The 144,179-nt window shown below is 41.8% G+C and overlaps 5 protein-coding genes across 8 annotated transcripts; 1 reads left to right on the forward strand and 4 right to left on the reverse strand.

Moving 5' to 3' along the window:
• Window positions 1–3,036: 3,036 nt before the first annotated feature.
• Window positions 3,037–41,157, reverse strand: kcnip3b (Kv channel interacting protein 3b, calsenilin). Of its 4 annotated transcripts, none has more exons than XM_071536859.1 (8): window positions 41,084–41,157; window positions 29,697–29,871; window positions 8,233–8,357; window positions 8,029–8,098; window positions 7,671–7,849; window positions 6,699–6,803; window positions 6,474–6,536; window positions 3,037–4,355 (listed from the first exon to the last, which is right to left on the reverse strand). In XM_071536859.1, exons 1-8 carry the CDS (start codon window positions 41,087–41,089, stop codon window positions 4,308–4,310), a joined length of 771 nt encoding a protein of 256 aa, XP_071392960.1. In that variant the 5' UTR covers window positions 41,090–41,157; the 3' UTR covers window positions 3,037–4,307. The 4 variants fall into 4 exon arrangements, with proteins under 4 accessions (XP_071392960.1, XP_071392959.1, XP_071392962.1 ...); XM_071536858.1 differs by having other exon boundaries at window positions 8,233–8,353; window positions 29,690–29,871; XM_071536861.1 differs by lacking the exons at window positions 29,697–29,871; window positions 41,084–41,157 and adding an exon at window positions 14,962–15,067.
• A 9,464-nt stretch (window positions 41,158–50,621) lies between these two features.
• pcna (proliferating cell nuclear antigen) lies at window positions 50,622–53,673 on the reverse strand. Its single transcript, XM_071536865.1, has 6 exons — window positions 53,246–53,673; window positions 52,229–52,326; window positions 52,008–52,075; window positions 51,713–51,907; window positions 51,447–51,570; window positions 50,622–51,220 (listed from the first exon to the last, which is right to left on the reverse strand). The coding sequence occupies exons 1-6, from the start codon at window positions 53,464–53,466 to the stop codon at window positions 51,144–51,146; spliced, it is 783 nt and encodes a 260-aa protein (XP_071392966.1). The 5' UTR covers window positions 53,467–53,673; the 3' UTR covers window positions 50,622–51,143.
• A 960-nt stretch (window positions 53,674–54,633) lies between these two features.
• LOC139658722 (putative aminopeptidase W07G4.4) lies at window positions 54,634–61,689 on the reverse strand. Its single transcript, XM_071536875.1, has 16 exons — window positions 61,604–61,689; window positions 60,281–60,322; window positions 60,081–60,171; window positions 59,699–59,847; window positions 59,477–59,585; window positions 59,232–59,359; window positions 59,008–59,107; window positions 58,286–58,361; window positions 58,096–58,181; window positions 57,419–57,523; window positions 56,887–56,962; window positions 56,655–56,773; window positions 56,466–56,549; window positions 56,030–56,087; window positions 55,321–55,502; window positions 54,634–55,185 (listed from the first exon to the last, which is right to left on the reverse strand). The coding sequence occupies exons 1-16, from the start codon at window positions 61,612–61,614 to the stop codon at window positions 55,048–55,050; spliced, it is 1,554 nt and encodes a 517-aa protein (XP_071392976.1). The 5' UTR covers window positions 61,615–61,689; the 3' UTR covers window positions 54,634–55,047.
• Window positions 61,690–62,591: 902 nt separating this feature from the next.
• On the forward strand, window positions 62,592–71,292 carry fahd2a (fumarylacetoacetate hydrolase domain containing 2A). Its single transcript, XM_071536876.1, has 8 exons — window positions 62,592–62,739; window positions 63,418–63,680; window positions 67,317–67,533; window positions 67,939–67,998; window positions 68,099–68,261; window positions 68,517–68,625; window positions 69,389–69,476; window positions 69,801–71,292. Exons 2-8 carry the CDS (start codon window positions 63,418–63,420, stop codon window positions 69,861–69,863), a joined length of 963 nt encoding a protein of 320 aa, XP_071392977.1. The 5' UTR covers window positions 62,592–62,739; the 3' UTR covers window positions 69,864–71,292.
• A 417-nt stretch (window positions 71,293–71,709) lies between these two features.
• Window positions 71,710–93,742, reverse strand: gpat2 (glycerol-3-phosphate acyltransferase 2, mitochondrial). The gene is made up of 22 exons (XM_071536880.1): window positions 93,671–93,742; window positions 90,655–90,765; window positions 90,241–90,314; window positions 90,023–90,133; window positions 89,468–89,590; window positions 88,047–88,146; window positions 86,098–86,231; window positions 85,369–85,468; window positions 83,790–83,969; window positions 82,650–82,745; window positions 82,033–82,115; window positions 80,218–80,345; window positions 80,033–80,103; window positions 79,558–79,718; window positions 79,285–79,388; window positions 77,618–77,802; window positions 76,981–77,058; window positions 76,481–76,603; window positions 74,416–74,536; window positions 73,877–73,945; window positions 73,486–73,541; window positions 71,710–71,826 (listed from the first exon to the last, which is right to left on the reverse strand). Exons 1-22 carry the CDS (start codon window positions 93,740–93,742, stop codon window positions 71,710–71,712), a joined length of 2,397 nt encoding a protein of 798 aa, XP_071392981.1.
• Between the last annotated feature and the right edge of the window lie 50,437 nt (window positions 93,743–144,179).

Raw genomic sequence — 144,179 nt, forward strand, 5'->3', positions numbered from 1 at the left:
ACCACACCGCCATCTAACGGTTATTTGTTTGCACTGCGATTATTCAATTGACCTACATCAATACGCTCGCAAAGTCACTTGTGCCCGCTAGTTCTCCTGGCACTCGCAGAGCGATTTATGCACAAAGCACCCAAACCCTCAAATAATAAAACAAATAACATTAATTTTCGATTCTCAGCCAACATTTGTGGCTAATCACATGCTTTGGATTATAATTTGCAGAATTGCCTACTTGCAGAATTTTGCACATCTTTGAAAATCACTATAAATTTCCTACAGGGACTTGGGATAGTGAGTCTGCGCTGCTGAGCAGTGAGTTTATAGTAACCTAGTGTATCTCTATTGATAAAACTCTAATTTTACTGTATATACTTAGATACTATAAAACTAGGCCTATATATAAACTAAATATACTTACCTATAATATGATAGGTTAGAGGGTTAGGTGGTTAGGTTTAGCGTGATGCTAAGGTCAAGGTTAGGGTTAGGGTTAGGGTTACATAGTCTGTGGAGATACATCCAATAGGCAAGTGACACTTTGTTGAACATCTCCTTTTTGTCATCTGATGATTGCGTATCAACATTGTACTATCTCAATAAAGTGTTACCAATTCAAGGAAATGCTGACCATCTGTGTTTACAGTTCTGAAAAAGTGAGTGTTGTAGGCAGGAATGTACTGGAGGGTAAACACACCTAAACTCTGTTTACCCTCCATTTTATTTGCAGAATAAACCTTACTCACTTATTAAGATGACGCAAGTCTTTATGACCTAGATTTATACTACATGTAAGTATTATAAAACTGATTTATCAAACTGATGTTAGTTACATGATCATGAAAATAATAATAATTCTTGATACTAGTGGTTATTTGCCTGATGACGATCATTGACAGGAGGTCATAGGCCTACTGTACCCAATTTACCATTACATTGCTGGTTGTGAGTGCCAGCCAGCTCTGTCATTTTCCCCTGCTTATCTGGTTGTTAGATATTGTAGATTATCATAGAAATGCATTCCTAAATGCTATATCTTAATCTAAACTATTCACTATTCTGCCATCGAGTCACGCGTCTTCTGTCATTGAGTCTTCTGTGAGACAGTTTTCTGTGGAGTCTTATTTTGTCAGATAGGCAGTAATCCACACTCATCACACAGCTGACAGCGATGACAGGTTGTTTCTCATACACACAGTCGTTCCTCTGTACGCCATGAGTTAACAGGATGGCTGATGGAAAAGTACATTGTGAAAAATGTACAGGTGTGTTGTTCAATTAAATGAAAGGATCTGTTTAAACTAAGTCAATTACAATGCATGGTTCCATTCAAGATGGATCTATTGGCCTCATGAGTTTCCCAGGGCATTAACACTAGCTCAGTTTATGTTTCACATTTGTGATCTGGTCAGTAGAAACATGTGCGTCACATGGTCTATACTGCAGATGCATTGTTTGATCTACTAAAGCCCGGATTTGCCCGTACTGCTGTGTCAAAAGAGCTATGCAGTCTTAACATGCACGAAACCCTGTTGTGCCGTGGGCCAGTGATTCTCAAAGGGCAGTCCGGGGACCCCCAGGAGTCCTTGTAGGGCTTCCAGGGGGTCCTCCATCAAAAAGAGAAAATAGAATAACAATTTAACTTTTATTTAATTTGAGAATAGATCAGTAAGGATAGGAATGGCCATTCTCAACAGAGGCTTCACTCCTGCTGTTATCTCCTGACTTACAGTATAAAGTATAAGTTGTCCAGGTCTGTGTTAAATCATATATAGGAAAATAAATCTTCCCAAACGGCGGCCCATAGGAGATAATCCTGTTAAATGGAGGTCTGTGGCCTGAGGTACATCTATTTGAGGGATCTTGACATGAGAATGTGTGGGAAACCCTGACACAGGTTACTCAACACTGATTATGAGAGAGGAATATGTGTGTGTGTGTGTGTGTGTGTGAGGCTCGCCAGGGGGGCCGACTGAGACTAAAGCACACATAGATAGGCGCCTAGCTTCTAAGGTGCTCACACATGCATACGCACACACATTCACACAATGGAACTGACTGAAGCCTGTATGCACAAAGCCTCTAACAATGTAAACACCGGTCTGGGCTCTCTGGTCAGGTTACATGGCCAAATTAACTTTAAAAACCAAAATGGTCTCAGATCCTGCACCCTTTCTGCCCAGTGCTCCAAAATTATTTTCTACACATGCACCGATAACTAATCCACTGAAGAGGAGGATGAATGGACCACTGTGATGGCAGAGATGAAGACGAGCCAAGGATGTCGCTCTTTTGTGCCTTCATCTTTTGAATAAAGGAATGAAACCGGGTAGCAGGACACGTCTCACAAGTCCATGATTAAAGGAGCAGTTGCATCTGTAGAGTGTTCTGTACTGCACATTGTACCACTGAGAGTCAGCATGCTCTTTGATACTGAGGTTTAAGATAATGACTTAATTCAGACTATGAAAAAACACTTTTCTTTTTAACCTTTTGTTTTTTAATTGTTAAATTGTAACCTCGTTTCTTCATTGTACTGTTCAAAGACTCAATATGTCAAACAAATCAGTTAGACACCTTCTCAAGTCTCTGTTGAATCCGTTTCAATTCTGTTAAATTCTGCCTAAATATGAAAGTTTAAAAGGTTTAAAAAAAAAAAAAAAAAAAGTTTAATTGATTAATATAAAGAGTAGTAGTACCTACACCGTAAAAGTGCAGCACAGGTGAGACCATTGCATCTTAGGATATGTAATTCTTATCTATATATCAGTATATCAGTCTGTACATACACACTGGCTTAGTGGAAGCTAATTCCACATCACATATTTGCTGTAAAACGTGCTTCAGTTCACACACAACTGTGTGTGTGTGTATATATTTGGCTTGTGGCAAGTGGGAGAAACAAATGTGATCTGGGTCAGTAGTCTCTCTTTCACTCAATCTGTTTTTTGGCTGCTTCCTCCAAAGGAAAATGGGGTAAAAGGACACATTAAAGGAGAAATCGCAACTGTAGTCAGTATCTTTAATTATCCGACATGACAAAGTCCTACTGTACTGTACATTATACTGTGGCACTGAGAGTCAGCATGCTCTTAGATACTGAAGAACCAAGATAATGACTTAATTCAGCCTATGAACACACTTTTACCGGTCCTTTTGCTTCTTCACAGTACTGTACAGACTCAACGTGTCAAACCCATCAGTCAGACACTATCTCAAGTCTCTGCTCTAGTCTTCAGAAATAAAAAAAACAGTAATAGTTGTGTAATCCATTTGAATTCTGTGAAATACTGCCACTAAACATGATGTTTAATCGATTAACATATAGATTTCTTAAACAAATATTCAGTTGGATAGTTCTGGTCCTACACCATAACCTAGTGCAGCACGGATGAGACCATTACAACTTAGGATATGTAACTATTATCTATACATATATACATAGCTACACACTGGTTTCCATCAGCGGTGTATCAGGTGCAGGTATCTACAGTGCCTTTACCTCAGGCGCATATAATACATAATAATAAAATATTTAGTGCAAGCTAATTCCACATCACATATTTGATGACAAACATGCTTCAGTTCATTTTTTCTTTTTTGTGTCACTGTTGTTTTTTTTCTCGTGCTAATAAATTTCGCCATCGTCACTTCATCCAACGCTCTAAAAACTGTATGAAACGTGTAACTGGGTGTTGAGGGGTTACATGTGTGTTTGTGAGTGTGTGTGTGAAAGAAAGAGAGAGAGAGAGAGAGAGAGAGAGAGAGAGAGAGAGAGAGAGAGAGAGACAGAGAATATATGAGAGACAACAAGGTATATTATGTGTTAAAGCGAGTATTCTTGTATCCTCAGGTCAGTGGATTAAATGATAAGCCTTTCCGCTCCTCGCACTCCTCGTTGGTTGTTGATCCTTTTAGCCTGACGATGAAAGCTATAGAGGGCGCGGTGAATAAATTGGGTCTTCTGATACTTCATTTTCAGGGGCAAAGAAAAAAACAAAACAAAACACCGGATTGTTGAGGATCCAGGAAGCTCTTCTTCTGTCTCTAGTTGTCCTTTTGTTTGTCCGGAAGCAGTGGCAGGATGAAGCTAAAGGAGGGCAGTGGGGAAAAACCCAGCTAGTGTTCGACATTATGTTCCTGTATCGTTACATCACTTACATAGCCTACTTGGATGTGTTGTTTAGTGTGGAGTTTGAGGTGTGTGAGGGTGGGTGAATAAGTGTGTGTGTGTTTGGAGGGTGGGGGGTGTGTGTGAAGTGTGCAGATATGGGTTGGGAGATAGCATCTGAGAGTGTCCTTCTTGGTTTTTAGATCACATTCTCAAACAGCTGCATGGAGTTCATGATGTTCTCGTCCTGAAAAAGAGAGAAACACAACTGTTTGTCACCTGAGCTCTGAAGTAAAAGAAGTTAGATTTTTGTCATAAATTGAGCTGTATATGCTCAAGAACAGGGGCATGAAATGTATGTTTGGCCACAGTATTCTGAGAGTTGAACCAGCCTGTTTACTTTCTTAGCCGTAAAAGCAGTTTTTAGAGTTGAAAAGAATATAGATTTGATTGAACACACGTTGGCTACCTGTGTAGTGTGTAGTAGAATTAACAGACTTGCTTGCTATAGCCAAACATTACCAGCATATAGTTAGTGGCTTGTGTTAATTTGAAGCTATGCTCATAAGTTTTAGTCCTACAGGTACACTAGCACAATCAACAGAATGACCAAGTATTTTGTAATGTGTGAATGCTTGAGTTTGGAAGGGAAAAAACATCAGCTACTCTTGGGGAAAATTGGCAAGTAAATACTTGCTGGTTTAAAATATTAAAGCTTTGTCAATTCTGCCCCAAGAGAAGCTGAATTCTTGTCATTCCTTTGGCTCTTTTGGATTCATGCACCTCGGAGCAGCTGCAAGGTTGCAACAGAATTTTTTTTTGCCCAATGTTTGATTTAGGGGCAGGCTGGCCCTGACGTTATAAAGGTTAAAGGGATAGTTCACCCTAAAATGAAAATTCAGTCATTATCTACTCACTGCCATGTCAGTCAAAACACCATTGAAGTTCACAGGACCAAACACACAGTGAGTTAGTCCCTGTAGTTCTGTCTCAGCCTTCTCCCAAGACTTTGACTTTGTTTACAAAACTTTGGATGTCTTTGGAGGGATCTTTGGATGTCTGGCAGAACACTCAGAGTCTTCTGCCAGACATCCAAAGAGTGTATAAATATTGATGGACATTTTATGTTTTTTATGGCTGTAAAAATATATCTCTCTTAACATCAATAGTTTGGGAGAAGGCTGAGATGGAACCATGGTGGCTAACTCACTGTGTGTTTGGGTGGTTCTACAAACTTCAATGGAGTTTCGAATGGCATGGGGGTGAGTAGATAATGACTGAATTTTCATTTTGGGGTGAGCTGTTCTTTTAACTATGTCAGAGTGTCAATCCCAATACTCTGAAACAAGGTACTTATTCATATTATTCATATGAACCTCAGACATGTAAACCTGCTGCAGCAGTATTAAAATATATTCCAGGCCTATTAACTGAGCAAAATGGTTTGGATTTCATTTAATGATGCAAAACATTTCAACATCAAATTAGATCGCTTGGGGTGTTTTGGAATATGTGCATAACTCATATTTTGCAGATGTTTTGCAGCATTATGTCAATGTCTTTCCGCCAATTGAATATTCTACTAGCATGAACCGCCTCCATGCTCTAGTGGTTTGGGTTAAGTGAGGTTCAGCTGCTGTCTCACGGCCTTGTGGTTGCAGTGATTACCCTGAGAATGGGAGGTTGGGTTTTACTACAAGCTCTAAATGGAGACCAATCCATCTCTGCTTGGCACTGAGGATAAAAGAGAGCGAGCGGGTCTAAGGCTCAGAAATTAACAAATATCCTGTACTTGGGGTGCAGCAGCACATCCAGCTGCCTTGCCCTACAGTAAAGCTGCTCTGGCTTAAAGAACATTTTACACTCACATTTGCATTTTGCATTTAATTCTTGTCCATACAGCATAACAGCAGAATAACAATAGCATAAGGTTCAATTCCTTGACCTTGAACATTACAAGCAACCAATAGTTAGCAGTGTAAGGATCAGCTGAGCCTTATTACCCTGACAATATTTGTGTGAAAGGAAAGGAAATAAAAGAAATAAGGTTTTTATCTTATTTCAAGATGATTGTCCTGATAATAGAGACGTTCTAGGAAAGGAGAAATGACAAATGACAGCATATTAGAGTGAATAGAGGAGGAAGATCTGTGGGAGGGGGTATGATTCAGGAGAGATAGGGAGATGTGAGGTATTTCTTGAAGAGGTGAATGACGCATATGTGGTTTATCTTAGTCAACATCTGGTGAACCAGTAACAATTACATCACATTATGTCACTATTTGTGTAGATGTGTAACTGTGGTTTGGGTTTAGCTATTGGCTATTGGTTTCTGTGTGCAGTTGGGTGGAAAAAGGTGAATCACCTTCTGACAGGTCTCAATGAACTCCTCGATGGTCACTACACCATCTCTGTTTCTGTCCATTTTCTGTAGGAAGAGGAAATAAGAAGCACAATGGACAGAAAACGCACATGAGTGAGGATAAATTCATGGTACTTTGCAATGTGCCTTAGAGCAGGGATTGCAAAGTGACCTTATTGTGCAGTGTGTGTATGTGTGTGTGTGTTTCATTTGGTGGATGCACAGAACCTGGAAGAACTTGTCCACGTGCTCAGAGGGAGCCTCGTCTCGCACACAGGGGTAGGTGTACCTCCCCATCATGTCATAGATTGACTTCATGATCGCCAGCATCTCCTGAGAGGAGAGGTGAAAGACTCTGATTTCAGTCTTTTTCTCAGTTTCTGAATCATTTCTACGTCTACATATTTCCAGTGTATTTTATGGGAATAAAGCTGGCTTTCCAAACACAAGACAAGATTAAACATGTGGTCCCCCTTGAATGACGCAGTCCCTCATATGTCAACTTGTTTTGACCTGTAGCCTAATAGCAGCGCCCGATGCACCAATGCCAGAATGCAGTGGTGAGTCATGGTGAGTTTTGTTAGAATTGAATCATTGCTGGTGCATTTCATCATGGGGGACAAGTCATTCTAGTCCATGAACAAAACAAACTACCAAGGTCCTTTGTAAAACCTGTGTAAAATGGGTCTCAAATTTTGTCAGGAAAGCAAAACAAATTGTCCAGCAAAACAAAAGAAATTAATGTGAACTATCACTATCACTTGTTGTGTTTATATGTGGTGAAACCAAGACAGGGAGCAGAAGCCACTGTAGCTGTGGAGAACAAGCTAAAGAATTGGTGCTCCAGAGGCCTGTGTATTTTTTTTTTTTACGTCAGCTGGCTGTGGTTTCCAAATTGTGACATGTTCTAGACATGTTGTCCTCCATGAAAAATGCAGTAGCCCCTTGGCCAATCACTAACACCATGCATCATCCCTCCAAGTTTCATCATAAGTTTGAAAATTTGTGTGCTTTTTTAAATGCTAGAACACATTGCCAAAATGCATCATCCCTCCAAGGTTTAGCAAAATCACATCAGTATCAGATATCGCATTTGAATGAAAAAAACAGTGTTTTGGTTGAACTCTCCCCGCTGTCTGTGATCCTATGTTTCTCAAACCCTGCAGAAGTGTCACAACTGCACAGCCTGTTGTCACATACCTCTTTGGTAATGTAGCCGTCCTTATTAATGTCATAGAGGTTGAAGGCCCAGTTGAGCTTCTCAGTGACCGAGCCCCTCAGCAACACAGACAGGCCAATGACAAAATCCTCAAAACGGATTGAGCCATTTCTGTCGATGTCAAATGCATTGAATAGGAAATGAGCGTAGGTGGTTGCATCTGTATCACAGTGGGTGGGGGAAAGAGAGACAAGGGACAAAAACACGAAAAACAAGAAAACAGGAGCCAGGGTCATATCGTTTCACAGCAGAGATTGAATACATTTTGCTTGCATGTAAAAGCAAGAGAGAGGGAGAGAGAAAGATAATGAGAGAGGAGAGATTGTTTCATCGTCTAACCTCCTTGGGGAAAGAACTGAGAATAGATGGACTTGAATGTCTCCTCATCAACCAACCCACTGGGACACTCCTGCCAGAGAGAGGGAGGGAGAGAGAAAGGGGTGTGTATTGGAATATTTCAGGCCTATATATGGCATACTAATGGCGGTAGAGCAATTAAGACCATCTCAATTCTCCGTAAGATCGAGCAGCGCCCGGACGTACGTTCTTGAAGCCCCTATACAGAGACTGCAGCTCCTTCTTGGTGAACTTGGTCTGAGCCTGCAGCTGGTCCAGCCCCTCCGGCTGGTGACGCACCGTCGACAGCTCCAAGTCACTGTCACTACTGTCTGTGGAAGAGAGAGAGAGAGGGATGGACAGAGAGAGAGAGAGAGGAAGAGAGAGAGAGAGAGAGAGAGAGTGGGAAAGAGAGAGAGAGAGAGAGAGAGAGAGAGAGAAAGACGGGGAGAAGGGAAAAGATCAAGAGAAAAAGAGGGAGGATGGGGTAGACATTGAGTGCGAGGATGCAGGCCAACATTCAGGGAGGGACGGGACCACATGTTTAAGAGGGAGGCATCGGTTACAGGAACGGGTGGGGGAAGGTGCGAGAACAAGAGAGAGTTAGCAAAAAACTATAGAAGAGCAAAAGGCAGACGAACGGGGGACTGAAAAAGAAGAGGAGGTACTTTCTTTATAGTGGGGTCGCTACCAAATAAGCATTGTTTAGGTTTATCTGTGTCCAAAAAGCCACAGTTGTGAGGTCGAAAATTTGAGAAATTCAATCAACAGCACCTTGTAATGTAATTTGTGTGGCGGCAATGTTGGTTACTAGTTCACACACTAAGAGAAAGCACTGCACGACTGGGAAAAAGGAAACATCATTCAAAAAGAGTTTCTGGAAACCATAAGAAAGTCAGGTTTCTGCCGTTTCCATACTCACCATCTTTAGACAGAGAGAACAGAGGAGGAGGGGTGTTGATAAAAGACACCAAGATGGAGAAAGAGTGAAAGAGAGTAAATGGAGAAAAGTGGGAGAGTGATAGTAAGAGGAGGAAAAAAAAACAAAGAAAATAGTCAAGTCAGATTGGATACTGAGAGAGATATATGATGGCCACTGAGCGCTCCAGAGGAAAAGAGTCAAGTTATATTCTCAAAAAACATCCAGCAGAGCAGTGAAATACAATATACAGACAGTTGGCTAACATAAACCAAAACCATAGTGAAGGGAGCTGACAGTGGGAGGCAGTCCGTCCTGAAGTCACACTGGATCGTTTCTCTCATGTTCATGAAAAACAATAAGACATACAATACAGTCCTGTACATGTTAGTGCTGGTGAGGGGGAGCCAGCAGGAGCCGAACTCTGACTGGACTCCTCCACTAAAGCCAGAGAGGAATATTCCCATAGACTCAATGGGACATATGTAAAGTCAAATGTAGGTCTCCTTTATATCCCTTTTACATTATCCTTTTGTCATTCTTGCTCATCTCAGTTAGACTTTGCTGTTTAGATGAAGATGAACTTGTGTTGACATTACCATAGCCCCATAATGCCTCACATTTCCATAAACTCCAGGGTTACACGTTTTTTGTCTTTGCGACAAAATCCAAGCCAGACTTATCCGTAATTTATGGAGGAAAAAAACCCAGCATTTTCACAAATTTTCTGAAATATATTCAAACACTAAGACTCATTTCTATCATATCTAGTATGAATGCAATATAGTTTAAATTTGCGTTTTCATAATATCCTTTGAAATGATCGTAGAATGGAATCTTAATTAGTTAAGTAACTTAGTTAAAGGGTTAATATTTTTATGAATGAGGCCCATGGTACTTTCTCTCTCATCTTTCTTAGCACTTTCTCCCCTTCAATCCATCACTCTCCACTTCTTTCTTTGTCTGGATCTATCCAGACCTGGGTGACATAATATTCGCAAGAGTGGAAGTAACTAATTACATTTACTCACATTACTGTAATTGTATTGTGGAGTATTTTTCTAAGTCAGTAATTTTATTTTTACTTAAGTTTGTTTTTACTGAGATATGGTACTTTTCATCTCTACTTTTCAAATCACATCCATTACAGAGTACATATGTAGTTTCTCCAAAAGCAACAGAAACTGGACAATTGTAAATTGGCCAATTGTGGAGCTTTGCTTGTGTGCTTTATTTTATAATTTACAATTTTTCAGTTAAAAGAATTGAGCTTGAACTCTGTCCTCTTTTAGAATTGCATGGGAAAGATCACATCTAACAATGTTCTCTTTTCTATAAAGTAAATTTTACACATTACATTTTAAAGTACATTTTCAATTAGCTACTTTTTACTTTTACTTAAGTAGATTTTTACACCGATACTTGTACTTAAGTAAAATATCAGCAAAGTAACAGTACTTCTACTTGAGTAGGACATTCTATTACTTGTTCCAACACCGAATATTTACAAGTGGGTTAAATGAAAACAAATACTTTCCTCTCTATCCTCTCCGCCCGGTCTCTGCTTCCCTCCCCTCCCTCTCCCCCTCCATCACCCCCATCATCCATCTCTCTTTCTACCCCTCTACCCCTCCTCCAGCCCTCTTTCTACCCCTCTACCCTCCCTTCATCTCTCTCTATGCCTCTCCCCCTCCTCCATCTCCTCCATCTCTCTCTCTACCCCTCTACCCCCCTCTATCTCTCTCTCTCCCCTGTCCCAGGTTGTCTCACCGGTCTCAGTGATGTCGATGAGGCCCAGTAGATGCATCAGTTTGAGGAACATGATCACCAGGCAGACGATGCCAACTGTCTGCAGTCCCTCCGTCTCCCACCTCACACTCATCCTCCCTTCTTCTGCTATCTTTTTCCTTCACAGCCCTATTCTCACCTTCGCTCCACACCGCTCCATGCTTCTAAATTGTCATGACCTATGTACTATTTATGTACTTTTCCCTCAGCCGTTCTCAGTCTCCAACTCTCTCTCTCTCTCTGCTCTTCTTCTCTATCCCTTCCCGTCACCGAAACACTGTCAGTCACCCGTCGCTCTCCTTCTGTCACAGTTTTCCTCTGTTTCTCTTACTCTATTTAGCTCCCTCACTCTGCCCTGTTTTAATAGACTATCTTTTTCTAAGCTCTCTCCATCTCTAATGCATCTTGTCGGTCCTCAATCAGGATATTATCCACAACTAAAAGCGAGGTTTGATGGTCCGATTCCTTTATTAAGGTCAACTGGATTGTAAAAATACCTCCAAAACGACAACAAAAAAAAAAAAAACGAGATCCCAAAAAATCTGGACCACAACTTTAATCCGAAAAAAATCCAATCCGAGGAAGAGCTGGCTCGCATACTGTCACATCACGCATGTAGGTTTTTGGTACAAGCAGACAGTTGGTTTGTCTGCATGATTCCTCCAATGAATGTTATTCCTCTAATTGGTGACACAACCAACACCAAACGATATCCAACATACTGTATATCTGTGGGTGAAACATGTCACAAAATTCTCCAAGAATGGCTGATGTTCTGCCACTCGCTCCTTTATTTCCTCCCTCTCCCTCACATCTTTAATTTCTGCTAATTAACCTGTGAACTCCTGAGAAACCAAAGAAATCCGGCATCTGTCACACCAAAATACTCATATAAAAGAGACAGTGCCTCAGGGTACAGGAGAATACCAATGCTCTAAGTGATTAAGGGTGACTGGAATTTTAATTTGTATTGTTGAAGGTGACACACACAGGAAATAATTTGCCTTTTAAGGAATCAGAGAGGGTGATGGCATAGGTCAACAGGTGTCCCGAATCCCATTTTCCCAGTCAGCTCCTCAATCCACTTTCTAATTGTTCTCTTGTCTCTCCTGGGATCCGTAACACAGATTTAATACTGCATTCACTCATCGGAGGCCCGGGAACTTTCACACAGTTACACCATAATACAGGGAAACGGTGAGCGAAGGATCCCTCGGGCCCTGTGACACTTGTTCAAACCTCATTTCATTGTCTCAGTAGTAACATTTTGGAGCGATCTTTGTCCCCCTCTAGTGGAGAAAAAGGGGAACCACAGGAGGGAGACGGTGGTGTACAGTAACAGGATGTTTTCACCCCAAATGTCCTGAAATTGAGATTTACACTACAGAGACGTAAGTCGATCCTTTACACGGAAAAAGAAAAAAAAGAAGAAAAAAGACAAAAACAGCATGCCACTGAGAAGCTCTGTGGAGGTAAATGGACCTGGATGTAGTGGGCTGTCTCAAAATACAAACGTCTGCTTTGAAAGCTTAGGTAATAAGACACGGTCCAAGCCTCTTTTCAACTTTTGTAACTTTTCTTCTGCAGGTTCAGGAAATGGATAGATGGGTGGATGGATGGATGGATAGAGGTTCCTATCTTCTTGAATGCTTGGGCAAATGGAATCTTTTGACTGCAAGTGTTCATTACAAGCAATCTATCTGATAAATAATGTAAAAGCCATCAACTAAACATAGAAATGAGCAAGCAAATAACAAATGAACAAATCTCAAAACTCAAATCCCTTCCGTCTCTGTCTTTATTGGTGCTACACACAACTAAAATGTCCTGCACTGAGACTCAAATGTGGAGTAAATACTGGATATTGGTATCAGAAAGACTCAAAATAGGCCTCATGCAGCTCTAAAGACAAGGCTAACTCCAGCATGGGGAAATATTGATGTCATCCCAAAATAGGATGGACTCAGTTGGATTTAACCCAATATCGACACCAGAGAAGAGAGGACCAGAAACAACAATCAAAGGCCAGCAGTTTGGTTTTAGATCAGATCAGTTAGCTGGACTTCAAACACACAGAGGTGTGTACACACACGTGCACACTACACACACACACACACACACACACACACACACACACACACACACACACACACACACACACACAGTGTAAGCAACATCAATGGACGTTTTGTTGAGTGCTGAGGATATAAATAATGTAGCAAATAAAGTACTTAACCTTGTTTGTCTGTTGATTAATGGAGAACATCTGATGTGCTGTTGATAGGAATGTATTTTTCTAAGTACGGGGGTGTGTGTGTGTGTGTGTGTGTGTGTGTGTGTGTGTAAAGGAAACACTGCATCGAAAAGGAAAGTGAAGGAGCAAAATCATAGTTACAAAGGCAGCCACACATGCGAGTCATACTCAGTTGAATACCAAGTGTGTGTCAGCTTTACAAGGTCTGACATTCATCTCTTTCATATGTGACATTTTAAAGCAACATGAGGCAACTAACAGAGTTCCAACATGGCCAAACAGCTGGCACCAGGAGGGCAGGTGCATTAATCACAAAAACTGTTAAATTATATAATGTGGCAAGGGGAACAGTCTGAAATATCATGACAACATATGCCAAACACAGACAAGCTGCATTGGCAAACAGTGATCACAAGTCGAAGCTTATCGACCAGGATCGACGTACACTTAACAGACATTAAACACTAAACACTACAAAACTACCACAGAATTCAACACCTCTGTGACAGTCTCTGCAAAAACTGCGAGCTGTGAGCTTCACCAAGCTGGTATTTATGGCAGCGCTGTCACTTGGAAACTGCTTGTATCCAAGGCCAAGGCACAAATATGCATAACCTGGTGTGAGGAGCACAAACTCTGGACCCCTGAGTAATGGACACAGTAATATAGTCTGATGAATCATCTTTCACCCTTTTCCCTACGTGCAGACATGTTTATGTTTACATTTGGAGAAAGCCAAAGGATGCCTTCAGCCCACAGTGTCTGTTGCCAACTGTTAAACATGCTGAAGATGAGGAGATGCAGAAGTAGATGAGAGAATGACACTGTAGGTGGTAAATTAGTCCCACTGGGTGATGATGAAGTGATGAAGTGGCAAGAATAAAGGAGGAAGATGGATAATGAGAGAAATGGGGGGGAGGGGGGGGATTTTCGGGGGCTACTGAGGGATGGCCAGTGTCCTTCAGGGTCCTGGAGGAGTACTCCAGGCTCCATATTTAGGCGGCCTCAGAGAAAGCCTGTTCGATACTGCATGTATAATTGATGTGAAGTAATGCTAAACCGGGGTGTAGGCCCTGCCTCTCTGAATCACCACAGTGGAAGAAGGGGGGTGGGGGTGTTTTTGGAGGAACTGAAGATTGGAGAGATTGAGAGGAGTGATAAATTATGAAAGGACATTACTAATGTTTTTGTTGAATTTATTACTTATGATGCCTGGCCATATGAGAAGCACTAATGCGCCGACTGGAGCCTTTCTGCTGTAATTGCTTGGCACACTGAGTACAGGGCACTCTGACTGGCTGGCCTTTGGCCTAAAACTCTAATCAAAGGGTAGAGCATCATTCAAAGAGCACTATCCGATGTCTCTTTTACAGAATGTACACATCTAAAGGCACATCAAGGTTTTACAGTATATCTCTTAGTAGGCTAAACAAACATCCCGTAAACTATCCACCTTTCAAAATGCCATATGCGCAACTGCTACACTGCTGAAAACAAATACATTAATACATAATCATTAAAAAACTCTGAGTTCATTACCCAAAGGTGAGTTTCATTCCAAAACGAAGCATCCACCATTTGAAAAAAAGTGACACCTACTTTCAAAATAAAAACAAAAAATAAAATAAAATAATGATAATGATAATTATCATCATTATAATAATAATAATTATTATTATAATTACAAAAATGTGGTACTTAAAATACAGTAGGCAGTAACTCATGTCCTTGATTGGAAAAATTATCAAACTTTTACTGGGTCCTGGCTGACTGGATCTATACATTATAGAGAATAGACATGAATTTAAGATTATGAGTTCTTAAATAGATACATGCACTTTAGAACTCTACTCAAATGTTTCTATAATGACTTTAATAGCACTAAACATTTAACAGAGTTCAATAGATAAACAGTAAAGTAATAAGTCATCATAGCTCCAGCCATGCCAGTACTAGCAGCACACAGGGCCCTTACCTTCAAATGAAGACATGGGCTCCAGGATGCCAAACTGCTTGAGAACCGCCATGAAAAGAATGATGACCACGCCAATGGCAAACAGCTCCATGCCCTGGATCCCCATGGCTAGGACAGAGGAGCCCACTGAGGGCCAAGCCCGCACACAAAGGCCTGGCCCTGGGGAGAGCCAAAAGGAAGTGCGGGCCGGCCCGAGTCAGGCCAGGCTAGGCTACTCAACAACAAGTGTTCTCAACAGAAGTGAGCCGTGGTGACAGGTAGCTAATCAATCACTCTGGGTAGTGGGAGACCGCATGGGTTTGTATCCAGACCCAGGCCACTGAGACAGCATGAGAACAAGGCCAGCGAGCAGGATGATGGTTGCTTTAATGTCAACAGTGATGATGAAATGGAAAATTTGTGGAAGCCGACATATATGGACAACCTCCCTCTCTAAACCCTGAGGGAAAATGGGGGTTGTGTCAGGGGCCATTTATTATAGTGCATTAAAGGAGACGTTTAGAGTCGCTTTCCAGACTTTCCTGCTGCACTTATTCTCAGGGGTTCTGACTGGCAAAGACACTGATTACTGTTCACCCTCTCAATCCACACAGCAACCATGAGTCTTCATGTTATCATTTGTACTCCCACAAATGATACTAAATTACATTTTGATCCTAGATGAAAAGGTCTTTAGGAAAAAGCAAGAATTCCTGGGATGCCTTGGTATCCATGTAATTTTTCATGATAAGCAAGTTGGTCCCAGCTTTTCCCGATAAGGGGGAGAAAGGCCAGTGGAATAAAACTGACTTGCTGAAATACAGAACATTAGGGGACGGGAAATTAAATGCCCAAGTCTTCTCATCTTCCATGCAATAAAACAGCAAAACAACATCATCAATTATAAATAAATAACCTCATTATATGTGACAACCACATGAGCAATTTGTGAAACCTCAGCTCTGGAACAAAAACATCAGTACTCTACGTCTGCAATGTACAATACCAGCCGAATACAATCTGACTTTCTAGATGGGATAATATGTATAACAGACCTGCCTGTAAAACAAACTATCAATCAATATAAAATAAGCAGAATTCAATATGCTGTGCAAAAACTGTGTGGAAGGAGGCTGTTTACAGTCCAAACAATCAACACACTACAATCAATAGATCAATCATTTACTTGTGGGAGTTTCAACTCCCAAACTGCTTCAGTGCTATTTTTAAAGCAACCAAACATCCATTTTCATGTTTTGTTCCTCTTGCCGTATCCTCAGGTCCATCAAAGCACCTTTCGGGATAGATTTCATTTGACCGTGAACAGTTCAATTTAGGTTCGGTGTTGCTTGACTCAGCTCAGTCCCGTCTGATACGGTCCAATTCAGCACTCGCCCAAATCCAGGTCCAGATATGGAAGAGTATGGCCCTCGAGAGGAGGCAGTTGGAGCAGCGTCCTGGGAGGGAAATCCTGAGAAACTGAGTGGAGCTCTGGGGAATGAAGCCTCCCCCAGCGACTACCTCCTCCACACATACTTTTCCATCACTCCCCTTTCTGCGCTCGTGCTCTCCTCCCTGAATTTATCTGTTGCTGCTTCTCCTCTGAACTTTTTCTCCCTTCCCTCATCACCCACTCCGGCCGAGTGACCGACTTCAGACTGAAGTGACAGCGGTCAATCCAGGGACTTGGCCTGTCCGTCCAACTTCCTATCCTTCTGGTTCGCCCATCCTCTCCTTCTTCTGGTCTCTCCCGGGTCTGCTGCACTCCTCCTCTTCTCCCTCCGTCCTTCTGATTCGCTTTTGCGTCCAGATCCTACCGCCTCCTCCCTCCATCTCCACTGTCATTCCATCACTTTGGCCAACCGCAGACTTTCTCCCTCCACTCGTCTCTCTCTCTCACTCTCTCTCTCGCTTTCCCTCTCCATACCGTCTCTCCTCTCTCTACCACATCCCTATCTTGTTCTCTTGTTCTCTTCTTCTTCTTCTTCTCCCCAGCCATTAGGGCTTGCGGACTAGGGGTGAAGTCACATTACCCGACTTAGGCAGAGAGTGGGAGAAGATAAGGGGATCAAAACACACACACACATGCACACTCACACACACGCACATTCTCACACACACTCGCACACAGAGATCAAATAACAGGGACTCCCCAGTCCCACTTCATCCCCCTCAATCCCTCTCTTTTCATCTCTCTTCCTTTTCTTTGTGAGCTGCAGGCAGTTCAGGAGTGAAACAGAACCCTAAATATTATTGAAGGCCTTTTGATAATGTCTCAAAATCCTTATGACTCCTGCAATGTGTGCCATAGATTGTCATAGAGAACTTCAGAAAAGGATGATTTGGTGGTTTGGAGGTGAATGCATGTGTGTGCATGTGTGAGCATGAGTGTGTAAATATGTGTGTGTGTTTATATGTGTACATGTATGAATTTGAGCGTGCAAGTGTCTGTGTGTAAGTGTGCGCATGTGTGTGTGCTTAGTAAGTAAAGAGAGGATAAATGATGAGTGTGCACTTGCTAATGCATCGAGATATAATAGATGGGAGTGGATACAGGTGTGTGTGCGTGTGCGTGTGTGTGTGTGTATGTGTGTGTTCGTGCATTGACTTGGTTGGAGATAGGAGACAGAGATGGGAGGCCAGAGTAAGAGAGATCAATAGCTCTGTGGTGTGATGGTAAGTTTCCTCTTTCTCCACTGGCTATTATTACTTTACCAGAAAAATCTAAATCAACCATCAAATCACAAATCTATTTTAGTTCTACACAGAGTTACAGTCTACAGTTACTATTCCTCAACAAGTGCGACTCTATCTATCATTACGGCAAGTGCAAATGAACTTGAAGGTCAAATTTAGATTTCGGCAACCTATTTCTGGAGGAGAGTGGATCAGGTGGCATGCATTCACACACAATGTGCATGTGTGTGTGCATGCACTTGTGCATGTTTGTGCATGTGTGTTTGTCTGTGTATTTTATGCATGCTGATGTTTGAGTGTGCGTGTATGTGCATGTGTGTGCATGTGTGTTTGTGTCTGAGTCTATTTTTGTGCATTGTGTCTATCTGCAGTGTGTCTGCAGTGGTGGAAAAAGTACTAGAATGTGCTACTCAAGTAGACGTATTACTTACTTAGCTGATATTTTACTTCAGTAGAAGTAAAAGTACTGGTGTAAAAATCTACTTAAGTAAAAGTAAAAAGTAAAACTTAGTAAAAGTTACTGAGTTACTTTTCAGAAAAGAGAACATTGTTACATGTGATCTTTTCCATGCAATTCTAAAAGGACGAGAGCACAGAGTTCAAACTTGATTCTTTACACACACCTGGGCTACACCTGGCAGCACAATCAGGTCCTCAAGAGCCTGGCATCAGCTCTTGAGTAGAAGCGGGGGGTGACCAACTCCTTGCCCCCGAGAGCAACCAATCCCCTGAAGGAAACAACATTCGTCCGAGAAGGACAGAAAAGGCCCAAACATCCTTCTACCAAGCCAGAAACACGACACTTATGCATGGCCCACGACTGGAAGATGCTGGTGGATATTGGCCAGCAGCTAATCTTTCCACCTGAGATTGCTTCCACCAACCTTAGGCCGGATTTGGTACTCTGGTCCCCTTCACTGAAGACTGCTTACATCATAGAGCTCACAGTCCCGTGGGAGGACTCGGTCGATGAGGCCTATGAGCATAAGAAACTACACTACGCAGAGCTGGCAGCAGAAGCAAAACAGCGTGGCTGGAATACCAAAGTCTATCCGGTTGAAGTGGGATGCAGAGGATTTGTGGCTTCTTCTACCATCAGACTGCTGAAGGAACTAGGAATCCACGGACAGGCTCTGCGGCAGACCATCAGATAAGTCTCAGAGGCGGCTGAAAGAAGCAGCCAGTGGATATGGCTCAAGCGGAAAGACCCTTGCTGGGCTCCAAGAACATCAATATAACATCAAGAGATCAGGAAAACAGAATGGGGGGTGGTTCTGGGATGCCAGAATCCACGGTTGAGCCCTCTGGAGATGTAGTGGGCTAATCAACGAAACGTTGAGGATGGAGGGTGCCCACTTGAGAACCCCCACCTGTCAACTGTCTGCCACTCCCAACAACAAGGCGAATCTCATGTAAGTGCTCACCACCTATTGGCACAAGGGATAGTTTAACATCACGTCCTGTGTTTTTTGATTCTTTTAAGTGGAAAACACAAAATAAAGCACACAAAGTAAAGCCAGGTTACTCCTCTCTGCTGACTGACCATTCAATTTAAGTTGATCCGGTTACTGTTGCTGATGGAGAGTCTACAAAATCTGGGCTCTGTAATGGATGTGATTTAAAATGTAGTGAAGTACAATACTTAAGTAAAAATGCACTAAAAGTAAATCTACTGACTTTAAAAATATGTACACAAAAAAGCTACTCAATTACAGTAACTTAGTTACTTCCACCCTTGTGTGTGTGTGTTTGTGTCTGTTTGTGTGTGTGTGTGTGTGTGTGTGTGTGTATGTGTATGTGTGTGCTGTTTCCTCTGGGCAGGCCATTAAGAGACTAACAGGTTTTTAAAAGGTGGGCTTGGGGCTGCCTGCTGACACAACAGTCTGGTAAATAGGGAGAGAGGATCGAGACTGTTTCCTCTCTGTGAGACACATCAGCGTCAGAGCAGAGCAGAGATCGCCTCGCCTCAGTCTTCACTACAATCTTCACTACACAGAGAAGCCGACAGTGAGATGTGATTTCAACCTCTTGAATTTAAAGGTATTTGCAAAATACCTGGGAAATTATACCCTGCTTATCAAAGTGCTGCTGTAACACTCTGAAAGTAATAATCTGAGACATTTTCATATGAATAAATGTCTGGCTACTCTGTATCACTGACACAGTAGTGATTCACCCAGTTAATGGGTGAATTTTCATTTTCCACAGCAACCACAGCAACAGTTGTTTGTTTGGAACAAATAGAAGAACTGGGTAGTTAGCATGAGCAGAGATAGCCAGCGTGCCTGAACAGACAAAGAGCACCACCTAGAGAAACTCAAACCTCATCAACAAAAAACTCGAGAAAAAATTTAATTGCCAAGTGATCTCTGGGAAGTGCAGTGCAAAACACCAGACTGTTTGCAACAAACAACAAACGCAAAAATTCAAAACACAAGGATCTTGTAGATTACTACTATTAACTATAGAAAGTGAGAGTGTGAGAGTGACTAAATGAAGGAATGACTGACTGACTGACTGACTGACTGATTGACTGACTGCGCAGAAAAGTAAGTGAATGAGCTAAGAAGCAAACAAAGCAGAGGTAAAACCTGTGCCTACCTGAGCGGTGGTATCTGGCGGCACTGTGGCCACAGTGGGACAGGCAGCTGGGACGAGAGAGGCGTCTTCTGGCCTCCACAGACAGAGCAGCCATCACAGCTCCCATAATGCAGCGGAGATACCGCAACAGGGCCAAAACCACTAATGAACTGCTCTGAGATGCTCTGGATACAGCTGGAGATACTAGATTATACCCAGAGACTCCAACAAGACAAACGATCTGAACTTTAAAAGACCAAATTTTAACTCACAGAGGTCTGCAGTGACAGACTGCTAAAAAGGTTGAGCGACTAAATCTGATAACTGGCGCTAGAAATCACAGCTCAGCCTGAAACAAGGGAAAAGAGCAAAGCACAAAGGTCTGTCTCTCACATCCCGATAGAGGCAACTGACTGGCACTGTGGAAAAGGTTTTGCACTCTGTGTGTGTGTGTGTGTGTGTGTGTGTGGTGTACATCCACATGCATGTGTATTTGTCAGAGGCCACATTTGAAAATCTGTTTGAGTTTGTGACACTGAGTCAGGGAGAGAGAGGGAGAGCGAGAAGTGGGGGGATCAAACACTACTGCAAAGAGCTGCTGACCTTTCACATCACACACACATCACATACCTCCACATTCCTCTTTTTCTGCCTCTGTCCCATTCTCTTCCTCTCTCTCTATCCCTCACCCCATAGAAGCGTTTCTGACTCCCATACTATTTCTCACTCTCTCTAACAGACTCTTTCTCACGCAAATTCTTACACCCATGTGTTAATGGAAACACGAGCAACACCATCATCTCATTATAGACAATCACAGTGCACTGAAATCATCAAAATCAGTGGCAGAGTGAGGGCTCAGGCCAAAAATAGCCTTAAAAATTCATAAATGCCTGTGAAATTAAAAATGAGTAGGCAAAAAATGCCCTGATAATTAGAGTACCATTCTTTGCATTTCTCCCTACTCTATTTTTTTTTTTATTGAGGCGTCAAATATTGATGCATGCATGCAGCCACTGTCCCCCATGGGCCACCGTAGGTGGCGTTATTGATAAGAACACAGTATGCAGCCTGAAGCAGTCGAAAATGTTGGCACCACACAGCCAGCAGCAGAAGAAAAGACACAGACCACTGTGTCAACAAAAAATAATACAACCAATATTGTAAAAAGACTGATTGTTTATTTGCCAAAATACAATGCAAATGTATTATTTCATAGTTCAACAAAATTGCCCCCAAAAAACAACCAGAATGTCCCTAAAATCAGATCAAATGCCCTCTGCAATAAAAGTTAATTTCTTACCCTGGTGGTAGCATAGATCAAACTGGTGCCAGTAACAATATAAAGGAAACAGCTGAGATATATCCCATAACTTAGGGATATAAACCATAATGAAGGCAGGTGGGCAGTATTTAGCTGGTATGGTTTAGCCCATTAGAGGATAATAAATGCCAGTCAGAGCGATCTGCTTCATCTATGGTGAAACATTTCTATTCTGATGAGAGTGGTTTCTACCAGGATGACAATTACCGCCATCCACAGGAGACAGAGTGGACAGACGGAGAGGTTTGATGAGCATGAGAACGATGTAAACCACATGTTGTGGTCTTATGCCACGTTCATGTTATCATGTCATCAGAAGTAGCAGAAGAACAGAATGACATTTTGTTGCAACAACTTGAAAGCATTCATGTGTTTAATTCATTGGCCTACATCCAAAATATTTTTTATTTATGAATTTAAAATCAACAATCAGTGTTCTGCAGCAGATACTGCTCGCTTTTCATAAGTAGGGTTAATTGTATTTGTGTGAATATAACGCTTGTGTTGACACACATGTTGCAATTTGTGACACCAAGTGGGAGATATCAGAGCCTTCCCACACATATCCTACTTGTAATCACCAGTAGGAGGGTGAAGTGAACAGTTTTTACCAGTCAGCAGCTCATATTTATGGTAAATCCAGAATGACGTGAATGCATCATTAATCCCCGGAACTGAACACTTTTAGGAGATTCTGGAGTAGTGCCTGAGAGTGTTTTCCAGGCATAACAACACATGATGGAATTACTAATGGAGGAATGGGGTTGTGTCTCCTCTCTGGTTTCAGGAAATCGTAGAATCCGAGCCAAGGTGCATGGAGTTTGCTCTAATTACTTGGCGTGGGCCCAAAGCCATATTAAGATCTTGGTGTTTGTTTTATTGTGGCTGTGACTTGCACATTGCAAACATACAGATGCTCTAGTGCCTTCTAGAGTGACATAATACACCTCCTCCCCAATAGCCATGTGATATCTCCTCCGTCCAGCAGAGGACACTGGGCACCACGCAATGCACAGCGGAGGAGTGTAATGGCCTAACATTCATTCACTAACGCAATCACAGAGCAAAGAAAAGGAAATGAAACATGAGAGAATGGATCACATTTTTCTGACTGTTCCAGGATCATCTATAGGCTTACTCAGCTGCAAACCAATAGGTGGACACTGGGTGGTTTGTCACATCATCAGTTTCTGCCTTTCACAGTGATTGATTGGAAACAACCAATGCATGGATACAGCAAGCCACAAAGATATTTAATATGAAATGCACACCGCGATTGCAGCATTGAGGCCATTGTTTCTCATATACAGTCAGCGAGGAACAAGTGCCTGTTTTTTCTCCATACAGCTCCACCATTAAATCATGCATAAAGGTGAAAATGTGCAGCAGAAAAGCACTGCATCTCCCCCCGAAAACCCCCACGCAAACCTAAAACAGATGCCAAGTTTGTATAATAGAACAAGCAGTGAGCCTCCAGGACTCTGAATACAGCGCTGATTATACCATCCGTGTTTTGGTGATGTCTTTTTAATGCTTGCATCTTCCCTAACAACCTGCCCCAGGGACCGCAGATGAAAACTTTTCATCGTGTTGTGCTACGTTATATTGCGAGCGTTGATGTGCGCTACCCTCTCCAGCCCTTACCCTCCGCAAAAAGTGATGTAACACAAACAGTAACTGAGACATTCAAATTTGTTGTACGGCCTCTCCCCAAAAAACTTTCAGAAAGAGCTGCAGAATTATTCCGCAGAGCGTCAGGGGAGAGACAGCGGCTCTTTCATGTTTCTCCGTCTCGGCCTCCCTGCCTCCCCCTCTTCAACTACTTAATCTATTCCAATTAAGACCAAGCCCAGTCTCACTTCTACAGGAGATAATCCCCTATTCATAAAGCCACCTCAGCCTGGCAGGTTCAAAGCCAGCCTTAGCCACGCAATTAAAACAGGGACTTCTTAATCAAAGCTTGTGTTTTTCCCTCTCCCTCTGCCCTGGTTGTTGCTTTATTTCATTCCAGTCTCTTTATCCCCCCCCCCCCCCCCCCCCCCCCCCCCCCCCCCCACACACACACACACACACACACACACACACACGCAGGGATAGACATAACATACAGTTCAAAAAACGTCAGTGATCTATTTTCATAATTCATCGCTCATCCCAATCGCCTAAAACTCCAATTCTTCCAAAAAAAAACCAAATATCTCCCCCCTTTCTCTCCTTCCCTTCTCCCTGCCTCTGTGGGTTTTTCACTGAAGGCAGAATTAGGTTTAGGTAATGGGTCAGTGGAGACCTGACCCCTACCTGAACAACACTCAATTATGGGGGTTCAGATTGGGAACTGTCAGAGGAGTGAAGACGGTGAAGATTGGCTAAGCGAAGCAGGAGGCAAAAGAGGGCCATTTTTCCCCCAGAGAAAAACATTTATCATCAAGTCAGCATCTTCCCTCTTCTGTCTCCTCTCTAAAGAGGACAGGTAAACACTGCACTCCTAACGCGTCCTCACCTGTCTGGTAAACAAGATGGAGGAGAATCTGGGACAGAGGAAAAAGTGCAAGAGATACCAGACAGAATGGGATTGATGATCAGCGGTACAAAAAGAGGAGAGAGGAGAGAAGAATGAGTGAGGAAAAAGAGGAAAGAGGAAACAGGAAAGAGGGAAAGGAAAGAGAGGGACACTGAATGCTGATTCAGCCAGCAGTGGCTTGATGAATGGATGTATTCATTAGATAGAAGGACAGAGGGAGAGGATAGGGGTATAGACTTACATCTAATCAATGTTGAACGGAAGGACACACCGACTAACTCAAGAAGGACAGACTGGTAAAAAGATGAACAGAAAGGTAATCGAGAAAAACAGAAAGAGAGAGCCTTAATTTAGAGGAAAAGGTGCCACTGCTCGGTGTGAACTCGGACATAAAACCCAATAAAACCTGAATTCAAATGACACTCAGGAGAGACTCCCTCAAGTAGAGCACCAAGAGAAAGAAAGAAACAGACAACGAGGTAAATTTAATAACGGCTATTTAACTTTTGCTTCAAGACGCAGAAGCAACGATCAAACGGCGGCAGAGGAAAAGTAGAGTCGGAAAGTACCTTGAACTAGAGTCCCAGTGATGAAGCCAAAGAAGCATCGCAGCAGGTTCGAGATCTCCTTCTCACACTGCACAGTGCACGCATTCATCCTGTCCTCCATGACCAGGCAACCAGCACAAGGAGATATGGGGATTGAACAAGTTAAATCCCAGCAAAAAAAATTAAAATAAATAAATAACCCAAATCTGGGTCCTTGACGAGAAAAAAAGGAGGTGAGGTGCCTTAACAGTCTAGACCCAAAAAAGTATTCAAAAGAGGAGATGAAGGGATGGAGATAAAAGGAGAGAGAAAGTCTGTGTTCCGTCAAAAATTATTCAAAAGAGGAGATGAAGGGATGGAGATAAAAGCAGAGAGGAAGTCTGTGCTCTGTCAAAAAGTTAAAGATATTTTAGAGCACACGCTAAAAAAAAACTTGCTGAACATAAAACCAAGTAAAAAAGAAGTCTGCTCCGGTTAAACTTTTAGGTTTGGCTGCTTCTTGTTGTCCAGAGGATGTTCCTTGGTCTGGTGTCGTCTGCCTCGTTTTACTTTAGTTAATGCTGCTTTCTAAACTGGTGTCCCAGTTTGCTTACAGGTGATGTTTCCCTCAGCCTCCTCCTCCTCTCTCCCTTATCTCTCTCTCTCTCTCTCTCTCTCTTTCCACTCGTCGTCTCAAAGGAGGCAAATTTGAATGGCACAACGTTGGGTCCCTCCTAAAGCTCCGGTCACTGCCGTTTCATGTAACCGACCCCAACAAAAACCACAACACACAACACCACGACACACTGGCACTCCTCCTGTTTCAGCCCTGGGTTAGGCCACGCCGCTGCATGGTCACCGGGACACACAAGCCCTCCGATGCCTGGCTCCGAGGTGGCAAGACGTTATACGGCACCTTCCTTCTCACTTTCTCCCGCAGAGAAAAGTCATGCACGCAGACAGAAGCCAGTGGTAGTAAGATTTGTCAGTTCATGTAGAGACTGGTCCTCCCACTCAATTTCTACTACTCTTCTTCCTTCCCTCCCTTCTTTGTCTCCCTTCCATCTCTGATCCGTCTCAAATTACACTTTTCATATTACAGTCATTCATATCTCCCCTTTTCATCTCTCCATTTCCCCATATGCGGCCTCATTCTATGCCTCCCTCTCCCCTTTTCTTTTCTTCCACGGCATGACTTCAAATCGCTTATCTAGAACAAGGATTCTACGGCATAAGAGTGGAGCTGCTTGACAGCTTCTACACTTCTGGGTTAAACGGGAAATCATTATGTAAATCATTCTCGTTTTACGTTATCCAACCCGACGGTTTAATTTTCCTCTATCCTCATCTTAAATGTGATACTGCAGGTCAGAGTACCAATATGTCCATGTGTGGCCTGACCTGCAAGCACAGCATTTTCATTCTCAGTCCCTCCCTCCTTTATCGACACCAGCATCCTCTCTGTGTCCACCCATCTTGTTTCCCACAAACCCTCTGCTGTATTGCGCTCAATGTCCAGCAGTCTATCAAGCTGGCCAGTGACCCTGCGCACCTCCCACCTCTCTCCCCTCCTGTCTGGTTCAAACCGTCTGTCTCAGCCTGTCCAAATCTAACTAAACCACAGCAGTTGCTCCAACACCAGCACCCCACCTCCCTCTGATACATATCTCCATCTCTACTCGGCTATTTTTAGCTGCTGGCCATTACTTAGGTGAGGGCTTGCCCACCAACAATGCTCAATCTCTTTCTTCCCTTTGCACTGCTGCAATGAAACAGAACACATCACACTGGTGCTTCTCTCTCTCTCTGTGTCTCTTATGCTGTTGTTTCACTTATGCTCATGTTTCAGCCACACAAAGAGCACTTCCCATGATTTTGCGGTCAAGGACAATATGTGTAGGATAAGAGCTGAATCTGACTCCTTTGTGTGTGTATGTGTATATGTGTGTGTGTGTGTGTGTGTGTGTGTGTGTGTGTGTGTGTGTGTGTGTGTGTGTATGTGTGTGTGTGTGTGGTATGACTTAAGTCACTTTCAGGGACACACACCAGACTTAAGACCACTTGATTGGGGATGGCTTGTGCAATTGGGGACAAAAGCCATGTCCCCAATTGGTAAAAAGCTGATTTTTGGGTCAGTGGTTAGGGTTAGGTTAGGTTAAGGTTAGGGTTAGGTTAAAGGAAATTAATGTAAGTCTATGTAAATACCCCAAAAGTGACTTTATAACTGTGTGTGTGTGTGTGAGTGTTGGAACAGAGAAGAGCATTCCATACCCTGTAGATTTGCCCTATATTCCCAAATGTGAATCATGTATTGAGTATGGCAGTGGCATAATTGTGTCTAAAACATTGGAGGGGGGACCAACTGAAGGTCGGGGGGCTGGGGGCCCTCTCCAGGGGGGCCTGGGGGCCCTCTACATGACGTTTAATTCGCGCATCCAAGCTGCTTATAAGGATTGCGCATTTGGGAAAGACAATCAGAAAGGGAGGAGAGAGTGAGACGGCCGCAGAAAAAGGAGACTTACAGGGTATTCTTCACACATATATTGCAATTATTTCCTATCAGACATTGTTGGACAAAATTGACTACTTGGACAGCTTAACTCTATTCATATACATTTATTATTTATTTATTTATTTTCTGAACTCAGCCACACAATTTCTCTAATTCATCCCGGGTTAGGGTTACTTTCATCCCGGTGCAGCTGGACCGGCTGGAGGCTTGGCGGCGTGTTTATGCTTCAAGGCTGTTAGACAACATTTAGGCCTATATCACACACACACACACCTAAGAAGCATGTGACCCCCAACTGAACATAAATTTTGACTTATTTTACATACATTAGTCTTGAAAAGTTTGACTTGTAAATGGTGTCTCTCGTGTCTCTCGTGCCGGCTTTTTTTGAAGTGTTTAGTTTTTTTCCTAGTTAATTTTGATAGTATGGCCCAGGTGGCATGGCGGCTAGTGAACATGGTTCGTTGAAGAGCTGGTGGTTGGTACGAAGAGGCGCGGTTCACCTCCCGCTGAAGCAAGCCTGCCAGCCAGTCAAAATGGTGGTCTGGCGGTCGCAGTTGAGGTGCTATCTTATCTTATCTTATAGGGTTGTAGGCCCTTGTCTAAGTTCACAGTAAGAGCTTTACCAGGGTTAAGCCAGGTGGTAGCTAGTCAGTAGTGGCAAGCAACATCGCTGCTGCTGCTGCTACTACTACAGCTGCTGCAGCAGTATAGGGCTAGTAGTGGTAGTTCCAGTAGTTCTCATTACAGATATCTGAAATATTTTAAAGAAGCATTTTGGCTAGTCATAATGTATTGAGAGATACTGTAAATTAGCATTTAAGATATCTCTCATTACATTATGACCAACCGAAATGCTAATTTAAGATATCTTTTATTACATTATGACTAGTCAAAATGCTAGAGGTATCAAACACAGGGCAGAGTCCAGTTTGGGATGAGGTTGGGATGTGATTGGCATGCTTGGTGATTGATGACGTGGTTTCGATAGTGAATGTTCCGTATCACAAACAAACTGAAGGAATGGTGATGTGGCATATGGCCAAGCGCCAGGATACTTCGTTTGGATGGTGAACGATTCAAGGCTTATTTCAGGCTTTCAGGCTATGTGACTTGCGGTGCGCTTGCAGCGTTCCAAAAACGTTGAGATATTTTTATCTCAGGACGCCATGGTCGCACCTGAAAAAAAGACCCTTTGCAGAAGGGGCACCGCGACTGTGCCGCTCTCGCTTTTCAGCGCGTGTGCAGCACGCCCACATTGAAAATAATGGATTTCTGTGTGCAAAAGACGCCGTATGTGAACCATCAACTTTGCCAATTTTGCCTACTTTGAACATTTGGGGGGACGCGGCCCCCCGTCCCCCCCGCCGATTACGCCTATGGAGTATGGACACTGGAGGGAAATCTTCTCAGGATGAGTGAGCGCTCTGTCGAGAGAAAGCTGGACTCACGAACCTTTCCAGCTTCTGAGTTAAATACATTTAGTCCAAGGAGTGTGAAGTTTACCGATGTCACGTTACTTGATTTCTGGGGTAACGAAGTCCTTCAAACTTCAATAATTCAAACCGTTATCTCTCGTTGCCACCTGGGGCCGCTGAAGTGCGAAGTTTCCCTGTGCAGCTTTTTAGATAGTACCAGTGCTCACTGAAGTGCTGCTCCTGGAGCGCTAGGGAGGAGGAAGAGGAGAGGGGATACCTACCTAATCCAGTATGTATGTGTGTGTGTGAGAAGTGTGATTGTGTGATTAGCCACAAGGGCAGGCCTTATAGGATCAGGTCTAGCTCTCACATTTCACTGACCTGCAAGAGTAACATTACATGGGATACCTACATCGGGTCACAATCCCAAACATCTTCTTAATGAGGGCAGGTTTGATTAAACTACAGCTATATTTCAGTAACTAACACCTCTGAGAGTTTAGCAGACAGTGAAGGCTTACATTTACAAATTTCCTGTTCCATAAATACCAAAACAATTCTGTCTTTCCATCAGACAATGGACTTTTGTGCACGATCACAGCTACACCACTGGGTGGAGCAGTAACACTTAATCTGCCAGCGTACCTGGAGTTCAAACCCAGTCAGGGAGATATGGGACCAAATTCAGAACGGACCAAGGAAGTCTTTAGTTTACCTCCCCAGACTTTGTGTGTGTGTGTGTGTGTGTGTCTGTGTGTGTGTGTGTGTGTGTGTGTATGTCTGTGTCTCTGTGTCTGTGTGTCTATGTGTCTGTGTGTGTATGTGTGTTTATGAGAGGGAGAGACAGTGAAAAAGAAGCAGAGAGAGGAAGGGGTGTGTATCAGAACATTTCAGGTTTATATACAGCATGCTAATGGAAGAGCGAGGGCGAGAGAAAAGTAATAAATGAGCGGATAGGCCTAAATGATCTCCAGGTGCTTGATGCCGAGGTGAACTGGCCAACAGAATGAGTCAGTTGTGCCCACAGGGACGACCGGAGGCCAGGAGAGGTCCTGCACGTCGATTCACCAATCAATTCAAATGTTGTTAGTCACACTTTGACCGCACAGTGAGCCTCATCTTCTTTCACACACAGATGCACATCAGACACAGTTGAGATTCGGGTTTAACCTCTCACCTTTGTCCTGCGGCTGCGTGCTGGCGATGATCCATTTGACCAGGCAGCACTTCATGAGGGCTTTCCGAGAGAACCGCGGCTTCTGCCACTTCCCAGACTCCTTCACTCGGCCCGGCCCGGGCTCAACGCCATTGGCATCGCCCAGCAGGCTGCCATCTACCACCTTGCCATCCTCCTGGAGGGAGAGAGGGAGAGAGAGAGAGGGAGAGAGGGAGAGAAAGAGAGAGAAAGTTCAGAGAAATAAGCCCATTTGGGAATGAATAAACCGAGCTGAGATCTTTAAATTGAGTCAGCTGTTCTGCATTTGCCCGCAAAATATGTTTGGCATATGATCTGTAAGAATATCATAAATGTTTTGAAAAGGGTTCAAAAAGAGTTCAGAATGAATTCAACAGTATTTTGAGTATTTTATAATTAGATTTTTGGGCAGTATATGTCTAAATCCACTGTCTGCAAATCTACTGACTGTCTGACTTCCTAAACTGAGATTTGTATTAAGTCCATTAATCCATCAGAGCCCATGGTTATGTGACCAGGCAGCTCACTACAGCGATACCTCATCATATAGTAGCAGTGGCAAACTTTCTTAATAAGAATGGGTCACAATAATTTGGTTGCTAATAGCTCACAAAAATCCAATGAATGTAGGAATGTATTAATTCCAAATGAATGAGAGAGAGTCCTCTTTTAGTTATTCAAGTATAAAAATGTAGAGTAGAGAAATAGGGGTGATGGCACAATGGTGAAAAAGTTTGTGTGTGTATGTGTACTTCTGTGTCTGTGCCTGTGTGTCTGTTTGTTCACATGAATATATTTTGGTTTCTTGACTGAATGTGGAAAAATGTATTCTCGCTTTGAGATCTGTTACCAAAATAATGCTGGAGGTGATTTCCTGTTAATTTACAAATCTGTGATGGACAGTAAGGTGCTTGTCTAAGCCTGAAACAGGCACCCCAAGGACACAGATGATAACAACTGCTTTCTAAGGAATCAGGGTGCAGCTGTTGTTACATTAGTATGATTGAGTTGAGTATTGCCATATCCCCAATTAATTACCTTCATGTGTACAAGCCTGTTCATGATCATTTTCTATATTCAGCTCCTATTCATCATCATGATTCTAACCATTCATGACCATTCCTCTTCAAATCATTCCTATTCAAAGTTCAACCTTTTTCATCTATCAGCGGAAATAAAGTTGATATCAAATTCTTGCTTTTATATATTTTTCATTTCTAGCATTGGCAGAGTTTGAGTTTCTTTAACAGCTAACATTGATTTGATCCGACTTGAAGTGATCTGATTTGCCAAGAATGTCTTTTCTTAAATTCTCAAGAACCTCCATTGAGCGGCTCCTGCTGCACGCGTGCACATGCAAAACACACACACACACACACACACACAGACACACACACACCCACAGAGACACACACAGACACACATATGTGTATACTAGAGCAAGTGTGGGGAGGAAGATGAAAGAGGCAAACACAGAACAAACAGAAGCTCTGTTTACTCTGTGGGGAGGAGAGAAAAGCAAAGGATGACAGAGAGAGAGAGAGAAAAAAGGAGTGAGAGAGAGAGGGAGAGAGAGAGAGAGAGAGAGAGGGAGGGAGGGAGAGAGAGAGAGTACACACAGAGGATTTTAAACGGCTGTGTGATCCCAAGGGAGTCTGACCATGCAAATCCCTCCCTTTAGTGAGAAAGCGATAGAGAACCAGAAAGGGAGAGAGAGGTATAGAGAGAAATAAAGAGAGAGAGAGCAAGAGAGTGAATGAGAGAGAGAGAGAGAGAGAGAGAGAGAGAGAGAGGAAGTGGTGAAGAGAACAAGGTCTGCTCGTGTTCTTGGAAGAACTGAAGGCAATTAGCATAATGAATCCTGGCCTATCTGAGAAGAAGAGCAAAGGACGGCCAGAGGACAGAGGGCTGGAGGTTGGAGGATGGAGGGGGAGATGTAGATATGAAAGCACTTTGCTAGGGAATAGGCTGCATTTGCAAGGCTATTTCTGTGCATCTTCCACATGAAGAGAAGGAGGAAAAGAGCAAAGGATGAGAGGGAAAGAAGGAGGGGAAAGAGAGAGTGAAGGAAGGAGGTAGGAGAGACTACTGGGAGAGAAATGTACACAGAGGGGTTTGAGCATTTGCATGGGAGCACACACACGCACACACACACACACACACACACACACACAAACACACACACACACACACACACACACGCTTGTTTGTTTATTAGTTGGGCCAGAGTTAGCTATATAGCTAATTTAGGTCTGCAGTCCCTGGGCAGGACTGCAGATGTAGACGCACACACACTTACACAAACACACACACACACAAATGAAGAGGGTTGCTACCAAAGGCGGCCACGCTGACTATATAATGGCAACACGATGAAATGAAAAGAGATGACTGAAAAAATTCAATTTATCCAAACATCTATTTATTCACAGATCAACACTGGCATAGCAGAGGGGATAATATGAAAAAGGCAGGGGATGATCAGCAGTGGTTCACTCTTTGGGAGAAGTGAATTAGAAAAAAAAATTCAATGTACCTTTACTGTGGAATTGGCAAATTGGAAAGGAAAGGACAGGAGACAAACAAATGCAGACAGACAGAGTGTAAACATAAGAAAATTCAGTACTACATTACATGTTTATTCATGGACCGCTAGATACAGGCATATTCACAATCGTAATGCTAGCATGCTCACACACACACATACGCAACACACACTCACACACGCAACACACACACACACACGCACACAAACACACACACACACACACACACACGTGTAACACACAGTTTCAACTAGTCTTCTCTCTCTCCTGTTCCCTCTTAACGCTTCAGCTGGCTTTGTCCTGGGGCAGCACTTCTCTGCTGTAACATATGCCCGTAACATCCTCTCAAGCAGAGAGAGAAAACACACACACACACACACACACACACACACCACAAGGCACAACACTACCATATACCCATAACAGTCAAAGCAAACAAAGAGCAGCCGCGCAGTACACATTTGCTTTACTGTCCATCAATTATTAAATATTAGTCATCATGTGTCCCTAGATGAAGCATGAAATCTGGCCTCTTTACATGGGTGCTTCTCACTGTACTCTACTGTACCAGAGAGAGAGAGAGAGAGAGAGAGAGAGAGAGAGAGAGAGAGAGAGAGAGAGGGAATGATGATGGATGAGTGGAGAGAGGGGATGAGCGGGGCTGAACCATCATAGGTCCACTCCTAGTGACAGAGTGGGATGGAGGAGGGGGGAGGAGCGGAGAGAGAGAGAGAGAGAGAGAGAGAGAGAGAGAGAGAGAGAGAGAGAGGGATGAGGAGTCTTGCAATGTCACATAACGGATGGGAGATCCCATTAATAAGTCATATGTGATTAACATCCTGTTAGGCCACACCAGAGATACACTGGCTCTCTCTCTCTCAATCTCTCTCTCTCTCTCTCTCTCTCTCTCCCTCTCTCTCTCTCCCTGTGTATTGCTAATGTCCCAAAGCCCATGCAGCCATACTTAGCTTCAATATGACTCTAAATCAGCCAGCAGAGATTAATTTGTTCTGCCTGCCTCGCTTTCTCAAGGTCAAAATATACTTAATTATGCCATTTCAGGGAAACTCTTGGAGTCTCAGAGTGCATTAAAAAACACTAAGACAAGAAAAAATAAGAAAAAATAAAAGTGGAGACAAAAATACCAAGTATCCTAACCAGCCACACTAATCTTCCTCTCTCATACAGTCATCCAACCCCCCCCCCACACACACACGTAAACGCGTTCGCTTACATCTATATATTTAGACACAAACATGCACACACACATTTGTATTACAATACTCATGAGGACCTTCACTGACTACATTATTCCCTAACCACTAACCCTAACCTTAACTCTCACCATACGCATAGCCTTAAAGGAATAGTTCACCCAAAAATGAACATTTTGACATTATCTACTCACCCTCAGGTCAGTTGAAACACCAGTGAAGTTTGTATGTTCACATAACACACAGCAAGTTCACGTTCACGCTTGCGTGCGCCCACACGTTGCGTGTTCACATGTTATTCGCAGCCTTTCCCCTATAGCACAGCTCCATGTCAGCCTTCTCCATAACAACTGAAGTGAGTGGGAACTGGTTCTTTAGAGTTTCATAAAATGGCAAAAAAAAGACCATAAAATTACTCCAAAAAAGCTCCAAGTGTTCTGAAGCGATTGCACTAAGTCCTGTATTTACACCAGTATTTAGCGCAAGTCTTCACTAAAACCATTGTTTTCAGAAGCGTTCACGCTTGTGTGCCCATATGTCACCTGCTCATTCTACTTGATGTGAACATGCAACCTTTCCCCATTTCTGTGTTTACACTCCTCCCACAGAGGTCAATGTCACACAAACAGAAAGAGCTCTGCTCCAAGTGACTTATGACGCTAACCGCTTACTCACCTGACTTTCAAACGAAGAATAAAAAATGTCTGATGAGAACATGAGGAACAACAGCTCTTTGCACAACTTTATTTATTTGAACCTGAATATATGGAAATGGAGAAAGGTTGCCTGTTCATCTCAATGTGTGGGTGTGCGCAAGCATGAACACAAACTTGCTGTGTGGCTAACATGAGGGGGAGTAGATAATGACAACATTTTCTCTTTTGGGTGAACTACTCCTTTAACCCTTAACCTAATTCAAACCTAATCCTAATTCTAATCTTAACCCTAAACCCAAATCCTAACCCTAAACTTGCACTTTAAAGAAGTGAAAGACCGGCAAAATGTCCTCACTTTGGAGGATTTTCCTCATCTTTCTATGCTTGGGAGGACATTTGAAGTATAGAAATACAACACACACACACACACTAATACACCTCCCCTTACGCATACACACATACAGAACAGTACAGAAGTCCCAACCGCAACAATCCAATAATTATAATAATCTTAATGGTTTGTTCCTTCCTTCCCTATTCATCCCATTAACCAAAAACCGAGCTTGTGATTTCTTCATGCGATCCTTTCCCTTTACTCTTTCTCATGTCAATACTTTCCCTCTTGATATTTATTTATTATTCAACACTCCTTCATAACTCTAAAGAGATCTAAATTGATCCAGAGGGCAACTTTTCAAAGACCTAACCTAATTTCACTTGGATCAAGCACAAGAATACACACAAATACACACAGACACACACGCACACACACACGCACACACACACACGCACGCACACACACACAACGGAAGACCTGAACAACAACAGTCATTTCATTAGCCATTCATATTAATATTTATTGTTCCTCTCCACCCGAGATGTCAGCACAAATCTCTGTCCTCCATCCCTCCTTCCCCTCATCTATTCATTCCTTCCAATTTATTTCACAGTCAATCACTCCTTCTCCCTCTCTTTCTCTCCTATTATCCTCCCACAGTATCTCTCTCTCTCTCCTCTACGCGCGCACACACACACACACACACACACACACACACACATGGACACACTCCCTCACCCCTCTCTCTCCCTAATGTTGCCTGTCACCAGGCTACTCTCCAGGTGAAGTATAAATACCAACTGGGAGCTAAGCATGGGAGGAAGATTCTGTTAGTGTGTGAGAGAGAGACAGAGAGAGTGTGTGTATGTGTGAGTGTGTGTGGATGTATGTGTGAGCTTCCATAAAGAAAAAAAAAGAGATGAGAGAGAGAGAGAGAGAGAGAGAGAGAGAGAGAGAGAGAGAGAGAAGACAGGCAGAAGGGAGAGAGGGCGCTGAGTAGGAATGACAGTACAAAGGGGAAGATACAGTAAATACTAGATAAAAACCTACGCACAGAAATTCTACCACCCGGAATTTCCTACAGAGGAGCCCTGCTGTGTGTGAGATGGTCTCAAATCTCTGCCATGCACATGCAAAGCAGCAGAAGAATGACACGTATATTCACCGGGAGTTAGCTGATTTGTTGGCATTCTCTGTTGGGAAATACAGCGGAGGGGATTTGTTCCTAAATGACTTACCGCACTGCTGGAAAAAAGCAACACCTATTCTTACTCGGAAAACCATTGATAGCACAAAACCAAACAGTGGGTAACTTAAGTCCTTGGTTGACAAAATAATAACGCTTTTACAGTCTGCTATAGTTTAGAGACACTGCCTGATGAATGTTCAGGTCATAATTTTTTCTCCAAAATAAATATGTAGAGTTTTGGGAATGAGCCTTCTTCTGTTTTCACTTTGTTGTGTAAAATAGCCAGCAGAATAATAGCATTTACTGCAAGACAGCACCAATATTATACATTTCAAACATCTAGGCTCAGTTCCTAAGAAGCGGTTGTGCATTGTGCGGCTTTATATGTGAAGCCAGCTGCATCCTGCGTTGGACGGATCTTAAGAAAAATCTGTGAGAGAGCTGATGGTCGAGCGCTGATACTATTTGTGTCCTTACTGCTTGAGCCTCTCTGTATGGCTGTCAGCGCGAATCAGTGTGTCTGTGGGAGGATGGCACATCCATATGGACTGCATGCTGTGTGTGTGTGTGTGTGTGTGTGTGTGTGTGTGTGTGTGTGTGTGTGTGCATGTGCGTCTGTGTCTGTGTGTGTGTATTATATTGATGTGTGAGCCTTCATGTGGAGAAAGAATTAATACTCTGGGGAGGCCCAGAGCAATAGAGGAGCCATGTTTCAATTATCAGCCGCTGCCCTCTCTCTCTCTCTCTCTCTCTCTCTAAATCTATCTCACACACACACACATACACACACACACACACACACATGGAGGGGTCTACACCAAAGACAATACAGCACCTCATTTTATCTTTACTTTTCATTACCAAATGAGTATATTGACCGACAATAAAGATGCAACTGATAAACATCGCAGTATTGATTGTGATCTGTATCAGTATTTTACCTCGGCTTCTCCATGAACCAATCATTTCACCTCGCTGCTTTCTTTCCCCAGTGGGTCGATAAAACTGTGCCTCTGTCAGAACAATGATGTTGGCTGCATGTGTGTGTATGTGTGTGTGTGTGTGCATGTGTGTATGTGTGTATGTGGGTGTGTTTGATTATGCACACTGTAATCACAACCTGCTGAAGAAGAAACTCCTACTTTGGACCAATTTACCCAATCAAAGCCAATTCAAAATTATCAATATGCCCCTTTTTAAAAAGCCCAGATCCTGTTCGAATGAGACTCAGATACAGTGGAGATTTGAGTAAAATAAGGGCTGGTTGAGAAAGTCGTTCTGAAGCGCTGTTGCTCTACAGAACTGTGCTGCAGAGGAAACAGGCCCTAAGCTTGATTTCCACATGAAGCCTCTCATCTGTGCACAGCAGTGTTTTGGCTGAAAGTTAGATCAGAAGTGTGTGTTGCCCATCCCCGCTCCCACTTTGGAGGATACTGTTACTAGACCTTTTAAATGATTCATGAGTCGAAATCTACCAATCACTCCACCTATTGAACAGGTGGGTCCCTCAGCCACTATATCAGGTGCAGCACAAAACATTGTGTGTGTGAGTGTGTGTGTGTGTGTGTATTGCTGTCAGCCTGTCTGGTGTGATGGTCACTGATCTGTACAGGTTGATTGTGTGTGAATGCTTTGATTGACATGGAGACACTGGTCTGTGGAAAACAGATTGAAAGGAAAACTCTACCCTAAGACATAAACAGCTATTAGTGCCTTGTATTTCTGGGCCCCTTTTATTATTTGATGGTGTATTTTTCTTATTCCTGTGGGCAACTGGCCAAACGTAGAAAAGGTGACATCAGGCTGAGATGTCTCCAGTGCAGCTACAATGGAGTTTAATAGCAGAAAATTGTTCAACTGTCCAAAACATCAACGGTAAATGTCAGGTTTTGATGTCAGCCCCTCTTTCTAGACTCCATTTAGCACCGACATTCAAAAACCATACAGGGAGAAATCCATCGTACAAAAGAGACCAATTTCTTCACTGACAGCCTCATTAGACCAGAATGCAATGCAGCCACGAGACAGGTTGTGTTTTGAGTAAGAGGTGACTCCGTTTTTGATGACTGGGAAAACTCTTCCTGTCTTGCTCTTACTGTACTATCACTGTTGCTCCATCCAACTACATATATAACCAACATCTGAATGCTCACAACAAGTTAATTCTGGGAAATATAGGAAACCACTAACTGAAGTGGAAGTAGACAAGGCAGGTTGAGGGAAAGTAGGTACACCAAAATAACTCTAAAATAACAGTGTAAGAGTAAGTGAGGGTGAATTTTTCCTTTACAACAACCTCACTAACACTCTCAGCCATTCTGCGCTCACTGACTGCCTCAGAACGACTTAAAGGCCAAACAGCTTCCTCACTACATAGGATTCAATGAATGACACAAACACAATTGAACATATTTTCATTCTCCAGTACAAAAAAACACAAGCTGAAGTGAGTCCCACTGCACAGCGTAATTTATCCAGACTCCTACATGCCAATACCTTCAATATGGATCCTTCTGGAACAGGATCCGGCACCTCGCGGTTTTAGACTACCTGCATTCCGGTACTTATTTGCGTGGACCCGGAACCTCTGGTGGCATGAAAGTTTTTTTTTTTTTTCTGCCATGTAATAATAATAATAATCCCAGTAGTTGACTCTTCCTTTCCCCTCCCTTCCAAAAACCGAATTGGCTCATTTCCATATGAAGACAGGTGATTACTCTATTAGAAAGTAACAACTAGCGCACAGTAATCATGTCACATGAGTGAGCTGCTCTGCAGAGTGTGTTAAGGTAAACTTCAGACATCGTCATGGTTACAAGACAGTTGAATTTGCTGTCCATATGTCCGCTGTGTGGACTATTTTTGGAAAATTAGACAAGGTAAGCATGTCTTTTTTTTTTTGTAAACATGTTACAGTTCTCTGCTGGGATAATAACATCTAAATTCATATTTGCATAGATGAAAACATAAATTATTTGGAGTGCGGACCTGTACGTCCCACAGTTAAATATGTGGGCAATTGTGCATGTTATGTTGAGTGTCCAGAAATAATTGGTAATATAATTGGTTGAGTGAAGGGCTGTAAGCCTCACATCAATGTGGGCATTTTAAAACCAGGACGGTCCAGCTGAGTGTCGCATTTAGGCCGACTTCTAGCTGCATGGCATGACCATGACATATTTTATTGCTGTCATTTCATTATTCGCTCACATTGTTTCCTACGTTCAAAATAGATATCCTATGAAAATATTTGTGTTGAATATTAATGCGTAACTACTCAAGCCAGAATTTGTCTGGTAAATGAGGTTGAAGCCATTGCAGTTTCCTTGTGTTTATGTATGATTAGCATGTCTCACAGCCAAGTAGCCTATGTGGGCATTTCTATGTTGTGCACAGCGCAGTTATATCTTTAGTCCACTACTTGAAGGGCAGGTTTGTAACAGGTTTGGACAAAATGAGCATTATTAAGCCTATGCAATAATCAAATATTTTTATAGGTCCCCAGTAGTCGGAGCTCTAAGGTCATATAGTCGGTCATTTAGTAATGTTCAGGCTGTTAGGTCTACAGTAAGCTGTATGGCTGTACTGAGCACCACCGTGCCTCCAATGCGCTTGTTGTCTTGATATGCTCCTGAACCTTTTCCCTCCACACCGACTCACGGGAACACCGACCCCTTGGTGTTCCGGGACCTCATCATTTACAAATTAAGCACTGCTGTCAAACTGCTGCTGATGGCTGCCGCTGCTACTCATTCCCAACACCGTTCATTAAACCACCAAAAGACCTTGTAATCTTTCATTTAAAAAGAAAAACAAAAAACGGTTAACTCAAATGTCAGTCATAGGAGCAGAGTGGGAGAGATGGATAATTTAAGGCCGGAAACAAATACGAATTCACCCACTCTGAATGCATTACCATCAAGCACACGCACCGTGATGACTCAAACATCAGTTTGAGATATGAAAAACAGGCACAGGCACACACACACACACACACACACATACACACACACACACACACACACACACACACACACACACACATAAAATAAAGCCTAGGGACCTCATCTCTTCATCTGATTTGGGTTTGGGTGATTGACTGATTGATTGACTGATTGACTGATTGAATGATGCACCTCATCAATCACAGAGAATAGTTAGTTTGTTGTCACCACAGCTAGAGATTCTCCTCATTCTCCTGGTTTATGTCCAACCAGAACCTCCCACTGTGAGCTGTGTTTGTGTGTGTGTGTGTGTGTGTGTGTGTGTGTGTGTGTGTGTGTGTGTTTGTAAATAGGTGTTAGTGTGACGTCCCATGGCGGGAGCGTGCACAGAGACACATTTTTCTTGTCTGACATGAAAATAAATTTCACTTCTTCTTCTGTCATTGCTCTCCTGGTAGCCTACATGCACAAACAAACAAGTAACACACCAAGATTACAGCTGCCACTCTTCCTAAGACATTTGCGTTTCTTATATTGCAGAGTTTCCCAGAGAGGCTTTCCCTCTTGAGAAGCATTCTGTGAGGAAAATCCAGCATGAAGCAGAAACCTTCTGGGAGCACTAACAAGTGTTGCCTTGTTAGGTCTTGGAAGTCACTTTGGGGATGCTGGGCTTTCACTTATACACTATACCTCCAATTTAGGCTAGAGGCTCGGAGGGTGCTGGTGAGGACTGATTTGGTCTGTTGGATGCCAAATTGATTCATCAGCCAATCCTAAGAAACGAGCAGAGCCAGAATTACAGGGAATTTATTTTCCTTCTCTGCCTGGGTTCGTGAAATTGACGGTTTATGGCAGACTACGGATTTTATGCCAGACTATTTACAGATTTTTAGTCACGCATGAATCACTGGAGCCACATGAGGAGGTCTCTCTCTCTCTCTCTCTCTCTCTCTCTCTCTCTCTCTCTCTCTCTCTCTCTCTCTTCCTCCCTGTCTCACACTCTCTCTCTCTCTCTCACACACACACACACACACACACACACACACACACACACACACACACACACATATCAAAAAACAGTGATAGGAGGAAAGTCACGGTGGAAGACGTGATGCCAAGTGACACTTGCTGGAAGCCGTCTGCAGGATTGGTGCGCGCTAACAGCGTCTCCGCTACAGGCTGCAATTACATAACTTCACTCCAAAACTCGGCTTTGGATAAAAGTGCGAGGAAATGTGTTGCTGCCCTAATCAAAAGAGGGTTTAGGAACGATAAATTAAACCCACAAGTAGACTGGCGAGCCGATCGAGGCAACAGTATGTTATTATTATATTAGTATGCCATTTAACTTCATCCATGCCCTCAGACGCGCATTTTGGCAAAACAAACCATGAGGATTTCAGTCCATAAACCCGTCGCATCACGAGGCTTTCAGCGCGAGGATGAAAATGGATTTTATGTTATTATGTTATTTTCCTCTTACCTGCATGTTTTCTTGTGTTGTGGGCGACACTGATGGTCTGGTCTCTCTCTGCTGAGTGTTGTCCGCTCTCCCTGGACCCTCACCTCCAACTGCCGCTCCGCTGGATGCGAAGGAATGTACACACACTGGAGAGAGAGAGGAAGAGGGGAGGGGGAGAGAGAGGGAGAGAGGGAGAGAGAGAGAGGGAGAGAGAGAGAGAGATGGTCGAGGAAGGGGGTCAGCCAGAGAGGAAGCAAGTGGACTTTTATCTTTTTATAGCCTAATGATCCAATGTCAGGCTGGCAGCGGATGTAATTCTCTTAATGTAAAACTAAATATTGCGACACTTCGCCTAGATTGACTAATAGGCCTACTTGAAAGAAGCCTCTTAAAAAATGAGACACAATCTTTATTGTTTCGACCTTTCTCATCTCTCTGCTGCCGTGATCATTGCGGCCAATTTGGGCACGTCAAGTAGAGAAAGGTCCTTATGCGTGCGTGTGCGTGCGTTCGTGTGTGTGTGTGTGTTCTCTGTTGGTAAGTCTGCGTGATTGGTGTGTGAGTGATTGGTACAGAAATGCAATTAAAATCCTGCCGGTGATTCCTTCTGCGCTCGGTGAGGAACTGAATCAATTTAGGCGACCTCTGTGATGCTGCCCGGGGCAGAGAGAGAGAGGGAGAGAGACAGAGAGACGAGAGAGAGAGAGAGAGAGAGAGAGAGAGAGAGAGAGAGAGAGAGAGGCCGGTTGCAAGGGTCTGAATAGCAATCACGCCAGGTCAAGCATCTCCGCACATCACGTTGATTGCATAATGAACAGCGAAGCAATGTAAATAGCCTGCAGGAGGAGTGAGGAAAGGCCAGCTGTCGACTGAAACAGCTTCCTATTAGCCACCTAGGCTGAAGACACATTTCCACATTTCTACCGCTGTCTGCTTTCAAATGAGCTTGACAACAAAGGTCATTTTGAGCAAATATTAATATGAACAGTTTCATTCTAACACGAGTTATTTGAAATAAATACATAAATGAATGAATATTACACCTAGAAAATGATGCTGGGTGTAGTGGTAAATAAACCTCGGGCTGTTGATCATCATAAGGCTATCAGCAACAAAAAAAATCTATGTTTTTTTTTTTGGAAAGCATTCATTTTTGTACCCCTCCCCATCAAAAGCCCATTTTCTCTTATCGGTTCAATATTACTTACCATGATGTATAGGCTACTATGATTTTACCTCATAAAGATTCATGGCAGCCTAAGAAGGTGTCTCTAGTCTGCAAATAAAGTGGGTGAGCTGGTGGGTTCACCCTTCACTATCTCTGGTTAAATTAACCTTACACCTTTGTTTAGAAAAAAATATATAATCTGTGTTTTAGACGTGTTGACTGATGAATTTCAAGAAGCATTTTTTCCCATATGAAATCCTTCATATGCATTCAAATCTTCAGATAAATGAATAAACAGGAGAATTGAAATGTTATCTATAAAATACAGATGAATGGATGTCTTTTCAGAGGATGGAGACGGATCCCTGTCAGTTTGAATGCGAGCTCAGCAGTGGATTCAGACTACTAGTGATGGGATTGTCCTGCATTTGCCAGAAATGCCTTGGGAAATCTGGATAATGTGGCGGACGTGGCTGCAGCTAATGTGTTTACCCTCAGTAGCGACATGGGGCAGATGCACTCTGTTATCCTCATTTCGTCCACAGCAGAAACAAGAAGCCACATGTTTGTCCTCTCTCTCTCTCTCTCTCTCTCTCCTTATCTCTGAAGCAACGTTTAAAGTGGATTTATAAAATCTCACTTCCTTGTCAGCATCCTTGTCCTTGCCTCTTACATTATCTCTATCTCGCTCTCTGCCCCCCTCCTCTCTCCTTTTGTCTCTCACTTTATCTCTAAATGTATCTCTTGGTATCCCCCCCACCCAACCACACACACACACACACGCGCACACACACACACACACACACACACCCACACACACACACTCAAGCACGTAATATCTTTACAGTTGACCCCACACAGATAATTGGATGTACTCATTAGGTGAGCATCGTTCAGAGGCCCATGAAGACGGGCTGCAGATGTGTGAGTGAGTGAGTGAGTGACTTATTGAGTTATTGAGTGCACACTTGGAAGGAACACACACACACATATACATACATACACACACACACACACACACATATACACAAAAAATCCGCTTTTACCCCTCTGCTGGTTTCTGTTCCTCTGTAGCCTCACGTTGCTTAAACTCTTCTCTTCTCCCACTTTCCCTTTGTTATGAATCCCATGTTCAAGCCATCCATTCCACCCACGCAAGCATACACATACACACATACACACACACACATTCGATTTGTCTACTTCGTCGTGAGGCAGGATAACAGTTATCAGTAGAGTGAATGGCTCAGTAGGAGAAACAATCAGTGTAAGGGTCACTTCCATCTGAACCCCAGCAGCTCACACAGAACAAACAGGATGGAAGTCGGTCTGGTCGGGGAGAGGCGGCGGCTCCCCGATCCCAGGGGAATTCAGATGGTTGAGTCGGCCTTTTGATTCACCTACTGGTTCCCCAAGGGCGTCGAGAGCTTCTGCTGAGGAGGAGAGATCAGATCTGACAAACAGGGACTGACGCTGAGGCAAAGAGAGACGTGTGATGCTATGCAGTGACAGCTGCACGCTCATCCTAATCCCACCATTTCAAGATCGTGAGTGTGTATGTGTTTGTGTTTGTGTGTGTGTGTGTGTGTGAATATACACAGGGTTGCACAAATGTTTGACAGTGAGAATGAGTTGCAGTGGTCCTAAGACTATTTTTGTAAATTAATTGATGTGATTGTTGCTTGACTTCTCACATGGATACATATTCTGCCACATTATTTTTCTTCTCTACAGAAAATGTTCAATATTTGGTACCAGTTACAGAAGGAGCAAGGGAACCCCTAGTTCATTATCAAATAAGTCTCACAAAGCAGTTATAACTTTGTTTTAAGCATTGATCAGATTAGATTAGACTGAATTTACAGTCTATTGCAAAGTTTGACGTTGCTTTCTCCCCAGTACAGTTAAAAGTTAAAAAAAATAATGGCATACACGAGGCATACAAGCCATACAAGAAATACAAGATATGCAATAACATGAATGAAACAGTAGAAGGAGCAAATATGCTAATAAGTTGCTTATCATCTAACAGTTCAAGATGCATGCAACATCTGTATGGAGTGCTGTTTAGAGTATCAATCCATTAATTTCAAGTCTTTCAGTATTTGGTGTGTTCTTTGTAGTTCTTTGAAATACAATATATCTCACTGGGCTTTCAGCTGTAACCTGATTCAAATTATCAGCTCATGCTCATCGTACCAGTGTGTTCAAAATGAAAATCAACAGAACTGTTTGAACTAGACATTACCCGATGAAGCACTGTTGCAGCAGAGTAATACACTTTTGTGCTGTTTCACAAGCTCAAGGCTGCACCATTGAGCTAATCATAAAGCCAAAATGCACACCTCACCTTATTGGAGTACTGCAAAACAAAATCAGGTCAAAACCCCATTGAAAACCACTTGACACCCAAATAATTTCTGTTCAATGTGATTTTACCAAGTGCTGAATCAGGGGTTCACTTAGTTTTTTCCACAGTTGTGGAGCTAAATGTTTGACCATTTTATTTATTCAGGAGAGGAGGTAAAGTGAGTGGCTGGAACTGACATTTTTGTGTTATTTGTCATATCACATCAGCCAAACAACACCCTCCCCCCGACAGATTAGCCGTGGATTCACACACTTCCCCCCTTTGCTGCTGTATACTAATGAGCATGAATCCACGTCGTGCCTGTCAGCTCGTACCACAGAGAGAGAGGGAGGGGAGGGGAGGGGAGGTGCGATCATCAAAGCTCTGTAAAATCCTGTCTCCTGCAGGCTGGGAGAGACACAATGGAGATTCCTCAAGAAAAGGCCCTGCAGCCGGGATGATACAGTTAATTATTTGCTCTCACCTTGTTTTTCCTCCTTTAGAGCAACAGAAAAAAATACACACCCCACACACACACACGCACACACACACACACACACACACACACACACACACTCTCAGGTGCACATGCATGTACACACGCACACCCATCTACACACATGCACACATATGAGCACACACACACACATACCAGCACCAGCTTGAGAGTAATTCCCCACTCAGAAGGATTTCATGTTTCTATGGAGAACAATGTCTATTTTTAGATCATGTTATAAATAGTTCTTTCTGTGGCTCCAACATTTGCATTCACGTCTGAATGTAGCCAGCAGCCTTATATTATTTTCTTATTCCTATCTGTCTCTATAGATGTTATTTTTGGCCGAGCACCGATTTATCTCTTCTCCGACTGTGTGTTTGTGTGTCTCTGTGTGTGTGTGTGTGTGTGTGTGTGTGTGTGTGTGTGTGTGTGTGTGCATGAATGAGAGTGCACGTCAAAATCAAATGAACTGGGATTTGTCTCAGTGACACTGGTGCTGAGATATATGGTCACAGTACATACTGACACCCATGGGTGTAAGGATAGCACAACCTCACAAAGTGTAAATGGACAGTGCCAGACTGTAGAGTGTTTGTGTGTGTGTGTGTGTGCGTGTGCGTGTGCGTGTGCGTGTGCGTGTGCGTGTGCGTGTGCGTGTGCGTGTGCGTGTCTTATCTAACTGTAGCACATGAAAGTTCATTTCTGGTTTGAGATAGAACAGGAGATACGAGATGTTTGTGTGCGTGTATGTGTGTGTGTGTGTGTGTGTGTGTGTGAGGGGTTGTCACATTCATCACTAGACCTTCCACAGACCTCCTTTGACCGATAAAAGGACCAAAATCTTCAAGATAAAAACCATATTTCTACACAGAGGAACAGTGTCATACAGCTAAAAGAATGTCCTCAGTGCCATGAGACAGACAATAAGGATGATTTACTGTTCACTGAAGCTATTTTCAATATGCTTGTCAGATAGCGTGGTATCTTGATGTTTTAAATTAATATAACAAACGGCCAACCAAAGGCCAGTGTCCAAAGGCAGCCGACCTTCACTAGAGGATCCTGCGCTATCATTTATTTCAGACTGATCCTGTTAATCCATGTATTTCATCAGCGCGCTTTAGGAAGTGGACACAATGGAATGGAGGGACATCAGCGACTTATTGTGGAGGCGGGGTGGGGGTGAGGAAGGGAGCAACTTTGTAGCCGTGGAAACAGTTGCTAAGTAGCGAACCGAGGGATCCCTGGACAGAGAAGGACAAAGATCGAACTGTGATGGGGAGCAAAGTGCAGGAAGAGAGACTGGAGAGGAGGGAGGAAGAAGCATCTGACTTGTTTAAGATCCGCTGAACTGGACATGAGGGAATTCGATTAGAATTTGTACAGCATGAGCAAAACTGTGTATGTGTGTGTGAGAGTTGGTCAAAAACAAATAAGCGGGTTGTTTTGATGTTTGCTTTACAATAGCTCAAGGTAGGTAGAGGACCAGAGCACTTTAGGCTCAAATATGCTCATGTCTTCACACACTTCACTCCCTTTTCTCTCAACTCTTCCCTCCACCCGCCGCTCCCCTCTGCCTATTCCCCATCCGCAACATTTCCTTCTCGTTGCTGTGAAATCTGAGTGACAGAAAACAGGGACAAAGAGGACATCCCATTAATATGCTAATCCATGCGGGTATGACTTCAGCACGCATAGCATAGTCTGAACACATATGTGTTAACCGTGAGGCGCACTGTACAAAGCACAGCGAGGAAGGTGATGTGAATGAAGGGATGCTGGGTAGAGCTCGGAGCCTCCCATAATGCACCATAAACAAGGTGAGAGGGAATCCCCATGTCCATGTCTCTACTGAGAGCAGAGAAACACTCTATCTACATCACACTGCAACAAAAATCTTTGCAGAAGATGGAAACACACTGGAAATAATTGACAGCGCGGTATATTTGACACAGAAAAGCGGGTGGAGCATGTGTGACTGGTGTGTCCTTGCCATGTGCGGCCTCGCTCGCTTAGTGCCGGCATCAATAATCTATGGATCTTGCTCTTGTGGAGGGAGAGCACTAAGGGCTTATGTAAGAGAGTGTCAGGTCTGAGTGTTGGGATCGACCCTCGAGGACCAGACGGACTGACAAGCAAACACACACACACACACACATGCACAGAGTCTGTTTATTGTGGTGCTCTGAAGAGTCGTTGGTCCATTCTGTGCGCACATGCAGCATCCAATGGGCAGAGACACACTTTTACTGTCAATATGTACTGTATGCCTTTGCATCTTTCTTCTGTCACTGAAAAACGGGTTGAGATTTTTTTTTTTTTTTTATGGTGGCACTTTCACTGTTTGAAATGTGTTGGAAACATGTCTCTGTGTCTCTGGGCTCCTCAGCCTCACTGACCCAAGGGATGAGCAAGAACAACCTGCTCTCCTCTTTCTCTATAAATGCACAGCGCTCACTGTGCTGCCTCTGCCTCGCGGAGAAAGATAGAGATAGACAGCCAGAGAGAATGTTTCATCCCATTCCCCTTATCTCCCTGGCCAAAATCCCCTGCCTCCAGAAAGTAATTTAAAGGCCAGACAGAGACAGAAAGAGAGAGAGAGGGTGTGAGAGAGAGAGAGAGAGAGAGAGAGAAGAGAGAGAGAGAGAGAGAGAGAGAGAGAGAGAGAGGAGGAAGAGAGTGGGGTGGAGGGGGGTTGTTGCAGGAATGCAGCCTCATGACTGTATAATAGAACTGAGATCAGGTTCACCAGGCTACATCCTAGCCTGTCTACCAATACTGTATATACAATGCAGAAAAATTATGCTATGGGGGGGATATACATAAAACTTATAATAAATGCATGGGCTGAAACTATTCAGGAGCCTGGAGTATATTCTTAGTTTAGCAAACAAACTGTTGCCTCTGTTAAAGGCCTGGTCAAACAATTATTTTCATCAAACTATTGATGCATGCACCAGGAAGCCACAATAACCTGCTGGCAAAGGTGCTGTAGGTTATAATATTGAAACAGGAGACAGCATGCAGCGATAAGTAGGATATTTAGCCTTGCATATCTGTGGTTTACAAAATTCAGTTGTGGCATCGTTGTTTGAATGGGCAAAATGAAATAAAAATGAAATAAAAGTGCTGTCTCCAGTAATGGCCTCTCAGATAATTGGAAGGCCGTTGTGCTCGTTCAGACAAAATAAACACCTGGCCCACTGTTGTAAATAGGTTGGTAATTATTGAATTTTGGATTACAAAATGATTGTAACCCATTGTGTGCAACATATAATTGAAACTAAGTCAAGTAAGAAATATATAAGATATATAACTAAGTCTCAAATCCAACATAGGGTTGCATAATTTACCAATACACCGCATTTGATGTAATGCTTTACCAATGAGACACCAAATATTCAGTTACAGCATGTTCAATGTGCTGAGTTTCAAAATTAATGGTTCAAAAATGGAAGCTTGTGTTAATAGCACTAGGGAAAAAAGGAAAAGAAGATGTATTGTATTACTGGCCTGGTTGTGTCTAAAACTGCTCCAACCATTACTGTGACACAGAGTGAACACACTGATATTATTTGGCATCATAAAAGACGTCTGGTACGGTACTGAAGGCTAAAACTGTGGCCTTTTCCAAAGTAGAAACCCTATTCCAAAGATCAGGTTGAACCCGCTTTGCTTTTTCCAGGAAGTAATTAATCTTAACCTGGATGGCTGTAGTTAATTAAATATTGAGGCAGCTTAAATGGCTACGCTGTCGCTCTGTTTTATCGGTTCCACAGATGACAGCCCCACCCCACCCCTCCTCTGACAGTGGCTCTATCAGGTAAGCTTAGGCTACAGTAAATTGCATTATAGAGAAAGCCATAATGGACCCATGGGCACAACTCGCCTCATGATTTTACTTAGACACATTTCATTACACAGTAGGAAACTGGTGGTAGCACCTAGTCTGGATTTAGACAATTTAAAATAACATTCAGGTATTAGGAATCATGAAATATATTTATGAAATATATTTGGCATTAAAAAAATAAGTCCCCCCCCACCCCACCCCCACAAAAAAAAGCATTAGAAAAATCCTCTTTTCCTACTGCGAGCTTATTGGAGCGGAGTTCAGCTCTTTCAGCAGATGAGTTTTGATATCCCAAAGGAGTCTGGGATTACACTGGCAGGCGATCGAATGCGAAGTTATAATCTGCTCTGCCTTTGCCGTCCTCCTTTGGGCTGTTTTGAAACCTTTATTTAACCAGGGGGGTGAATTAAGAACAGATTCAGACTTCCAGTGGTGGCCTGGAAAAGGGCAAAATGCCTCTTGATGGGGGCAGGGATGGGCAAGGGATTAAAATAAAACGCAAATAGAAGGCTGGACATATAAGGACATGGCACTAACATGTCAGTGCTTAGACAAACCACAGTAAAGGGAAATAGATGAGACAAAAAGTATACAACAATATGACAAGAAGCAGCAGGATAGAACAGATACAAGCTGGCGGCAACACATTGGTAGAACAGGTACATTTAGGCCTACTATGTCGTTACAGACAGGCGACTGACAGTAGGGAGTCCTGACCACTGCCAGATGTGGCTGCCAATCAGATTAGGGCTTTGCAAATCCCAGACTGCGTGGCCCTAGGCTACCTATTGAACTAAAGCGGAGTGGACACCGACTAGCTGCAGACAGACCTCTGCTTCTCACTGTTACTGCTGGCTTTGTGTTCACTGAGTGATGTAAGTGGATGAACTCTTTGAATATTCAGTGGTTTATTCAATTTGCCCAGTGACCTGCATGAAACACAGACCCTAAAGCTCTGAAACTGCATGTCTCTGAACTAATAACTTCTGTGATGTAACCTTCCTCTGAAAGCTATAGGGCAGGTGGATTTACACTTCTCTGGCTCTTTGAATATGCAGCTGAGTAACTCATGAGCCAAAATGAGACCAAACAAATGCCATGCCAGAATAGCTATATAACAGTCATTTGAATGCAAATGTATTATTTATCAAATTAACACTGGGCAAATAACCCATGCTTTCCATTTTGAGCAATAGAAAGAAAATCCATTTTTGTTGCTCGAATTCATCTGACTTTTATTAGCAAAATGGAAAATTAAACTCCAGAAAACTTACTTTGTATAATTAGAGACTGATATGGCTTGGAAGGTGAACAGAATGATATGCACCTTCACATAGTACAAAGTACAAGCACAATGAGCCAAGAGTAAAGTGAAAAGTAGGTAAAGAGCACCATCTAGTGGTTGTACTTTGTAACTCTTAACACAAACCTCAAACTTACATTATCAGCCTATAGTTAAGAAATTTTCTAGAGTTTTATGGCTCTTACCTTCATATGGGTTGCTTACAATAATGGTGATCTAAGAATTGCAGCTTACTCCTTTGCACTCACTGTAAAACATTTGATAAAAGCATCAGCAACATGACCAAAATGCTAAATGTTGACGTTTCACAGTATTGCTGCGGTCTAAAACAACTATATACACAGCAACTTTTAGTTCCACAAATGTCAGAAATACAAAAACAACAGTTTGGAAACAACTTTAAGTATTTATTTGGGTTTTGAATTAATGAATACAAAAACAATTGGGGTGGGTCGACAGCATGAGACCACAGGAAGTATTTACAGACGCGTATCTACAAGTAGGAATGGGTTACTTGAAATTTGTTTTCCCAGAAAAAAAACAAAAAGGTAGAAATAGAGAATCAAAGGCGGAGTGAACAAGTGCTGAACTTTCCTCTGGGGCCATCTGGGCCACAGACTGTCTGCCATTCTGAACAACAACTCAGAGCCAAGTCGCAGAAACTTAATCGCATAACAAATTTGCAACATACTGCAACATTCAAAATGGTGACATTGGTCTGGATATAGAAACTGACACTGCGCCTCCCACTGTGGAATATTTGCTCACAGACGGGAAAAGATCAGATATCACAGAGAAAGTGGGTCAGTTGACCGTGATGACATCACTGCAGCCCTTTCTTCACTCAAGATAAGTCCCCATCGCCCACTTTTCTCCACTCTCCCTTTTCGGTTCATTGGAAACCAGATTTAAGAAGCCTCCTCGTCGATCTTGGGCGCCAAGTAGTATTTGACATGTCCCATATCAGCAATCTTGTACTCCACCACTATATGAAGAAAACAGTCAAGTTAGGGGTGCGAATCTACATATGTAGTAAAACAAAGACTAGACTGGATTTTGTTTACTGATTACTTTATTTGTTTATTCTTTCTTTGTTTTTAGCTCTGTAGTTCTTCTTTGAAGAGTGTGGTACAAGTGAAATTACCATTACTATTATTATTTGGTAGTCATTTATCGAACCCGACGGCTTAAATGTGAATGGATGCACTTACCGAGGGGGATATCTGCAGACATGCTGAGGATGACGGTCTTGGACAGTGGCGTGGCCTTGGTGAAGAAGTTCAGGTAGTTGAGGGCAAAGATCAGCTGGACGGGCTCATTCATCTCAATAGTTACCTAAAACAAGAAAGTGAGAAGGGGAAAAGGTTAAAATTAAACATGTGACATCAGCACAGCCAAATACAAAATTCTTCATCATTCCTTTTCGGGACTAGTAATACACTAAACTGGGCTCCATGCATCAATAATTTATACTCACTGCCTCTTCCTCTTTGTCTACATTGCTGGTCTGGGACAGCTTGATGTTTCCGGTTCCCAGCTCTCCAGTGGCAGAGAACTTGACTCCGTCCTTGGCGCAGGAGATCATGACGGCGTCGCCAATCTGGGACAGGTCACGGCAGATACGGGCAAACTCCCCAGAGGGCATTTTCACCACACAGCTGTACTCCTGCTCCTGGAGGGACGGACAGATGGGTCGAGTCAGCAACAGAGCATATGAAAGGCACATTGGGGCAAAAAAAAAAAAAAAAAGATGGAAAGGCCAGATTACTTACTGGAATACCCAGCTGCTCCACATCCAGGTCCATTAATTTCATCTCATAATCTGAGACTTTCTCTTGGTCTGAAAGAGTAGAGAGAAAAAAGGAATAAATATATAGCCTGGTGCTGAAGCAACACAGCCATGCAGCAGGGACTTCATCAAGTTGATATATGCTGCTATAACGCATCTAGTAAAAACCGTAATAGGAAACTGGTTATAAATGTAATAACTCACTGAGTGTCTCAAACACAAGGGCGAGTGTGTCTGCATTGTCTTCTGCTCTGAGGGTGATGATATCTTCGTTTCCTGCACACTTCAAGATTTTTGACATACTGTATGGGAGAGACGGGAGAAAAAAATTACTACAAACCATACACAGTAAAATGTGTCATCTTCATACATGGACAGCTTACAAAATAAAATCTTACACCTTGCAACAATGTTGAGAAGCTAAAAGCCTTGTTCTGATTAACATTTTGAATGTATATGACTTGAATGCAGTGTCAGTGTAAACTAGATAATATTTGGATAATAGGTCGGATCCTAATGCATGTGTCGAAATATCAAAGTTTATATCAAATTCCATCCGTGGGGCAAAAAGCTAAGAACCCATTAGTACCAGTGTACAAAGACTGCAGTGACGCAAGCGGAAGTGGTCGTTCCCGGGTTCAAGCTAAATTCCCGCCAACCTCCCTGCAGTGAATTTGGCGCTCAAATGACGTTGCTAGGTATCTCAATGTAAAGTGTCACACTGCAACAATAGGTATTTCTACACGCCATAAAACCTCACGTTAAACTACTCAACTAATCTGTTTGCAAAACGTTAATTTGATTTGCTTAACTACACATATTGACAACATTTGCCACTAAAAAGTACTAGAAAGGCATGCCCGGGCAACTCCAGCAAGATGGCTACTTCTTTGTAGGCTTTGGTGACTGGCCAACAAAGCTAACAAAAGCAGACACTGCAACGAGCTTATGGCATTTGTATTTGCAACTTTTTGGTCGCCAGAAAACTACTAAATCAAATCAAACTTTGATCATGTTTACATCGGGGGAGAAACTCGCGAGATAACTTCGACTTTGTCATGACGAAATATGACAAGCTGACCTGTCAGCTAGCTAACGTCTGCAGATGCCACAAGTCTATTTTGAGAGCCGACTACTAAAGACAAGCCTTCTGTTTCGCGTCGTTTAACCACAACTGTCAGAAAAATATGTTATGTTAGCTAACTGCGCTGTGCTCCCCACCTGCTGAGGTTGACTCCCATGGCGAGGTTTCTGTCGCAGCGGTAGGAGTCGAAGCCGTCGCTCCGGAGTGTGAGCTGGACCAGGGAGACGTGAGAGGAGTCCATGCTCTGCAGAGAGATGCCGGACGAGCTGACATCCCAACACGCCTCTGTGATCAGGTCTTTCAAAGCCTCCAGCACTTTCTTCAGGATGGAGCCCTGGACCAAGCGAGCCTCAAACATGGTGGCGAGTTGTGTTTGTGTCTGCGTCAATTCAAAGATGAAAAAATAAAAAGACCTCTGTCGTGTCTATTCCTCGAAAATAGAGGCTTCTGTGGCAGTTCGAAGATATCGCCGAGCAGGAGAGGTTCCTTTAAAAAGTGCAGTCTTTGTATTGTAAGCTAGGCAAGGTGCTACACAGCTGACACCACTCTCACTGCAGAGAAAAGAGGTAATGTTCTTTAAGCGCGCGCTAACGTCAGATTTTAATAACTCGGCGTCACCGCGTCATTTCCGTTTCCTCGTAGGCGCCTTGCGTCTGAAAAAACTGGACCCTGATTTTCGCCATTTTGGAGGGGTCATGTAAGCACTAAGGAGCGGTTTAATAGGTTGCTTTTTGTCAATATTTGTGAAATATACAAATAAAACAGTGTGTCTGCATGTCCTAGAGAAGTCTTACAACGTCTCAAATCATATTATCTAAGATCAAGGCCTTTAAAGATCCTGAATACAGCTAAACAAAGCGATTTAAGTCTTATTCAGTCTTAGACATCTTAAAGATGTTTTTTTGTGCTCTTATTCCTGAGAGAAATTAGACTCACAATATGTTCTCAAACGTAAACAACTGTTTAGGTATTTTTTTTATGTTTAAGTTTCATAGTTAATTCTAACTGCCATTTAAAACTTCTTAAATCCAACTTAAAAGCTTGCAGACACCCTGATAAATGAAAGCACTATGTATTCAGAAATCTAGTCTAAACCAAACATATTGCTATATGGCTCTCTTCCCGTTTCTGTGGACAGTGGTGTAAATACCCCAGAGGGATGCTACTCTTGTAGAAACAAGTCTTACATTCAAATTGTTATAATTAATAAACATGTTATGTTAAAAAAGTCCAAACTCACAAAACATCTTTTTTAGTGTTGTGTTCTAAGGGTGGTTGGTGAGTTAATTTTTGACAAACTTGTAACATTTCATATGCAAAACCTTTTTAACTGCTGCCTACAAGTGTTACATAAATGCAACGGAGCAGAACTGTTAAAGTACAGCTACATCAAAACTGTAACCACATCTCTACTTTTTTTTTTTTTCTTGACAGCCAAAATGACCCAGCTGCCTCTTCTCTTCCCAGTAGTAATGATGTATAATATGCAAACTCATGCGAGAAAGATGTTACACTGAAAGAGCCGTGACATTTGAAAATCTGTTTTATTGATCAGTGAGGAGTGCTTGATCTGACCGGCACACAACATTAATCACACAACCGCGTTCCCGGTTTCACACACACACACACACACACACACACAAACATGAAAAAGGAACTACTTCACCCCTGAGTATATTGATTACAGGCCACTTAAGTTGAGAACAGGGACATTTGACACTGGGTGTAGATGGGACAGATATTACATCATCTGAGAAAAATTAAGAGTTAATTCTACAAACAGGATAACGTTGATCTGAGGTATTCAGGAGTGTTAGACACGTGTGTGTGGAGCAAGATGTTATTTATATTTGGACGACTGTGCAATTTGTGTTGGGATTGTGTGTAGAGGACAGACCATTCTACATATGCTATTTGTATACTGAGATAAAGTATCCGGTTAGAGACTGTTAGACATGATGTAGTTGGTTGCCATGGCGAGGATGGGGGCTCCTGTTGGCACACCGGGGAAAGGACCGCTGGACCCAGCGATGTCAATGTGGGAATACGGCAGAGGCTTGTCAGAATCCACACCATACTGTTTTAGAAATACAGGGAGAGCAAGCAGGGAGAAAAAGAGAGGGATTTTACAGATTACCCATTGCACTTTGGCCACATTATATTGTGCCCATGTACAGATAAATAATATCTCCTTCTGAGCGTGTTTGTGTACCTTGTCGAGCCCCGAGGCCATGATGAGGAAAGCCGCTGGGGTCTGATGTCCTCGGGGAGTAGCTGAGGACGGCAGGTTGTTGCACTGGAGGATATCCTCGTACTCAGACTTCCCCTTGTGGAACTCGTAGTCCTCACGCCTGATACTGGACACCTCGAACACATCGCCCAACACTTCTCCAGCTGCACGGGAGAGAGGGGATGGGGAGGGGGTGTTAGTGCAGGGATCCACATTATTTACACACAGAGCGTGTTTGAGTCGGCACTTTGAAACCACTGGCTGTTCCACAATATCTGAACAAATGTCTGCACCGCCCCATTTTTGCATTGATGTGACTATCATCTATCCACAATCAGAGTGACGGGTTGCTTTGGGTCTCAGGAGGTCGACGGGTGTTGTCTACTGTCCTGACTATATGCAATTTTTTATGCATTTATTTATTTAGTTTACTTAATGATTATATTTTATTTACTTATTTTTATTTTATTTATAATTGTATTGTAGGTTCGAAACAATTCTTGTTTGTTCTTTTCATGTTTGTGCTTATTTGGTACAGTTTGTAATACCAAAACTTGAATAAAAACTGACAAAAAAGCTCAGATGAGGTCTGTTGAGATAATACTGAATTCTGATTTCTATAAAAGGAAACCAGGTGTTTTGTGTTCAGTTCGCATGGCGCTTTGTGGTTTAATCTGTGTCGTCTTCTCACCTTTCTGCCACTGAGTGGCATTTCCATTGCGATGGGCGGGTCCATTATCCATGATGATCTACCAAAAGAGATTCAGAACTCAGCAGAGTACAGATGATTTCTACAGGGCTGAACTGTACATGCTAATGTTCAAACATAAACGTGCGTGGGTCAGTTGCACTTGTAGAAAACCATGACGAACATGGGATAGCGGCACTCCAAAAATCAACAGTAAGACTTGGTCTCAGTTTACCATTTTTTATTTTGGCTTCAAAATGGTAACCCGAGACCAAGTCTTGCCGTCTTCTGGATTTTTGGAGTGCCGTTATCCCATGTTCCTCATGGTTTGCTTCATGTTTTAGTGATAGCAGAGCACGCAGCCAAAAGGACCACAAGAGGGAGCGTACCTGCTCTACATTTTAAGTTGCACTTGTGTTTGTGTTGCAGCAGTACTCACAGAGTAGTTGGGTCCCATGGCCCTGATGGCATGGCCAGTCAGAGTAGCAATAGTGAACAGCTGAGGAGAAACCTCGCGTACTGCCTACAGAGACAGACGAGGTGATTACGAAGAGAAGGGATAAAGGTGTACAGAAGGGGAGGCTGTATAAATGAGAGTGAACAGGGAAGTGTAGTGGGATGCTCTGACCTTCTCCTTCATCTCACAGAGCAGGTCCACCATGACCATACGTCCCTCGGCATCAGTGTTTCCCACTCTGACTCTGCGACCCGCACGGGAAACCACCAGCTCATCAGCCACATAGCAGTCTGAGAACATGCACACACACACTCAATGTCCTGAGAGAGCGAGCTACATTACAGATCTCACACCAAGGGAAGGACAAACAAGAATACAGAACGTAAAAACGGATTACACTGACCTGCACCCACACTGTTCCTCACCATCGCCATTGTGCCTACCACCTTCAGATGCTTTGGCCTCAGCTTGGCTAAGATCTAGACAGCGACAAGGGGATTAAGTCAATGCCAGTGTTGTAGACAAGTCACTAAACCTCAAGTCTGAGTCCAAGTCTCGTAACCTCTTACTCTCAGGGTGGGGTAAGAGCATGCAACTGAGTTTTTTGTCAACTTCTGCCCAGGGACAAGGCCTACAGTCCGAGCAGAACTGGAAGAGAACAGGCTGAAGTGTTCTTTATGGCGCTTTCCTCTTGAGACCAAATGAGGTCTTGTGTGAAGATAAAAAAATAACCCTCTTCAAATTTTTCATTCTCTTTGGTCATGACTAATCAACATCCAAGTCTGAGTTACCCAGTGTTGAGTCCAAGCAAAGTCCCAGATTCAAGTCCTGAGTCTTACAAACAGATAGGAGAATTTACTGGGCAGGATTAAGAAACCAGAGACTTATGAGTCAGGTGCAGGAGGGATAATTTGGGATCAGGAGGGATCATTCACCTGGAAGAAGCCAGCGACAGCAGCAGCTCCACACTTGTCCCTGTGCATCCCAGCCATGAACCCTCCAGCCTTGATGTCAGCTCCACCAGTGTCGTAGGTGATGCCCTGGAAACACGACATAAGGACCGACCAGTCAAATACAGGTACATGCCAATTTGTGGCTTATACCTTAAAGAAAGAGTTCATCCCAAAAGGAAAATTCAGGTGTTATCTACTTCGAAACTCCATTGAAGTTCGTCGGACGAAACACTCAGCGAGTTAGCTCCGTAGTTCCATCTCAGCCTTCTCCCAAACTATTGAAGTTAACAGGGCCATCTTTTTACAGCTCCAAACAAGCATGAAATGGCCATTAAATTTCTCTAAACAGCCTGTGCATCACAATGCAAGTGTTTTGTAGCCAAAGGACCCAAAAGTCCAATATTTACCTCATTATCTCCTATACTTTCCTCACTGACAATGCTGCTTTTATGTACATTTTATGGACAGTTTTATGGACATTTTATGCTTTTTTTCTGTAACAAAAAAGATGCCTCCGTGAACTTCAATAGTTTGGGAGAAGGCTGAGATGGAACTATGCAGTTTCGACTGACAAAGGGTGAGTAGAAGCTGACTAAATGTTTCTATTCCTTTAACCTTTTTGTGGTCTTACAGTAGAGGTTTGAAAAGTCCCCTCTCACCTTGCCCACCAGCATCAGAGTCTTTTGGATCGGTCCATCTCCACAGTACTGGAGCTTGATAACTCTGGCCTGGTGACGAGGTACAACTATACGAGAAAGAAACCATGAATAAGGTTAACACAAGGAAAAACACAGAACCTCGTTAATAACTCGGAAAGACAGAAAAAGATGTTGGAAGTGGTTCTCCTACCATTGGCACAGCGGTTGACCGCAGCCAGACAGGGATACTCCTTCTCCAGGACCTTTACGTCGCTCACCACTTCCACCTGGAGAGGAATGAGCACAGACACACTCTGACATCTGCAGCCTCAACCAATCAGTCAACAAACCAGAATCTGGACATTCAACATACAAACTGGCTCGAAGTGCCATCAAAGAGGCTTATGGGGGGCTGTTGTAGTGTCTCAAACTGATAACACACATAATTGTACTGTACTGTGATTGTAATTCTTCGCTGGTATATTTCTCTCTACCCACTTACCCACTCTTATGAGACTATACGGACTGTGCACTTTACTCTAAAAATAGAAAAAAACAGGCTGATGTGTTTCTGTAGGGTGAAATGATTAGTCTATTGACAGAAAATTAAATTGATTATAATTTTGAGAGTCGATTAATCGTTTAAGACATTTATCAAGTAAAAATACCAAACATTTGCTGGTTACAGTTTCAAGATTTGCTTACTTTTCTCAGTTTCATATCATTAATAAAAATGAATATTTAGGTTTTTTTTGGCTGCTGGTCAGACTAAGTAAGCAATTTTAAGACATCACTTTGGGCTCTGGTAACATGTGATGGAATTTGTCATTATTTTTGACATTTTAGACTAAATGATTAATCAAAAAAATAATAAATAAAAATCTTTAGTTGCAGCCCTAAGGCACAGAATGCAAAAAACAAAACCAGACCTACCTGCACAGGACTGTCCCTGAAGAGGTCCTGCACGTAATCAGCCACGCGAGGAGCAGCCATCCGCTCCGGGTCTGAACCACCGATGTCACGGCACGCCAGTCTGAGCAAGGGAGAGGAGAGGAAGGAGGATGGGAAGGGGGGGGGGGGGGGGGGGGGGACGGGTGTGAGTGAGTTAACGACACAATGTGAGAAATTTCAGCAGGGGAATGGACTGTCTGACTCACCTCCCGCTCTCCAGAGCGTTGGCCAGATCCACCAGTTTTTGTCCCTGGGCGTCCTGAGCCACCCACAGCCCCAGAACACACACCTTGTTCGGGGTGGGCTTCACGTTCGCCTCCCTCACCTCAAGAGGCTATTTGGGGGTGTAGAGATTGGAACAGAAATTAGATTTTTTGTCAGCGATATTAATTTTTCTCATTGGGGAAATGATGAGGAGTTATTTAGGGCACAAAGGTGTGTGTTTTCTCACCATGTAGAGACCGTGAAGGGCCCCGAGCACGGCCACCAGGGTGCTCTTTTCGTAGTCCTGGTGAGTAGGGCAGACCAGCAAGGGCCGCTGCATTCCTGCTTTCATGGCCCTGAAAGGACACAGAGATGAGCAACACAGCACAGAAACCTGGAATGAACCAGAAAATGACGGGGGGGAAAAAAAGCTATTAAGTGCCATTTTCTCCACAGTGCCAAGACTGACCGTTTGATGCCATTGACCGCTGCATCACTGAAGCGCCTGACATCATCGTAGTCACGGTTTACCGGGCCGGTGGAGGCAAACACCAGTCGGTTACCAGGGAGACCAGGGACCTTCAGGACCACCACCTCCTCCCCCAGACCGCTGTCCACCTAGAGAGAGAGAGAGACATTGAGAATGTTAAACGTTTCTCTAAATGTTTGTGGGTGTGTGTGACAGAGACATAATAAGACATATTTTGAAGTTTGTGACTCTGAGAGAGAGAGGGGGAGAGAGAGAGAGAGAGAGAGAAAATATTTTTTGTGGGCAGGAAAAAAACTAAAATTTGCTCAAGGTGTGTGGATGGGTGGGAGAGACTGGGACAGACATAAGGAGAGAAACGTACAGAGCTGTAGTCCTGCAGAGGAGCTTTCAGACACTCCAGCTCGGACGGCAGGGTGTCATGACTCTGGGTCACCAAGACGATGCCGTCAAAACTAGAGAGAAGACAACACTGTCACCTACTGCATCACAACACTGTCTGTTCAAATACAAAACAACAACCAACTGAAGACAAAGCACAGCACTTCTTCTCCTGATACTCACTTCTGGTTCTTGCAGTCAGTGGTCCATTCGACTGGCTGGACGCTGCACAGAGAAAACACAAAGTCATTTCCTCTTTTATCAGTAGCCTTAGGGTGGATTAACCAACCAAGAAGGATTCATTTATTTTAAACTGGATTAAATTATAGTTTAGCAGTTAATTCTGTTGCACCAAACTTTAAACCTAGTTTAAGATTAAGCAGGTTTAAATTTAAACCTTTGTTACAGTGTAATCGCGTTTGGCAAGATGATCAACTGTACGTTTTAATTCAAATTTAACAGCACCTGGGTAGGCTCTTTTTTTTCCTTTTGACTATACTACGTTTGTTAGGCATATTGACAAAACAGCCACATATGATTGGTTGTTTGTTATTATTTGTATAATCTTGGTTGAAATTATTTAAATTTAGGTTTAAATCATTAATCTTGGTCCTGATTAATTTGAAATCTGGATTAACTCGTTTTTAAAACAGTTTTACTAAACTCTGATTACAACTTAAACCATGCTGGTGCAGCCCAGCCTTACGGGGTTAATCAGATCTCAGACACACAGACTGATGCAATAACCTTAAAGTCTTATTCCTGTCACACCTTTTATTCCTGCTAATGCAGCGTTAATGATAACGGAGACTGGGGCAAAGTCTGGAAACCCGCAAGACCTTTGACACCTCAAGTCAATTCAGCCTTCACCAAAGAATTTGGCTGTTGATTTTGGTGTCTCAGTGCAGCATAACCAGACTTTGTACCTAATGTGGTCTTTATAGACAGCAGTGATTTGCGGATGATGACTATGTTATATAACTTAACTAGTTTATTTTTCGCTAAGCTATCCAGCAGCTTTTTGCTGTTTCCATATTTTCACTCGGGTTTTACATTGAAAAACTCAAATTATTTGCTAATTGCCACGAAAACAAGGAAGTATAATCAAAACAGAAAGTAAAGAGTAAGCTAGAATCTCTCTATCTGCCCTTCTAGAGGAACTGAATCCAGAACTGGGCAGATCTGTCTTGTGTCCAAATCAGCAGATTTTTCCACTTCTGGCTTTGATTGCATTAACGGCTGAGAGCTTTAACCATCACAGATTAACGTTAGGACTGAAATCAGATTAGAACAAATGAGAACAAACCTGACAATGGCTTCACGACAACATAGCTAGCTGTACTACAAACAATTAACTGTTATTGTAATACAGAACCAATTCCTTTTCTGTCTCCTCATGCATTCATTCATAAAACACACATGGCAAAAGGAAATACATAGTTAGAAATACATGTTTTAACAGCGGAGAGGCGACAGCAGACAGATAAAAGCAGTAGTGAAGCTTGCCTGGTGCACATTGTTGCCCTTCTCCTCCTCCGACGTCTGCAGAGAGAAAAGGATAGCTGACAACCGGCGACGGTTCCTGCACTCCTCCGGCTGTTCACGTGATTTTGGAGTTGCACTTATGCTGCCTTCACGTGCTCATCCGAAGCTCGTAATTTATACCTTTTAAATCGTAAATACGGGCCTTTGCTCGGAAATAATAACAAAACGGAACTTGTAACAAATGTAACTTGGTTTTATGGTGGCTGTTTTATTTTAGAAATCAAGCGGTAAAGTGCTACTTTATGCTGCAGCTGCTCACTGAAGAGGATAAAATGTCAAATATCAAGTAAAATCAAACTTGTAGCCCTTCACCACACAACATGTCTCAAACGACTTTACAGAAAACGAACCCAACTTGTCGACAATCAATCACAAAACAAAAATGATGCAGTCTGCAGACAAAATAAAACACAAGGAAGGAAGCATAACAAACAACAACGCACAACACACGAAACCAACCTTGGACCCTCAGTGAAGAGGAAGGAAAAGAACAGGGGAAGAAGAAGAAGGTAAACGTCAGCAAATGATGAAAGGATGAAAAGGTTACGCAAAGGATGAAAATAAAAACATATAAAAAATACTAATAATTCGTATTTAGTCGTATTTATTACTTCTTTGGGTCATTCATGTACGCTCAAGTCGTGATTGCAATATTTCCCACAGCACTGGAAGGCGGCATTGGTGATTAGCCGTTCTTACTGCCGGGAATTGTAGTTTTTATCTGATTCGAAAACGTGAAACGGGGCGTTAATATAATTATTAGAGCAATGTAACTATTATTTCTCTACATTATATGGTAATAATAATAGGCTGCGCTTTATCGTTAGCGCTGGATACTTCATTAAGTTACGCTTTGACAGTTCTGACCTCACGTACTACAAACACAAACCCGGAAGTGCATGCCCCTACAAGTAGTGGGTTTTGTGCAAAACAGGAGAGGTGAGTGACCAAGTCCAAAGGGCATGGAAATGCAGAGTAGTTTCCACATTATTCTGGTAGCATGTTAATGCAGTGTCATCTTCTTCTTGAAATGACGTTATCGCAAAGATAAGAATCATTTCTGCAGAGCCAGGCTCGAGCTGCAGGAGGTCCAGCAGGTAGGCAGGCTGTAAATGAAGCTGTCTGTTTATTTAGATACTTTGCTGTCTGGTTTTCTTATCGTGATTAGGATTTACAGATGCATTATCAAGTACAGTTATTGCAGACACTGATAACTGTACCAGGTGGCAGGCGTGTTTACATAATTTTGTACTTTGCACGTTTTAGGAGCCACTTCTCCACAGACTAATTTTGATGGTAATTGATAAGCCCTTTTAACACACTGGTCATGGGATTTCTGGAGTATCAGAGCTATATATAAAGTCAGGGAATTTGATAAATTCTCTGGGTAAGTCAAGGAATAACAAGGAATTAAAAAAAAATGTTTTGACTTTACAGGAACATACCAGAATGTATTTTTCAACTTGTTTCACACATGTATTGCATTAGCTGGTGGTTTCAGCTGGAGCCCAGACTGTTTACTCTTTTACAGCTTTTCTGAGCTGACAAAACATTAACAAACCAGACAGGAATAACATTTTTATGTCATGGCAGCGGTCTGACCTAGGTATGGAAATCATAGAAAAGTCATGGATGTTGCATCAGGGCCATGGTGGGAACCTTGAGCACAATACATGCACATGTATTTTGCATCCAGAGAACAAAAGCAACCTCAGAGAAATTGATCAAAATTTCAGTTTGTCTCTGGTTTTTAATTCTTTCTCTTCCCTCAATAGATGAGACTTCCTCTTTGCTCCCTGCACATCTTGAGGAGCTTCTCTCATAGGCTAACGGGAAAACCACAGAGGCGTGGCTTGTGTGGTGCAGCGATGCGATTGGTGCAGTTTCATCGCCACGGTGATGAAGGGGCGATAAGAGTGGGAGTGGAGCAAAGTGAGGGGCTCGGCGTGGTCGACCTGAAGGCTTTCGACCCCTCCATGCCCTCCACTGTGAGAGAGCTGCTGGAGCTGGGAGACAAGGGTCTGGAGTGTGCACAGAGGTATCACACACACACACACACACACACACACACACACACACACACACACACACACGCACACCAGGGTTGGGGCCATTCATGAATTGAATTGAGAATGCAAGGTAAATTTCAAGTGGTAATTGGTTGGAATTGGAATTGCACCCAGCTCTAAGGAAACAGAATTGGAATTGGATTGTAATGAAAGGAAACAGAATTGAATTTCATTAAATTCCATGAAATTCCACTTCGAAGAGAGGTTGTCTTGACTTGCTAAACATTATGAATCAAATACAAGACAGTTAAACAAATCAAATGCATTCAATCATAATGTATGTATTACAATTACATGTTCTGCATCAAGTACCACCTGAAAGGCACCTTTAACATTTTATGATATTCAGTATTGATAATATACTAAGTGTAATCTCAGATATGTAGTAAGAAAAAAAACAACAACAACATGGAATTTCACAAAATTTCATTGAATAAAATTCAACCTCCTGAAATTCCAATTCCAATTCTGTTTCCAGTAGGTTTTTTCAAATTCCAATTCAAATCCCGAGTTCATTCATGGATTTACCTCAACCCTGACACACACACACACACACAAAATCTGGCTGTAGTCCCACGATTCAGATTAACCTTGGATTCTCCGGGCCTCCGGCCTTGTAGGCCTCAAGACACATAACACATTCAGCTGGAACTCAAGAATCCCCACATCCTGGTGGTACATCATGGTAAGAGACAACATGCCTCCAAAACATGCCAAGGCCTCCTCACCAGAGGATGATGCACCTGTAACAATGGTGATGCTTTCCCAGCTACTTGAGCAACAGAAGAAATTCTATAGAGAAATGATACAACAGCAGCAAGAAAACTTTAAATGTTTTGTACAGTTGATCATTGAGGGTATGAACAACAAAAGGCTGGACGATGTCATCAGAGATGTTCAGGGGTTGAAATCCAGCTTGGAATTCACCCAAAACAAGGTGGACACGGTGACAACCGAGCATAAGGAAATGGAAACAAAAATAAAACTGCTTGAGAAGGATATAACTAAATCAAAGTAGGAATTGGACACACTGAAGACAAAATTGGACTACATGGAGAACCAGTCGAGGAGAAATAATATTTTAATTGATGGAATTGCAGATGAAAAAGGAGAGAACTGGAATGAATCAGAAAGTAAAGTCCGAAACATGCTTGCAAGCAAAATGGGTCTAGATGGCAAAAACATTGAAATTGAGCGAGCTCACAGAGTTGGCCAATATCAGGAGGGCGGGTGGCCCAGACAAATAATAGTCAAACTTCTGCGTTTCAAGGACAGACAGACCATTTTTTCATCTGCAAAGAGGCTGAAGGGCACAAACATTTACATAAATTAAGACTTTTCAGAGGCTGTGCAGCAGAGGAGGAGAGAACTCTTGCCCAAGCTGAAAGCTGCTCGTGAAAGGGGAGACATGGCCATCTTAAAATATGACAAGCTAGTTATAAGGCCCAGGAGCAGAAATGCTCAAATATCAGTTTGAAAATTTGTTGTTGTGTTATTGTTTGTGTTTTGTTTAGTTTTTTTTGTTTGGTTTTGTTTTTGTTTGGTTTTTTGTTTTTTCTAATGAATACAGGTTATTCAATTCTTCAACTCAAAGGTCTGATTTTACGCCATTTGAATATTTGCAGTCTGAGGCACAAGGTCGAATAGGTAATTAACATCATGCAGTCAAACAGCATTCAAATTCTAGCCTTGTCAGAGACACACTTGGATCCATCTTTTGAGGATGATGAACTGACGGTGTATGGTCATAAGATATTGAGAAGGGATAGAAACAAACATGGTGGGGGAGTAGCTCTTTATCTCCAGGATCATATCCCTATTAAAGTAAGAAGAGATCTCATGAGGTACAATGTTGAAGCACTGTGGCTACAGGTTCATTTACCACACCTAAAGCCTATCCTAGTAGGATGCTGTTACAGGCCTCCTAGTGCTAACATACAATACCGGGAAGAGATTTGTGACATCTTTGACACAATTTGTGACGAAAATAGAGAAATATTCATGCTAGGTGATTTGAACATAGATTGGCTTTCAGCACACTGGCCATTGAGGAATAGACTATACTCTGTGGCAAACGCATGTGGTTTACAACAAATTATGACACTGCCATATTTTTTCAGCAATAGGCTAATAACAAAATTTCAGCATGCATATCGGGTGGGTCACTCCACATGTACTGCTTTAACACATATGACAGATGAGTGGCTAACAGAAATGGATGCTCAAAGACTAATTGGTGCAGTTATTGGTGCCACAAGGAAGCAAAGAGTCTTTTCAATGGTAGCTACTCTGATAGTGTAGATGTTCACTGTGGTGTTCCTCAGGGCAGCTGCCATGGCCCATTATTATACTCAATTTTCACCAATGACTTACCAAATACATTAGACAATACTGCTGTGGTTATGTACGCTGATGACTCATACAGCCAATAATTTATCAGAATTACTAAATAGAGATTTGGCAAAAATTTGTGACTGGATGCAAGGAAACAAATTGGTGTTAAATATAACAAAAACAACATCCATCATTTTTGGTACCAAATTCAAACAAACTGCAGATGCTTTACTAAATTTGTCTATTGAGGGGCAACCATTGAAACAAGTGAACCAAACAAAATTTCTTGGACTCACTCTGGATTCCCACTTGTCCTGGTCAGCTCACATTGAAGGGATAGTGGCCAAAATGGGCAAAGGTATCGCCATGGCACGGAAATGTGTCACATATATAACACCATCCATTCTTAATCAGGTTGTACAGTCACTTATTTTGTCACATCTTGAATAATGTCCAATTATATGGTCATCAGTGTCTAAGACATAATTGAACAAACTTCAGTTGGCACAAAATAGAGCTGCCAGAGTAGTACTTCAATGCTCAAAAAGGACAAACGTTATTTCAATGCATAAACATCTGTCATGGCTGCCAGTTCAACACAGACTTCTTACTTCCCTTCTCGTATTCTTTAAGAAGGTTTTATCTTCTAGTAATCTTACATTCTTAGTTGATCAATTAGAATATATAGAAAACAGTCACACTCACTTCACCAGAAAGGCGCAAAGTGGCGACCTAGTACTTCTCAGACCTAGGATTAATTTAACTGGAACAAGCTACCAGTATCCACCAGGCTGGCAAAGAATAATTACACTTTCAAAAAGGCACTCAAAAGTGAACTGATGAAACTGACAATGTAAACTTTGATTTTATTTAATTGTTATAATTGTTATTATTTGTTCTATGTTTATATATTTTTTATTTTTTTCACTGGATTTAGTTTAAATTAATTTGTTTCCTTATACTATTATTATTGTTGTCTTAAGTATTCTCTTATCTTATTATTGATTATTTGTATTGTATTGCTTTTTGTGAGGACCCCAGGAAGACTAGCTGTCATTAATTTGCCAGCTAATGGGGATCCTAATAAAACAATAAAACAACACACACACACACACGCAGTCCCTTCTGACCATATTATTACTCCAGTAGCACTCAACTCTTACTCACTGTCCCCCTTTCTCCTGTTCCACTTCTTTCTCTTGCTTTGCCTGTTGTGGTTAGCCCTTGTGACTCAACGTTACCCTTTATCTTCTTCTTCCTCGTCTTCCCAGAGCCTTGTCATCCGGTCAGTGTGTGGTGGAGCGGTCGGATGTCAGGCTGCTGTCTCCTGTCCTGGCGCCAGAGAAAGTGGTGTGTGTGGGTATGAATTACCGCGACCACTGCCTGGAACAGAACGCCCCCATCCCAAAAGAACCCATCATCTTCAGCAAGTTCCCCAGCGCCATCACAGGACCGTACGATGACATCACTCTGCCCCCCGAGAGCCAGGTGAGAGTGGACACAGCAAGAAATACAATATCTATCCTAACTAGTCATTTAGTCTGGTGTTGAGTCATAAAATCCTGTTTTCCTTAAAACAAGGGGAAAAAAATCTGCCCTTTGTGGGAGATAAGTGCCGTTTCACCTGTTTAAGGATTTTTGGGAATATCTTGATTTTTCACTTGTTTTAGGAAAAGTATGATTTTAAGACTCGATATTAAATGACTTACGATGGATTTTTTTTGCAGTATATTAGAAAAACCGACAAGCAAAATGAGACATTTTGCCACATGAATGTCCCTACCTTGAGATCTGTATTGCAGAGGTAATACTGACCAAATCCTGGATCGGTGTCATCAAGCAGACTTGATTTTTGATAACAGCTTTATCACAGTCTCTCTTGTCTGACTGAAGGAGGTGGACTGGGAGGTGGAGTTGGCCTTTGTGATTGGACGAAGGGGAAAGAACATCAAGGTGAACGTCACAACCCCTGTGATTTAAAATGAGACAGATGTAACACTTTGTAAGCCAACAGAGCACCATGCTGACTTTTAACACTCCTCTTGCTGCTCAGGAGGAGGAAGCCCTCTCATATGTGGCAGGCTTCACTGTGGCCAATGACGTCAGCGCGCGGGACTGGCAGATGAAGCGCAACGGGAGGCAGTGGCTGCTGGGAAAAACATTTGACAGCTTCTGTCCTCTCGGCCCCGCCTTGGTGACCACCGACGCTGTGACGGGTGAGAGGGAGAGGGGAGGGAAAAACTGCAGCTAGGAGAGAGGGAATTAATGATGATGTTGTGAATCAAGCAATTAGTAGTGATTTTGTTTCTATCAGCAACATTAACAAGCATCAACAAGCTGCAATTCTCTGAAAATCTAATCTAATTTCCTTAGCTGATCGGAACAGCAGGACAACCACAAAACATTAGTAGTATCAAGAGGAATAAACAGGAATATTGACCGAGGTGTTTCTTCACTCATTGGACTTCCAGATCCTCACAACCTGGGTATTCGCTGCCTAGTTAATGGAGAGACGGTGCAGAGCAGCAACACTGATCAGATGATCTTCAAGACAGAGAAACTGGTTGCCTGGGTCTCAAAGTAAGTTCAGTTGCTACACTATTGCTGCTCATGATGATGGTCTCTTTGCACAAGCACTTTACAGAGACATTGTGTGTTCTAACCTGGTTCTAACACTTCAAATTCACTAAGATTGCATTGTGAGGGCAATGTTTTTTTTGCATCTCAGATACCTGAGCTTTCATCTTACTCAAAGAAATTATACAAATGAAGTTGTGGCACAACCAAGCCCTCAACAAGCAAGTGCAAATTACATGCTTCAGCTGCAACACTAATCCACCAAGACTGGCATCCCTGTGGCCTGAAGCGCCCTTTCTAATTGGAGCGTTCTCTGGTCTGATTTGAATTTCTAGGACTGAAAAGCCTGTCTCATGCTTGTCTGACTTGCTGTCTTGCAGCAATGACATCCACCATTCTGAATGGCCAAACGGATCTCTCTCCACACAGTCTTCACGCCATGTTTCAAAGGATCTTATATGCACTAAAATAACTTGGGAAAAGTTGGTGTTGCGAAGTGTTAGTGAATTGGATGCTGTTGTTGAATATCCATGGCCATGCCGACAAATCACTATTAAAAGGGCAAAATATAGATTGGCATATATATATTTACTCATGCATGACCATGTCAGGTGCAAAGAGGCTTTCTTTTTTTGACCAGGACTATGAGGCACATTTTCCACTCATTGCACCTGGTTAGTGAATATTGGTGATATAGCGTGTGCTCCTCCCTGCACAAACCTTCAGTGAATCTGGTCTTACAGTGTGTGTTTTTCTTCTCTGTTAGGTTTGTGACCTTAACTCCTGGAGATGTGTTCCTGACAGGCACTCCTCCAGGTGTGGGCGTGTTCAGAAAGCCACCTGTCTTCCTCAAGGTGATTTCATACTTCTGACAAAAGTGATCATGGCACAACGATTACATCACGTAGAACCATTTTGCACCGGCGTATTGTCTTTAGCTACAGCTCAAACCCAGATTAAACCTTCTCTTTATGCAAAAGGACTTAATGGCTGCACTGTGTGTGATACACATTACATTGCACATAAAAGAAAAGCGATGCAGCATATGCCGTTATATGCATTATGTATAGTCGTTAAAGGATCTATAAAGTATTTTGCTAGATGGGAATGAAAGTGGTTCTATCTAAAGTGGAGAAAATGTGTTTTAATTAGGTGTTTGTTTTGTTTTTTCCCCTCAGAAAGGAGACATTGTGGAGTGCCAGATAGACCAAGTGGGCTCTATACTGAACAAAGTGGTCTGACACCAAGACAGCTAGGAGGAAACTCCTCAAAACAATCCATGGAGGAATGTGATCGGTTAACTAAACTTACACTCAATCCAAAACCATTGTTTTACATGATGAAACACATTTAAAAAAAAAAAAAAAAGATTTTCAGAAATATTAAAATGTGTTTTTTTTTCCTGCCCGACTGCCAAAGTCAACTGGAGATATTTTACAATATATCCTTTGTGATGAAAGTTTAATTCATGTTTGCACAGTGATTATACGGCAGGAAAAGCGTGGTATTTTTAAATACCACACAATATAATTACATGACTCATCATGATGTTTGCATTTCAACCCCCGCTATTTGGTCATCACCCCTGCAGTCTGCATCTCTTAAAATACCCTCCTTCAGCTGCCACCCACTCACGCTATACTGTTACAGTAGAAAGCATGGGAACCCACTGACTTTAAAAAAAATATAAAGTATATCCGATCATGTCTAATACAGATATAATAAATTCTATATAAAACTTTTTGTCTACTCAGTTAGAAAGTTGAAACGCTCCCTGTTGCAGAAGAACTAAGCAGAGTTTCAGTAATGGGGAGAATCCATCAAAAGAAACAGCAAAATGTTAATTTGTCCCTTTCATTGCCTGGGAGGAATTCTTCATAATTATTTCAACCTGGGCTTTAAGTCATGTACAGCTCACTGAACTTTCATTGAAATCACTGAGGAGATTACCGGAGCAGAAACTACTGACTGACCATCTATATTTTCAAGCAGAGTAACGAGGTGACATTTTGTACCTGGGTAATGGTTTAATCATTGAGTTAATGACCAAACCAATCAACCACACTATACCGAAACACTGAAACTAGGGCCACAGCATTGTGTGTAATTATGAATTTGATTCAAAATGAGGCAAAAATCATTAAACTGGCATGGTAGTAAAAACATTTGTCTAAATGTAAAGGAGTGAGGGATGTGTGTGTGTGAACAGTGTTGAGGATTGATGAGTGGTGCAGTACATGCAGTTCAACACTGGGTGGCACTAGTGTTTCATGGTAGATGAGCGCCAAACAACTACAGCTTTAGTTGGTCCTCGAGTTCGGGGGAAAAACAGCCGCACCGACTCCTCACTGTACAAACAGACTGCTGTAAATTCCAAAATATTATGCCTGCCAGAGAAAGCTCTTCTCTTAAAAACGAGGCATTGATTTCTCTCTGCGTCTCGGTGTCAAATGGTCTTCCCTGAACGCACAGGGTCTCCTGAGGTCTGACTCAGCACCGGCAGGGCTTTGCTCAGGAGGAGGGCTCCTCCGAATGATGAGTGGCTTGGAAAAAAAATATGCCTGTTCAGAGTGGGAAGAATATGCTGGTATAAAGTTTCTTAGTCTTTGTACATGAGTCTTGAGATGTTAATGATGAAATAAGCAAAAAAAAATACTGTTTATTGTCGACATGAACATTTATCAAATTGTGAAAAACTACAATAAAAACATAACTAAAAAAATGTCCATGTAGTATACAAATTAAACTCTTCAAGTCTTCATTTCAACATAACCAGTCAAAACACAAGCTGTACAGAGCAGCAACTTAAAAAAGTAGTCAACTGATTACAGGGACTTCATAATCCTCATCTCCTGTGGCTTTATGCTAATGATATTGTTAAAGATAAACTAAAAATCAGCGTCCCATCACTGAAAACTCAAACTACAATTAACCTTACGATGCAAGCACCCCGGCTCAATGTGTACCGTTCTTCGACTAAACAAAAGCTTCTCTGACACTTTAACAGAGGCTAGGTCAGATGTTGCAAACTAAGAATGCGGGTCAAGGCCTTGAGTCGCACTGTTCAATTAAACATACAGTATGCCATTAGTTGTAGAGGTATTGTGAGATGAAGCGGTGCAGTTTCTGCCTGTTGTCGGCCTGCTGGAAGAGAAGACTGAGCCCCAGGGAGACCCCCCCCCTCTGTTGCTCCTCCACAAGGACCTGAGGACACAGAAACAGGACACAGTCAGGACACTTGCATCCAAAACGCTCTTTTTATTCAAAAGCCTTTATTTAAACATTCAGACAGCGGAGCGTTTCTTATCTTTAGCGGTGTGCTCTGTGTACAAGGGCAAAAAAACCCAAAAAACAAAACACTCGACATAAGAAAAGATAAAAATGAGACATTTCAAAACAAGAACACTTCAAAAAGACAAGACAAACAACAAACGCAGGTAAAGGCGTTACAAAGAACCACAACATTGAACCACGTTATTCACTCAGTAAGGTCTGAAATAAGAGGGATGAGCAAGACAAACTTCACATTGTACCGTCGTTTGCTCTATTTTCCGGGTGCATAAAAACCAGAAGCAGCTTTCCCTAATTCCCTTGTTACCTGTGGAACTTGTAAAGCAAAGCAGTCTTGACATCAGGAATTCAAATCAGTTGTCAAATCTTACAGACAAGCAAGATATAATGACAGTTTCTTGTATAATAACCTTAAAAAAAAGTTAATAATGACCTCATGAGATCTTGGTAGATATATAGGGCAATGATGCTCTATTTTTAAGGCAGCGATTCCCAGCCCACAGAGTGACAGGAGACAGTGATGCGTGTGGAGACTGTCTCTTTTTCTAACTTGCAGGGCTGAGTGAAAAGATGATACCAGTGTTTTTTTTTTTTTTAAGTTTGTGCCAGTTGTCTAAGTTGCCCCTCTCCTTTACACTATTGGTGTCTGAACACAGTCAGCATAGTTGGAGATATCAGAGCTTGTTTCCTTACGTTCAGAAAAAGCCATTTGCTGCCATTCATTTTTGTACAGTATGAAAAACAACTTCAACAAAATTGCCCGAGCTCAATAATCCATCATAGTAAACATGAAGCTTTCATTTGTTTTTTGTCAAAGTTTTTATTTTATTGTTCTTTTGCAGTGCTCGAGTTGACCGTTTCCATATCAGGTCAATCTCCTAACACAGACAGGCAGAAATGAAAGTCTCCACCAGGAAATAATCTCTCAAAAACATGTCGCCTTACAAACTTTATTGTCACATCCATTTGTTTTTATTTAGGGTGTCTTTGTTAGCCGGGACAGCAGTCAATTTCAAGCTAGGCTATTTTAAAAACGATGATAAACAAGTAAATGTTAAAATATCTACAGTAATAACATAGGGCATGCATTGCAAAATGACGGGGCAGAATGTGAACTAGATGTAGAAATGGCTTATAACTCTAAATAACATTAGTATTCTCCTTTAAAGAGCAGGGCTGCAGCGTCCATGTAAATTACACTGCCACAGTGGAGAGAATAAGGATGAGCGCTAACAGGACCTTCCTTTTCCTGTTTCTAATTTAAATCGCATGTGTCCTTGGCCCACTGAATTCTCTTTATAGCTTGACATTTCTCCCTAAAAAACAAGGACTGAATTTCTCACTTAATGCATCAATATTAGGTTGGACTCATGTTCAGGTTGAGCTCGGGCTCAAGAATAATGTTGAAAAGTGTTATTAGCTATTTATTGGATTTAGGCTCAACTGGGTACAGATATACGTTTGAAGTGAATTTTTTTGGGCCTCAACTTTCAGTCCCAAGTCAACCTTGAATTCTCTACAGCCAGACAGATTTAGACACACACACACACACACACACAGCCTGTCACTCACCCCCAGGTCTATTAGTGTTCTAACTGCGGTGCGTGCAGCCTCCTCCGAGCAGCTCTCTGTGAGATATGGCACAAAGATGCACATGAATCAAAAGAACACACAGATATCCAATATAGAAAAACCAGGTCGGTATAACAGAACAAAGCCATTACCAGAGGGATTGATGTCATTTTTTTAATACTGTGTATTACTGAAGGGTGTCATTTGGGTAGTTTCTGGTTGTCTTATATGAGGAGAGAAATGAGATTTGAGTCTGATAAAGACTGAATCAGTGGGAAGATGCATAATGATGGGCTTTTAAAGCCGGGGTGCTGAGAAATCTTTGTGTGTGCGTGCGTGTGAATGTGAGTATGAGTATGAGTGCTGGGTGGGGATGCGGTGTTGTTCTCACCATAGTGCCGTTTGTTCTTATCCGCTGTGTCACATAGATGGGTGTGTATCTGAGCGACACACTGCGTCTCTGCAGGGGGAAAAAAACACAGAAATGGAGCCAATTATTCCACTCAAAGGGAGGTGGGGATGCAAACTCAGTCTACCAAGATATTATATGGAGTGCTCTTGGTTTAATGACAGTGCTAACAAATACTCATGACAGGTGGGCGAGTCAGCAGGTCATAGCAAATGGGTAAATGGCTCAGGGCGAAACATGAATATCAAAGACATGGAACTGTGATAAACATTCATGACGACTTGGTATTATCATGAACTGCACAAGCTATTCTGGCACTTTTCTCAATAGGAATCTGTCATCTACAGATTAGACTATACATTCCCTCACATCCTACACACACACACACACACACACACACAAAGTTTATGCTAAAGACAAGAGAATGCCTTGTTCTGTCCCTTAACAGACGCTAACAATACAACTAATGAACATCACAATATTGATCATGAATAAGCATTGTGCCTTAGACACACACACACCTGGCAGAGGTGTGTGTAGGAGGTCCAGGCCCTCTGTGGTCCAACACAGTGCCCTCAGATGGCCAGCCAGCATACTGCAGAGGAAGAAGAGCATCTCTGGACACTGGGTTGGCTGGCTCAACTAGAAAAGGAGACAGAAATGACAGACACTGAAGGAGGAGTGGACAGAAAAAGCAAAATAAGGATGGAGGGGTTTGCAGGAATGAAAGAGCATTTTTAAAGGATTATTTGAGCCACTGTTTATGTGTTGGCTGGGTGTTTCTGTGTGCATGTCTCCTCAGCAGCGGCGGTTGGTGGACAAAATAACCGGAACACCTAACAATATATGAAAATCAAGTACCTAAAAGTGCTTCAGTCCTCCTTGGAAAGCTGTCATACAAGTCCTGAACTACTGTGTGTAGCGAGATACTTCAAGAAGTTCAAGCCTCCAGTTCTTTGACGCATGAAGGAGAGGTGGAAATCTACTTCACACTCCAGAACTTCCCATAAAAGTTCAACAACGTTCACATCTGGCGAGTAGGGAGGTCATGGAAGACGTTGAAAGTGACAGCATTCCGGCGTTCATGAAACCTCTCTTCATCATCTTTAATTATTATCATTATCATTATCACCTTGTAATATGGAAACATGTGGGAGCAGTGTTTGCACCGTGAAGTGCAGCTGCTTCTGTAAAATGGCCTCATATTTCTTGGTCGTTAAATGACCGTGCAGAGCAATCATCCAATGTAATGAGTCCCACGAAATGGCCGCCCATATTATTACAGCATGTTGAACAGTTTGCAACAGACATCGTGGGCTGAAGGCATCCTTTGGCTGTCTCCAAACGTAAAACTCATCCAGATGGAGGAAAAAGGGTGAAATAAAACTGATCAGACCGTATTACTTTTTTTTTTTGCTTAGGGGTTTTTGTGCTGCTCACACAAAGACATGCATATTTATGCATTGGCTTCGGATACAAAGGGTTTCCAAATTGCAGCTCTGCCACAAATACCAGGTCTGTGAAGCTCACAATGTAGTTTTGTTGAGATGGTTTCACAGAGGTGCTGATTCAATTCTGTGGTCATTTTCCAGGCTATAGTTTTGTGGTTGCTATGAATTAGGCTGCAATGAATATTCAAATGAATTTTAAAAAACTCATTTAGTTTTGTGGTTGCTATGAAAGGAGCTGCAATGCAATGTTATGAATTCATTTATTTATCTATTTATTATTTATGCATTTATTTTTTATGCATTTAACATTTCGAAAAGATTAATGCTTTTGGTTTATTGGGCTGTCATATTCAGTTGACAGATTACACTGTAAGAAACCTTTGTGCATTGGTCAAAAATGTAACAAAAAACATGACAAATTGTGATTTTTTTATACATTTGATACGTTGAAAAGAGTGTGTTCTTACACCTCAGGTTACTTTGAAAACTCACATAATTTTTTAAAGCTGACACATACAACTAATTGGAATTCAAGTTAATATGACTCATCTGTTTAGGCGCTTTTGTAATAATGATTTATTTACTTCAAAGTAGGTTAGTTCAAAGTACTTTTTCATGTGGTGTTTCTCTCAGTTTTTACGCCCCCTGTAGGCAGCCACCTATGGTGCCGTGTAGCTCAGGGCAGCATGGGATTTTAAATTTTTTTTTTTTAATTGTTATGTTTTTTTCCCCTCAAACAAGCTCAGGCGCCCCCATATCCCTGTAGCTCAGTACTTCTCAACATGGGATCTGGGGACCACCAGGGGTCCTTGAGGAGGTTCCAGGGGGTCCCCAGCAAATTGGTGAATTGTTAAACTTCAGCATTATTTAATTTACAAGAAGTTAATACAATTCACTGTTATCTCTCTACCTAGTACCTACAATACAGATAGTCATGTAATTCTGGACAAAATCATATCTAACAATTAAAATATTCTCAGATTTGGATCTGAGAGATAAAATCTCATCAAATGGGGGTCCGTGGACTAAATTAGGGGTCCTTGATATGAAAAAGGTTGAGAATCACTGCTGTAGTCTATAGCATGCTAAGGAGCCATGGGGCACCAACAATGCCAGGACGACTGCTCTTCTGTACCTTGTAGGAACGTGAGTCCGGCTCCTCACAGTCGGAGTCGCTGTGATACGGGTCGTCAGTGGTGCTCCAGGACAGAGTGCCCTGCTTCCTCCAGAAATCACAGATAGGAACGTCCCTGGGAACCTACACAGCATGGAGGGCAGAATGGACGGAGCAGAGAAAATAAGGAGGAAGGGAGGAAAAAGAAGTCAAGCAAACATACAGTATATCAGACTGTAACCATTTCTATCTGGTGATTGTGAATCCTGCTGCAATTTATTACAAAAAAGTGACACCTACTCTTAGAAAATAATTGTTAGCACCAAATTAAAACAAATAATGCTGCTGAATATTGGATAACTTACGGTGTTGGTTGACAAAATAACACTTTTACAGACCAGATTCTCTGGATTTTATAAATGTTGAATGAACTTCAGGCAACGGAATTTTCCAAAACAGATATATAGTGTTTTGAAGTAGAACTCTGTCTGTTTTGACAATGTTGTGTAAGTTTATCTTACTTCTTCCATGATCAGGATGCCGCAGCGTACCAGACTGTCCACTGCATCCAAAGCGAAACTCTGAGAGGACTGACAGGGCTTGGGAGGGAGAGAGGAAGAGAGGGAGAGAGAGGGACTTGGTAAGTTCAATGGTAAAGCAAAGTTAGAGAGGCAGACAGCTTCAACCCATCACATACTGTATCTAAGAACTGCAGTGGGGGGCAGCTGGCAGGCGGCATAAGATGTGTAGTAGAGATGTAGTTGAGATCAGAGAGGGAGAACGAGAGATGGCCGGCAGGGGGATGAGAACAGAAAAATATATTTTTTTAGTGACGAATGGGGAGAGAAACAGAGCCGAGAGAGGCAAGAAAGAGCAACCAATGAAGTGAGAGGTGAGCAAAGGGAGAAAAGAAAAGAATAGTATTTCTGGCTCTGATTAAGAGCCATTGAAGTCAGGTAGATGGAACACACACACACACACACACACACACACACACACACACACACACACACACACACACACACACACACACAATTCAAAACCTCTCTCTGCCTGAGATAGAGGCAGCGGGGTAGGATGAATGGCTGTTCGGCTCCATTAAACATCCATTGAATGAGACGCACTCTATGGGTGTGTGTGTGTGTGTGTGAAACCCACCGGCATAAAGCCTGGAGGCAAGAGATGGCAGAGCTGCAGGGCTCTCTCAGTCAGCTCAGACTGACAGAGCACCACGTCAAACTCCATGTCTTCTCTGTCTTGCTCGCCCTCCACCCCGTCGCTCCGCACCCTGCTGCTGATGCCGCTGCCGGCCACCTCGCACAGCATGGCTGACACCGCACACGCTGAGGAAACACACACACACACACAACACACAGTAAAACAATACAGCCACTACTATGTGGGAGATTGGTCGACTTGTCAACTTAGCTGATAAGTGATGGCACCGAAATCATCAATGTGTCCCCGGTAGATCGTTCACTCAGGTGCCTCATGCCAACACTTCAGCATACACTGTTGAGTGATAATAGGCGACTCACATTATCTAAAGTAGGAAGACTTTTAGACGCTTTTAGAAAGTTGTTACCTCCAACGGCGAAGTAAAAATGATGTAATGTTTTCAACCATGTCTGTCTTTTTGTCTGTTTGTTTGCAAGATATTTCAAAAAGTTCTGAATGGATTTGGCTGAAATTTGGTAGACTGATTGCACTTGGCCAAACCAGTTGATTTGATTTTGGTGATGATTTCTGCCATTACACAAAGACAACTGATAAACAAACATGAACCGGTAGAGAGGCTGCAGCTTTGCAAGTTGGAGAATTGTTCAGCGTTGGCGGAGGTTTGAATTCTACCAAGTGCCTTCCTGCTGTATCATATTTAATATAAATTCAACCGATCCACAAGAATCTGCCAGATTTAGCTGCATATCATTAAAAATACACTTAGCATTTAACTTTAGAGCTGCTACAAGTTCTCATTTTCTTCCTTTTGAGATAATGCTAGTTGCCTATAATCACTCACCATAGTGTATGCTGAAATGTTAACATGGAGCACTGGACCAAACGACCAACCATGGACACATGGATGATTCTGGTGTCCATGTTCTCATCGCTTAATGTGTAAGCCGACAATCTCCCAAACAGGACAAGCTCCCCAAAACTTGGTCTATTCCTTTAATGACTTCTCTTGATAATACACTGGCTTATGCAGATGTTAAACTAATAAGGGTCGTGACATTGATCTGTATAATCATACTAATAATGTGATATTTTATTCATGCCCGTCTGGAAATTTTCTTTTCGCCTGCCCCCCTTCACAGGGAGGTCAAAGCACAGATTAACGCCCTTGGAGCTGCCTGATTTCCCTGGATAATATGCTAGCTGGTATTTGACGAATGGTGGTTTTGACGTCAATCCCTATGTGTCATATGTATTGATACAATAAATAGATACACAATAAGCAACAGGAACTGAGAAAAGAAACACCTCCAACAGCTAAAAGGGATCTGCGCTGCTACTGGTGACATGGCTCTGGCTCAGCTCTGGCTTCTGTTTCTCATTATGTGCAGCGGATATTATGTGCTGTTGAACGTAGCCAACAGCGCTCAAAGCTTGGCATGTTTTTAACACTCAGAGTATCAAGTGCTAAAACTTAAAATATTCATGTTTCCATAGTCATATGCCAACAGCAGTAGCCACAGCCAACGCCTCCCACAAACATCCGTCTGGCGCTGCTAGCCTGGAGGACACAGGACCTAAGGATGATATTTAGGCTTGAATGTAGGAAAAGGACAGTCTGCTACACATACACATGCATAGTCACTCACCACCAACAGCCTCCATTATAAAGGTGTGCGTGACAATCTGGGCATGGAGGGAGAGGCTGAGTGTGGCAGCGAGGGAAGGACAAGGAGCGATAAAGGGGTCTTTCCTAGAAAGAGGAAGGGAGGGAGGCATGGATCAAATGGAAGAAGGGACAGAAACGGAGACAGAGGTTTCACTGAAAGGGAAATTGTATTTTTGATAAGAAAAACAGTTTTGCTCTTTACTTCGTATCAGTCTTCTCTCTCTTTTTCTATTCTCGCAAAAAGAAACCCAACCTGGAAGGCGCGGCAGCGATGGAGAGGTGAGGGGCGAGCAGCGTCAGAGAATAGTAGACCACTTCTACCAAACTTCCCCCAAAGCCCACGTCTTTGTTTCTGAACAAGACTTCCTCTGTCAGCCAGGCCACATCACGACACAGGGCAGACGCACACACACCCTGGGAGGGGAGGGGAGGGGGGGAGTAGAGGAGAGGGACAGATAAGGAGAAATTTCATTCCAAAATCAGATGTACGCAATAACCACCCAGTGACATTAGATAGTGACTAGAGAGTATGACTCAGAAAATCACTGCCACACTAATAATCTACCACGGAAACCAATTCAGTTTATGAGCATATTGGAGTATTGATGGGTCCTTAGTGGGGCAAAGGAGGAATCGACACTGTAACGGCACCATGGGGAAACCTTGCTCAGAAGACACTAACACACACACACACACACACACACACACACAGGGACAGTGCCATGTACCTTGCGGTGTCTGTGCAGCAAAAGACTAGACACCAGACCAGTGGACATCACAGCTGTGCAGGAGGTTGCAGCTACAAAAGAGGTAACACACACACACAGTATGCTGCACAGTTTGCATACGATTAGACTAATGGCTTATGAAGATTCATTTATGATTCAGCAGAGGTACATAATCCTGGACTTACAGTAGAGGAGGTGGAGGATGAGGGCGATGCTGAGGTCCCTCTCTGGATGAGTTGGCTGGATCAGTTCAGGTGCATAATGAGAAGGCAGGAGCCACGACATCATCCTCTGCCCAAATACAGAGTCAGCTCTTGAGAGAGAGAGGGGAGATGAGGAGAGATGGGAACGCAGGATGAATAAACTGAATGATAATTTCACTTTAAATCCTCTCTTCTAATTTATACCAGTTCATGAGGGATAGCAAAACCGAAGACTTTAAAGAAACGATTGATCGTTAGCCTTAATGTGTATTGTGGTAAATTAAATTCATTGTCATGGGCTCCATTTCATTATTTTAATGACTATTTTCAGTCCACTCTTATTACAAAATTTGTGATGAAGGACAAGAAATCTCCAGTCAAAGCTCCAGTTTGATAATTTTATTCCCCTAAATCAGTTCAAACAAATTATCCTCAGTCTTATGCAAGATGTGTGCTCCTGTTTCTGATCTAAATTTATTTTTTATTGTACATACTTTACAATTTTTGTATTGTCTACTGTATTGTATGTTTTATTGTGTGACCCCTGCTGCCATTTCTTGACCAGGTTTCCGTGGAAAAGAAATTTTGAATCTAAATGGGACTTCCTGGTAAAATAAAGGCAAAATAAAAAAAATAAAGAAAAGAGCTGGATTCAGAGTGAACCCATTAATGCCCATTATGAGAGCTCAGTGGATGACTAATACCATATTTCTGAGAATGAAGGAAAATATGCATCTGGGAAAAAAAACACTCTATAGACTCAAGGGACAAGCCTGCAGTAGCTATATCACCCAAAAATGGAGCCTGATACAGTTTTTTGTGCTGCTTATCAGAGGCTGAGCTCAAGTGATAATGTATGTGAGTATTATTTATGTAGCTCAACTGTGAATCTTTGTGTATGTGTGTCTGTGTGTGTGTGTGAGAGAGTGTGAGCGAGAGAGAGAGAGAGAGAGAGAGAGAGAGAGAGAGAGAGAGAGAGAGAGAGAGAGAGAGAGAGAGAGAGAGAGAGAGAGAAAGGGAGCGTGCAATATAAAATGCTGGCTCTGTAATACCCAAGTGCTACAGAGAGTGACATTGTTTATTTCAACCAAGAATAATAATAATTGTGGGTGCATGTATCCATGTTAAAAAAAATATAATTGTGTTTGTATGTGTAGGTTTTCCATTTCACTTGAACAGCTCCTACATTCCCTGCCTTCATGTATCATATATGGGGACAAAACAAAAAAGAGGCTTCAAAAGATTAAACCTCAGCAGCCAGAGACAAAGAGAATCAGTGAGCATGGCAGAGACACAATGTTAAGTACCAGAGCATTTTAATGATGTAGGCTTGCACAAAGCACTAAAATTGCTCACATGCTGATAACTATCCAATCTAGCTATCCCTCTCTTCCTCTTTCCATCTATCACTTGCCATCTCTTTCACTCACGCTCTTTTTTTCTGCTTCCCACTCTCTCAGAAGAATTAAACATATGAAGGGAGCAGAAGCCAAGCAGAGTTTGCGCAAGGACAATATTTTCTGTCCGTTATCTTTTTCACTGGCAGACTGTGTAATGTTGATGCTAATTGGACCGAGTCTAAGAGGATGAAAACTCTCAGACTACTTGCATCATATCTGCGCCAAATTTAAGGTTTAGAGGAAAGTTGATCTTCAAAGTTTAAGGGAAAGTAACTTTTTAATTTCACAGATGTTAGATAAAACACAATCCCACCCAAATCCCTTTGTGGAATGTTCACACACAGACACATACGAACACACACACAGACACACACACACGCACAGCATGGTTTGATACCTGTTGTTGAGGATAGTTGGCAGCAACAGGTCCTGAAGAGGGCGCCATCCATCCACTCTGCATCTCCCCGTCTCACACATCTCCTACAGATACACACACACACACACACACAGATGGATTATGTGTGCACACTTGCATACATGCGTGCAAACAATCACACACATTCTCACATAATTGCAAAGTACTATCTCTAAATCATTCAATACTGGAGATCTGGTAGACTGAGTTAAGAAAATGAGACAAAGTTTGCATTGGATCATCATTTTAATTGAAATCCTGGACTAATCTGTACACGTTTTTGCCTCCTCTGAGTGGTAACCACTGCCGTATCCCATTCCGCTATGTTGCTATCTCCCAATGTTAACCTTAAGATAAACCTGCCTCTGAGTGAGGATAAAGAAAACTAAAGGATAAAGTAAGGAGTACAGATACAAAGTAAGAGTTAAATTCAGGTTAGGCTAAAGTTTGAAGAATTTTAAACCTAATTTGTACAAGATGATTTGGTTAGCAGAGTTTAAAAGGTCACTGTAATCTTGGATAAGGTTTAATCTTTGCCTGTGCAACAGTTTGCAAATGATTAGCAGGTCCTTGATGATTTGCTTAGTTCTGTTGTGCACCTTGAGAGAGAAGGGCTGCGCGAAGTGGATCCTCACACTTCCACCTGTCCTCCTCCAGAGAAGAGAGCACAGGAACCGCAAAAAACTTAAGCCAACCTGTGGAGATATGCAACACACACACACACACACACACACACTTAGAGGAGTGCTACATAATGGGTTTAGCCAGAGCGATAATATCATAATGAGTCCCTGCCTTTAGGAGGTACATTACAACAGCAATATCACTAATGAACAGGATCGATGATGAGCAATAAGATTAATAGCCAGTCAGAGAGCGTGTGCTATGTGTGTCTGTGTACAAGACTATTTGTGAAATGCTGTTCTGTACGTTGTGTCTGAACTACAGAGAACAAAATGATGAGGCAAGGACCTTATTATGGCAATTAACCCAAAGCAACACCCACTCTCCAGTACCCACTCGAAGCTCTGATAATAGTAGAGACTAAGACTAATGGAGACTAATGGCAGTCACCATCGCCTTACAAAATAAAATGCAGGCTTAACATAATCAACCAACCTTGGCAAGCCCGATGCAGAAATGAGAGAACAGCGAAGTTGTAGGGCACAAAGCTGTATCCCAGATAATTATTGCCAATTCTGAGATATTCTGTTTTGCCTCTAAACCTTCACTTGCCCCTAAAGGATATTATAGTTATAGATTGCTCCTATTAAAGCGATGCTGAACTTTCCTAGTACCTTGAGTTGTGTAACTTCCTGGCCATGATAGAACCCCAAAATTCTCTGTTATCTACTGCTCCAGTAGAGACGATTGGAGAATTGCATTTTTTTCTCTCTTCATTCACTTCATTTGAACAAGTGTTGAAGACCGAAATTCTTCTGACCGGATTTCGGTGTTACACTTTAATAAACATAAAGAAAAGCGATTCACGTAAAAAAAAAACATCAGCAGAATGTCTCGTTTTTTTTATATCTTGTCAGAACCTGTTTCGCTATACAATGGCAGTGAATGGAGAGAGAAAAAAACGCAATTCCCCAATCGCCTCTACTGGAGTAACTGATAACAGAGAATTGCCAATTCCGGGGTTATATCATGGACAGGAAGCTACACAACGACACTTTAAGAGGCGTTTGTGTGTGCTTGAAAGTGTGTCTGTGTGTGTGTTTGCACGCAGGCACCTGTATGTTAGTCTTGGGGACACAGTCATAGGAGATGCCCACAGGGACCAGACTGACATCCAGCACAGAGCCGTCTTTGATGAGCTCTCTGATGCGAGCGAGCCACTGGCCACCTTGGCCGGACTCCCATGACACACCAACACTTACGGCCTGGCCCTCGCGAAGCAGCTCACGTACCAGCTGGAGAGGGAGGGCGGAAAAAAGACAAAGAGAGATGGCAGAGACAAAGGCTTGAAAAGTTCTGGGAGCAGGGGAGAAATTAACATAAAAGGCCTTCCATGCATTTTGAAAATACAAATAGGCAACGCAGCAAAACAGACCTCAGAGAGAAGACAAAGAGACGGGACGATAGGGCATGCGGGGGATGCAAAAGGGCAACTGGGAGGAAGAGAAGTCAAAATGCAGAGGACAGAGAGGATAAAGAGTAGAAGTGAAAGGGACTGTGGGGGACACTTCACGAGATTTAGAAATACTTCCATTGCCTGAAGTACTGTTTTCCCCTTACAGACAGAGAAAATTCAATTACTATTGAACAGCAGCTAAGCAGGCCTACACTCAATAAACAATAAAGGTCTATTAACATTGAAATACAGCCAATAAACAACCTGCTTTCTCACGCAGAGCCAATATGCTTACTCACATAAATGGTCAATGAAAAAAAACCCTACTCACTGCCTCACTCATAAACAACCTGTTTATGTTCCACTGTGGCTATAGTCCCTCAGATTAATGTCAGGCTGAGCCATTTTATTGAGCCGTATAGCACAATATTGATCTTAATAAAGCCAGTAAGTCCTCCAAATGAAATGCACTTTATTTGGCAAAGATACAATGTGCAAAAAAAACAAACTCCCTAGCCAGATGCAGAGAGGAAGACAATAATGATAAATAGGGGTGAGTGACAAAAAAAAAAAAAAAAGGTAATAAGGCATGAGGCAACGCACAATGAAAAGGCACTTGAGGAAACTCTGACGAATGGAACAAAGACAGAGGGAGAGGACAGAGCCATTAATACACTCCATGGAAATCTCCCAAATAAGGAAAAACTGACAAATTACCTTCCCATAAAAATAGACACAACCTGCCCGGGCCTGCCAAGCACACACAATCAAGCTAACCCCCATTCTTCTCCTTTCTCCTTCCTTCCCTCCCGCTCTCCCTCCCTCGCTTTCCTCACTCCAGCCAACTCTAAAGCTGCAATCTCTGTAGCAAAACTCAAGCCTGTTGGTAATTTATGAGAATGAATAGAGAGAGAGAGAGAGAGAGAGAGAGAGAGAGAGAGAGAGAGAGAGAGAGAGAGAGAGAGAGAGAGAGAGAGAGAGAGAGAGAGAGAGAGAGAGAGAGAGAGAGAGAGAGAGAGAGAGAAGCATGAGGCTGGGGAAAGAGGGAGACGGGGAAAGGACGGGTTGTATTCTGACTGAGGAGCTGATGGTGAAAACGGTATACTAAAGAGGGCAATGAAAAGAATGTGTGCGTGTGCGTGTGCGTGTGCGTGTGCGTGAGCGAGTAGGTGCGGGTGTGTGGCTCCACTGAATATCCATACATTAAAACAGCCAATTTAAGTAAGAGTCAGACTTACGGAGGTCATGACTGGTGAGTACAGGCCGTCCATCTCGGCATCCTGTTCAGTCAGTGCACAAGGTGGCAGGAGGACCACGCCTACTTTCTGCAGGACTGACCTATAAGGAAAACAGTGCTTCTCAGTGTGAAGGGTAAAAAGAAATGGCTGACCAGCTGGCCATAACGTCGTCTTATTGTCCCAGGCTGTTTCTCAGGTGATATCTCAGACATCACAATATCTCAGACAACCTAGAAAGATGCTGCAACTTCAAAACTAATTGGGGGCCTTATAATTAAAAGGTGAAAACTTTGAAAAGCCTCCTGTACTCCTGCACCGCAAGTCCGATTGACATGAAACATGCTACACACATTCAGCTATCCTTACACATTTGATTGGCCTAATGAGGGCGCTATAACTAAAGGTCAAAATTTATCTCAAACGTGATATCTCAGAAACCACTGGTGTGATTTTGATGAGGGATGACGCTGATTTTGGCAGTGTGTTCTGCCGTTTTGAAATAATTACACTGATTGGCTGATGGAGGCACTATAATTAAAGGTCACAATTAAAAAATTTGAAAGGCCATAACTGTTCACCACAGTTCAGTTCAGTTTTGTTGAAACTGGATGGATGCTGTTTCTGATTGGCCCAAAGGGTGCCTGCATCATTTGCAGGGGATGACATATTTACTTACCTCTGCAGCACTTTTGTGTGTGTGTGTGTGTGTGTGTGTGTGTGTGTGTGTACCTTAGCCAGGAGTTGTTAATCTGGAGGGGATAAAGAGTATATGGGACTCTCAGGTTGTGACAGAAGAGCACCAGAGGGATGAGAGCACAGTCCATGACGCTCTGACGCACATACACATACACCGGCAGAGAGCCCTAAATAACAAATGAACAGACGCAGCTTTAGATACCTAGGGTTAATCACATTGTTTTTCACCATAGCAAACAATAGCAGACTGTGCAAAGGTGGTGCATGCAAGCAGTTGAGTGGAAGCATGTGTGCGCATACACACACACACACACACACACACGTGGCTTAGGAGAGTATTTCTGTGGCCTTACATTTAATCAATATCGATAATCATGCCCCACAAGCCTATCTAAGAAAGAGAAAACACATTTATATTTTAAACCAGCACAGATATAAAAACAGACATTCAAAGCTATCCTTTTTTACACTCAAATGGTGAGGAAAGGTGGAGAAAAAGACTATGTATGTGTAGAGTATGTGTGAGTGAATGTAAGTACGTATCGCAAAAAGCCCACAGTAGACCTATAGTGTTTTTCAAGGTCAACAAGAACTCCATTATTCTGTGCTTGGCCCTTTCCATTGTTCGTGTTCTTCTGAACGGCACCTGATTTTTCCATTAGAGATACGGGAGTGGAGCGCTGATTTCACCACTGAACTCTAATTATATATACGCTGAAATCAAGGCAGAGATAAAATATGATTGCACTTTTGCGGAAATTGTAGTCTCACTTGTAAAAATGGTACTAATGTTTTCAATAAAAATGCTATAATTGTAATTTGAAAAAAAAACAAAACAAACTGATAGGATTCAGAATTCTGCAGTTTCTTTCATAAGCAATTATCAAAATAACTCAATATTGTTTTTGTTTTTTTATTATTCTTATTATTTTTATCTTCACTAGTCCATCAGGCAAAGCTGGTCCAAAATCTCATTTAAAGATTTTTCACAAAATTGACAAATATCAGTTACACTGGTTTATCAGTTAAAATGATTTAGCAGCAAAAAGGAGTTTTTAAATCAGTTGTTAGTTTTTAATCAGTACAGTACAGTTGATGAGTACAGACCCTACATCATGTGCAATATGTTTCAGTAAATAAAAGAAAGGAAGGAATTGTGCTCCACAAGCATTTAGACAGTGACACATCATACAAAATCTTTTGACTCCACACTCTTATGATTTGTGTGTGAAATGAAACAATGAATCTAGGGTTAAAGTGTAGACCATCAGATTTCACCTTTTTGGGTAATTTCAGCCATAATGGATAAATAAATCATCCCTTTTTTTATATGGTTGTCCTATTTCAAGGTTCCAAAAGATTGTTTAGACAGATTAAAATTATATTCTATTTTATTATTATATTATTGCTGTAAGAAATTCTGAATTTGTGACAACTCCTAAATGACTCAAAGCCATAAGCACCACTACACTCTGGTTTTCATGTGCTTTTCTGTTTCGTTTTGCCATGGACTGTATTTTAAGGGGATTTCAGCTAAAGATACGGCCCACTGAAGTCATTCAGCCTATCTTAAAGTTCTGTAACAGCAGCATGCTTCAGATCTTTATTTACTTGTACTCATTTAGCCAACCATGTAATTAGGGCTGTGTAGTGTGCAGCTGAAACCTCATAGGGATAATTAAATGCAACAAGGCAAGAAAGAGCACAGTAAGTTGTCAAGTATTTGGTAATGCGTACAGTTTTCAGACTTAAAAAAAAAAAAAAAAAACTTTCATCAGATATGGCTGAAAACACCCTAATTTCACATCAAGTAATGAGAGTATGGTGCCAAAACATGAAACAATGTATCACTGTTCAAATACATAGTGTACTTTCTGTATTTTGGAGGAAAACTTGTATAGAAAGAGTCATCTGAGTATGAAAAGCTAGGGGGGCATGTTGTTCTGTGTGTGTGTGTGTGTGTGCGCGCAATTCACATGTACCTGTTGTGAGGCTCTGTGCAAAGCTGCCAGGTGGTTGAGGTTAACTTGAATACTGCCGAATACAGAACCAAGCATCTTCAACATCACCCAGCCCACAAATCTACGCAGGAAAGGAGAGTGGGTGGAGGGAGGAATAAAAAGAAAGAGAGGAGAGAAGAGGGGATATAGATGACTGGAGATAAGGAGAGGAGGTGAATGTAGAAGAACTGCAGGGAATAATGGATTGGATAGCTAGTGGCGACGCCAAGAAAAAACACACGTCTTTGACTTGATGTAGAGAGAAAAGGAGAGTTAGGGAAAGAGTTAAGCGTGACAACATGTAAATGAGATAGATGGGAGAGAGACAAAGTGGGGAGAAGAGGGATGGAGATAAGAAAGAAACTGATGACATAGGAGAAAAACAAAATGGAGAGTGATAAAGGGGAGGAATGGTGCGAGGGTGACAGCTGTAGATAGAGACAGAGGCAGTAAAGGGGCGAGAGAAAGGCAGAGAGAGAGAGAGAGAGAGAGAGAGAGAGAGAGAGAGAGAGAGAGAGAGAGAGAAAAGAAAGGAGCAGCAGAGAAAATACAGGGCAGATTGCGAGGAGAGATTCTAGACTATAAGAAACAGACAAAAAAGTGTCTTCAAAAGGCCAAGAGTTTCAACTCGATTTCACCAGCTATTCACAGAATGCTAATACGGTCGGTGGTTACTTGAAACTGGCTCTGAAGGCCAGACCGACACATCCAACTCCAATTTAAAACTACAATATGCAACTTTTTCACCTTGAGCCAGCAAAGTCTTTTGCAACTCTGGCACTCTTGCACCTGAGTTCAGCCAAGTTCGTGCCCCAACACCTGTCACTTATCTTGATGAGCTGTCTGATGAACTCTGTTCGATAAGCTTGCACTGCTAGCTGGCTGTGTAGAAAATGGATAGAAATTCTAGAAACACTCCCTTTTATTTGACATTAGCTTTTCTCATGTGTTTGCCTTTTACTTTAGTCTTGCCTCACTAATATTTTGTTTTCTGTTGTTTGTTTAATGTTTGTATATCTTGAATATTTCATACTAATGCTTGAGGCAAGTAATATATGGTGTATATTGGGGAAGGTGTAATGTCTCTGTACTAAGATACCATATAGAAGTGTTCTGTTGATCCCAGTTTTATTTTATGTCATAAATCAATAAAAAAAACAATTGATCACAAAAAAACAGAAAAGCAAATTTCAGGCAAATGGGGGGGATTTACTCAAGGCATGTACACATGGTCACATAATGTACAATGTATCCTATTTATTTATTATTTCATGTGAAAAGGTTGCATGCTGTAGCTTTATACATAAACAAACATAAGTACACAAAGAAACAGACAAATCTCTCCCTCTCTCTCTATTTCTCATTCACACTTTTCATCCACCCACCCAGCCACCCATACACACCGCAAGAGGCCAGGAGAGATGCAGGTGTTAATGAGGGTGAGGTATGGTGAGAGGCGGTTGAGTTGCCCTCGGCTGTCTCCCCCCTCCGGTGCTTTTTGTTCCGCTGTGAGAGCCTCCTGCACCCTGAAACACATGGTCACAGGACAGCAGGGTTAACACGGCACAAAGCTGCTTTTGTGCTGCACATAGACAAACGCTAACACCAGCCTTCCAGTAAGACAACAACATCCTTGGGTAAAGAGGTTACATAAAGGTTAAACTCAATTAGACTGAGGGAGAGAAAACAACAGATACAAAATGAAGACCCAGTGACAGAGATAGGGAAAGTCTGGCGACAGTCCCAAGTTATCCCATTTCCCTTCGTTGGCTCTGCACAGACCCCACGTTAGCCTTCATTTTCTATATCTCTGTCTGTATCTCTTATCTTTCCTCCTCCTTTCTGTTTCCCTCTCTCCAGACATGCAGAGGCCTGTTTCATTTTCTATATCTCTGCCCATCACTTATTTACTCTCCTCTGGCATCTCTACTGCTCTACTCCTCTTTTCCCTCAGGTACCTGTTGCTCTGACAGACTCTATCCAGTCTCTTGCCAACCGGACTCGGGTAAACCTTGCATCCATTCACATACAGCACACAGCACACCCTCCGCACCAGCCAGCCACGGTACCTACAATACAAAACGCACGATGCAGGCAGTTAGAAAATGGCTCTGGGTGTGTTTTGTAGGTACTGTAAGAATTTCTAAGCATTCGTCTAGGTAGATATAATCAATACCTGGTGTGGGTCTCGTTGACGCTCAGAAGGTTCTGGAAGCCAAGGGAAGGAGATTTTTGTCCAAGCTTCTTGCCCTGAGCCATGACATGTAGAGAAAAACACAGAAAAACACAAAAACAACAACAACAACCCAGATTAAGCACTATCAGGCAGAATTCCATTAATCACATGAAAGACACCATTATAACCTAAGAGGCCTCTGAAGGATACAGCCTGAATGGGGACATCTATTAAGGCATCTCTGAATTTGCTAAATGAGCTCAGTGTGTCAGGTCAGCCCTCTCTCAGGATATTTGTTTCATTGTTATTGGAAAGATCATATGGACTTGTACCAGGATTTCCTCAACCATTTCTCCCTCCTCTCACCCCGTCTTTCTACCACCGTTCTCTTCATCCTCTACGCTACATACTCACCAGACTGTCTGGGGTACACTGGTGGCAGCACTGACCCACACTGGGTCTGAATTTACCCAGGTAGGGAGGCACCGCCTTCAGCTTTTTCTTGATCTTCACTCCCCATGATAACTAAGAGGGAGGGAAACACAGTGTCACATACTGTATACTGTACTACTACATCATACAGGTATTAGTTAAAGGATAATTTCCGTTATTTTCAACCTGGGCCTCATTTTCTTAGTTTTTACCATCAACACAGTTTTTACCACAGCGCTCCCGGGAGGAATGTAAAGCTCTACAGTGAAGTAAGTGATGAAACACAATCATAATCAATCGTCATGATGGCAAAACCTAGCAAACTAAGGGACAGGTTGAAAATAACCAGAATTATCCTTTAATACAGGCCCGTGTGAGCTCTAGTATTACACAATCATAGCACCATCAGGCACAAACAACACATGCCCTAATACAAGGGCCAGACTGTGAACTGTGTAATCAACCAGACTAATGGAACCTGCAGCAGGCTGACTGCTGGTCAGCGCTGTATGCAATTCTCAAATTTTGTGACATGAATATCTTTACAAATTTTATCATTGGGATTATCATGCTATTATCACGCTGTGTGTGTGTGGGAGGGGGTGACTGTGTTTGTCTCTGTGTAAGATTAAGTGTCATACTTGAAATTCGGATTGATTATCCCGCTTAAATGAGAACTGGGCTCATGGATCTCCCAATATCAATGACACATTTGTCATGGTTGAATGAAGTTGATGGATTACACAAAACAGAGCAGTTGACTGAATCAATAGCTGGCAAAGGAAAAGTCCATTTAAAGACACATTACTACCATAAAGACAAAGCTTGGAATTAATTATCGATAATCTAAATAAGTAGTCCAGGGGACAAGCCTAATACTGGGAAATAGAAGCGCTCTGTTCACATCCAAAGGGATTTCTGCTTGAAATCTGAGAGTAGTCCCAACTCCTTAAATTTACCATATCATCCAATTCAATTGGATCTAACTAGCCCTAAAGATTGAGGTAGGTTTTTCTCTTCCTCAAGTAAATCAATTTTAAGAGAATCAGCAATATTGGATCTTGACAAATTTCATCTCAGTCCCATTCCATTATGTACTTTAAACCCTGTTGAACCACTTGAGATCTGCCCAAAACAATTACAAACTTGGCTCAAAGTCCTTCTATCCCGAAACTGAACGCTCTGTTATTATATTATAACATTTATTTTCCACTCCTCCTCTCCTTGTTCTTTCATCATCAGACAGGCCTACTGTAGGCAATCTTCAGAAAAAATGGGTCAAATCAGCGAGTTTCATATCAACACATCCAGCAGCAGTTGAGAGTAAACATTTAGAAATTAATTTGTCAGTTCATGGGAAGGAGGATATTAAAATCAGTTTTGTCTGTGAGGAAGAAAAGTTTAAGAGTGATGCAGTTTTGGGCAGGCGTGTTACAGATGAGCTAAGGACGGACAGAGACTAGCAAATGGCAGAAGATTTGAGGAAACATCTGATAATCCCAGACGAAATAGTGATCACTACCATAGGCAGATGGGCAGCGGATTGCATATTTTGCAGAGCTCACAGTGCCATGGGAGGGCACAGTAGATGAGGCATATGGCATATATAGGAAAATGCTAAGGTGTACTGAGTTGGCAGCAGAGGTTGGAAAACTAGACTAATGCCCTTTGGAGACTGGGTGCCAAGGGTCTGCAGCAAAGTCAAGCTTAACACTAAGAGATGAATTTGGCATTCGTGGCCGCAGCTTAATGCAGGTAGTAGAGGCTATGTCTGAGGCAGTAGAGGGGGCCAGTGAGTGGCCGTGGCTGAGGAGAAAGAATACTGACTGGAGGACAAAAAAAACTTTGAACCACCCCAGTTGCTGACATGAGGCGGTTGTAGTACACCCACCATCTTTGTAGTCTTGTCATGATTTCCAAAATGGAGGAAAAGCTTGTATTATGTGTTTCATAATTTCCAGAGTTGTACAGTACAGCAACTCTATCAGAGAATACCGAGAACACACAAAGAAGACTTATGCATGGTGAAATGTTATGTGTCACTCGTGTTATTCACCTACTGTGCCTTGAGATGCACTGAGCGGGTATTTGAAGAATTTGGAGGCAAATACTTCATTGGTTTTCAATTAGCCCCACCCAATGTGCTGGATAGGCTACAATATTGCACTTTTCAGAGCAAGCAGCCTTGTTCTTTCGCTAAAATGTGAACAAAGCTTCAATGATACGTCTGTGATGCGAGGGGCCCACTCGAAAACCTCAGTGACATCATACCTAAACTCACACATTCAACTGTAACTTTTAGATTAGGCAGCAAGGGATCCTATAGATTTCTGAGGGTGTGCCTAATGTCCTCTTTCTAGGGCTGGGCGATAATTCAATATTCAGTGGAATCATATCGTGATGATATGAAGATATTTTAATATCGTGACACACATTTCTGCTGTCTAAATTGATGATGACAAGCAAATATTACTTAAAAACTCATAAAATGAGGTATGGTAGGAATATTATTTGAATATTTCTGTTTTGTTTGACATCACACCTAACATTACCATTCGGTTCAATGAGATGAACATTAATTTGATTATTTAACATGATTTTGCATGCATGAACCATATCGTGATACTGTATATACTGATATTGAGAAAAATCCTTATGATTATTGTGATATTGATTTCAACCATATCGCCCAGCCCCACCTCTTTCCTCTGTGGTCAGCATTTGTGGGCTATTACACCATTCTTTTCTAAATTGAAAATTGAATTGTGTATGGATGTTTGCCACAAGGGATTGATACATCACATCCTGTGTATCAGAAATGTCTCAGTCAAAGGCAACAAAGAGCATGGGATTGTACAGGTTCTCTTGTGAGTTCGAGTAAATTTCTGGATGGAAAGTATACCATGTGAGGTTAGTGCACTTGATGCTTAATATAAAAACAGGGTCTCAGACATTGGGGGACGACAGAAGGAGGGTGTCATGTAGGAACTGTTCTTACTGCAGGTCTGTTTTGTTGAATAGGTGGAAGGACCATCTCTTTGTTTAGGCCATTATTCCTCTCCTGCACCATGGTGGGCCACTCTGCAGATTTCCAGCCACAGACCTACCAATGTAAAGATTGGGGGGAGAAGTACAGTGTACAGCATCATGTAAAAACACAGTTTTCACACACATTCCCACTTCATGCTGGGTAATAGAGACTGTGGGTGTGTGCGTGTGTGCGCATCTGTAAACGAATGTGAGTGGGTGGGTAGTAAATTTTTAGGGAGCTTTAGGATACAACACCAGTTTTGTGAATTTTCAGAACGCAATGTTTGGAGAATAAGCGTTATCTCTCCAATTACAGAAAATAAACACACACAGACACACTCACACACACACACACCTCATGTTACAAAAAATTCATTTTGTCCTCCGGTCCTTGGCAAGGGAGTGTTGGCAGCACTCACCAATCTATCACCCTGAGCCCGTAGCTACAATTACACCCATCTAACCAGCTCTTCTTTACCTCCACCCTCAGTCTCAAATTCTTCCCTTCATACTTTTCTAGTTAAGGGACAGCAGCTTCAGTTCTTGCTGCCCATTTCCCATTGTTTCTTCCCTATTAGATTGTTGGAAAACTTTAGTTTCAAAGTTTGGTGCTTGCCTCTGCATGTAGGTGGGAATAAAAAAAGGGGAAAAAAAGAAACTGTCTTTAAGATGTTAGAGGTTGTGAGGAAATTGAGGGTGCAGTAACATAAAGATGGAGCAGAGCACTCGCAGGCTATAAATCATTAAAGCAGGATGCATAGCCACCAGCTAAAAACACTCCTTATGTAACTGATGCTATCCCCTTATCAACTCAAAAACCCAGTAATGAGAGTGGGTCAAAGCAATATAGGTCATAATGTAATATTATCTAACTTATCTAGATTATCTAACTGGCTGTGTTGGTGGTGTCAGAGCTCAAATGAATAATCATCTCAGATTAAGGTACATTTAATATTATAAGACAGACCAAGCGCTGGTGCACTCTCCAAAATCCAGAGTTTAACTATGGAGAGGGCTAAGCCAAAATCAAAATCACCATCCTGAGGGAACTTCACTCTAACTTGCATAAAGCTTTGCTCTACTAAAAGTATATAGAGACATCGCCTGTTGGGCTGCTCTTGTCCTGTGGCACCATCTCTCCACTAATAAATCTTTATACAGTTACAGCCATCAGCTTCAAGTCTATCATTAGGTTCAATGAAGGCTTGTCGTTTGCATCTCTGTCTGTCTCCCACTCTGCCAACCCTACTCTGCCCCATTAACTTGACTAATTAAAACCCAACCCTTCCCCATGGGGAGATGCTCCATTTCAACTGGCTCAGGATCCTACATTCATTACTGACTCTTGTGGGAATGAAGTCATTGATAAGAGGTTCCCAGGGTTCGGTGATGCCTGGCAGGTGCAGGTGATGGAAGAGGGAAGGGAGCCATACAGGGAGTGTTAAGGGTGTTAATTCGTGGATTAAAGAACTGGAGAATCAGCATGTACCACAACAGAGGCTCTAATGGGGTTATATAAGCCACACCAGTGGGAATACAAGGCTGCATGGAAACAGCTAGACAGCACATACAAAGGCCAGAGCTGTGTAACACTACACACAATAGCTTCCTGCAGTACCCCCTCCCTCACACAGCCTTACTTGTCAACGTGCAACATATGGATTCACACATTGACACCACACACACACACACACACACACACACACACCTAGAATCATCGACATGGTATTCAAATCTAGGCCTCAAGTCCCTCCTCACAGTGTGCACGTCTCTGCTTCCTTGGTTCCTTCTCTCCTCTCACTAGCAGTTAATTTATTAATTAAAGTCTTTAATTAATATGCCATAGTTTACTAATGCGGTAGCCCAGGCCTAAGTGGGCCCATGATGAGAAAAGATTAAAAATCAGGAGCCATTAGGAGCTGCCAGGTCAGATTAGATTGAAGAGAATTTTAGAGCAGCAACTGAAGCGATGCCGTTTGGTGTGACTAAGTCTATCCCTTCCAACAGCTCACTGATTAGTGGGGGGTTTTAAATACACTTGGAATCTATTTGAGAGAGTGTGTGTGTGTGTGTGTGTGTGCGTGCGCACGGACATGTGTTACAATGCCTCTGGAGGCGTATAGAAGCACTTGAACTTAGCTATTTTTCCATCTAGCTAGACCTTTTTGACAGTTCAGCCCATCCACGCACACAAGCAAACCTTGAACAGTGTCTAACATGGACACAAGGATCTTCACTGTTAACAGGGGATGTTTGTCTTTACCATAGAAGTCCTCTATATCCTCATAGGTCAAAAGCTGTTGAGCTTTTCTGACAATAGCGACTATTCACTTAGTTTTATGTGGTGTAAAAATATCTACAGCCAACTTGCAACTTGACAAATGACAAATGTTTGGCGCAGGCAGAGAATGTTCCTCTCCCTGAAAAGGAAAATTTTAATCGGAGCATCATTTGAACAAGGGATAAATGAGAAAATCCAGCAGTATGTTCTTGGTGATTCTGTTTACAGCTCGTCTTTGACATGCTAATGAGCTTTCTTAGGCAGGCCAATGGGGAGCAAGGATTCTGCTGAGCAGGCAGACAGATAACGCCACAGGGACAACGATGTGATGGGCATTTATTTACAGATGGCAAGTAAACCAAGACTATTCGAGGAGAATGTTAATATGGTAAACACACACACGCACAACTATGCACCTGGATGCATCAGTTGTTTCCATTTCTTTTACAGAAGCGCGCTCATGCATGCACACACACACACACACACACACACACACACACACACTGCACGCACACAGAAACAAACAAGTAAGTGCACACCCAAACGCACGCACACAAACAGCCACTAAATCAAATCCTGAATCAGTGGCTCCGAGTCATGGAGACAGTGAGTATCATTGATTTCTCAGAACAAAAGGACTTCTTTACCTTTTCTCTCTGCTCTCTTCCTCCATTTAGCTTCACACCATTTTCACCTATCCTTTAACATCCCTGGTAAAGCAGTTGTAGAAGATTCTTATATAAACATTTAGACTTATATAACTATGACCAATATTGCCCTTAGCTACTTGCATATACTGTATATGACCACTTCCTTATTGATGGGCATGCTATTTATGTTTTCTCTGCTTCAAAATATCCATTTCATTTCTACTCCAAACATATGTCATGTCTTATAACAATGCACTATTTAAACGACTTGTAATTCTTAGAAATAAATGGATTTCTCTGAAAGCCTCTCTACATGTAATCCTCCTCCTCATTTAGTCTTCCGCCTTTATTTTACTAACCTTTCCTCCTCTTCTAGCGCTTATTTTTGGCCCTTTCTCAGCTGGGCCAAATATATCCACTCTAATACACCATCCGGCATTTGGTAAAGCATGTATAAATGCACCGCCACAAAGAATAACAATGTAGTTAAAGGGGAAAATGGCTGCATCTAAAAATAAGTTTAAACCTAAAAATAAACTTTATCTGCTTGATCACAAATACCCCTCCCAGCTACAGCCACATCATCACCCTGAAAAGCACCCATTCTAGCAGAGGGAGAGACAGAGAGCCCAGTAGTTCCTATGGACAGTTCATCCAAAAATTAGGATTGTTGCACAATGTGCCGCTAAACGGTTTCCTGTGTGCTCTGTTACAGTGGTACTCCAAACCTGCTTTGAGACAAGCTGTCGAGTCACTTCAGAGTATAGGCCTAATCTGCTTTCTTATCCTAATCTTCACATAACACACCAACAGAGAAAATAAGTTAAAATGGAAGTGTGAGGGCAAGTACATGCGGCCTTGATAAGAAAACATCAGAACATTGTCAAAAGGGCTTCAGATCTCCATTCCAATTCAGTACAGAGTGCAGATGCCAAGTCAGTCAGGTCATGACCATGAACAATGCAATATCCTGACACAGCTTGATTGTCCAAGGCGATCAAATTAGCCTCCAAGTTCACCTGATATAAAGTTTGAGTGCAGCTGGCCAAAAACCCTATCAGGATTACGGTCCATCACCACAGCGGCGCATTTTCCCATTCATAGTCTTCTTGTGTAAAAGAGGCACTTTCCTGATCATTTGGGTTTGGCATCAGAGAGGTCTTTCTTGATGGAATGTCTCTGATGTGGCCCGGCGTGGTTGGCTCTGATCTGTTTCTGCCCTCTGGATGACCCCACTCATCTGGTCAGAAAAGACACGGCCATGACAGGACAGGAAGATATAAGTGTGTGTTTGTGTGTGTGTATGTATGCAAGACAGAGAGAGGGAGAAAGGGAAAGAGAGAGACTTGTTGTGACTTTTGATAAAAAACAAAAAAGCATGCGAGAAAAAAAAAACAAAAAAAAAACACATGCCAGTGCAGTCCATCCCCAGGCCCAAACACACCCAAGAGAGAGGGGGGCTGGGGAAGGAGACCAGGGAGGGCCAGCTTGGAAAAAGAAAGAACAGACTGTTTTTCACTGATATGATCTGGGGATAATTACACTGATCATCGAGTCATCTCTATCAGATTCTGTCAGATAAAAAGGCTTCTACCTCTCATCTGTGGCTTCACACAAAATGGGTGCAATAATTACAAATCAGATTCTTACTCTATCCCCCTCCCCCCTTTCCACATTTCCCCCTCTCTCCTCCTTCCAGAGTTCTTGCTTTCAGCCATTCTTCATCTTTCCCTGACAGCCATGATGTTTTATTAACTACACGTAGGATACGAGACACTTGAGCCGGGCTGTCCAGTTGGAAGGGATTGCAGTAAGCTCTACCTGGGCGAGAGGCAAGATCCACGCAGCTATGGTTGCCTGATTTCACAGTTTGAAGCTCAACTCGAAAACACACACACACACACACACACACACACACACATGTGCACGACACACAAATATGTGCATGCTTGTGAACACAAACCTGCAAAGCTATATTGGGAGAGACTTCTCAAAATATAATTACAAACACAATGATGCAACCTGATGTCTTATGCAACTGGCCTATTTGTTAATTGATTCATGAGCTGGTCCAAAAATACTCAGGAAGGTTTGCAGCCCTTATGCAATACTTGAGAATAGATTGTGCAAACATATGTTAATGTGTCACTGTGTGTGTTGCTGCAAATTCAAACATCAGGATTCTCCAAAGGCAGCATTGATACTGAACAAAGGACGCTTGTTTGATCAGCACAGAACCACTGGCCCATAACATCCTCTTAGCATCATATTAAAATTGCATTGCAGTAAAACAAACACTCAATTCATCTTTGACCCAGAGCTATCCCCCTCCTACGGCAACAATGACAGGATGTGCACCACGTGTATGAGAAGATGTGGAATAAACTGATCCAATTTAGAGCATGACAGCATGGCAAGTCTGACATTCAAGTGTATGCCTATATGCTGCAGAGAAGCTAAGGTGGTCTGAGAGGCTGAGAATAACTCAGTTACAGAAGCACTTGATTGAATTATATCAAGGCAGGCACACTGAGAATGACATGAGTGTGCCTCTTATTTAAGAGTCATATTGTAGTACACACTGAGGAGACAGATTTGGGGGACGGGCAACTAAAAGAATGGATGACCTAAAATAATGTCTTATACTCCTCCAGAAAGAGGAGAGATTTTCTTAGAGTAGCACTGGAAGACTAATGTCTTGCATTACAGAGGGATAAGCAGCATGGGGCGGGCGGATTAAAATAGTGACAAACAGCACACTCCTTTGAGATCATTCAAAACTTAAGTGGGAGTTGTGAATACTTTTGAATGCTGAGTTTAGGGTTGGTATTATGCTAAGCAAGCGTTGAGCCGCTTACATTTGGAAAGGCGTTAGAATCTAAACCTCTCTGTATGGTTGTAAGCATCACCTGCTAATCAACAGTTAATGGAAGGTAAATAAACAAAAAGGGTACATGCTTCACCAGGATGATAGGAGTATATTCCATAGCCGGCATATCACTACATATAAACACATCTACCTGGACACTAATCACACACTTTCTGTCTCTCTCTTTGACATTACATACACACACAAACACACTCCCGCCATACCACAGGTAAGGTGAGATGGATGTAGAAGAGTTATGAGATTATGATATCCAATGGAATGGACACAATCAGGATCTGAGTTCAGCTGGAGAGGTGGACCACGTGTGTGTGTGTGTGTGTGTGTGTGTGTGTGTCTGTCTGAGGTACAGTGCTCAATGGTGTCTGACCTACAGATGAATAATGGGGGGGCTCAGGGAGGTGTATAATTATATGCATTTGTATTCAAGGTAGCAGGGATCGTAGTGACGGTGGTAGCACCTATAAGTCAGGCCAGAAATGACTACAGTCTCTGAATTACACACTGTAGGAAATCTCTTCAAACAGGGGAAAACAGAAAGGAAAATTGCACAAGGTTCAGTCTCACATCGTACACCTTCCAACACTTATGTTAGCAGGATAGAAACTACTTTTACAAGAGCGACTGTCTGTGCTCAAGGCAAAGCAGTAAAAGTTGTGAGTTGTGAGTCTTTGCTTGGGTAACCTTGTTTCTGTGTCTTTTGTCTTCATTGTGATGCACTTTGTAAACTTTGTTGTTATTATTATTATTATTATTATAGCAGTTATGAAGAATAGGAGCCCTGTCAAGAGTAAAGGCTTATAAGCCAGATAAGACAAGAGACCACTGATACCGATCACACCTCCTTCATAACTGCATTTGTATCACTATAACCTGCTCCTTTCGTTTGTGTGTGTGTGTGTGTGTCTGTGTGTGTGTGTGTGTGCGTGCATGCGCTAGAAGGGTAATGTGAAATGGAATGCCATTCTGCCACGTGGCCTACAAGTCTTCCCAGAAAAGAGAAAGAAGGCAATTTATTGAGGTCTCATGATCACAACTATAAAAGCGGATGAATCTAATACAATCACGGCTAAGGGCTCTGTGGTTGTATGTTAGTGTCAGGGAGGCAGACATGTGAGGGTCATTAGGAGGGCCCAACGAGGAGCTTGCAGGGCTGACAAGGGTGTGTACTTGAAGTGAATAGATCAAGATCAAATATCCATCTCACTATCACTAAAGGGCATGTGAATTTTATATAAGAAAATTTTTCAAGACACAAACAGCCTCATCTGATCTGGTTCTATCATAGGACAGTTTGTTGTTCCATATGGTGAAATCCGGGGGAGGACTATGTATCAGTCTCCCTCCCTCCGTCTGTTAGTCTGTCCATCCATCCAACCATCCATCCATCCATCCATCCGTCCATCCATTACACAAATTCTCTTTTACTTGCCGGAACACAATCAAAAACAAAACAGACACCTTAAAATGTTTCAACATGGACAGACAAGACACACACGTTAGAAATCAATAGTTACTATGAACAAGTAAGGTCTTAAGGTCTTAAAATCAAGGGAATTGTGATGTCCAGTTTCAGCACACCTTGTAATTCATTCCATTTACTCAGGGCATAGAACTTCAAAGCTGATTTTTCGAACTCTGATCTAACCTGAGGGGCCTGTGTTTACAATCGATTCGGGGTTTAGGACACAGTTTGAAGTGTTATAAAGATGTAAGGTAGAAAGGCAACTTGTTTTGGAGAGCTTTGTAAATAAACAACATCTCTGAGGGGGATGACCATTCCACATTTTGGTAAAGGTCACAATGGCGAATGTGGAACCTGCCTCCTGTAATGAATCACAGAGCATTGTGATATACTGCATCAAGAGATTTTCAAGGTTGAGGCAGCTACATGCATATAGATAATGTCCCCATAATCACATAAAAGTAGACAATTTGGTTTTTTTTTGCTAACTTTTGTAATTAACATGATTTTTGAATTAGCTGCAGTTTTTCATCAATCCAAATGCCAAAGTATTTGTGAGATGGCGCCGTTTCTAACAGTGTTCTATTTCAAAATGCTGACCTAAAAAGCTACATGTTGTTTTCTGCTTCCCAAAAAACAACATGTACTTTGTTTTATCTGCATTTAGATCTATTTTGAGATCACTAAGCACCACTTGTAAGGCTTAGAAGTCAGTCTAGAGATTGGAAAATGCCAAGGACTTAAAAGTTTCTGTGAAATACAAGACTGTATTATCAGTGTATAAATGGAATTTAGAATGCTTCAAAGGACTACAAATATTATTTATAAAGAGCGTGAAGAGAAGTGGACCTAAAATGGAACCCTGAGCATTACCTTTGGAAAATTGGGAATCGGGATTTAAATCCATCTGCTACAGCTGATTGTGTTCTGTCACTGAGATAGCTTTCAAACCACGTCAAGGTGTTATAATCAAGACGTATGGAATCCAGTCTGTTAAGCAGGAGGGAATGATCGACTGTGTCAAGAGCTTTTTTTTTAAGTCAATAAATAAAGCTACACAATTCCTTTTCATCAAGGGCACAAATAATATGAATGACTAAAGAAGCAGCAGAGACTGTACTGTATCCACTACTAAAACGAGACACACAAACACCCTTGTGTAAGGGTAGCACATGAGTGTAATTGCAGTGGTAATTAATGTGAAATTAAAAAGCAAAAGTCAGATTTTTCAAAATTACACTAATTGATGCAAGGGGGGCACTGCAGTTACTGGTCAAAGCAAGGTGACACTTTGTTACCGATTGGCTGTGAAGGGGACTGCATCATTTATGTGGGAATTTTAATTTTAAATTTGTGAAATCAATACTATTTTAATTAACATATTTAAATACTGCAAGTCTGTATATTGTGAATCAAGAGAAGAGAAGAGAAGAGAAGAGAAGAGAAGAGAAGAGAAGAGAAGAGAAGAGAAGAGAAGAGAAGAGAATCCCCTCCTACGAGTTCTGGAAGAGTTAATCTTCTTTTTGCTGCAGTTTCCCTGTGCGGTACGCTCCCCATCTCCACAACAACTTGCTGCTTTTACTGTCTATCACACCCTCCTTTCCATCATTCTGCCTCACTACATCATACAGATCATTCTTTTTTTCACTCACTCACCTTCTACTGGAAACTTGGAATTATACAAAAGTTGAAAACTATTGGACAATGCATTTTGCAGCTTCAGTAATACTGCCGAGTCAACAGTGCATTTCTATTGCAGTAGGCCTACTTGTCCTTAAATGTCCGGAACAAGCAATTCCATGCATGGGTAAACACACAGCCATGCATAAGTATACTGCATTTTACTTTATTCATGCATAGAAATGGCGATCCAGCACTTCTATACACAACAAGATGCAGAGTGAGAACAGGAGGTGTACTGTGTACAGAAAGTAAGTGGTCAAATTTGGACAAGGAGCCTTGTGATCCAAGGCTGCTCGTTGCAATTCATGAACTGGCTTGGTAAATCTGGGTAGGGGTGTGAACAAGAACATTCACTAAGAATCAATAGTGTCCCCTTAAAAACTACAGTGAAACTTGTAAAACTACAGAGAGTGCTCTTGAACATGGTGTTTCATCCCCAACTGCTCCAGTGAAGCGGCTCAGTGGCCAACTGTTCAGGCTGTAGTACTAGCTCCTAGGTGTGAGTGTGTTTATATAAGCCTCCCTCCCCATGCAACTATTGCCAGTAATTGCATCAATAGGAATGTGCACTTAGTCAAAAAGCAACTTGATCAAATAAAAGGTTCATTAATAAAATAAAAAAAAGAGAAATGGGGACGGGGGCACAAAGCTGAAGGGAGATCTAAATCCTCAACTGGTCCCTTACAATACACCTCAACAACCATATTATATGGAGAGACATGAAGAGCCCACACTGCTTGCAGGTACTATAGGCGCTGACATATCTTCTTAAAAAAAAAAAGACACCCCAAAGCCTTCACTCTGCTGTCTTTAACTTGAATACTTATCCTTGTTTCCCTCCTGCTCCCTTCCCTCTCTCAGCCAGCTGTGAAAATAAACAACAGGGAGCTCAAGTGAAGCACAGTAACATCCCCAATGGCGGCCCAGGGTGAGAGCTCTTCTAATTACGCTACAAAACACTGCCTTGCCTTCTTCTGCCTTTCTTCCCTCCTCCTCCTCCTCCTAAACACTGCCTCTTCTGCTCCCCAGTCTCTGCACCACTCATTGCCTCTCTCTTGAATTTTTAACAACCATGAGATACAGCTAAAGAACAATTTTAATTTGTCTCTTCTACTTTTGTGATGCTAATCACAGGCATCTCCTCACACCGAAGTCCCCTCTCCTTCCCCATCATCTCCTGTCTTCTCCTCCTTCCCTCATCTCCTGTTTTCGCCTCAATCATCTCCTGTCCTCGCCCCTTCCATCATCTGCTGTCTTCTCCTCTTCCATTATCCTCTCCTCTTTCCTCTTCACCATCTTTTCCTGTCCACTGCTCTGCCCCATCATCTACTCTTTTCTGCTATTACCAATCGTCTCCTCTTGTGTTCTCTATCAGATCCTGTCCTCTCATCTTCCATATTTTCTCCTGTCCTCTCTTCATATGAAAACAACTAGGCAGTATTCCTCATATAGTCAGGTGGCCCCCACTGCAGGAAAGATTCCTCGACCGCCAGACAAAATTAAAAACAATCACAACTCTTTGCTACATTGTATGTTTATACCACCCTGTGAGGATGGTGTGAAAAAAACTACTAAAAAGTTGGTCACAAACAAACTCTTTGCTACATTAAAAAAAAAGAAAATTCTAGTAAAAATGCCCATATCAAGATAAATATCTAACTAGATGCCAGTTATAGACTGATATTGGGCTCGGAAACTGAGGTTCAACCAATTTATCTGAGAGGCAACTTTGGTGACATCTTATCTAAAGTACTTAATGCAGTTTCACTTGAATGATGCACTGTAATATCCACACAGACTCCAAAACCACTCGCCCACTATCATTGAATTCTTACTGATTACTGTTGTCCACTGTTGTGTTTGTGTGTATGTCTCTGTGCAGCAGTGGGTCCATTGCATCAGGATGGGCCAGTTACCCTTTGAACCACTCACACAGACCAATGAAGCACCCTGCATGTAAGATCAAGTAGTTCTAGCTTTCCATTTGTCTGCTTTTTGTTACCTACTCTTTTTGCCTGCCTGAACCTCTTTCTCTTTCTCTTGCTTGCTCATTAACCCGCCCACACACACATACACACACACACACACACACACATACAAACACACACAAAATGTATACAGTCAAAGTCAGACATAGATTAAGCCTTAGTGACTTGAGGTGAAGAAAAACTAACTCAGGGAGATAGTGGGAAGAAAACAGAAAATGGAGATGTGTTAGGGCTGGGCGATATGGACCAAAAATCATATCTCTGTATTTTTAGGCTGAATGGCGATACACAATACATATCTCGGTATTTTCTACGAAGTGGGCTAAATGTTCAGTTGTAAGTAGGGCTGGGCGATATGGACAAAATCAAATATCACAATATTTTTGACCAAATACGTTGATATTGATATTGCTACAATATTGTAGGGGATGACTATTGGTGCTTTCACAAAATATTTACACAATGAAATTTTTGATAATCATCAGTAATGTGGATATAATGACTAAGTGGGTAAAGGCAAATAATAGAACAGCTAGAACAGTCTGGTAAGTTCAGAAAATGACATCACTGCAGCCTTTAAAACCAGGAAAAGACAACACTTATGCCATATCACGATATTACGATATCCAAAATCTAAGATGATATCTAGTCTAATATCACAATATCGATATAATATTGATATATTGCCCAGCCCTAAGATGTGTGTGTTGTGTTTGTGTGTATTTGGGTGTATGTGCATGAGTTTGTGTGTGTGTGTGTGTCTAAACAGCATCCGTTTTCTTGGTTTTAACATGCAGTTCTGTTCAATGGACTCAGTGGCTTGCTTCCATCTTCCCTGCCTTGGGGTATCGTTTCAGCCAGCCTTAACTATGCCCCCCAGATGCCTCCTAGGAGCCAAGCCAAAGGCAGAGTTATCATGCTTGCCTAGCCTAGTTATTGCACAGCTAGAAATAGAGTGACTTGGGGCTGTGGTCAAGAGCATCAAACAGCACAGAATCAAAAGCATCTCATCCTCTGCACCAGGATTCCTTCCATGAAGCACATAAAATGTGGCAGTAAACACATGGTCTGCATAGGTGTAGACATACAGAGATTTTCTGTGCAGTGCTGGGAGTGCTTTGGTCTGAAGCACATCAAAGAAAAGTAAAAGCATCCCTTCCTTTGTTCGCGCTCACTCTGTTTCAATTATTCTCACTCTTTCGCTGGTACTTCTGCTCACCCCTTGTATCCACTCTCCCCTTTACTCCCCTGAAAAAAGTACTCATTTTTACCCCTCTACTCACATTTGTTCTTCTCCCTAAATTTAAATCACTTTTTATGCCCACAGAGGACACAGAATCCAGGGCAGCCTATTTTCTGTTTTTCTTCTCGTCTCGGTTCCTCTGTCTCTTACTAATAACTCCTCTCTCGTCACCACCCTGTTTGTTTGTTCGATTCTTTTGTTCATTATTTCCTTCATACCATCTTTCTTTTTCTTTCATTTTTTTTTTATCTTTCTCTGCCCGTCTCTCTCTGTCTCCTGCAGGTTATTTCTCCTCCAGGAGCCAATCTAGCTGTGATTGATCCGCTCATCTCTTCTGCATTAGAGTGCCAGAGGAACAGACCATAGTATTAACAACACCAATAAAACTGATGACGGTAATAAAGAAGCACACTAGCATTATCAGAGTTGCTGATATAACTAATGGAGAGAGAGATATCTCTGATAGATCTCTCCTTCTCTCTCTGACTCTCTCTCTCACACACAAACACACTTCCGGCGAAGTAAAATCTATTTAACAAGGCAATTTATGTGATAATCGCACCATAACTTTCTAATTCATGAAGTTTCCTTTCATGGACTACCGATCAAATTAGCCTGAATTGCTCAGACTGTCCAGCATCAGCAACGTTCCCAGGACCCCCTTGCTGCTTATAAAGAGCTGACAGGCAAGAACAGTTGGACAGAACAAGTGATATTGAAATGTGGTCCAATCTTCTTGTCTCAGCACATTTCACTCATCAGGTCTTAATCAATAGAGTGCAGTTCATGGTCAGGATTAGCAAGTCATCAATCTGTCTGATTGACACACAGTTCCCTTGGCTATTTGCCGTAACAACTAAGGCTTTAAGACAAATAACCCCATACTGCACGTCCTTTTTGGATATTTTAATTGGGCAGCCAAAGCACAAGTATGTAAGCAAGATATCTAGTTTACAGTTGTATTGTCAGTTCCAATCATTTTCAGTGTGCATGTTGAAATGCATGCTGAAAGTACACAGCCTCTAATGTCTTTAACAGCAAATGTACACTACGCTGAAATGCACAGACCTGTATGGGCTCAATAAAGGGTCAAAAAGCTTTGAGCTGCACTTGCAACAGCGTCACCAGTTCTGACAGCAGCTCCCACAACCATGGGTGGAAACAGTACCAAAGCATCCGACCTTGCTGAAATTTTACTTAAGTATAAGCAAAATTATCGGTGTAATATCTACTTAAGTAAAGGTCTACTTAAGTAAAAGTAAAAATTGGCTCATACAAAATGAACTCAAAGATTTACTGAGTTACTTTTTACAAAAGACAACATTGTTACATGTGATCTTTTCCATTTTAAAAGGATGAGAGCGCAGAGTTCAAATTAGGTTTTTTTTTTAAATGGGAAAATTAGAAATTACAAAATAAAGTGCACCAAGTAAAGCCAGATTTCTCCTATTTGCTGACTGACGGTTAACTGCAAATGGCTCCACAATGGGCCAATTTACATTGGTCCAGTTTCTGTTGCTTATGTAGAGCCACAAAATCTGTACTCTGTAATGGATGTGATTTAAGACGTAGTGAAATACAATACTTCATACGGCATTAGTACTTTTAACCTGTTAACCAAGCCATCACCAAATGCCAAGCTATCACTTATGAAACCAAGCTAAACACACAAGTTTGCGTTAGTCGAATTAGCTGTGAATCGTTCACCCGATGTTTGACTACCAAAAAATTGCCAGCAGCCTTTCAAAAGTTGGCTAACACTTAGATTTGATAGAACCACCATACATTACATAATGGTAATTTGACTAAGGAGAATAAAATAGCCATCACAATAGCTGTGTTTACATGGAGCCTTTTAATCAGAATAGTACTAAGTAGTAATAATAAAAATGCCTCATATAAAATGCCTCAATCAGAATAAACTAGCCCTCGGGGCGCCCTGGTGGCTCACCGAGTAGGGCGCGTACCATAAGGCTCAGTCCTTCCTGCAGCGACCTGGGCTCGAATCCAGCCTGCGGTCCTTTGCTGCATGTCCTCCCCTCACTCTCCCTCCCATACCCTCCTGTCTCTCTCTCACTGTAACTGTCTAATAAAAAAAGCATAAAATGTCAAAAATAAATCTTTAAAAAAAAAGAATACTGGCCCGATCCGAATGAAATTCCATCATTCCGTTTTGAGAGGGTGGTCTAACCCTTTCATAATCCGGTCGATGGATACAATTTCGTCATGTAAACACTCATTCCGATCACTTTCTTTGGTTGGATTATCTCGCCTCTTTCTGCAAACGCACGCACGTTTGACGTAAGTAACGTCAATTACGTTTACTTTTTGAATAGATGTGCTTGTTATGGGCTTGATGTAGGTGGCGCAGCCATTTTTATATCAAGTGCTGACTCCACCTATTAGGGCCGGTTTTGGTGTATGGTGGTGAAAATTACAAATGGACCCAATCATTGCGGGGGCAATACAAAACGTGTTTTTCTGACACTTACGGAGTCGTATGTTATGATAAAACTGTATCAGCAAGCACAGCAGTAAAGAAATAATGGTGCCAAGCACCCGGTGCAGGTCCATCTTTGAAAAACCTAAGCCCATGCTCAAGTGCTGGATTCTGTGTTTTGTGCATGTCAGAAATTTTTATTCTGATTACATACTGTGGAGCATGTAAACGCACATCTTTTTTTTTTTAACAACTTTATTTACATTTTCACAATACAAAGTATATTCAGGTTGGAATATGGTTACATGTACTTACTGACTTATCACCCCCACCCACATCCCCCCATCCAGGGTCACGTAAACGCACATCTTAATGCGATCATTATATTTAGCACTCATGTAAACACTTGCATGGGAATCTTCCTTCGGAATGATTTCATTCAGAATGAAAAATAATGTCTCATGTAACCACAGCTAATGTTACCGAGGGGGGCAAGCTAACATTAGCCAACAATAGATCTAACAAGCTGCAACTCAATGTAGGCACTGGTCCAGCATAATAATAAAGACACTCAATGTAGACTGCGACTAATAAACAATAGAGAAACCTACCAGTCTGAAAGAGACAGAGCCACATCTGCATCTCTCCTCATCGTCCCTTCTCATCCTTGAGTGCAATACCAACGTTCACTCTAGTTTTGGGTCACTTTCCTTTTTAGAACACTTGCCTTCCTTTCTTTTTCCTTGGATTTTCAACTTATAATCATACACTGCTGAACATGACCGGAGGCCATGTAAGGATAAAGCCTATAGATTATTTCTTTCAGTACATGTGTGTGTTTGTGTGCGTCCCATTGTCTCTCTCACTGGGAGAATATTATAAAACTCCCATTGCTGCCCTGCAGGTAGAGAGCACTAACGTCACATGGCACTCAGATTGATTTGAGCAATAATTCCAGCAACAGCTCATTTAGGTGAGACCAGTCTGTGCTTCCCGTCTGTCGCCCACTGCCTATCCTTCAGCCTCTCCCTCTGTTCCAGTAGTCCAAATGGAAGAATGGTGTCAATCAATCACATAAACTAAAAATGGCTGGAAGGAATCGTGACAACCTGATGCTTATGGGTCTGATGAGAAGAGAACTGGGCATACATTTCCACTTTCTGTGGCATAAAAAGAGCCAGCTGTGTCAGGATGACATTCAGAGCAAGAGCGGTTAGGCTTGCTGTCAAGCCCACGCCCACTTTATGCAAACACATGCAATATTAATGCATGGTTAATACATTTATATTGAATGTCATCAGAGGGCCAACTGTGGTCTAGACTGTTGAGTGTGGTTTTAATTCAAGGGGAATAACACTAAATATGAGCATGGTTAGGATGGTATCATAACACCCACTGCCATCTACCCATCCAGCTCCACTGAGAATTAATTGGAAAAGATGGAAAAGGTGACTGTGGTGAGTCAGACTGTGGTGGTGGCTGTATAACATCACCGCGTAAAGTTTTGGTTGTCGTGTTCCTAATTTGGGTAGAAAGTTGTGAAAGTTCAAAAACAGTGACTGGACCATTCTAGGCCACAGGAACAAGAGGACCGGTCTTTCTCATTTCAGTAACAGTAGTGACAGTGAGGCAGGGGAGAAAACATCAAACGGCTGCCTGTGGTCCATTGAGAAGGTCTGTACTGCTGCCTGCCTGGGCGATATTAAATATGAATCTGCTGCGCCCAGCATCAGAGCCCCAGTTCCAGCCAAAGGCCACAGGTCAATGACCTCGATATGAACAGAAATACATTCAAGAACATGCCAACATGTGGCAAGAGATAATAAATGCATACTCGCTGTGGAGCATATCCACTCTGTGTCCAAATATAATGAATTTGAGTTAAAAGGTCAGTGGCATGGATACTTCTAGTTTTGTATCTTTGTGTGACAGCATATCGATTGTAAAACTGATAAGACTGTAAGTCTGGTCAGTCTGAATATAGACTTCAATGTTACGGAATATGAAAAAGTTGACTTTTTTGGTTTAGTCGAGGTGCTCTCTATAGCTTACACCGGGATGAGCAATTGCTTGTTTCTCTGCTCAGCTGGTTTAGTAAACTAACTCCACTGGATGCTATATGGCTCTGACATCTGCTTACACATTCTCTTTCTCTGCAGTGATAGATAAAAAGACTTGAATCGCTTCTCTTTGGCAGAACCCAATCTCTTCCCTACAATCCCATCTGTGCTTTATCACCTCCCTCACTTCATTGTTTATCACTGTGGCCCTGAATTTAACAACACCTTGCCCTTCAAATAGAAATAAAGACTCAAAAGCATTGGGTGAACAATGATTCCTGCAAATAAATTCAGTTTATTACACAACAGCTGAATAATAATAATGAACTATAATGCTTCCCATACATTGACTTATTTGTGGTAGCCTGCAATTTCTGAAAGGCTCAGCACAAATGTATTTGCCTAACGCAGTTTCCTGTAGAATATTTTGTAGATGTGGGGGGTTATGGTAATTTTGGTCCTGGGCCCATTCCAGTAAACATTGCAGTTTAAGAACAGCCCTTATTTGGACATTTATATAAATATATATAATTTATATGACGACATATGGACAATTGCGCTATAATTGCAATTGCACTGTGCTGTGCACAGAAGGCGGATGATTAGGCCTATGTATTTACCTGTTTCTAGCTGTGGGGACAATTTCCCAGCTGTGGAGAGCCACCACAGAAAGGTCAATGTAAAGCAAACACTGCTTATGTGAAAGTGTTTTATACCTTGATACACACACCGCTATTCAACACCACAACCGAGAGACTCTGCTAAAGCTTCGATACGCGCCGCTGCAAGGAAATAAAGTAGGGCTGCAACTAACAATTATTTTCATTGTGGATTAATCTGTCGATTATTTTCTCGATGAATCGATTAGTTGTTTGGTCTATAAAATGTCAGAAAATGGCGAAAAATGTCGATCAGTGTTTCCCAAAGCCCAAGATGATGTCCTCAAATGTCTTGTTTTGTCCACAACCCAAAGATATTCAGTTTACTGTCATAGAGGAGTAAAGAAACCAGAAAATATTCACATTTAAGAAGCTGGAATCAGAGAAATTTGACGTATTTTTCGTAAAAAATTACTCAAACCGATTAATCGATTATCAAAATAGTTGGCAATTAATTTAATAGTTGACAACTAATCGATTAATCGTTGCAGCTCTAAAATAAAGTGAACCAGCTGCCTTCCGCAATTTTGGATTACATACCCCAGGAGCTCAGAAGGACTGGAGGACAGCGAAACAAACGGGGGAAGAGGGGCGGTATCCGAAATTGACTGCGGAGAAGGCACGCCAGACCTCCGCTTCCATCCATAATTCTTGCCAACCTGCGCTCAGTGAATAACAAGGTGGACGAGATCCGCGCCTACGCAAGGTACTGCTATGAATTTCGTGAAGCATCATTGTTATGCTTCATGGAACGTTGGCTACAGCCTACAATGCCTAACTCCCTATATGAAATCGCGGGATTTACATTGGTGAGAGTGGACAGAAATGCCAGCTCGGGCAAGAGCAAAGAAGGCGGGATCTGCGTGTACATCAATGATCTGTGGTGCTGCCAGTAGAATCTGTGATCTAACGTTGAGATACTTTCTATGACATTGAGGCTGTTTTATTTGCAGAGAGAATTTGGTTGTGTTCTGCTTTTTACTGTCTATGCCCCGCCCAGCGGCAAAGCAGCACAGGCGGCTGGCTGTATTGCAGACAGTGTACACAAACTTCAGCAGAAACATCCAGATGCTCCAGCCATAGTGCTTGGTGATTTAAATCACTGTAAGTTGGACATCACAATGCCTGGGTTCCACCAATCAGACGAGAAAAGACAATATTTTGGATAAGTGCTTCGTAAACCTAAAGGGGGCATATGAGTTCAGGATTAGACCACCCATTGGAAATTCTGATCATAACGTAGTGCACTTAATTCCAACGTATAAGACAAAATTAAAGAGCAGTAAACCAGAGGAGAAGATTGTCAAGGTATGGACTCCAGATAGTATAGAAGAGCTCAAAGCATGTTTTGACTGCACAAACTGGGAAACATTTCATGAGGGCTCTTTAGATGACATCACCACAGTCACAAGTAAATATATTAACATTTGTGTACAGAAATAAAAACGATAAAGGTCTACCCTAACAATAAGACCTACATTACCAAGGACATTAAACCACATACCATGGGTCTGAGGAACCAGGTGTTCAGGAACAAAAACTCTGGTGAACTCAAACAGGTGGGAAAGGACTTAAGGGGAAACTGAGGGAGGCAAAACGGGCACAGAGACGACATCTTGAGGATGCTTTCAAAGCAACTAACCCCAAAAGACTCTGGGACACTATGAAGAGCATGACAGGAATGTCTTCTTCAAAGAAACCAATTGCAACAGAAAATGAGCTTGTGTTTTCAAATGATTTAAACTTTTTCTTAACGCGTTTTGAAACTGTAGACAATTCTGAAAAATGTGCTGATATACTTAAAGACATTATACCTACTAGCTCAGACAGGATTGTCATTACTATCGATCAAGTTAGGTGCGTTTTTCAGCATACTACTGTGAGGAAAGCTACTGGTCCGGATCAGTGTAGTGGTTTTATTTAAAAATCTTTTGCAAGGGAATTGGCCCCAGTTTCGCAAACAATTTTCCAACTCTCCCGAGACACACACAATATTCCTGTAGCATGGAAGACCTCTCACATTATACCCGTCCCTAAAACACAGTACCCTAAAGAACACAAAGATTTTCGACCAGTCGCCCTCACATCAGTTGTTATGAAGTCATTGGAAAGGATTCTGGTCCAGCATCTCACCAGGGCAACTTGCAATAAACTTGACCCATATCAGTTTGCATATAAACAAGGTCGTAGCACAGAAGATGCAGTAGTCACACTCACACATCTCATTTCGAAGAATCTAGATAAACCCAAAACGTATGCCAGAGCTCTTTTCCTTGATTTCTCATCAGCATTTAATACAATCCGGCCAGACATTCTATTGTCCAAGATGATCCAGCTACAGATGAATCCCTATCTTATTCACTGGTTTAAATCTTTTCTTACAAAGAGGGTACAGATGGTGAAGGTAAATAAAACAATATCTGCAACCATCATAACCAATGTTGGAGCTCCTCAAGGCTGTGTGAGCTCACTGAGACTGTTCACACTGTATACTGACGACTGTTCCACCAGCACACTGAATCAGTTCATTGTGAAATTCTCTGATGATTCCACCTTATTATCTCTGTTGACGGATAAAGACGACCCAAGATCATACCAACTTAGTGTTAACAGCTTAGTAGAGTGGTGTGACCAGAATGCCCTTGTTATAAATACCAGGAAAACACAGGAAATTATTTTTGGTCTTTCACCTGATTCTTACCCATCCCCAGTAGTAATTCACAATGAGGATCATACTATTAAGCAAGGAATCTCTGTCTGTATGTGTGTCCTTCGCATATCTCGAGAACCGTTCGTCCAATCTACTTCACACTTGGCGGGTGTATTGCTGGGGACCCAAGGACGTGCAGTGTCCAATATTAATAAACTTTGAATAAACAAGCGAACAGCGCTCTGTGCAGCAGCAGGGTGGGACGAACAGTGCTCTGTGCAGCAGCAGGGCTCAAAGCGAACGGGCACTACACTAGTTATAATTACAATGGTGAGGTGTAAAATTAGGATTTTGGGTGGCGAGTGCAATACAGCGGCTTAGCGCAATATGGGGGTAACTGAGGGTCCCTGTGCTATTTATCTGCTATTTATGTGCTATTCAGATGTTTATATGTAATTGAATGTGGTGTGGTTATGTGTTTTATGTGCAATGTCATGTCATTGTGTTTATTCTGAACGGCACTGCTATGATGCATGACAAATTTCAGAGAAATCTGACAATAAAGTCCTATCATATCGTATCATACATCTCTCGCCCAATTTGGCATGCCAACAACAATAATAATAATAATAATACTGATCATGACTTACCAGCAGACCACCAAATTACCATTAATGGTGGGCAGCCTGTGAAATAGTAATTTGATGTATATTTTTCGTCAGAAGTGAGAAGCCATCTCTGTGAGGAGTCAATAATGATGCGTTTCCATCTCATTCAACAATCAATCAGTCTACTGCCAGGATGTTCTTAACAGCCATGAGAGGAAACCCTAGCAGGGAGCAAGGGAGCGGCAGATGACAGGAGATATAAGAGAGGAGTGTGGAAAGACAGCACGCTGGGTTGCCACTCCATCAGTGTCAGTCGACCCTCGCAGGAGCTGGATTTCTCTTAACAGTCAATAGTTTTAACCGCTCAGTGGATCTACACGCAATTATTCACCCCCACTGCATTAGAGTGTATCCAGGTCTATTTAATGGTTAATGTGGCACAAAATTATTCAAATCGCCCCTGTATTGTAATGTAGACACCACACTTCTACAAGCACCCTCCAGGGATCCTGGAGCAACTGGGCTATCATGTCAAAGACAGCCAGAGGCTACAGGGGAAGGAAACAACTGCTGTTGGAAGATAAAGAAGGATAAAAGAGATAAATCGAGGCAGACTTTTATCTGAAGTCCTTTGACAGGCTCACCATGATCCTGACAGACACATGACATTGAAGGCACGTCCGAGGACAGTGAAAATGGTTTTTGACAGCTTTTGACAACCTTACATCAGCCAACTTTTTTTCTGACAAGGTCTGTGAAGTCTGTTTCTCAACTGAGGGCTTCACTCCACAGATGGCTGCTTTATTTATGAGGTATTAGGTATCAAATATGGGCTTCATTTTCATAACAAAAACATTTGTCCTCTGCACTGGGTGGCGAGGAGTACTAGAATAGAGATGGCGCCCGTCTGTTTTGAATCCTTGCCACTTTTATACAAAAACTCAAATGGTTAGGGCAACAATATTCCATCACATACCCCAAGTGCATACAAGGCCTAAAATAGGCTATTGAAGCAATGTTCAAGAATGTTGATGAATGTTGAAGAACTCAAACTCCTACTGGTTGACCAATCCATCCATACAGTTTTCGATGGGTAAATGTGCAAAGCAATTATTTTGTAGGTTACAATTTCCTATAATTCTGCGCCCTTGGCCTATATGGAGGAAAGCAAGCTTTGCCATAGAAAATAGGTTTGGTGCAGCAGCAATCATTATGAAGTAAAAGCCTCAGTATTGGGGGTTTAAAAAATATTACTGTAGCATACTCCAAATAGATGCATTGTATTAGCTACAGGCGGACGGCAGGGCGCTGTCAAAAGTATTGGGGGAATAATATGGAGACTGTGCTGTCAGGTGTCTAATCATCAGCGGAGTTGGACACTGGTTTGATTCACGCAGCATCTCCATCTGATGGTAAGCTCAGACTTAAGGCTATATAATAATATTGTTGGTTTTGACTGTAGCTGTTGACAGGAGCTTTCTTCCTGCGGTGTCACTGCGGTGCGCATCACAGCCTTCCAGCACCAAGTTGTGGCTCCCTCCTGGACAGCTGGAAGCCACATGTAGGAGGTTTAGGTTGGCGTCCCAAATTAATTGAATGTTTATGGTGTGTTATTGTTTGCGATTTAAATAGGGAAATGCGTTTGGAGACGGTGCTTTGATGTGCACATCTATTGCTCCTGTGGTAAGATAAGATAGAACTTTATTGATCAATAAATAATATAATAATATATGTATGATAATATATATACGATACTAATTAATCACTTTAATCACTCATGTTTCCAATTGAATAGAATTGCCTATGAATTTGTTCATATCGGCCTATAGCTTTGTTAATATGGTTATTATCACTAGGCTTACAAATGGCCTGAAACGCATTTTGTTGTTGATAATGAGGTCTGGGACTGCTTTAATAGATTTCCTTTAAAGAATAAGGCATTCTAAGTAGAAACCACTTTATGCGTAATGCCCCCACACGTTTCCAAACACACATAGATTTTGATCGTACCAAAGAACAAATTCAGGTAAGAAAAAAAATGATGAATGCCGAAATGTTCATGGAAACGTTCATAAGTACACTTTAAGATCAAATCTGATCATACACACGTTTCGTGAAAGAGGCCTAATGCAACTCCAACACATTACTCCAATACTCATGCTCTAATACTGCTAATTCTACTGCAATTACTTTCACCCACTGTTCAAATCACAGTCATGCTCTGAGACACACACACACACACACACACACAATCCAATTCAATAGCTTACACGCAACTTTGTTTGCTAACAAACGGCCCCTTATGGATTCAAAGAACACCAGTGGAGCAGCTGCAAATGGTTACTCACTAGAACTATACTTAAATTTATTCAATGCTTTCTGTGCTTGAGGCTTTGATGGAGATTGACAGGGTGTACAGCTTACATAAAAGGATGATAAACACTAATACCATTGGGAACCAAGTTAGCATGCCCCATGGGCAGTATTGACTCTCTTTTTATAGATCATGCACAAGGTCTGGAGGTCCCACTCTCACTTTCTCTCTCTCTGACACACTCTCTCTCTCTCTCTCACACACACACAGGCAATCGAAGGCTTCTCCAGCACGGAGTGTTTACTTTGGTAACAGCAGTGTTTTACTCTCTGACATCTGCTGACAGATTCTAGGGTTCTAGCCTTGCTCTCTGCCATATTTGATAAATCATGGAAGTTGGTCTAATTGTAGGGCAGTGACACAATTATTGAAACTTAATGTTAGGCTGTTAGCTGTTAAATTGGCGTAATCAATCCAATTTTTGGAGACAATGGTAAGGTAGATCTTCAACTAGTCTTCAACTAGGCTACAAGTTAATTTCAAAGGGAGCCACTGTTTCCAAAACACCTAAATATGTTTTGCTGCTGCTCGCTAGGCAACAATGAGACTGCCTAAGCATGCATGGACATTAATAGGCACACTTAATTTGGCAAACCAAGAGTGCACTGCTCTATATCATGCTGTATATGATTTATCTGTAGTGTGCCAGATGGCTCCTGCAGGGAAGTCAAACAGTACTGACAGAATAGGCTTTGTGGGCTGTGTGAGTTTTAAAGTACAGATGGAAGGCGTAACACATTTACCAGGTGAGGTATGTCAATATCAACACTATTTTTTAATTGTTTTGTTTTGTTTTAATCCGTTCTCTCTAATTGTTTCTCCCTCTTGTCTGTCGCCAATTTGGGGGTTAACTTAATTAGGTTAGCTACTTTTTCTTTATTTCAAAACCAGTACAATTCATGTTTGTCCTCTTGTTAAAAGTGAAAGCATGGAAGCAATGACAACATTTTAAAAAGAGCAATGTCTATCTTTACATGACAGAAGGACAGGCAAATACTTTCAGTTCAGTTCTCTGTAATTTCTATTTTTAGTTTTGTTGTGCAAAAAGTTTCACAGCTGGGTTTTAAACATTTGTGAATTAGTAAACATTCCTATTTCTAATTAAACGGTGAGCGGTCCAAGACTTGTTTGCAATCAGGTGATGCATGATAGAGGAATGCTGAAATCAGATGATCCAAATAAGACCATTTAGGGTGAACATTTACAGATATTGATCGTTGGCTCATCGATCGGAATATGTCCAATATAATTCTATCTTCCCATGCCCATGTGAAAAGAGAGGGGGAGAAAGAGAGTGAGAAAAAAGATGGGGGTCAATAAGAGATTAAGAAAATTCATGGAATGGAGAAAATCCCCAATACCCTGATAATCCATGGGATTGGTGCGGATCAGCACAGAGAAGGTGCACTAAGTAACATTTTTACTGTCTTACAGCACAAAATGACCATAATATATCTGTGGGGGTTTGATAGGGTTGTTGATAAATACCAAAAACTCAAGGATTACTTTGCCAAATGCTGATTTTTTTTTGTTCAATTTAACCTGCATCTACCCTACATTAACACTGTAGACAATTCTCTCTTGAATGTTATGCAGTACGACCAAATAAGAAGACCTTTAAACAGAACTCAAGTGTCTTTTAACTAGACTAGACCTTGCAACCTTTATAACAGCTGAAAAGAGAGCAAAACCTGATTTAATCAATAGCTACATCTGTATGTGAATGAATTCACCCCTCTCCCCTGCTCTGGACTGGTTCGTCTCCTACTCTCTATTAAAACAGTCTCCATAACCATAGGCAACTCATCATCTTCTTTAGCATATAACTCACAGAGTTCTCCCTAGAAAGTTTTAATACAGTGGTGCTCTGAAAAGGGGGGATTTTATTTTCTCTGAACAGATAGTCAGACAAAATTCTCTCTCTCTCTCTCTCTCTCTCTCTCTCTCATGAAAATAAGTAAACAAATTCTGACTATGCCTGGTTGGACAGTGCTAGCCCACAGGAGAACAAGTAAAGATTCGCTACAATCCCACAGCCCATGTACAAGAAGAGGATTGTGGGAATTGTGGGAAAATTCACAGCTAAGGTATATAGATTCACAGTTAAAGTTGAATTTCCCACAGAACTAAATGCAAAATAGAGAACAGACATGATTTGCAGAAAATGAATTAAAATGCTATATACCTTGAATAAAGGAATAGATCGGTATTTTGAACCTTGGGCCCAAATAACATGTTTTCCGTCATGATCCCTATTAGTAGAAACCATAACAACTTTGGTAGGCGCCTGCTCCGCCCGTCCTGTAACACCGGGCTGCCCCCTCCCACTCTACTGCAATAGAAACCTAGGGGCAAACGCAACAGTCTTTGAAAATTATGATAAATGTTGTTTTGCAAAACATGACACTCACAGTATAATCATCTTGAAAAAAAAATTGAAAACAGAGCTTTCTGTCAATAGTTGTGTTCTATTTGGATAGGAACTATTTTTTCTCAAAGCCGCACTACCTGCTAAGCCGGTGTAAGCTCCACGAGAGCCAGAAGAATGCCACTGTTAAAAATAACTGCTGACAGAAAGCTTGGTTTTTAAAATTTTGTTCAAGATAACATACTTACTTCTATTTATTTATTTATTTTTCTAGTGGGGCACACTGGCTTCATGTCTAAACAGTCATTCATTAAACTGCGGTGTGAGCAGAAAGTGTAAATAAAGTATTAGACAACAGAATTGTGAGATGAAAATGAAGAGGAAAACACATTAGTAAAAGAAATAAAAGTAAAAATCAAATCTTTTTAAAAATCATTTTACAAATTGATTTATAAATTCAGCAATTTAGCCATATCTTAAATATGAATTAGTGACACATTACTGAACATTTTATTGCTTTATTAACAGTTTATTAATTGCATCATATAAATTTGGTACTGAAATATTGTTTTTTAATCCAGCTATTAATTAATCAATAATAGTTAATCACTCAATAATAATAAAGTTGGAAGACTATAAGCTCCATACTAGTAGCCTTCTTTATTGAACGAGCAAGCTCACGATTTTGACTTGTCAACACAAATAACCCTCCCCACTTCATACAACTGCAAACCATGACTTTTTCTCTGCATTCTGCCCAGCTTTTTTCTCTTTGAACATTGCATTGAACAAGCTAATGTTAACCCATACCCGTTCCGAAATGTTGATAATTGGATGAATTACTTAATAAATGATTTCTTATTTATTTTATGCCATTGCAAACAATAACTTCTGCATGTAACTACTGGTAGCCTTTGTTTGACCTGTAAAACAGTACAAACTGAATCATTTCTCTTGCATATTAATCTGAAATGGGAGACAGAACTTTACTTCTTCACTTTACCACTTAATTTAGGCAAGGTTATTCCCATTCTATTTATTTGAGTGATGCCACATACATTTTTGTAGTATCCTAGGAATGAAACCAAAATGGAGACAAGGAAGAGGCTCTCCAACAAACCATAACCAAAAATGAACACCCATTTTTTTTGTACACTGTATAAAAGGTGTCATACAATTCAGGGTATTCTGACACTACTATAATTAGCTCCTCCATGGTTTTCTCCGGTGTGGTTGCCATGATGGAAAATGCACGAAAAGGCTGATTGAAGAGAGGTGGCGAGCTGGAAAAGTTGAACATGCTTCAACTCAGGCGGTGGCAGCAAAAAGCCATGGGCCGCTTTCTCCCCTTGTGCTGCCGTGACTGCCGCCATGGTGGCAAAGCTGCCATCGTATGTACATTGAAAACAATGGAGGCGGCAGCGGTAACTGCCCGCTGTCTAAGAGCACGATAAGAGGCGCGATTTCGCCTTGAGATCTTCACAGCCGTCTGTTTTTTGGCTGGCCCTGAGTTGCCAGGGCAAGAGAGGGTCATACAGACATACAAATACATGTACAGTACACAGACACACACACACACACACACTACTTGGCACGTAGTGGTCTCAAGACTTCTCCCAAGTGTTTTCCGGGGTGTTGAAACTTGTTTAAAAAGGAGGAGCATATAGGCAGAGAAATAAACGAGTAAGCATGCTAATCAAAGCAGACTCCTCAGTAAATATTGCATCAGCTTAGTTTTCCTACATACTCAGTACTCTCGGAGCAACCCGAATGCCCAACTACTCCGCCTGCTGATTATAAACAATTCTTATCAGTAGGAAAATGTGAGTCAGCAACAGTGCATTAAAGAAATTAATGGAGAAATGAGGGAGAAAGTATTTTACATGTCGAGGCAACATGGCTCTACCTCCCTCCACAGATATCCAAACTTTTCTTTCCAAAGGGACCACTGCGACCCTGTTAAGCAGTCCAGCTTTTGGGTCAAACCTCCTCTTTGATTTGTCCAATTCTATACAACTCACTCAGCTTTTACACACATTCATACCCCTGTCATTCTAGCAACAAAGGACCTATATCTTGCACTTTTCTCCCCTGTCCCACTCTCTTCCTCAAGTTCTCAGTCTTCTTTGACTATTTTGGCTGTCAATAATTCATGTCTCTCACTATTAATATTTAGCAGGCAGCGAGCCTAGCCCTGCCCTGGATAGGGGCTCCTTGACAGAGATGCCCCCGACTCTTGCCACCGTGTTCTACAGAGGTACAGAGAACAGGAGGTGAATGAATAAGCAACATAAATTCTGCATGAATCCACAGCCTATTGTACCTCCCTCTCACTTTCAACAAAGGCCTGAGACACCAAAGCCAGTTTGGGAAAGTTTTTTTATGCTGGCAACTTATAAAAGTTCTATGAAGCCAACTCAGACTTTGGCACCAAATGGCATTGAACACTTATGCACTCAAAACAACAACAAATCAACATGCCGTGTATTGCCTTGGCAGCAATTAACCCAGGAGCTGTGAAGCTGGAGAAATCCTGGAGAACACACAAACACACGCCATCTCTGAGACTCACACACTCAAGTGCACTTACAAACACACTCTCAAGCACATGCTGTGTGTAGGAGAATGGTGTAATTATGGTGCAACCATAGAATTAAGAGTAGTCGTCTTGCTCTATGTGAAGTCATATTAAAAATACCTAAATAAATAAATATCTTCGTCTGGCTTGCAAAGCACTAATAAGCCCTCACTGTACAGGGAACAAAGAGAGAAAGCATGTGATGTTACAAACATCAGGGAATCCAATACTATCATATATAGCCAGCGGTGTACTTACCCACTGGGGAATGCTGATTTGTATACCAGCTGCACAACCCTGATTGGTGGATATTGCATATTAATGCGCATTCTGGTAGTTGTCATTCTGCACTGTCTGACAGCAGGCTACCCAGAGCTCAGCAGGGCTGGCAGCACTCGGAGACTTGGCTCTGACGTAGCTCTAGCATGCTTGGACTATTTGCTCATCCTCACTGTCTGTTGGCAACAGGCGGCCCTGAGGGCTTTATCAGCCAGGAACACTCGCCGGGAATAAGTCCCAATAACCAATCTATTGAAGCCATTAACACACGCAGACCTGCAAATCAAACCACACGCCCATATTAATGAACACTGACACAGAAATGTATATGTTCCACGTTTACACACACATACAGATGCATCAATAAACCAATTACTAGGTTCAGTCAACGCAGGATCAATCCTGACCAAAATAGTTCTCAGATGCACTAAAGCAGCACATAGACATGGATGTGTTCACACAACCTGTGATTATGCACACACCTGCTTTCAAATGTTCATTTGTAAATTAATATACATTACAGATTTCTTTATATTGCACAGCAAAGGCAATTCACTCTCACAATCACGAATCACAGTGTTATTAGTCATGGAATTAAAACACAGAGTGGGAGGATTCTGTCACTTAACCCAAAGGGTGGGCATGCTTGGACCATCCTCTCATTTTAGACCCCCCCACCCCCCTGTACTTTTTCCATCGCTAAATGTTATTTCCCATGCTTTTGTTCCCTCAAAAGGTTGACCTCAGTTCACTGTTTTATCCTAGTCCATTTAATGCATTAAAGGGTAAATGCATACAATTTACTCTGGGTGGAGGGCATCATTTTTCAGAGCTGTGGAAGTTAATATAATTGTAGGGGTGGGGAGGACCTCAAACAACCCCATTTAACTCGGTTTGAATCTGGGTTTCAGAACTTATGTTCCATTTGTACAGAGACCTTTTCCGACCCTACCTATTCCGACAAAAAAGGGAAAACGAAGGCAAATGAATAAATTGCTGTTTACCATTTTTTCTGTACAAAACGTTTTGTTACACAATAATGCATCATTAAGTGCTTTGCCCTGCAAAATGAAATGTATCTAGTTGTGGGTTGAGAATGGTTTTATTTTGTTTTGATTGATTGTGTTAAGAGCCCTCTTCAACTCTGAACAGCATGTTCTTGTTCTTGTGAGCAGTGACAGTGAAATAATATAGGCTAGTTCTTTAATAGTCTTGGCAGTCCAAAGCGCGAGCCCAGAACACAAAGAGATAATTAGGATGTTGGCTATTAGATCTTCACGTTTTGTGTCATGAGCTTCAAACTAATATTCTTCTGCCTTTGAGCGGATTAATTAGTGAGGGAATGGAAATATTTGTCAAACACACTGTTCTTTTTGTCACTGGAGAGCACGGACATGTGTGGTGTGTGTGTGTGTGTGTGTGTGTGTGTGTGTGTGGGGGGGGGAATATATAATGTTAATCATTCATCATCATCAGCCGTGGGACATTTAAAAGTAGCTGCACAATAAACTTTTATTTCGAACATGCAACCTGTTTGTGTGCTTGCCTTGTTTACAGCATTGATAGAAATATAGCAATTAACCTCCACAGCTTAATATACATGATAAATGTGTCAGGGAAGTGTAGAATGCTTTGGGTTGTTTACTGAAGGGACGTCACCAAATAATTCTGTGTATTCAGCGGAGGCTGCCAGACACTGTTTTAGCCGTGTCAGCTTATGGCTTTCATTAAGCTATGTTATTTTGTTGTTTGGCTGCAGCATCTGAGTAAATTCTACCAAGCTTATGATATTTTAAGATCTCCTGTTCTAAGCCTGATCTCTTATTGACTAGGTGACTCTGTAGCCTGTGGCATTTTGACAGTTGTCAACATTGGCATACACTCTGCAACAGAAGTCAATATGTCACCCACTTATTTCACAGCATTGTATTGCACTTAACTTTAAATCATTACAATTTCATTTCCCATCTTTCCTCATTTATGAAAGCCACAAATAAAAGAAGACAGTTTCCACTGCCGTAATGTCACTAGAGAGCAAACCAACAGATTTTTAAGCAAGTGTTGCTAACAGAACAGTAAGTGTGTTTTCAGACGAGATGAGTGTCTTGAATTGGTGTTTACATTTCACAAAATGACTCAGACTCTTTTGCTGCATATAAGGCAAGACACTGTAGAGAAGAGATACTGTTGCAGTCAGAGTTAACCTTAAAGATCTACTGAGGATGAAAATCAAACAGTACAAACTGAGAGACATAAAGAGCAAACATAAACAACAAACAATGTACAGGACATAGGGTGAGAAACACAGTTTAGTAGAAGTACAGAGGTTGGGCAAAAACAAACTCTGCATTATTTAGCTGTGGGTATAATATTAATTGCAAACTGATGCAAACTGAAGTATGCGTAATTTAATACGTTACGGGGAATGGTAATACGCGTGATGGGTTAACAGAATTCATAGCCTTTGATATGCCTTTGATCTTAGACAGTTTAATCAATATTAGTGAACAGGAACACTTCTCTCAAAGCTGGAAACCAGAAAACACAAGTGATAATCTATCATTCCTCCTCCTTATGTCTTTACCCATCACTTCTCAACCACACATGATCATTCTGGGGGCACAACGATATTTGTAATATTTCTAGCACCAGGGCATAGTGAATCTGACCCCTGCATTCCTTACTACTGGTGCCTATTATGTTGGTAATATAGGAATGTAATGTTATTCTACTTTTACACTCATGGTAAGTCGATCAGTCAGGGTTCCCACTCTTTTTAAGAAATCATTTGCCAGGACCTTTCCAGGACATTTTCCAGGAGTTTTTCTTGACAATACAGGACAGCACTTGCTCACAAACGGTCATATAATTTACCGGTAGGCCTAGTATTGACACATTTAACCCCAGTTTTAAGCCTCCTTTTTTAATGATGCAGGGTTCATGATAGGGCTGGGCAATATATCGATATTATATTGATATCGTGATATGAGACTAGATATCGTCTTAGATTTTGGATATCGTAATATCGTGATATGGCATAAGTGTTGTCTTTTCCTGGTTTTAAAGGCTGCATTACAGTAAAGTGATGTCATTTTCTGAACTTACCAGACTGTTCTAGCTGTTCTATTATTTGCCTTTACCCACTTAGTCATTATATCCACATTACTGATGATTATTTATCAAAAATATCATTGTGTAAATATTTTGTGAAAGCATCAATAGTCATCCCTACAATATTGTCGCAATACCGATATCGAGGTATTTGGTCAAAAATATTGTGATATTTGATTTTGTCCATATCGCCCAGCCCTACTTACAACTGAACATTTAGCCCACTTCGTAGAAAATACTGAGATATATATTGTGTATCGCCATTCGGCCTAAAAATACCGACATATGATTTTTGGTCCATATCGCCCAGCCCTAGTTCATGATGAAGTGTCTCAGGTTCATTACAGGTGACGGCTACACCCATCACTGCTATCTGTACAATAAGGTCGTCTGGCCTCCTCTTTTTTCTAGACGTGATCAGCACTGGTATGTTTGTTTGGTTTTTTTTACTTACAAAGCTCTCCTCAACAAACAAACACCAACATGTTCTGTGTTACACTTACTTGAATTGTGGCAGTTACAATACTCACTCCAAACACTGGCTTATACTCCAGGTCCCTCATATGAACTTCAAACCTGGACAAAAATTGACTATGTTCTACCTCTGTAACAATTTCAAAATGTAATTAAGTAGTAAAGACATTCTGCCCTGCCTCACTCACTTCTGTAATTATAAATAAATAATCTGAATTAACCATTATGATATAATTTATTTTCTACTACATTTTCTATTGCCATGGCAAAGTTTCACATAGAATTGAGTGCAAAAATCTAAATTTGAAGAAACTGAATTGCATAATCTCTAATTTTCAATACACACACACACAGTTTTATTAAGCCTACATCGATCCAAGTTACACCTATGTCCAGTCTTAAGTGAAAGAACATAGCAATATATTGAAAAAAAAAAAAAGATTGTAATATTCAAGTGTCATACTTTTCTTTCGTCTTTCAGTTGGTTAGAAAGTGTCTCAAGGCGGCAATCTTATATCGTGTGCAGGACTCGATTTGACAGCTCTGGGAGCCTAGACTGGAGTTGAGACGGCTGAAACTCAAACTTGTGCTACCAGCTAGCTGGCATTAGAATATGTCATCAAGTAATTTTAAGTCTAAAGATCTGGTGTTTTAGTTACGCGCTAACGGAAAATAGCATCGCGATCGCGATAGTATTATCTTAACAAACAATTTTACTTCACATGCTCAACATAAAACGACATACTTACAGGCATATATTTCTTTTGCTTTGTGGAAACGAACTAATAGCTGCTGACTTCACATTGCTAACACAATCTGCTGCGGCTTGAACACGCCACACTTACCAGCTACAGCAATGCCAAAAGGTCAAAACTCAAACGCAAAATACCCGATGGGTTTAAAAATACAGCCACCACTAGGTGGAGACATTGCATGCCAGGAGAGGGCATACCTGTCATACCGCACAGCTTATCCTACCAACAGTCGAGTTTCAAACAAAATACACACCTAGGTTTACGTAGCCGATCTGAGTGCGGGGCTAAAATACAATTAAATTTTTCCAGGACAACATGATTATTTCCAGAATATTTGGTCATTTTAATCAATTTCCAGGTGTTTCCATGACTGGAAAACTAGTCTCTAAATTTCCAGGTTTTCCAGGACACGTGGGAACCCATCTGGATAAGATGTGTCGGCTAAATGCCTAAAATGCAGAATTGTGAACGTCATCAGGAGAACCTGGAGGTTCTTTGACAATGGCGCTCCAGATTACAACCAAAAATGTATTTGTAGTATTAACAGTTGAGCCAGATAATTTGCCCATATCTATGTAAAATCACCCTGGGTTAAAGTAATAGTTTCCAGAAATGCTGCAGTTACACTTGCGTTTTCAATGACAAACTGGGAGGTTTTGAGCATTTGCAAATCAGATTTTGATCACTTTGTGATCCAACAAACCACACCATATCCTGAGGTGGTTGGATGACAACGCAAGCAAAATCTGGTTTGGGAACTTCAATTCTGCCCCGTTTATGCTTCCTGGTATGATGTTGTTCATCGTCAATGGATTTGTCTCCTATAAAGTCTTGGCTTTGGGAGAAACTTTTTTATGTCTAAAAATCTAGACTGAAATGTCCAAGAAACTATCCAAGATCAAAGGAAGAGCATATGCAAATTCTTCCTAAGGTCAGTTTTCTCTCTACTAAATGTGAGCATTTTTTATTTGGCTCCCAATTACTTAATAGTGCTTCCAAGGCTTCTGGAGGTATCTAACCTCAACTTCCATCATGTTAGTAATGACCTTAAGAGCTACTTAGGCTACTATTCCCTTCACACTCCCTGAAAACTACATTTGCAACCTTTTGATCGTAGTCAAGATTTTTAATGACACAACTTAACTAGACCCTTATGAGCTGCTGAAAAACAGGCCCTCATCATGTCATAATAGTCATCAAACAACGCTGTGAAGCAAACACACATTGACCTTTGGTTGAAACAAGCCTCGTATGAGTGTCCGCCACACCTCAGGAACTGTGCCTCCTCCTCGCATCGTAAAGCCAAATCAAAAGCTGAGCTGGGAGGAGGACTCTTACTACCACTCCATCATACTCAGTCACTTCTGCTCTGCTTCCTGATGAAAAGATCAAAGCTTTCATGACTTCAATGGAACTCTGAGGCAACGCATTCATTTGTACATCACAAGCATGAAAAATTGGAGCAGATATTTGGGACCCAATGACGGGCCATCAAATAGGAGCTGAGCCAATGGCGTGGCACAGAGAGGCACCGGCCCTCACTGGCTTGGAGTGATGTCAAGAACATGCATGCATGCATGCGGAACACAGTTTTCCCAAACACACACATGCGATGCAAGCGTGGTGGAAGAGTACACAGGACACATTTCTACAGCATGAAAACACGAGGTAAGAGCGTTAGAATTTGAATAGTTCCTAGGAATTGCCTGTATATACACAAATCATAACTGTATTTGCAAACTACTGTTACAACTGCGGTTGAAGTTGCCTGAAAAATTTCCTACTCAAAATAACACCAGTTTCCATGCAGTTAGCCCTGGGCCCAGCCAGTTAGTGCACTAACCACGTAGACGAAAGCCTTGCAACATCATCAAATATTAACCGTCTACACTTGGTCTATCCATTAAAAGGAAAAAACAAGCCTCTGAAAAGATTTCGTTCACTGTCTTGTGATTTGAATTGCAAGTAATTGCTTGTTTTTCATCATGTTTGTAGTATTCCAGTGTTCTTGCCTATAGCCTATACCAATAATCTTTTCATTGTTCTTTGGTATTCTAGAATTTTAAGATCATTGAAGGGCCAATGAAACGATCGCTTCATTAAGACTTAAAGTAAGTGAAGTAAGCTACCGTATTTCCTCTAATATTGGCCCGGGCCTTTATTTACCTCAACTGCAAAGGGGACCAGGCCTTTATTGGAAGCAGGCTTATATTAGAGACAGGCCTTTATTTCTAATTCCCTCTGTTTGATAAGTATATTTGCTCATATTTTAGTATGAAGCCTCCTTGTTTTCTGATCTGCTTCTGTTGGGGTTCGTTAGGTAGCCGTTTTTTTGTTACTGCCATGCATTACGATAATTACGGTAATCGACGGCGGCATGCTCCAGAGACTTCCGCCAGGAGTTTACCGGTGTCCACCGTTGTTTTTAGCTGCGACCAGCAGTTCTATAGCTCGCTCTGTCGGTCGGTCGGTTGGTTGGTCCACAAAAATTTCCCCACCCTTTGGTGGCCTATAGCCGCACAGTACGTGGTCGCAGCTATGGTGAATTCACGCTTGTTTCCTTTGTTTTTTTCCCCGGCTTGTATTTGGAGCCGGCCTTTATTTGTTTGTGTCGACCACGTCCCCGGCCATTATCGGAGACCCGGCTTTTAATTGACTATCGGCCACTATTAGAGGAAATACGGTAAGTAAAAATGTTATAATGGTGGTGACTGGTCACATCTGTGAGAAAAAAAAAAAAATTACAAAATAATACCGAATGCTTTGTATGTGGTTTTAAATGGAGACCTATGGAAACAATGAAAAGGAGACAGGATATAAAAGACTGTCAGGACTGTGCAGGTCAGATTCAAGCTGAGAGCACTCGGAGCAGCCAAGGCCCAACCAGCAGCACTCATGGCCTTGGTCAGCATGTATACAGCCTGGGACCGTCAAGTGTAGGCCAGAATCAACATGAAATCAGCCTGGGCCAGATCAGAACCCATGGACCTCTAGGTGAAAATAAGGACATTAAGAAAGTCATTTGAAATTGAGTCGTATGTATTTTTAAACCGTTTTTTGTTATTCTACTAAATACTGATCTATACAGGAGGTTATAGATGTTTTACTGTACAGAATTAAAGATGACTGATTACTATATACAGAGTTATTATTGATTATTTATGTAAAGAGTACTGGTTGAATACTTTCCATTGCTATAGAGATTATTCATTGGTAGACGACCATTATACTATGTTCAGAATGTTAAATGTTGCCCGGTTTGCTTGATATCACTTACTGCGTGTGCTAATAGATATTACAGTACTATAAGCAGTGCTATAAGAGTGCTGTAAATTATACTATTCTTAAACAGTATGTGCAAGTATCCACTTTATCTCTGAGCATACTGACTACAGATAAGAGCCCTACAATGTACATTTTTCTACTAGGTTGTATGCACAAATACAGAAGAGCACTTCATTCTTTCTGCTGGTCAGAGATTGAATTAAAGTTTTTGTTGTAGTTTTTTATTATTTTTATTGACTTACCAGAGATCAACTGTAATTGTCTTTTGATCTTGATATCAAGAACAAAGAAACGTGTCCATTAATGTTTTTATGAGGACAATGCAGGATTGGAAAAATAAAACAAATTGAATAATAATAATAACCTTTATTTGTATAGCACTTTTTCATACACAACATGCAGCTTTACATCAATAGAAGGCAAACAAATTGAAAAATATGAAAAAAGGTATAAATGAACAAGCAAAATGGATTGCATTAAAAGAATAAAATCAAGTAAAAATAAGAACACAATCAAACTAAACAGTTAAAATGAAGGCTAATTAAAAGCTAAGCTGAAAGCATAGTTAACAAAGGCTGCATCCCCAATCATCTTTTGAGTGGGGGTATTGAACTTCTAACAAACCAGCAGTAGAAGACCTGAGGGCTCTTGAAGGAATATAGAACAGCAGGGATTCTGTAATGTAGGCCGGTCCTAAGCCATTAAGAGCTTTGTATACAAGTAACAAGCTTTGTATACAGGGAAATCAATTCTAAAAGATACTGGGAGCCAGTGCAATGCAACAACTTTTTAGGAAGGCCGGTAAATAGGGAATTGCAGTAGTCCAATCTACTTGTAATAAACGTTAGCTTTTCAGCATCTTTCTGGGTTAGGAAGCCCCACACTTTGGCAATATTTCTAAGATGAAAGAATGCTGCTCTGGTCACCTTGTTTATATGGGAATTAAAAATTAAATTGGAATCTAAAATAACACCCAGGCTTGCTACTTCTGATTTGATACAGGGATTCAGGTTCCCAAGTCTTGTGGAGAGTTCCTCCATTTTGGGTTTGGGGCCGACCAAAAGCATCTTCATTTTGAAATTTGAAATTTGTACTCATCCAATCATTAATAGCAAATAGACAAGTAGTGAGGGAACGTAATTCATCTGCAGGAATTGGCTCTACAGAGATGTATAGTTGTGTATCATCAACGTAGCTATGGAAATTGAAATTATGTTATCTGATGATATCACCTAATGGAAGCATGTATAGTGAAAACAGTTGTTGTTACTGAAAGGTTAGCTGGCAAAAGATATATTTTTTTAGATTAGCTACCGCAGTTGTAAAGCCCTAACTACTACTAACAAGTTCATTCCAGTCCCAGTATTCAGTTTGGATTATGGCTGTTTCACGTCATCTCTTCTGTGAATACATTTGTTTTCTCGCTGCAGTTTTCAGGCTGGTCAGGACTAGTCTGAGGTATGCATGTCCATCTTTAACAGGCAGGTAGGGATGCCTCCTCGCAGAGAGCTGTCCTGATTGGTTGTTAAGATTCAGGTGCCCTCAGATTTTGGCGTGGCTGATTGCAGGGCCTGAGACAGGCACAGAGACCAGATTTTTTGATAGCTGTCACGATGTAAAGAAAATGTCACCAAATATTAACGAAATGGTTAAAAATGTGCCTACCCCAGCTTTAACTGCGGATGTACTGTGTTTTGTCGATCAGGTCAGAGGATGCAACAAAGTCTTGCACTTGCTCCTCACCGGACTGTGGCCATTATGAAGGAAAAAGGGACGGACAGCAGGAACCGGTGAGCAAATCAGTGAAGTTATGAATGGATGTGTATAGGCTATTTTGATTTTATGGAGGATAAGTTTAGTGTGACTTGAGAAGAGTCTAGGTCGTTACAGTACTTAAGTTGATTGGCTGATGAAGCAACCCGAAAACCCACACATGCACAGACACACAAAACAACCCACACTCACAGTCATAAGGTGGAACCGTCTCACACACACAACAGAACAAAAGTGACCAGCTCCTCGCATGTATTGAAAATACTTTAAATCGTTTTTTGTTTTTTTTTACACATTCAGAAAAGCTCAACTAAATGTTTGTCTCGGGCAAGTTAAATAATACTTGCTACTGGCAAGAGGGCGAGTTAAATTTCCATCCCTGATCAGGGGAATTATTTTTTGACGGTGACAGTCTCTTGGATACTTTGGCGAGGGAGCTGGTACCTTGGCTTGCCTTGGCCAAGGTATTAACATTATATGGGAAACACTGATGCCCTACTGACTGTATTTCAATCTTATATACTACTTCTACTATGCGTTTCCTTTTCTATCTGAGCTACTACTGTATAGGCTACTTTACCAGCACTATCTGAGCTATGAAGAGTTGTGAAGAGTTTTCAAGTGCCAGTACTGAAATTCCAATGGAAGTTTTTGTGTGAAGAGTGGCCAGGCTAGCAAGCGGAGGAGAGGAGAAAATGGGGAAAAGGGTAAAGAAGAGAAAGAGTGCTACTAGTGCCAGATAGTCCAGATGGAAAACAAGGCAATTAGCAGCAGAGAGGAGGCCAGGCACGAGTTCCCAGCTCAAACAGAAGCTCTTTCTTTGAGCGTGTGTGTGTGTGTGTGTGTGTGTGTGTGTGTGTTGTTGAAGCTCTCCCACCCTGCCCAGGAGTCACAGAGCAGAGCAACGGACAGGATCCAACAGAGAACAAGGGAAAGTCACAGACATCAAACAAACTGTCAAGCTTTGGACAGGAGTCAGAGGGGAGCACTTACACCATACAATTAATTAGGACAGGAGGGAAATGCTAATAGTCTGGTGTCATGGCATCTATTTAAACCCAACCCTTTCTATCATTTCAAATTGCAAGGTCGTAGTAATGTATCTACGATCAAACAAGTATAGCGTGATGATCTTCACAGTGCTCTACACAGCACACGATAATTAATGTTACTCTTAAAAAAAATGCCCTGTTCATCTGTACATTTATCAGAGACATTACAGTCTTTGTGCTCTGAAGATGTTTCTTCTATTGCAGAGGTCCATACTGGTTAATTCACACAGCTTTGTTGAACTCTTCTGGGGGACAGGAACATTACAGCCCATTCTAATTGCTCAATCAGAAAAGTGGTTTGCTTAATTATGAAGTCTGATTTAGGGGAGCTGTATAATTGTTATGAGAGCACAGGTTAACAGCAGCGTCTTTCAGCTTTCAGAAGAGAAGAGGAGACAATAACATAAATCTAAAGATGGTGCAAAAATAAAGAAATGTTTTTTTGAACAACCTACATACGAGGTCTTTTAATATCCTTACCTCTTCCATGCCATATGCCATTCCTCCCATGCCTCTGTCTCCCTGACTCATTTTCTCTGCCATTAATGCACAAAAGTGGCGGGGAAAACAACAGTAAATCTGCTGACACCCCTGCCTCTGCCCATCTTGGAGATGACAGTGCCCCTATTGCCACTGCAGAGCGCTAAAATGTGAAAATAAAAGAGATTTCCGCCCATGTATGACAAAGCAGCATTAAGAGGAGGGGAGGGACAGGAAGAGAGGAAAGAAGAGATGGAGGAACAAACACACTTCTGGGTCTGAGTCAGGGTAGAGCTAGTGTAAGATGAGCATTTCAAAGTAATATGATAATGGGGGGAGAGGAGAGGGAGGAGGAAGAGGAGAAGATCACAATGAATCGTTTTGCTATCAAAATAGCCATATGAGTGGATGGGAGGCGCCTGTAGTAGGGCTGCAACTAACGATTATTTTCATTGTCGATTAATCTGTCGATTATTTTCTCGATTAATCGATTAGTTGTTTGGTCTATAAAATGTCAGAAAATGGTGAAAAATGTCAATCATTGTTTCCCAAAGCCCAAGATGACGTCCTAAAATGTCTTGTTTTGTCCACAACCCAAAGATATTCAGTTTACTGTCATAGAGGAGTAAAGAAACCAGAAAATATTCACATTTAAGAAGCTGGAATCAGAGAATTTTGACTTATTTTTCTTAAAAAATTACTCAAACCGATTATCAAAATAATTGCTGATTAATTTAATAGTTGACAACTAATCAATCGTTGCAGCTCTAGCATGTGGCGTAATTTTTAAACAGAGAATAGAAATGCTAAGCTTTGCTTCCATTTGGTGTAAACTTTGTTGTGACATATGGAAACTTGAGATGGGCTGGGTAAAGTGTGAACAATCAGGCTGATAGAGAATCTGGGGAAATTAAACTTCATTCTTTGTGTTAGCTGGGGTCTGCTTGACTACACTCTAGAAGCATCACTTTGGGAGAGAGACAGGCAGGCAAACAAAGAACTGTTTCTCCTTCCATAGAGAGAGCTTGATGGCCTTCCAGCTGAGTATGGATCAAAACACGAAGCGTTCAGTAGGAATGTTTGGTTTTTACAGTGGGGCGTTCCAGAGCTAGGCTGGGAGTAGGTGGTGGAAGAGGCAGGATCAGGATATGCCAATGTATTGACACTGTGCCTTTTTTTCACATGTAGAGGATGAATGACTGTCACAGGATGGTGGGCGATAGGGGACAAAGGGAAGAGAAGAGAGGGGGGGGTGGAGAGAAGAGCAGGAAAATAGAGAGACTCCTGCTGAGTGATAGAGAGACAAATAGAGAGATGAAGGTTTTTATCCGCCCTGTGTGTGGGAATAGAGGAGAGGTTGTGAGGCCAGCAAGGTTCCCTGTTGTTTCTAAAAAATAAAAAATAAATAAATATAATAAAAATCAAATACAGCAAATCAATACAAACGGCCCTTTCCTCCCCTCCGGGTCTCTGGCCTACGCAAGCAAGGCCTTTCAACTCTGTAGAGCAATTCAATAACACAGACACTCAGAGAGGGATCATGCAGCTTTACACAAAATTTCGCAAAAAATAAAATAAAAAAAGGCAAAAAAGTTTGGGAAGGCTTAGAATTTCTCTACACACATCTTTCACATCGTTCTATATCCCACAAGGATCGAACATCTGCTTGAGAAAGAGCCTTTGCTTTAAAGAGCCATCTTACTGAATGGAGAGAACAACAGATCCTGATAACATTTTCATCACTCAGCACAGGTTTTTTAAGGGTCTAAGTACTTGGGAGTAAATACACTCCCACAAAACCTCATCTGGCAGATCCTGATAGATTACGAACAGATGGATGGATAAACTAATCTGACATCTCAATAAAGAAAAGGGAGAGGGAAGGCTTCCAAACTGGAGTAGGGAATGGAGTAAGATAAACGACACAGTCACAGAGAAGAAGCGGCGACATTAAACAGGCAGAGGAAGAGATAGAAAAGCACACGGGGAGGATGGGATGAGTGGGGGATGAAGATAAATGCGATAGTGTGGGGGGAGGAAACAGGAGTGAGGGAGGGAGCAGTCTCCAGTTCAAACAGACTGATCCATTACAAGATCTAAGGCGATCGCTGCGTTTACTCGAAACCCTAAGAGAGAGGGATGAAGAGATGTGTGAGAGAGGTGGGAGAGAGGGAGGTAAAGAGAAAGAAATAGACATGAGAGGAACCATGGTTAAAACTGACATCCCTCATAGCCGAGGAAGATGGAAACAAAGTGGTTTGGTGAGAGGATGAAAAGAAGAGGAGAGGAGGCGGCGTTGGGGAACCTGGGGAAGAAAGGAAATGACGCAGGAGATGAGAAGAAAATGACAGGCAGGACGCAAGAACAAGGGTGGGGAATGCGTAACAAGAATTGGTGTAGGCAGCTGATGGACAGTGGATTGTCAGGTTGACAGTCATTTTTGTAAACAGCGACTGTACATGTTCTCATTTCATCACACTGCTACTGCTAAAGACACAAGCAAGTGATGGAGAGAAAGAGGAAACTGTTTGTGTATGTGCATAGAGTGTGAGTAAACAATCGAGTTACAGAGCGAGCAAGCGAGACAGCGAGAAAGACTTTGATTTTTCGTACAGGTTGCAAAGATTGTATAGACAAAAAGAGAAAAACGGGCAGAGTCACTCAGATCGGAACCAGTGAAAATTTCTCCATCATCTGCTATTACAGAGAGATCGTAAGAATCGTGCTACACTAACCCAATCCAATGCATTCATTCATCGTAGTTGTGCTGACACCACTCACACACTGATTGCTTCCAAACTGTTTTCACAACTGTCTCGCTTTGCGCAGGATGAATCACACTCCGTTTAACAATCTCTGTTGGTGGGGGGGCCCCCTGTGACTCACCGGGTAGAGCGTGTACCATAAGGCTCAGTCCTTCCCACAGCGACCCGGGTTTGAATCCTGCCCGTGGTCATTTGCTGCATGTCCTCCCCTCTCTCTCTCCCATACCTTCCTGTCTCTCTCTACTGTCTCTATCAATAAAGCATAAAATGAATCTTAAAAAAAAAAAAAATCTCTGTTGGTGACCGCTTGGACAAGCTAACTAATTGGCACAGACTACAAACTTTCTTCCCTTATGGAAGACAGTGGTACTCGGTAAAGTTTTGCTCAGTTTGCAGATGGCAGGCTACCCAAACAAGGCGAACAAAACAGGGTTGTTCTTTATTGGCAATATAACGTCAAGCAGTTTGTCATCAGTCGCAAAATTGGTGAAAACATGCTTTAGGGGTAGCACCCATGTGCATTTGTTTATGTAAGCGGAGACACAAAGTGAAAGTGAAAGTACAACAAGCACACCTCCTTAACCCCAACCACATGAAAAAATGTCTAAAAAGGTGGCAGCCTCCATCGGGTGGACATTGCCTACAAAAACAGAAAACTATCATCTGCAAACTTTGTAGCATGACTGTCATTGGCAGGTGTGGAAACACCAGCAAACTATTTTACCACCTGCAGACCAAACATGTGAGTAAGAGTGTTGTAAGTAACTGTTCCAAAAAAAAAAAAGCGTCAAAATACTTCAGTGTGAGACCTGCCCTTAAAAGCTATACTAGCAATTTTTTCTGACCACTTGAGGGTGATAGAAACCACAACACATTTTGTAAACACACACAGCAAAGCTACTGGGTGATGGAAGCCCTTAAGGACAAACCGTGCATAACGGCTAATGGCTAAAATAAATGTATCTACGGAGAAATATCGGCAGTTACCAGTCTCGCTTTGCCAGATTTTTCTCCCGCTGAAGGTTAATGTCCCACAATGACAAGTGAAGAGGTAGGTAGCTAGTTTACTAGTTGAAAACGTTTACTTGCTCGCAGTATCGATTCCACCCTTACTCGGGCCAACTTTGACAACAAGCTTTATAAAAGAGGTGAAAACAACACAGCTGGCCCGCATGTGTGGCTATTTGTTTATATCATTACATCTCACAGAAATCTCCACATAGCACAGGTTAGTTGCAGATTTAAATTGTTAAATGTTAAAATACATAAACTGTTGAAACTGTTGAAACAGTAGATATGACCAATACTTGGAAATCATGATCCAAATCGTGGATTGTGATAGTGCCTGAAAAGATTGTGGTATGATATTTTGGTCATATCACCCACCCCTAGGGTATATGTCAATTTGTAACATAAAGTGAGGCAACATCCAGTTCCCCTGACATTAACACCTAAACTCATAATGCATCCCGAGAGCAACGGTTTGACAGAAGATTTTGAAATCATGGCTGAATTGCAATGAAACATCCAGGCCTACTCACAGAGTTGGAATTGGCCTAAACACAGTGAATTCCTCTGGAATGAAGAGCTTGGCTCGCACTGTATGAAGTGAACACCCAGGGGACAGAATCAAGCAGAAGATTGAAGACCAGCCATCTCTACACACATCTGTCATCGATCCAATATCTGTTGAGAAGTTTTCCCAAGCCTAAAACTGTAGCATAAAGTCAGATCAAAGCTATATTTGTCCAGGAATGTATTAAGCAGGAGCCTGGTTCACCCTTTTCCTACTTACTGCGAAGCACTGCATCAGAGTGGGAGAAATCTATGGGAGTGACCTTTGGCAAAGCAAAGCACTTCGCTCCATGTCTGAGTGTTTAAAGGTTTTACGTTAAGGTCAAGTGTACGAAACTCATATCAGATAAGCTGGGCCCCACTGGCACAGAGAGGCAGATCTATGTGCTTTAGTGTTGTTCCTTATGACCTGTGCAAGAATCAAGAAGCACCTTTTGACATTATTCAGAGCTTAAAGATAGACTGGAAAAGAGAGAGGATGAAGAAAAAAAACAGGAGACAATGCAAAGAGACCGAACAGGAGAGAAAAGGCAAGCGAAAGACTAAGGTCTGAAATCTCCTCTGTTAAAAGAGATAGTCTTCTGAAACGACTGTGACATTTCAAAAGGCCAGACTTCCTGAGAGCCACTGATTCTTCCTCCATTAGTGTAGGATATTCCATGATTACACATATCAATAACATCTGGGCTCAGGCCCTGTGCTTCATGTGACAATATGTACAGTATATGTTTGTGTGGCTCAGTCCGTGCCCCCGCTCGCAAGAGAGAGGGGCGATCGAAGGATGTCATCGCTCTGGCTCCAGCATCTCTGCAGACCTCTTAAAGGATTCACTGGCCAGTCAATTGACATAACTAGATTAAACAGGACAAACAGGATGTGTCTCTTAACTGGCATTTAGGGTTTCTGGGAAATTTTAAAGATAACTAAAAAAAACATCCCTTAGCACCCAAACCCACAACGCACACATACAACATACACATATAGAAAGAAAAAAATGAATCAACTAATTTAGCCCGTACAGGGACAGAGCTGGATTAGCAGAGTGAGGTGAGTTCATAGACCATTTCCTAAACCCTGCTCCCACCTCCACTTCATAAAAGGTCCTCAATTATGAGTTAAAGTGGGACGATGTGATTACACAAAAGCCAAATGGCATCGACAGTGGTCTAATGTTAAATCATTTCATCCATTCCACTCAGACTTTGAGCTGTATGACTAATCTGACTGACAGATAATTTGAATGCAAACAGTGTCAAGATGGAGACTTGTCTGCCTCTCATGGTGAGTGACAGTGTGAACAAGTAGTATTCAACAAACAAGAGCCGTGAGCACTCAAATCAAATGTATGGCGCTGCAATCAGAACAGCCCTACTTTCTCATTACAGACTCAAATATTATTGTTGGCTTCATCAGAACGGCATCCCAGATCCCAGAGAAGGAAAAATCTACCCTAAAACACAAACACTGTTAAAAACTGCTATTGGCAATGTACCTTGGATTTATGGGCCCATTTTGTTGTTTGGTGCTGTATTTTTATTATTCCTGTGGATAACTGGCCAAATGTAGACAATGTGACATCATGTCGAGATATTTCCAACGCAGCTACAATGGAATTTGATACTAGAACAATTTTCAACTATCTAAGCATCAACAGTAAACATCAGGTTTTGGTGTCAGCCCCTCAGCACCAAAGAGCAAAGGCTTCTTTCTAGAACTCTCCATTTTGTACAGATGTTCAACAATCCATTGTACAAGAGGAAGAGATATACCAATTTCTCCACCATTAGTAGCCTCAATAGACCAGAATTCAATGCAGCTACAAGACGTGTTGTGTTTTGAGTTAGGAGTCGACTTTCACTTTTTCTCCACTGGAAATATGCTCATTCCTTTGGTCTTACTATGCTATTTAGTTTCAATGGGCCAAAGACTTGGGATCTACTAAATGTCCTTGCCATTTTGTTGAGAGGGGCTAGCCGAAACCACACCTGCACTATATGCTGTAACTGTTTTTACTGTTTTCTCTATGTTGTCTACAATGTTCGTTTTGATTGTCGTGTTACTCATGTGGTGAAGGCTGACAAAGACAAATTTCCACATCGTGGAGAATAAAAGTTTTTGTATTCCCATTATTATTGGTCTCTCCACCTGCACATATAACCCAAAGCTGAATGAAACAAGTTCACAGTGTTCTCTGGTTGTCGAAAGTTATTGTGGGAAACAACAGAGGTAGAGGTAGACGAGGCAGGTTGAGGGAAAGTGGGAACACCAAAAAAAGTACAACACCATTACAAAATAACTCCTGGAACACATTGAACCTAAAAGACAGTATAACAGTGTAAGAGTATCCAAGGGTGGAATTCTCCTTCAAAACAAGCTTAAAATTAGTGTCTATAATGTAAGACTGCATGATTATTGCTAAAATAAAAATCCCAATTTGAAATGCACTGAAATTAAAATATATATACACACACACATACAATGAGACTCAATTAATTATGCAGCCCATTAAAATATCTTAAGCATCCCAATTGTGTGGCATGAAGCCAATAGAATCGTCTGTAGTGTTCATGTCATCATGTCCTCTGTGGTAATAACCTCCATCACATCAGCCATTCAAGCACCCTTGGTAACTCTGGTGACAATGGAGAGACTGGAGACAGACTGCGGCCTGGAGAGAGGGAACATGGCAAGCTGACTGACAAAGACATGGAGGGAGAATAATGGAGAATGTGAGATCGACTTAGTGAGGGATGCACAAAGCTCGGGGGTAAGGGACAGGAAGATCAGAGAATAAATTGTACTTTCTGAAATGCCTTCTCATAGAACAGTGGCGTTGATGTAACATAAACAAGAGTGTAGCTCCATAAAATCTCCCTGAAGGGAATCAATAACTCGGCCTGAACTGCCTAACTGAATTTATATCCAGCAAGTTTTTTCCAAGAAATTTTACTTACAACTTATATCAAATTATGTTATCTTAATTTAATATAATGTATAACATTATTACGTAAATGTAACTAATTTAGATTTATTCTGTTTTGTTGTTCAATATTGCTACATCAGAGTGCAAATGCTACAGGCAGAACTACACAATGACATGGACAATTAGCCTAAGTGTTTTTGTTAAATTCTATTCCATTAAAATGGGGCAAGAGTGCCAGCCTGACAAAGCTGAGTCACATGACTGGGTTGTGATACTGGCGGCCTAATGGGAAACATGCTGCTGCCACACAGTCTTTAATTACAGGACAAGACCTCTGACAGGCCCTTGTCTTGGTTAATTCCCTACAGCAGGCGCACATGCATACACAACGAATGCTACACCCTAGTAAAATACTAGACTGACAGCCAAAATCAATATAATTAGCCTACATGATAGAGGCTCTGTGGGAAGATAATCTGCATTAATGATAGAGAACTGGGAGGTACAGAGGGAGCTTCATAGATTTTTCTATCAGTCTCTCTCATTCTCTCTCCTTTCAAGTCTAATTTATGATTCAAAGGAAACCATTTGCACAGAGACACACGGAGACCGGCCCTGTCATAGGAGCTGCAGATACGTGGGGCCGTGCACGGCCTCAGGAATGGGAGTATGTGGCGGGAGGTGCAAACAACACACATGAGTGCTTGCAGAGTGAAAGTGCGTCATCTGATTGGTAAGCTGCGCGTTCGCTAGCAAATACCCACACGCATGACAGATGCATGACAGACCTACATGCCGTGCAATACACAAATGCTGCCGGCGCACTTATATCAAGCTTGCATCTCCCCTATAGACCGGGGGATTACAAAAAAAAAAAAATCTTAATACAGTTTGATATAGGCCAGAGACACAACTGTGAGATGTTTGTTGTTAGATGTTATGTGAAGCAGAATTGCATGTCTGTATATACGCATGTTGTTGGTGGGGAGATAACTGCAGAGAGTGAAGCCCAAACTCAGAATAGGCATCCATATACATTGTGTCATTGCTGCTGACATCCAGTAAATTAGACAATACTGAAATGAAAACATTATTCATGGTGCCTTCAGAATAGACAGACCTATGCGTACACACAGAGACCATGTGCACACACACACACTCACACAGAGTTTCCTACACCTACATATGTACACACACGCACACCCTAAATTCTACAGGTCGGATCCCTTAATCCCTATGTGTTTGTGATAGCACAGTACTTGTGTAAATGCAACCCTTCATCATTATCAGTCTGGTGTTAAATAATCCCTCTGTTGGCAGGTCAAACAAGATTAAATCAGTAACGGTGTCAGTGGATATGGAAGCTACGTTGCTCAAAGTCAAATTAATGGAAATACAGATTGCAATGAAAAAGCCTGTTACTTCTCCATTCCTTTGTTCCATATGAATGTAAATGAGGTAGGAGTGAACTCATTTCCCAGCTCTCATATCAGCAGGATAAGGGGAACACCTGTTTCATTAGAAAACTCACAAAGAGGAAAACCTCTAGGATTTTCAGAGATGCATTTCAGGACTTTTGTCTCTCCTAGGTTCTCTCTTTCAGCACCACATTGCTTGCCCAACTCACAATTTTATGTCAATAAGCAGCAGAAAAAGTTTTGAGGCCTGAATGAATCAGTGCAGAAAGTACCGCAGTTGGAGATGAGGGCGAGTATGACATTGGTATTCTGTGGAGACAGAATGAGATGTTATCTATATGATCACAAGGCTAAAGCCTCTCAGAGGGCTGGAAATGGATCACAGGACCAATTCCATTACATTTCTGACAGTCATTTGTGGAGATGATTTATCTGCTGTTATTGGCTGACACACCCTAAAACTGCTTCTCTACTTTTTAAGACTCTTTACACTCGCTCCCTGAAAAACTGCGTGTGATAGAGACAAACAGATAAGGAGAGACAGATTGATTTGGAAAGACTGAAGAAATGTGATAGAGTTAAAGGAGCAAGAAAAAAGGAGAGAGCAATGGACAGATAAAAACCCCTGTGGATCTGTCAGCAAAACTAATAGCACCCAAACAACACAAATGACTATTTGCTTATTTGGTGCAGAACCCACATAAGCAATTCTCCCATCTGTAATAAAATGCCAGTGGAAAAGATGGGAAGCAAGGCAGACATTTCCCTACTGCCTTTCTCATCTCTGTGGGAAAAAAAGGACAAAAGCCTGGATTACCTAGATTTAGAAATCAATGGCATAATATACTACAAGAGAAACAAATGAAAATACAATAATGTACAAATACCTACCTGCTTACCTAGCATCCCTCTTTTTCTATGTACCTTAGCAATCTCCCACTATCTTCATCTTTTCCTTATGACTTCATATTATGTTTAATATTCCCTGACGTCTTTGCCTCTCACTTTAATCCCCTCAGCCCCCAACCTCCACCTCACCATAATTATTTTTCTCTCATGCAGCCCCTCCTCATACGTCTCTCTCACAACAGCATAAGGCTACTTAACACCATCTTAACTCCGGTGATAAACAACAGACTAGCCATTCCCCTATCAATCAACATTCTTCCATCCTCTCTCAGTCTCTGAGGCCTTGCACTTTCTCAGTCCTCTCTGGGTCTGATTTACTCCCTCTCTCACCGTCTGTCCTGGCTTGTTCTCTCCCCATCGCTTTCTCCCTTCACTAAATCTATGCTGTGTCAGCTTCTCTCCTCCCCTACTCTGTCGGCACTTTAATCTGAAAAACGCTTCCGTTTCACTGCCCCCCCTCTCTCCACCTATCGCCAACACCACCACCCCTCACTTTCTCATTTGTCTCTTTCCAGAATAAGCAGCGAGTATATTCTCAAAATTATGTTTAAATTAAACTACTCCTCTAACTGAGAATTGCTCATGCATATTTTAATAGCACCTTAAATATCAATCTGAAGAAAAACTTCAATAAGAAAAAGGAAATGAAGCAACAAAGAGGATATCCTGTGCATATTATGAATAGTAAGTTGGCCCTCAAAAGACTGTACAATAATTTGTAAATGCAGAAACACTTGCATTGGATGGAGCAGAAACAATGGCATTAGATGCAAAATAAAGTGCTACCTTTACTGCGCCATGCCTCCTCCTCTTGCTGTTCAAATCATTATTGGGATGAAAAATGCCAAAAACAATCATCAATTTACTATTTGAAGAAAAGTGGTCTTAGCCTGCAGCCTCAGTCTCAAAAGAATCAAATTAGCTAAAACTTATGATATTACATTTCTGAGCCAATTTGATCATGGCAGTACAAGGAAAAAAAGACAGCGAGAAAGAAAAGACAACAGCAAGTAACTGGAAAAACTATATCTGACTGGAGGATTTTCTACAGCCAGCGTACTGCTTTTTGCTTCTACAGCACACTGTGAATATGAGGGACAACATTAAAATCCTGTCAAGCACCTTGCTGTGTTCTTCACTCTTACTGATACTGCTGCTTAACTTTGTTTTTTGGGGACTGCAACAACAGTGCCACCCTTGTGTGTGTGTGTGTGTGTGTGTGAGAGTGAGTGAGAGGGCGAGAGTGAGAAAGTGAGTGAGAGTGAGTGTGCATGAGTACGCGAGCATTGCAGTAATTAGCTAAAAACAGAGTTCAATAGCTTTAACATTAAGCACCTGTCTCCTCTTTCTTCGTCAACATGTTTTTTTCATCCTCCTCTTAATTTAGGTCAATGTTACATTATCAACTGCAACCAGAGAAAGGAGCTGGGAACAAGGAAAATGTTCTTCCTGCCAGTTGGACACTTGGACCGGTGCCAGAAGCCCGATGATGAAGTCTAATGATCCAGACGCACATTAGGTATCCTTTTTTCTGTCAAAATACTTTGTCTCCAGTGGTTTTCAACTTCTTGGCTTGCAACCCCCAAATGCAAAGCAATGCTTGCTCAGGACCCCCCGTTGCATGAATGAATATTATAGAGAACATTGGCAATAACTGATGCTTTTAATAGGCTATTTCCTTTTTCTCACATATGTTACTTGATTCCTTTTTGGAATAACTTGAGAGGCTTATCCCTTAGGCTTA

Source organism: Centroberyx affinis, unplaced genomic scaffold, assembly GCF_046629955.1.
Source record: "Centroberyx affinis isolate AG114_WGS23_722 - 3 ecotype Tasmania unplaced genomic scaffold, CSIRO-AGI_Caff_v1 ptg002953l_1, whole genome shotgun sequence".
NCBI classification, from domain to species: Eukaryota; Metazoa; Chordata; class Actinopteri; order Beryciformes; family Berycidae; genus Centroberyx; species Centroberyx affinis.

What these genes read in the sequence shown, in the direction of transcription:
- kcnip3b (XM_071536858.1), bottom strand. An exon ending in CCGCAGGACAAAGGTGAGAG is followed by an intron (nt 8,354 to 29,689) that starts GTTAAACCCGAA and finishes TTCCACAGACAG; the next exon opens with TAGTGACAGTGACTTGGAGC. An exon ending in ACGTGGACAAGTTCTTCCAG is followed by an intron (nt 6,537 to 6,698) that starts GTTCTGTGCATC and finishes CTCTTCCTACAG; the next exon opens with AAAATGGACAGAAACAGAGA.
- pcna (XM_071536865.1), bottom strand. Translation starts at nt 53,466, where the DNA reads ATGTTTGAGGCTCGCTTGGTCCAGGGCTCCATCCTGAAGAAAGTGCTG. An exon ending in ATGGGAGTCAACCTCAGCAG is followed by an intron (nt 52,327 to 53,245) that starts GTGGGGAGCACA and finishes TCTCCCATACAG; the next exon opens with TATGTCAAAAATCTTGAAGT. An exon ending in CCTTGTGTTTGAGACACTCA is followed by an intron (nt 52,076 to 52,228) that starts GTGAGTTATTAC and finishes CTACTCTTTCAG; the next exon opens with ACCAAGAGAAAGTCTCAGAT.
- LOC139658722 (XM_071536875.1), bottom strand. An exon ending in CTCTGATGCTGGTGGGCAAG is followed by an intron (nt 57,524 to 58,095) that starts GTGAGAGGGGAC and finishes TCGTGTTTCCAG; the next exon opens with GGCATCACCTACGACACTGG. An exon ending in TCTGTGAGATGAAGGAGAAG is followed by an intron (nt 56,550 to 56,654) that starts GTCAGAGCATCC and finishes CTGTCTCTGTAG; the next exon opens with GCAGTACGCGAGGTTTCTCC.
- fahd2a (XM_071536876.1), top strand. Translation starts at nt 63,418, where the DNA reads ATGAGACTTCCTCTTTGCTCCCTGCACATCTTGAGGAGCTTCTCTCAT. An exon ending in GAAGGGGAAAGAACATCAAG is followed by an intron (nt 67,999 to 68,098) that starts GTGAACGTCACA and finishes CTTGCTGCTCAG; the next exon opens with GAGGAGGAAGCCCTCTCATA. An exon ending in CTGGTTGCCTGGGTCTCAAA is followed by an intron (nt 68,626 to 69,388) that starts GTAAGTTCAGTT and finishes CTTCTCTGTTAG; the next exon opens with GTTTGTGACCTTAACTCCTG.
- gpat2 (XM_071536880.1), bottom strand. Translation starts at nt 93,742, where the DNA reads ATGGTGCAGGAGAGGAATAATGGCCTAAACAAAGAGATGGTCCTTCCA. An exon ending in ATTAACAACTCCTGGCTAAG is followed by an intron (nt 85,469 to 86,097) that starts GTACACACACAC and finishes TTTTCCTTATAG; the next exon opens with GTCAGTCCTGCAGAAAGTAG. An exon ending in TATAATGGAGGCTGTTGGTG is followed by an intron (nt 77,803 to 79,284) that starts GTGAGTGACTAT and finishes GTGTTTCCTCAG; the next exon opens with CGTGTGCGGTGTCAGCCATG.